The 136,172-nt window shown below is 41.2% G+C and overlaps 1 protein-coding gene across 2 annotated transcripts; it reads left to right on the forward strand.

Moving 5' to 3' along the window:
- Positions 1-23,770: 23,770 nt before the first annotated feature.
- On the forward strand, positions 23,771-98,457 carry LOC126253308 (trimethylguanosine synthase). 2 transcript variants are annotated; one of them, XR_007545939.1, is made up of 10 exons: positions 23,771-24,139; positions 24,218-24,377; positions 44,795-46,008; positions 62,045-62,170; positions 71,258-71,489; positions 73,187-73,643; positions 78,154-78,285; positions 90,307-90,608; positions 93,628-93,690; positions 98,120-98,457. XR_007545939.1 is itself a non-coding variant. In XM_049954539.1 (9 exons), exons 1-9 carry the CDS (start codon positions 24,024-24,026, stop codon positions 98,225-98,227), a joined length of 2,847 nt encoding a protein of 948 aa, XP_049810496.1. In that variant the 5' UTR covers positions 23,772-24,023; the 3' UTR covers positions 98,228-98,457. The 2 variants fall into 2 exon arrangements, 1 of the variants encoding a protein (XP_049810496.1); XM_049954539.1 differs by lacking the exon at positions 93,628-93,690 and having other exon boundaries at positions 23,772-24,139.
- The last annotated feature ends 37,715 nt before the right edge of the window (positions 98,458-136,172 follow it).

A 136,172-nucleotide genomic window follows, 5' to 3' on the forward strand; every position in this document is an offset into this window, starting at 1 on the left:
CATTTATGAAATCAACCTCTAGATTTGTGATCCCTAATGTAAAAATTGTTTCACACCCTACACCAGATTACATATAGTTTAGAAAAGTAAATCAAAGACAACATTAATTAATCTTTGCTCTCAGTAACATACAGTAAATTTATTAAATATTTATTTATATACGTTCAACAAATTTGAATCTGTTACAACACATATGAAGCACATCATACTGGCACCCAAACAAGGGGCCAAATAAAAATAATGTACCTGAAATTAATTTTATGCAGATCAAAATAATTTCTATTATTTTTAATACAATTATATTTCACTTTTTAAAATGTAACTTGATAAAACAAACTGTCAAGTGAAAAGATAAACTATTTATAAACAATGACTCTTCCAGGGAGGATTATCTTAACATGGAAGTTCACCAAGGTGAACAATCACATGTCATTAAAATAATAATCAAGGTGAGGGCAAGTGAGTCTGACTATATGGGCCAGTCACAGTGGCAAGAACTATCACAATTATTAAATAGTTAGTCTGAAGTATTTTTTGGAGAAACATGGTGCAATCCAAGGATATACATACCATATGCAACTGTACATACACCAGACGTATTGTCATGCTGCTTGCAGTGTGCCATGGATGCAGAAGGAGGCTGTAATGAAAGAGATTAGGAAGATGCTGGACTGGGGTATCATTGACCCATCATTCTCGTCATACAATAGTCCATTTTTGGTCATCACCAAAGCCAATAGTAGGATTCGCCGGTCTTTTGATGCCCGTGATATAAATAAAATCGTTATACCAGTGCAGACAAGGCCACGTAATCACGAAGAACAAATACAAAAATTCTATGATACACAGTATTTAATCAGTACTGAACTGTCTTCTTCCTACTGGCAGATAATATTATCAGAGGCTTTAAGGAAGTACACAGCTTCCATATATGAGGGTAGGAATTACCAATTTAGAGTACTACGCTTTGACTTGCGTGTGAGTGTAGGAGTTTTCATTGCTGCACTAGATACTATAGTAGGACTGGAACTACTGGACAGAATGGCGATGTATGTGGACTATTTGTTCATTACCATAGCTAAATAGGAAGAGCACCTGGAAATGGCGGAAGACTATTAAAAAATTGTAGATGCTGGGCTGATGGCCAGTCTCAGAATGTCTGAGGTTGGACATAGGGAGACCAAGTTTTTGAGATATATTTTTCACCCAGTGGAACTGTACCAGACCTAGATAAAATGGACATGATTAAGAACTTTCCATGTCCCCATAAAAAAAGACATTTGAAGGCCTTAATAGGTTAATCTCCTTCTTTGGGCGTTTTGTGCCTGCACAGTTATAAAATAATAACACTTCATTATTTAACACACACTTGTACTGGTCATATGTACACTTGTACTGGTCAGATGCATGTAAAGCGGCACTTAACAAAATTAAACGTTCTTTAGTAAACCCCAAAATATTCCAACATCCTGACATGACAAAAGACTTTTGTCTTGCCATATATGTCTCAGCTTGTGGGCTTGTGGGCTCGTGGACTGTTTGTTGCAGACTGATAATTCTTCTGGTAAAATGGAAATAAAGATAATTGACTTTGGAAGCAGGGTTTTCATGGAGTGTGAGAAAGCATGTTCTGTGGAAGAGTTTGAAGCCCTTACAATAGTATAGGGTTTCAAAAAGTACCATTATTATGTGTATGGTAAGCATATGAAGATTTTTATGAGCATAGTAATTAAGTTTCTTGTTGTTTCGAGTGAATGGTTGAATCATCCCCCTCATATATCTAGAAATGAGTTACCACAAGAATAAAAAGTACAACAACCTCTCCTTGCACTACTGGAACAAGAAAAAATAAATATGAGAGAAAAGCGATTAAAACAAACACATATCAGACTGGAAATCTTGTTCTTCTTAAAGTAGATCGTAAAGTGCCTTTCATAAAACAACAAAATAAAAAGTGGTATTTATTATACTCTAGGCTACATAAAATGCTATGTGTAGCATTTGAAGGATTTTACATCCTGGAACAGAAAGATAAAATTGAAGGGCTGTACCCCACATGGATTTAAAAAGATTTATTTGTAAAGGAAGAATACTAACCTGAAGAATAGAATGCTAATTTCTTATGTAAATATTATAGTTATAAGCAATTTCCTTTCTTTGGTTACCTGGTACTTATTTAATATGTATGATAGTCTTAAGTGTGAAAAATAATGGAACAGATTGTAAATATTTAGTATGAATGTAATTATTGTGATTGATAATATAAACCTGAGAACATCTGGGTGAAAGAAAAATAATTCATTTGAAGGAATACTACTCATCCACTTTGGATGACCATGTATCATGAAGTAGTTAGTGTCATTTCCTGCTTAACAATAAGTTTGTATATATTTTCTTGTAGATTACAAAATTCAATTGTGGACTGTAACATAGTGTATTAGCTCTCAAATGCATACAACTCAATCTCACCCTCCCCCCCCCCCCAGTCACCGATCAATGTCTAACTGTGTCTAGCTTGTGAAATATGGGACATATTGGTCCATTTGCTTTCGTTTGTTTCTGCACTGCATTCTAAATTCGTGGATAACCTTCTTGTTTGCGACATTATTTTTCTAGTCATTAACGAGCACAAGTTCATGGATCCTGTCTCTAAATAGATAAGTGTAGAGAACTTAAAGCAAAGCACAAAGCTGTGACAAATGCTATCATACATGTACAACAGACTGAACTCTATGCAGTTTAGTATGGTCTGTTGATCTAATATTCAGCAAAGGATGCTATTTAATAAGAGAAGTAATTTCTAAAATACATTGACGTATGAACACATCAAAATGATAAAATGTTATGAGATGTATTCACAAATTACTTATGTAAAGATACAAAACTAATTGATTATCAGTACTTGCATGTGAAGAAATAATAAAAAGTACTGGACAAAAGTCATTTACAGAATTTATGCAAACCATGTACTGTGTATAAACAATATGTGTGAGCAGGAACCATGTAAGAGTACATTTAAGACACTCTAAAAGTGTTATCAGTGTAATATATGGATGGATGCTCTCTGAGTGATATGTAACCCTCAATTGAATAGAAGAGCACTCTGTTATTAGTGTCACAATTAAATAATGCAATGGTTGAAAACACACCTGAGATGTGGGGAATGTTAAGATAAATAAGTGATGAGGCAATAGTGTGTGAAAAAACTCTATGCTGTGTCATAGTTGCATGAAAGACTGTATCTGTGCAGTGTTCAGTAATTAAAATTCCAACAATTCCTCAGAGTCAGCGAGCACTGAGGAAACTAATATACCAAAATAAATTTCATTTCATTTCACTTCATTTATTATCATCCTTTTCATCATTTGCATGATATAGGAATTGTCATAATACTGTACAGAATATGCACAGCAGAATATTAGAAATTTCTATGAAACACACAAAATTAACATTATGTTGAAAATTAAAACATTGAATTAAAACACATAAAATTAACATTATATAATATGTTGAAAATTAAAATGTTGAATTAATGTGTTATTCTTTTACCTGCTCCTTTAACATGTGCTGTATGTGATGGCTTTATATATATTTAGTACATTTTGGAAAACACATATTACACTTAATTTTAGAGTTGAAAAGATTATAAATGAGATATAGAACTGACAATGAGAACATGATATTGACAATACAACTATCAGTTAGTGATTTAAGGAATCAAAATATTCCTCTATGCTATAAAAACATTTATTTATCATAAACTTTTTTAACTCTGACTTAAATTTTCCTTCATCTTCTGTTCTCTGATGCGGAGTGGCAGAGCATTATAAATTTTTGATGATCTGTTGGGCCTTTCAGTGTCATTTATATGGATTAGGAATAATAGGGGGCAAAGAACACTACCCTGAGGGACATCTACTGCCACTTTCTTAGCATCAGAACCCCACTTTATTTTTTGCTTATTCTGAGATGAGGTGAGTTTCACAACCTGAGTTCTATCTTGGAGATAGGATTCAAACCATTTCCTCCCAATTCCTCTGATGCGTATTGCTTCCAGTTTGTCAAGGAGAATTTGATGATCTACTGTATTGAAGTCCTTGAAGAGATCTAGGTTTATTCCTACAGAAATTCCTACACATATTTCCATTGGAAGAGGAGACGACTTTGCATGCAAATTGTGTTGCAAATGTGTAATAACCTTAGTCAAGCTACAAAGGAAAAGTAAATCTAAAAAAAAAAACCACAGCATGTACAAAAACAGAAACACCACAAAAATATGTATAAAAGGAATGTGACCGTCAACTAATGACCATTTCTTTACAGCTGTTATCAAAGTTTATTCTATGAAATCTGAAGCCAGTGTTAACATTTTCATGGTCATACGGCGGGGTGAAGTACGTTGGAAGCTTGATGTTTTGACCCAACTGATAGGAGATCGATGCAAGCTCCTACCCCTTCCCTCCACCTCGCAGCTAGTTGACTGACTGAACTTGTGGACAACATGTTCCAGCCAGGAGTATGTCACTGGGTGCTAACCACTGATGAAGATCAAGAATATCAACAATAATGAAATATGGAACCTTGTATACCAAAGAAAACTGTGTAACTTAAAATGTTAAAACCACCCAACAAAATCATGAACGTTTTTTCATTGCATAACAATGATGTTTAATGCGTGCAAAAATTTTTACATATGCATTTAGAGACCATGCACATACACATTCTGAGCACAATACTGAATTATTGAAATTTTCTCTGGTAATGTTTTTGAAGGTAATATCTTTGAAATTGTATGTGACAGTGTCAAAGCATATGTTATCAAACCATCTCAAACCCTAAATGATTGTTATTTACAACATCTTACACAAATCAGATGGTTATAGTCTCAAGACTCCAGAGTAGTTTTTATCTTGGGCTTTTGATGCTTTTTAAACAAATGTGGGAGCAATAATTCTGCTTGCGTCTCAAGAAATCTACATAGTTATTTCAGAACTATATTCATTCCTGAGACACCAACGCAGTAAATTACACCATAGTTTATCACACAACAAAATCATCTCTTCACAGTAACACATACTGTAACCGACATCCCTAACTGAAGTTATTTGTGTATTCATATAAAAGAGTTGTGTATCCTGACAATCTGTAAAATGTAGTTTTTGGAGAAACCTCCAGTCATGTAATATTATGTAACTAAATGTCAGTGATACTGGGTCGTGTTTAACGCAAGAAACCATGTTTATGTGCATTAAACATTCCAGGGGGCATTGTACCATCTCCTGGAATATAATAAATAAAATAGCACCATGAATATATTGAATGTACAGTGCTTTGAGATTAAAGACGTATCAATAAGCAGCAGACAAATAGTGTCTCAGAGATGATAAAGACCTTATCAAAAATAAGTGCTATTGTCTGTTGTTGTGTATGAACATTACCATGATTCTGATCGTTTTTTATTAGACTGAATACACGAAATATCTGATTGCTCTCAACTGCTTCTTAATGTCTGTAACGTACAGCGTCCACTGGAAAAAGTATTGCTTATGTGTTTCTTTTATATTTAACAAATGACCATACATCTTGTACAACCTTCAGTTTAGTACATGGTTACTTTAAATGTTCAAAATGATCACCGTTGTTGGGTATACACATAACAGAACGACGAGCAGTTTCCCCAACTACGTCAGTCAATGTCACAGTGGCGATTGCTGCACATGTTGCTGTATTCTCCAGAAGAAGTTCCTCCAGCGTGCGTGCTTACGTTGATAGACGCTATCTTTCACAGTTCCCTGTAAGTAAATGTCCATAGGTGTTAGATCTGGTGACTGCGGAGGGAACTCAATGGGTCCTCTTTGTCCAATCCAATGCTCCAGAAAATTGTGATCCAGGAAAGCTATTACACGTAGGTGGTAGTGTGGTGAGGTCCCATCCTGTTGGTAGAAGACCTCTTCATCAGCTCCACAAGAGCACGTATACCTGACAAAATTGATGTGTGGAGCATTTCCAGTTACACTTCCCCAGCGACAGTAGCATCAAAGAAAAAGGATCCTACTAAACCCCTAGATGATAGTCCACACCACATATGAACCCCTGGTAGACTGACCGCTTTATCCACATAAGCATGCGGATTTTCCGTTGCCTAGTATACACTGTTGTGCTGATTCACAGTTCCATTGAGTTTAAATTGTGCCCCGTCACTATACACTATCTTTGTCACAAATTGTTCGTCTTCAGCTAATATCTGCTGATACCATTCGCGAAATTACATTTGGCTATCAGGATCATCATAATTAATGGTGTGCAGTAATTGTGGAATGTAAACTTTCAGATTGTTTTGTATGCTTGTACTGCTAAACCCCACTTCACGTGCACATTGCACAGCAGACTTCTGTTTCCAACAGGAGACCTGACGAAGCAGGACTTGTAGCTATAAGCTGTCTTCCTGATCTGTCTTTATGAATATCAAAAATTGTTCCATGCAATTCAAACTTTTCAATTATGCATTTAAGTGTTAGGCAGATTGGCGTTTCTGTTTCAAACTCCCGCCTCCACTGACATTGCAGTTCAAAGGCATTATCAAACTTGAAAAACACTTCACAATACATTTTCGTTGGTCGAATGTCAAGCGTGCTCCATCCATCATGTCTTATCAATACCGAGATGGAAGTTCTAACATCTGTTGAGCCAAAGACCATTTTGCAACACACTCGTAACTCAAATCGAACGATAATATCGATATCTCGATAGAGCCTGACAAAGAGTGTATACATTTTTCTGGAGGACTCTGTGTTATAGTGATAATTGAGTTTCCAAATAAATTAAGTCTTGTTAAGTAGAAAAGACTTTCCCTTATGTAGATATAATACCCTAAACTCATTATCAGGGTAATAAGAGTGTTTAAATTATTTTCATTGTTATCCACCATTATGGCACATAATAAGATTTTTATTAAATGCAGCCAAGGAAGCTGAATTCATCTAAATATTAATAGTGAATTTTCTAAATATGGTAAAACTCTAAATATATATTGCAAAAATTTTAATAATTTTCGCTCAATGTGTCCTTATTGGGGTACGTAAGACGAGTACATTATTACATAGTAACCTGATGACAAATCACTTCTATTTTATTATTTCGGATGTTTCAAGAGTATTAACTGCAATAATGTTCTCTTTTGTGTCTACATTTTTAATGATCTGTGACTAATGCATATGTATGAGATCATACTCTAGATTTATGGCCTTGGATTTTAAAATAGTTTCGTGACCTACATCAGATTAGGTATAATTTAGAAAAGACAGTCAAAAGCAACATTAATTAATCTTTGCTCTGAATAACTTACAGTGAATTGATTAAAGATTTATTTATATGGATTCAACGGGTTTGCACCCACTAGAAACCAATAACAAGAATTAGTTATCATTACTTAAATGCATAAGCATATAAAACTTACTCATGCTGGTGGTATCTCATGCAGGAAAAAGGAAACACAGTGGAGAAATGACAGCACTCAAGCAATCGAACTGTAATAACTAAAATTCCTCAGTGGGTTGGTGGCGCTGAAATGTCGGTGCTCCAAGACCCTGATACAACTTGCTGAGAGTGTAGTGACATCAGTGTACATACACAGCACAACTGGTCACAGACAGAAGGGGAGAGGGAAAGGGGGGACGGAGGTAGCCTTCACAAGGCAGTGACTTGATAATGTCAGTAATGATTATAAAGAATCCGCCTCGATTGCAAACAGAAACCGGATGTTGACCTAGGTTTCGGCGCGGATAACCACGCCTTCTACGGAACACACTAAATCTACAAACTGCCTAAAGAGGCATGGTCCAGCATTAAGGGGCTCCGGAAAGGCTCAAAATCATGAAAAGTTCAATTTTTACTTCTTTGCGTTTTCTGAGTCTGCAGACTATTACCTTTTAATAGATATATAATTTATTCAATTCCGAAGACTACAACTATTTTTTAATTTTTTTTGAAATGTGTTCTACATGGGCGTGACCCACTGTGGCGCTGTTAAACTGCTGTCAAATGGTGTTATTATTAACATCCGTGTTCATCAGGTACATTTTAGTGATGTGAGATAGAGTATGTGTTGTGGCTAACCTGTGATGGTTCAATATATATCGCTGGTGTGATTGTCGATTGTTTCATGTTTATTTACTCTGTCGTTATCTCGAAAATATTCGTAATTAATTCTGTTTCTTGAGTCTCTGTTTTGTTGAAGTATAATAATGAGTAAAAGTAAAGTTATTAGAAATCCTCTGAAGGCTTTTAAGAAAAGGAGAAATGTTGGAAAGCCAAAGGTATGTGTTATTACCGTAAACAATAAAGACGATGAAAATCCCTAACATAGCTTGTGTCCCAAAGAAGAAGACAGTTGGTGTAAATATAACAAAGGATTGCTAACTGGTGAAGTGTACACTCATAAGCATAGTCTGCCTCATGCAGTAATGGAGGTGATAAAACCTATTTTCAGAGACTTAGCAGCACCGGAACTGTTGAAAAAGTGTATTCACGGAAAAACTCAAAACCCCAATGAAAGTGTAAATAGTGTTATATGGTCGAGAATCCCCAAGACTGTATTTGTTGGAATAGAAACACTTCACTTTGGTGTGTATGATGCTGTTGCAACTTTCAATGATGGCAACATTGTAAGGTGCAAGGTATTTAGAAATATGGGAATGAAGATAAGTTCTAACATGGTACGAGCGATGCTTGCTTTAGACAAGGAACGCCTTCGTGCTGCAGACAGGGCTGTAAAGAGTCTAGAAATACAAGCAAGAGTAAACAGGAGGAGGAACAAGAGGAAGCTAGAGGAGGAGTTTGCAGAGGATGAAGATAATCCATCCTATGGACCTGGAATGCACTAAAAAGTTAATCCAATCTTTGTCGCTCGATTCCCAAAACTTTTATTTTCTCATACTAATTACATGTTTTCTAAGGATCTTCCAAAAATATTTGTTTCAAACTTTCAGTAAATGTTACACAGTACCTTCTGCATAATTTAACAGAGCCTTTTTCCAAAAAACTGTATATTTTTGAATATATAAATAAAAAATTGCAAAAAAATGTTGTGAATTTTCATTACAATTGAAAAAAATCATCTTTAATAACTGAACTAAAATTTTGTAAAATCCTGTGTTAAGTTGTAGCCCATATTCCAATAAATAATCTGTAAGAAGTTCAACTTCCTACCTCAAATACTTTGTCAGGAAAGATGTAATTTATAAGCGTTACTTTAACATTGCAAGTATAGGGCGTTCCGGAGCCCCTTAACACAGAATGTCCAAAAGGTCAAAAGACTCGTATAAAATGTAAAATAAATGGTACGTGCGTACCATGTCAATAGCTGTGCTTAGCTCAAACGTCAGAAGCGTGCTTCCTCACCCCAGCCAACATTCAGTGGGCAGCTGGCTCTCAGGTAAACTGAGGTGGCGACAGCAGCTAGGCTGTGAGAATGTTGGGAAGAAATGTGCATGCGCAAATTGAGAAATCGTCTTCTTCCATGTAACTGGCATAAAATATCTTACGAAAGTGATCCGATGACCGGGTCGAAGGGGCAGGAAGTTAATGCGTGTGTATGTATAATGCCCTAGCTCGAGGACGATTTTATAGAACTATAGAACGTGGATAGGCTGAAACGATATATGTGGGATAGCAAATTCCATGGATGGTCAAAACGCATGCTCGCAGGACAGACAAAATATCATCAGCTAGAAGCAGGCTAAAAATATGGGGGATGAATAATCCATTTTTCACTTACTTTGGGTCGGTGATAGTATTTCATGACTTCTCTTGGATAAGTGTGTAAAGTTACAATATTAAATTCTAAGCGCTATTGACCAGAAAAAGGTCAAATTAGTATGACAGGTTTAATGTAATTCCGCGAAATGACGTACAATGCCACCTTCATCACCCTTAATATCAAATGACCAACAAAGGTCATTATGTATAGTGCTATCAGATATGTACCAAAATAGTGTAAAAAGAACCTAAAGCTAAACTAGATTCTTAAAATCAGGTACTTGAGGTACTGAACCATGAAGGTTAATCAAGTGAGGTCTGTGAACTCATATAGCATGGAACAGACAAGTTCCCTTTATGTTCTAGTAGCTGTTGATGTGAAAGGTCAAATAATCTAACAGTGTTAATATACATGTGTGAAAGGACGTACAACATCGCTTTCATCGCCCTTATTATCTGTTGCCCGACAGACGTCAAAGTGAATAGTGCTATCAGCTGTTACCAGAATGGTATGCAAAGCTATGTGTATATGCATGAAGAAACGTACGACGTCACTTTAACGTTTTTTTTTTAATTAAGGATTATTTCCTAATTTTAAGCCACATCTCAGACTTGGAATGACTATGACTAAAAACATCCTTGCATCACCATATTCAACTTGGCTAATTATAACTAAGTGGGAATGGCTATTTGGACCATATCAGTAATATTGGAGCTTGTAAGAAGTGAGAACACTCTGAACATGTACAAGAATCACTCATTACAAGACGTTAAATGAAAGAAAAAAGCATGTGTATTGTATTAGTGTGCCCACGTTTGTAAGGGCAGCTGTAATAACTAAAATTAAGGGAACCTAGAGTGTGACTGAACGAATTGACCATCCGTGGCACCAAGCATGAATGCATCGGCTATCTTCTGTGTCATATGGTGGAATGTGAAGCACTGAGCAAGGGGACAAAAAAACCTGCGAAAAATTTTTTTGTTTTTTAACTGGAGCTGGTCGTTAAGGATGCAGTCCTTGTCATACCATAGATGTTTAAAAATCACCATTTCTTCTAATATGTCTAATTTCATACTCTTAACTTCAGAATGAAGCAACTCTGTACTGGCCAGGGGATTAGGCATGTGAGCCATTTTATGTCAATCACATGGAAGAAGACGATTTCTCAATTTGCACATGCGTGTTCGTTTCCGACATTCTCACAGGCTAGTTGCGGGCGGCACTTCAGTTTATCTGAGAGCCTGCGGCCCGCCGAATGTTGGCTGGGGTGAGGAAGCACGCTTCTGACGTTTTTTACACAACTGGTTTCATGGCTTTCTGAATGTCATGTCATGGTCGCCAGTTGCGCAAATTTTTATATATATTTGAACAAATTCCTTGTATACTATTGGCATATTTGACTTTTTAATTTTTTTTTTGCAGCGAATAAATTGTCTTTTCCTTTAATCCACAAATTTCGTAAATTGTGAACCAGTCATGTTGTGAACTTACTTCTGGTGGCCTTGGTTATATTCATCTTCTTCTGCCATAAGTATTTATCTCTTGACCATGTGTATAACAGTTCTTAATGGGGCTTCTTCTTCTGATGTAGGCCTGACATTGAGATGATGCGCGGAAGAAAAGAAAACTTTCGTGGTTTTGCACAAAAAACGAATTTTAAGATTTCATATTTTCATAGGATTATTATTCAGGCAACACCTTATTACAAGAAAAACGTCTTCTCGCCACGAGAACTAAAGACAGTCTCTCTATAAATTGACAAAAGAATTGAATGTGGTTTCCCTCATTTGTTATTGCCTTCCATCATAGTAAAACATATAAATTTTGCTGGCACATACAGCGGTAGCGCTAATAATTATTATCATTGCTTTTCTTATGTACCAATACAAGATTTACTTGTTTTTCCTCAATTAGTCCTGACTGGTTTCGTTACTATTTTTTCGTTATTTTATGTGGCACTGGTGGCCTGGTCTGGAAACCCAACTGTCAAATCGTCTTCTGATGGCCATATCTTGTCCTTCCTCTAAGGTAAGTGACACACTGTGGTTTGACCATATCTCTCTGGACCGAAGGCAAGTATGGCAATGGTTGTGCACTGTGCATTTACACCTTAGCGGCAAGTATGAGGTGATGTCCAGCATCGATAATACATCTGAACCAGCACATGACACTTCTTTTATTGGGCTAGTGGCCAATTTTCCTACCAAGTCTTGAGCAACACTGTTGCATTTTTCCTACAGGCATGTGCATTTCTCGTTCTTGCTAACATTAAAAGAAAGGACTGTTGTGTCATAAACAGACGTTAAACAAGAACATGTAAAAAATTTTGTAAAGTATTAAAGTGTTAATATTAACCTTATCCTTGAGAGTTCCGCCTTAGAAATGTTGCCTTCCTAGACAGCAAAAAAGGCACTCTCCCAGTTTCCACAACACTAGGCATACATATCTTCATAAACCTCAAATAGCTACTTGTGTAGCAAATCAGTTGCATGACAATATCCCAGCAATAGGAACTTATATATATTATCACATAAAAGGTTTTTGGACACCTACTAGCAGACATTAATATGGTGTTTATGCACCTTTATGACAGCTGAGACTCTGCTGGGGACGCTTCCAATGAGGTGTCTCAACGTCTGTGAAAGAACAGCAGCCCATTTTGCCTCAAGAATCGAAACCATAGAAGGTAGTGGCTTGGGACACGGACTTCTGGAGTGAAGTTAACTTTCTAAGTCATTCCAGTGGTGATCCATAGGGTTCATGTCAACCCTCTGGACAGGCTGGTCCATTTCAGGAATGTTATTCTCCCTAAGAACCATTGCCTCACATATGCAGTTTTATGACAGGGGCATTGTCATGCTGATACAAACAATCACAATCTCAGAACTGTTTCTGTACTGTAAGTAGTACATAATGTTGTAAAATGTTTCTATATAGTTCTGTGTTGAGAGTTTTCTTAAGTGCAAGAATAGGATAACAGTCTAACCATGAAAAAAAACCTCATACTGTATGTAAGACCACCTGTTCTGTACTCCACTGTTGGCATTACACATGATGGCAGGTAAAGTTCCCCAGGCATTCGTCAAACCCAAACCTTTTGGTCAGATTGGCACAGGGTATAGTGCGATTCATCATTTGAAATCACTTGTTTCCAGTCATCCACTGCCCACTGGTGCCTGTCTTTCCCCCAACTCAAGTGTGATTCACATTTATTACAGAAACATATAGCTCATGAAGAGGTAGGTGCCCGATCATTGTACCCCATTTTTTTTAAATCACTACTCATAATCATTGTGTAATAGGATGACTGGAGTGGGTGACGTGATTGGGGTTGTAGGGCGTGGCTGGGTAGAAGAAGGTGGCTGTTTTTAGCAATCTTCCTCTTTATTGTTGGTTCTTCCAATACATTTTCCAGTAGCTCAGCCCCACTGCTCGTGTTGTGGTGGAGATGTACTGATGCGCGCAGCCCGGGGAACGCGACGCCATGCTCGGTCAGCGGCTGCGCAGGCAGTAGGGTGTTAGCAGCACGAGTCCGGGCCTAGCTCGCCTCCTGCAGACGCTGCAGCTCGTGACGATGCCGGGAGTCGCCGGTACAGCAGAGGGCAATGCCCTCCACTGTCTGGTCCTCAGGGACAGCGTCACTGATGACGACGATGTAACAGCGACAGAACGCCCAATCGGTCGAACTCGTGCCAATGCCCACCTCTGATGCCCTTAAATAGTGCAGACCGTTGCTGAGCCGCCAGTTATGTGGCGCCATGTTTATTAGAATGTTCTCGATGAGTTGACTAACGCAGCCGCGCTACACACGGCCCGTGCCTGCGTTATTCTGCTAATGCTGCGTTCTGGCTGTTGATGGCTGCCGCGCACGTACACATATACCGACGCTCGTTGTAAAACTGTCACCTGCATAATGCGCTGGCCAGCCTTTGTCCGCCGTCAGCCGTGAAGCTGGCGCATCGCCCACTGAAACGCACTAAATCACAATTTCGCACCATATTTCCTAAAAATAACCCCTTGTCCTCTACAATTCCTCCCTCGTACGAAACGAATTCGTCCCCGAATTCAACCAAAAAGTCAAAACAATTACAGTTCACTTCACAAACACCACAAAATACGATTGATTCACTATTTACACTGTGTTCATTCACTTCTATCCTCAGTCTAATCTTTGTTCATAAACATTATTCAGTGTTCTGCTGCAGTGCCTCACAACTGTTCAGTGATTTTGTCTGGACCCTTAGGTTAAAGGTTGGAAGCGGCGGGATTGGGCTACCTTCCTCTTGAGCCGATATTACACTAATCCTACGTCAAAGATAAAAATACAGGTGGCAGTGGTTGATGATCCAATAACTAGTAAGCGTTGCTTATGCTCATGATGGTACTCATGCACTCGTTGGAAAAAGATGTTCCATAGTTATACGTCCATCCTGAGCTGCTAGCATCCAGTCCAAAGAGGCGAGCGAATTTGGGTCTAATGTGCTATTCAAAAGAGTGAGATTTTCTTTCATGACGAATTGCACCGGTTGGTCGGGTACATACATCAATGTGCATGTTATGTTCATGATTGTAGCTCCAGTAACCACGGCTGGTAAACGGAAAGTTGGCCCTGAAGTGTCACTCTGTGTGCCGTTAATTAACAGTCCCTGCCTCTGCAATTATATTCTTTGCATACTCCCTTGCTTACCCTGCTCGTAACAAACGCAAATAACGACTGTGTTTTCCATTACTGAAAATATGTGGACCCACTTGCTGATAGAACTGCACCGTGCCTGCTATAATTTCCTTAGGGCACTCCGCGACTGGTTCATGAGAGTGGAATAGAGAATAATAACAAGATGTGGGAACAGTGTGTAACAATTTCGCTGGGCAGATGGTAACTGGACCTGTTCGACAACGCAGCAAGTCTTGAATCGTTGTTATCCAAAAGGTACTTGATTATACCCAAGCCGTGATTGGTTGTGTCAGCTGTAACCTTAATGTGGGACATCAAGGTCGCGGCCAAAGCTCGCAATTGGCGCGTATTATTAACTACATCTTTCTCCAAACTTTCTAATTGGGTTGAGTGAAGATCTAGCATTCCCTGGTTGTTATTCACATTATCCTGTACCTGCCGTAGCGTTTCATCAATATGTTTAATATCCTCCGCGTCAGCAGTCCCAAAAACAGTTTTTAGGATATGGCCACCTGCATTTAGGCATCCTCTTTTCCTACGGACGTGCTGGATTAACCCTGCAGTTTGCCGCAACTGAGCTTGTAAGCGTGCAAAAGCTGATTTTAGGAGCTGATATCCCCCCTGTGTGTCATTAAACCTTCACTGATTAGCCACCATGAAATGAAGTTCATTAAATGTATCCTCTAATTTACAGATTTCGTCTTCAACTGCCCAAATATTACAGTCCACCCTTAAGGTCCATTGATGTCCCGACATAATTACGTCCGCTTATCGCGAGAACAAAATACCACTTGATATAGGACATACCTTCAAGGCTTCAGCTAAGTTGCAACAGCAAAACAGAATAACTATGCTGAGCGATAGTGCACACCTTCCCTCTTCCGTCTTCAGTGCAACCCATGACGCTGGAACTGCTGGTCTTACCAGAACGTCATGCCTCTTGAGAAACAAAAGAAAAACAACTCACATTAGCTCTTCCCTTTTACGCGTGGCCTAAGAGCATAATAGCATGTCTGATCGCTTCCACAATTAACTTGGTTCTCTTGTTTATCTACTCCTTTCTTAGATTCATCTTTCTCTCCACTAGAAGTTACTGCAGACAATGTAGTAAGTTCCTCAAAATTCACCTTGAAAGGCCTAATTTGGCTCACATGCACAATAGTAGGGCGAGTTGGAAGCTGTAATTTTACTTTCACCGGCGATGTCATCTCAATCACCTGGAAAGGACCTTCATAACGGGATACAAACTTTTTCGTTTTGCCTTTTGGCACATACGGATTAGTCATCATCACCCATTGTCTGACATGATATTTGGGTAAAATCGCATTTCCATTGTGTACTTTGTTCTGTCTCTCTAACGCTTTAGTGTTCATTTTTTTCACCTGCCGCCAGATTGTTTTCAATTTTGTGGATAAATCCGTAACAGCCGAAATATAGGTTCCTGGTGGGGTCTTGAGCAATTCAAACTGAGCTAGCATCTTCCGACTGAACAGTACTTCATACGGAGACAATCCTGTACTTTCATGCACTTTTGAGTTATACGCGGCAGTTACAAACGCCAATAGGGTATCCCAATTGTTGTGTTGCGAATTTACATAATAACTTAACATCTTAGGTATTGTACGATGAACTCTCTGGGTACGACCATTAGCCTGCGGGTGTAACGCGCTCGTTCTCATTTTCTTTACATGCAACAACTTGCATAACTGTTTCATCAAATTGGACATAAAGTTTGTCCCTTGATCTGTAATTATAGTTTCAGGTGTTCCGGTAGTCGTTGCAACACAATTTTCTGATGACTCAATTCTGCCTGTCCAGCACACAGAATGCAATTCTTTACATACTGATCGACATCTTGCCTACACGTTGACCATCAATAACTCTGTGCTACCCTCCTTTCCGTTGCTCTTCGACCTGAATGACCAGAAAATATTGAATCATGTGCTTGCCTTAAAATTTCACTAGTTATTCTCCAACAGAAAGAGGTTCCTACTCAGTGGTCTGAAGATGACCACAGTAGTGGTCGAAACCAGTCACCTTGATAAATAAATCGTGATCAAGACTGTTTTTAATAGTAAATAAAATTTCTAGAGACACAAGATAATACAAACTTTTACTAAAATCTGGAAAAGCCAAAACCGGACTAGATGTTAACAAATGTTTTAACTTTTAAAAAGCCTCTTCGCATTCTGCTGACCAGTGAAATTTTGCTCCCTTCTTCAACAACTGCGTGAGGGGCCTTGCAATTTCCGCAAATTTTGGAATATACCTCCTGTAAAAATTGGCGAGACCTAAATAAGACTGCAACTCTTACTTTTGTAGGTGTCGGAAAATTCATTAACGCCTCTACAAGTTTTGGATCCGTGCGGACACCCTCCTGTCCTATAATATGACCTAAATAACAGACTTCTTGCAACAAAAAATGACATTTTTCCATATGAAGAGTTAACCGCGCTGCCATCAGACTATCGAAAACTTCGCGCAAATGGGGCACATGTTCTTGCACGTAATTTGAGAAAACAAATATGTCGTCCAAATATACCATACACTGATTAGGTTTCAGCCCTCGTAACACGCTATCTAGTAAACGTTGGAAGCTTGCCGGAGCATTTTTGAGTCCAAAAGGCATTCGCCGATACTGAAAATGACCTGTAGGTGTTGAAAAAGCTGTCTTCGGTCGGTCTTCTGGGGCGACCTCCAACTGGTGGTACCCGCTTCGAAGATCCAAGGTCGTGAGGTACCGACACTGACCCAAATTATCCAGAGTTTCAGTGATATTAGGCATTGGGTATGCATCCGATACAGTTTTTTGATTCAGGAATCGATCATCACAACAAAACCGATATGCCTTGCCCCATCAGATGATTTTTTACCCACTATTACGACAGGAGCGGACCAAGGACTACTACTGGTTTCTATTATCCCGTCCCTAAGCTGTTGATTAATAAATTCTTCCGTGACAGGCTGTAAACTTCTTTGAACACGATATGGACGTTTATACACCAGTGTTTCATTCCCAGTGGGGATGTAATGCTGAACTAACGGTGTGGCGGGCATTGGACCATGAGAATTAAATAACTCTTTAAATTCCGTCAAAAGGTTCTCCATGACTTCCCTGTCTTGCCCTTCTAAATGTGCTACTTTACCCCTCAGTGCGGACCAGCTGACAGATTCTCCCAGCATAATCTAAAGCGAAATCTTTATCCAGTTCATCTTCCCCTATTATCTCCAGATTCGCTATTACGGTACCTCGTCCTAACTGCACCTCTTCAAGGCCAAAATTATCAATACTGACAGGCACAACCTTTTTTCCTTCTATCTCCCGAATGTAGGACACGCTACGGCGCCTAAAACACTTCATTTTATCCAGTGGCTCATTCGCAGACAAAGGTTCAACGACACACAACGAATTTACCGGCACGCTAGCTCCAACATCTGCCCAGATTATTTTCTCTGTACGCTTCGGTAGAGTATCCAGCGAGTTAACCCTAAGGGACCTTGTACGCAGTTTAGGTGGCCCACGCGACGTCTGGGCGGTTCCTTGCGACAGTAATGGTGTTTCGGCTGCAGAACCTAGGCGAAATTGTATTCCATCCATATCTACTGTACGCCATTCCAGGTTAACTTTTGTGTGATGCGCAACCAGGAAATCCAATCCGAGTATGACACCATAGCTGTTGCTAACAACTGGAAGATCTTCTACCTTCACCTGGAAGTTCTTCATTTCCACTCGGAAGTTTAACACCACTGATCCGAGCGACTTCACCTGTCCCCCACCCACGCCAATTAACACCCAGCGTGGTGGTTTTAATTCTACTTTACCAAGTACATTTCTACTCACCACGGATACCTGAGACCTGGTATCCAATAAAAATTTGCATGGTCTGCCCCTCACCAAGCTGGTCAGAAATAAATCTGCCACTGATTCTGCACTAGCATTAATCTTTACTGGGGGTGTTGCACAGTGGACACACCACCCCCTCCACCATTTAACTGAGGGGGGTGAGGCCCACCTTGCGGTTTCCTATCATGTTCCTGCCAGGACCCTTTGCAATTACGCTCCCAATGACCCCAACGTCTGCATTTCCTGCACTGCACTTATTTGCAATCGCATCTAATGTGTCCCATCTGACCACATCTGGAACATTTTATTTTTGCATTAAACGCTGCGCTGCTTTCCTGTCCCGCATTTTTGTTATTGCTTCAACTTCCTCTAACGCCACAATTGGGGTTGTAGGACGTGGCTGGGTAGAAGAAGGTGGCTGTTTTTAGCAATCTTCCTCTTTATTGTTGGTTCTTCCAATACATTTTCCAGTAGCTCATCCCCACCACTCGTGTTGTGGTGGAGACGTGCTGATGCGCGCAGCCCAGGGAACGCGACGCTGTGCTCAGTCAGTGGCTGTGCAGGCCTGAGCACGAGGCCCGGCCTAGCTCGCCTACTGCAGACGCTGCAGCTTGTGACGACGCCGGGAGTCGCCGGTGCAGCAGCGGGCAACGCCTTCCGCCGGCCGGTCGTCGATGACAGCGTCACTGATGACGACGATGTAACAGCGACCGAACGCCCAGTCGGTTGAACCCATGCCGACGCCCACCTCTGATGCCCTTAAATAGTGCAGACCGTTGCTGAGCCGCCAGTTATGCAGCGCTGTGTTTATTAGAATGTTCTCGATGAGTTGGCTAACGCAATCGTGCCACACGTGGCCCGCGCCTGTATAATTCTGTTAACGCTGCGTTCTGACTGTTGATGTCTGCCGTGCACGTATACACATACCGACGCTCGTTGCAAAACTGTGTCACCTGCATAACGCGCCGGCCAGCCTTCATCCGCCGTCTGCCGTGAGGCTGGCGCATTGTGCACTGAAACACACTAAATCACAATTTTGTACCGTATTTCCTAAAAATAACCCCTTGTCCTCTACACCTGTATTAGCTGATCTGCTGACAGCACTTCGAAACTCATGAGTGATTCTTTACACTGATTTCATGTGAAGTTTTACAGCCATCCTCCGTAATGCTCGACAGCCCATGTCCTTCAGTATGTGAGGTTCATTTGGTCTTGGTCGAGCTGTGGTTGCTCTCCCGCATTTCACATTCACATCACTAATAGTCGACTTGGGCAGCTTTAGAAGGGTTGAAATGCCACTGACAGATTTGTTACTCAGGTGACATCCAATGGCTAGTTCATGTTCATAGTCAGTGAGTTCTCCTTACTATCCATCCTGCTGTTACTGCTTTTCACTGGCCAAACAATACTCCCAGCATCATATCCACACTACATCGTGGCATCCAGATGATTTTGGTCAAATAGTATACCTTGAGAATTCAGATAGTGGCTAATAACTGTCAACTGCTAATATAAAGTATTATACTGTGTTATACCTTAAAATTTGTTGAATCGGCCTTCATTTGTACTGTGTGGCCACATACGACTACTTGTCAGTAGAAGCAGCAAGTTGTCATCATTGGAACTACTGCCAACCTATGCCACCTATGTGTGATGCTCATTGAGTAACTGTTGTACCACAGCCTTCACTTAAGTAACTTCATAATCGCTGCTGAAAATAAGCATCACATTTTAGCATGAACATTTCTATAATGTACTGTCACGAAACTCAGATGATCAGTATGAGGCGAAAGTGTTGTTGACAGTGAATGAAGTGATCTCTCAATTTTTGCATAATCAACTATGAATTGTATGCAAGCAGTGATATGAAATGTTTGTATGGCATTGATGGCTGGGTGAACCTACCTCAGGAAGTTCAGCCACAGATTTTGTGCATTTTCGGATACAAGAGCATAGTGAACAAAGTGAAAAAGTGACCGATATTCGTAAGTTTTTGTACCTCAAAATGGATAAAACAGAAAATAAAAGTGATGGAATATTGCGAGAAAAGGCTGAATCAATCTCAAATACTTGGATTAAAAACTGCAGTAATTGTACTCATGGAGAAAATGTACACCTAACCAGCGTCTCTGCTGGCTTCATGTTCTTTGATGAAAAGGACAATAGTCTCCTGGTCAGCACTTACGATTTATGAAATCACATCGGAAACCAGGAGATTGCCGATTCCCTAAAGTGTAAGATATTATTGAATCCATAGCAACTCTGCATGAAATTATAACTCTGAGATAGATGGCATAAAGAGAACATTTCAGCTGGACTGGCTGTCATTGTATCTATGGTTGATTTATTCTATAGCAGTTACAGGAGCACTTTGTAAGTTGTGTGTTCTCTTTCAGCCATGTATAACACATGGAAGTCATAAATCGTCCATTTACCATCTTCAACAATTTCACAAATCTGCAAAAATGCAAATGTTTTGCAAATAGGAAAAAGATACATTTTAAAAGTCAACTGATTTGGTTAATGTTATTAGAAACGAAACTAAGAGGCTAGAAGAACTCATCAGCGAGAATCTTGCAAAATTAGTACAAAGACATCCCGCTAAGTTGCAATAAATTGACTCTTGCATATTGCTTTATGCAGTTCCTGACTCGCCTTTAAGAGGAGAATCAAATTCAAATGCTATTTTTCATTATTTATTCCAGTTTAGAGTGTAGTCAGATGACGAATTATTGCAGGAACATTTTAAAAATGTCCTCCTCAAAATATCACATATATTTCTCTTATAATACAAAATGGTTAAGATTCTGGAACAAACTGTACAGTTTTATGTTCTGCATTATCCCACAAGTTGTCTGTGAGTGTGAACACAATGTAGCATCACCATAAATCAACATGAAAATTGGTGTTGGATCTTGTGGTAGTGGTTCAAGAGCACAGTGTGGGAAATGTTGTTTATACAAAATTTTTAATGGCTGGAAAACAAACAATTGAAAGAATAAGGCATGCATTGGGACCAATGGAAAATTATGTAACTGGCAAGTAAGTTTAATATCTGAGAACATAAAACCAGGCTTTACTATAATTATACTGTTAAAGCCAGTTAATACTGGCCATCATGTTTCATCACATCCTGTCCCATCAAAAGATTCTGCAATGCATTTATGAAGGTGCCATCCAAGCTCGTCACCCTGTCACCATATGTCATGTCACAGCACCATCAAGGTTTCTCAGGAAGAAAGTTTTGACTGCTGATAGCATCCGACCATTACTGATCATGTGATCCCCAAGCTCGTTTCCTCCTGAAACATGACCATACTAGATCTCCATACTTCATTTAATCTAGGTTTTCGTGGTTGATATTATTTGTTTGTTGGTCGTTAGTTGACATAAACTGTTTTGTTTCATTATTTCCTTAGTTAAAATTTATAATAAATAACGAAAGATGAACTGAAGCAGTGAGGCAGCGGTCTGAATTGTACTTCATGGGCATATTAAATTACTTGCCCTTTAATACATTAATAAAATGGATTTTTATACATTCCAGTACCATAGTTAGTATTTTACGATGAAATGGATTGGAATATGGCAGCAGCTTTTAGTGGAAAAAAGTACTGTGAGCAGAACCAGATTGATTAATAAGTGGAACTTGTTTGTATATTGTCGGGCACTTGTAATACACACATCACCCCAGTTCCCAGAACCCTGAAGATAGACGTTGACTGTGGATACTGTAACACGAGCTGTGTATCTCCTTCCTGGTGCAAAGGGACTGTGTCTGTGTTACAATATCCACAGTCTACATCTATCTTCAGGGTTCTGGGAACTGGGGTGATGCAAAACTTTTTTGATGTGTGTACTTATGAAATACATATTCTTGTTCCTTGAGCTTCTTGTGTGGTGTGTGAAATTCTCCTTTTGTACTGCATAATGACATTTTTCGGACCCACACTCTTTTTGCGTTGTTTTATACTACTGTCTTCTTTCTCTAACACATAGGCTATCTCTGCAAGCTGCAAACGTTTTCAGTGCAATAAATGCCATTTTCGTTCTACTGTTGACTCAGACATCGACTTATATAAGCTACTGCATTGTGTACATGCACTTCATGTGTAAAAATGTTGAAAATCGTTTTGCAAAGATTGCAGTGCCCACAAAGTAAACACTTGAGGACACCCATGCGAGTTGAAATCATGTGACTTGAATTGATGTGACATATCGTGATGTGACATACAGTGTGAATACACGCTGACATGACAGTGCCATGACGTGATAGTGCAGTGATGGCCAGTGTGAATTAACCCTTAGTTTGTCTATATTTATACTATTTACCAGGTACTACTAATGCACTGTAGAAAGTAATAGAAGAAAATTATGTGCACATAAAAATATCCTCGAAATTTTCTAAATAATGTGTATGGAGAAATTGACTGGACATCAGTACCTGTGGACACCCCTCTAGGAGGGCTTCAGTGATCATGAGGTTTTGACAACATCAGTAACTGGAGGTGTTACAAGATATGTTAAGAAAGTTAGGAAAATATTTTGCTCAGGAAGAGTTACAGGATACAGTCTGCAGAGTAACTGAGTATTTCTGATGACAAATATGAGGATCAAGATTGTATAAAGTTCAAAAGCATTGTACAATGTGCCTTACACCAGTATGTTTGATCAAGGTAGTCAGGGTTGGGAAAAAAGTTCCACTATGTTTCAATAGCCATGCCAGAAAGTTGCTATGAACGCAAAGAGAACTTCGACACAGATTGAAGCGATGTTAAACCCTAGTTGACAAACAAACGATGAACAAAGTCAAAATGAATGTAAGAAGAGTATAACTATTCAGTCACCGAGTGACCTTACTGGTATCGAAATAGGAGATGACAGAGAGAAGCCAGAAGTACAGAATTCGATATGTTCCAGGAAGAGTCTGACAACATATATTTGTAGAGACACGTAAACCACCCTACCCCAGCAAGGTCCGAACTTAATATAAAACTTACTAATTTTTGTGATTATTCATACAGGTTGTTGGTTATGCGTCATTTTTATTTTGTTGTGTGTGGAGGTTCATAGATTTACTATTAGTATGTGTTTGGTAAATAGAAAAGAGAAATTGACATAAAATTGATGCCTGTGGAACAGCTTGAAATACATTCTGTCAAGATCTGGTTTTCTTATTTCAGTTTTCCAAGCTCTTTTTAAGACAATTTATCGATGACAGCTTTTATTTGCCCGTACTTCAGCCTATTATCAGTAAAGCGACTACCACTTCATTTTCCATTTTTGACTAGTGAGCTTAAAGTATAAACTTGCTTCTTTGGTTCTTTATATGATATTCTGGAAAAATATCGCTTCCGAGGAAAAAAATAAAATAATCCCTAAAATAAATTTATTGAATGACATTTATGATATCTTTAATAGCCAGTAGTTATAATCTTGGTTAAAATTTGTGGACAATAGGACAATCTCTGATAGAGCCATTGATGTTCTGTATCCACTGTCTGAACTTAAAGATCTGAGAAGCGTGAAGAGAGGTGTGTGTGGGGAGAAGCGTCGTGTGTAAAAGTGTGAATGAAAGTGGTATTCTGTAATAATTGATAATTTCCAACAAGGTTTAGGAATGGCGATGGCCATACAAAGTAAAAACACGATCCATTTGGAATTAAAACTAGCTAGGTGTCGTTTGATTACTACTCTTTTTTTACTATGTGTTTCGTCTGACACTAGTTCATAGTATTTTGTTTATCATGTGTGAACATTTTTGGGAGCCACTAGCGGAGATTCATTTGGCAGTGAGTGAAGCACCAACAAGTGATAGTGACAGTGAGGGTATCTATTGCCTCTGCAGCAGAGTTTTTATACGGTAATGGTTGCACAAAGAAGTGACAATAAAGAGTTGTTTATGGGACATGATACAGTGTGTCGTCTGTTATTGTTACAGTAATGCTGAATTTTTGCAAGGGGGAATGTGCGAGAAAACTGATGGAAGTGAGGACGAAACTCATTATAATTTAGATGGTGAAGATTCCTATACCTTAATCCCGTTAGAAGAAAAAGGGAACACTGAAGTAACAGCACTGAAGTTGGTGGGTAAACCAGAAGTAAGTAAACATACATGTCATATTAAACTTCATGCATTCCAGCATGCAATTAAACATGTGACAGCTGTTTGTAAATAGGTGATTATGTATGTTAAGCTTGGCAGTTTGTTGAACTTTTACGAAAACCGAATTTTAGAAGTGAGACACTTTACGTCAGACGAATATAAACGTGCAGGTGTATGGATGTTTATTTTACGGACGAAACCAATTGTAACATGAAATCGTATTGGGTATTTCTCAAACCGCGGAACTGAAAGTGATCGTAGAGAGAAGGTTTTGTGTTCATACATTGTTGTTTTTCCTGTCTTCATCACATCAAGGTTATTAGGCCTAGTGAATAGATTGGGAATTTCTTTTCCTTTGATCCAGAAAGTGTTTGCATCGAGTTTCCTGTTTCTTAGTGGATACGTCAGGTCACAGGTTATATATTTGAATAAAACTTAAGTGAGAACAAATGTAGTCATTATTTACATATTTTAACACTGGTTTTATCCGTTCTATATTCAATAAATGCCAGAATAGATCATGTGAAATAACATTTGTCGTCACTGTGATTTAACTGTAGATCTGTTGGACATAATTTAATTTCAGCTACCCTCATTTAACCAAATTGTAAAACTTGATTGATCCTTGTCACATGGTTTTTGGATTCACTAAATGCTGTGTAGCACATTTCGACCTATGTGTCGTCCGTATCCTCCCACCCACACCACCACCACCTGCCATCTTTTTAAAGTGATCATTGGAATAGTATGGACTTTGTTTTTGTGCAGTAGTACGCTGTTAGTGTATGTAATGTGACACACACCTTTCGAGTGTTGTTTTACCCTCACATGAGGGTCTTGTAGATACATTGCATTTTGAAGTACAGCTGTACAGTACATTGTGAGATAACATTATTTTACTGTGGAAATTATGATTAACGTCCACAGTTAAAGAATGAAAAGTGCTATTACATTTCATGGAAATACGGAAGCGTCCGATCCCGCCCGTCTGCTTTGACCCATGACGTCACAAATATGGCGGAAACAAAAACACACACACACACACACACACACTTTCCACAAGAAGCCTGATGACACTAACGGGACAAGCGCGGGAAATGGGGTGTTTTGGGTGGGGGGCAAGCTAAATATAAACAAATTTAGACGCCGGAAATACGGAAGCGTCCGATCCCGCCCGTCTGCTTTGACCCATGACGTCACAAATATGGCGGAAACATAAACACACACACACACAATCCACAAGAAGCCTAATGACACTAACGGGACAAGCGCGAGAAATGGGGTGTTTTGGGTGGGGGGGGGGGCAAACTAAATATAAACAAATTTAGACACCTTGCGTAGCTGCAACGTGTAAGTGAAGACAGCCATGCATGAATACCCACCCACCTCCCCAGGGGTCGTAACCCCTGCAACCCATAGAAGATAAAGATGCTTCAGTAGCTGATTAGTGTTTTTTGTCTTTTTTTTAAAAAAAATCTCACGGGATACAACAAACAGATCAGAAAGATAAATATAATAAACTAAAACAAAAATTGGAGGAAACAGATAATTAAAATAAGTAATAAGTGTTTTTAAATTTTAAAAAAAATCTCATGAAATAGAACGAACAGATCAGAAAAGTAAATAAAATAAGATAAAACAGAACTGGAGACAGCCACACTCAAACCAAACTCCCCGCCGTGATGACGTCACACACAACACCCTTACGTCACAGGTCAAAGCCGACGCGTGGGATCGGACGCTTCTGTCGACCCTAGACGCCTTGCGTAGCTACAACGTGTAAGTGAAGACAGCCATGCATGAATACCCACCCACCTCCCCAGGGGTCGTAACCCCTGTGACCCATAGAAGATAAAGATGCTTCAGTGGCTGATTAGTGTTTTTTGTCTTTTTTAAAAAAAAAATCTCACGGGATAGAACGAACTGATCAGAAAGATAAATATAATAAACTAAAACAGAAATTGGAGGAAACAGATAATTAAAATAAGTAATAAGTGTTTTTAAATAAAAAAAATCTCACGAGATAGAACGAACAGACCAGAAAAGTAAATAAAGTAAGATAAAACAGAACTGGAGACAGCCACACTCAAACCAAACTCCGCGCCGTCATGACGTCACACATGACAACACCCTTACGTCACGGGTCAAAGCCGACGCGTGGGATCGGACGCTTCTGTCGACCCCATTTCATTTGTCACTGATGAAATTTGGTAGTCAGACTGTATTTATCTAAGCCAAGAACTGTCAGCCAAGTCACATTACTCACCCACCCTTCTCTCCTCTGCCCCATGTTGATGGTATTTATGGACGACACAAATGTGATAGCCACTGGTCCATTGTTAGAATGCTCCATTTAAGAAGAGGTGTATGGTACTTCCACATTCACTGGGTCAGATGACCTGCCTTTCTGGTGGGCACAGGTTTCCACTATACAGTTGTAAAGGATGGTACTAAACTATTGGTGAAGCTCATCATCATGGTAACGGTACACGTCAATCTCAAATATCTTTCCATGGTGTGTGAGCATTGCAAAGAATTATTGTAGGTGGCTGCATTGATTTCTGTGTCACATCACGATACATATAGTGCACTCACTTGAACACAAGTTTTGAAAAAGAGTGGAACTTGGAATTATATAGGGGCCTACCTCAAATACTGCATGTCGAAGCCTGTGTGTGTGTGTGTGTGTGTGTGTGTGTGTGTGTGTGTGTGACGCCATTGTCATTACTTAGAGTGGTATCAAAAAATCTGTGTAAACTGAATGTCTGTCCACAGACTAAATATTACGTTGTTGCAGTAAGCTCCTCTTTGAAATTGGTTTGCATACCAAGGATGACAAATGTTGGTTTCTGTCCCATGTTCGGAAACATGACACCTAAGGGAAGATTTTAGGTGAAAATGTAAATTTAAATGTAGTTATTTGCTGAAGAATGATAGGTATGTATGTAGTGTCATGAATGAGACACAAATTGTTGGCCTTGACATATAGTTACTGGTATAGTTAGTGGTATAGCAAATTGTGTGATCCATCTGAAAAGAATATTTTGGCTGCTATATGAGTTGTGGCATCTTCCATCACAGCAGCTTAAGGTCAATATGAAAAGTGGTGGGCTGCCATTAGGTTATGTGTACAACTAGTCGATGTGGTCCGACATTATCTTTATGGACATCCTCAAAATACTGGCTTTGATGGAATGGAAGTACAAAGGGGTGTGGGGGGTTGACACGGTGACTTATTTTCTTCTGCTGCCATGTGCTGCTTTGTTGTAAGACCTTTTAACTTGGACTACACAAATGCTTTTTTAACTAGACGTATTATGACTTGAACTCCTGGGTGGGACAGACTACAAAGTGAAGTTGGGACTCAGACATAAAAAGTGAGTGTACATCCGGTATTGACGTTGTAACGCATCCTCCCATTTTTATTTTGTGTGCAGTTGCAGTCCAGATCAAGAAACAAAATGCAACTGTAACTTGTCATTCTTTTCATGTCTGCTAATAAGAGTTTAGAAATATGATAGTTTTGCACTTGTCTCACTGCAGGAGGGGCATCTGCTGGCATGTTCTGCACACCACTGACATACCTGATATGTGCAGTGAATTTGGTGATTCAAGTCTTCGATGTTGTAGCTGGTCTGGCACAAAGAATATGCTAGCAGTTTGTTGCCATGTAAAGAGGGAATGGTCAACCTTTTAGCATGTATCAGAATTTTGTAATGGCAACATAGGCTGCATAAATATCGGTAATATGGCAACAGGTTGGCTTTTGTAGGAGGTAGTTACTGGTTGAAAAATGGAAGAGACTGCAGTTAGCAATTAGAAACTGCTCCTGCTGCAGGGAACAAAGCATTTACAAGTGGATTTTAAAAAGTAAATTACACATTGCTATAGCAGGCCAAGTAACTTTTATTGAATGCTGCACTACACTTCAAAGTGAGGCACATATGACACTATTTTTCAACACAGCATCAAGTCGCTGTAAGCACCAGTCAGAATTTTACACCAATCATTCAGTTTAAGGATGATTGTAATGATCAAGGACCCGCTTGAGAACTGCTTTGTGATCATCCCCATCAGAAAATCTGCAATTGCTGTGAATCAGTTCCCTGATTACATGGGCATTATCATCTTTGGTCGATGTTGATGGCCTTCCTTCCCAGTCATCATCACCCACATCTGTGCAGCCTTGGCCAAATTGTTGGCACCATTCCACTACAGCTTGACACAACATTGCATCTGTTCCACGTGCATAGTACCAGAATGTCATGGTGAATATGTGTGCAGTTCAAGTATTTTGCCCACAAGAATCATGCTTTGGAATACATTTCCATTGTCTAGCCATTTCGCTCCACACTGTGATGCACCTGCTATTCAGACCATAGCAGAATTGTGTGCAGGAAACGCAGAACATGAACCTCTTCCAGTGCGCTCTCTCGTTGTGGAATAGTCTTAGTGTGGGACAATATGTGTAACTTCCTGACTGTAGTCCCCTTGTACTACTACAGCTGGAGGCATGTGTGGCAGTGCATGAAATAAAAGTACTGTATTTGTTACAGTGATCTTGAGATCAGTAAAGACAATGTCTACTGCATTGCAGTGCATCTCGTGGTTTTGAACTTCCTGCAAAATTTGTTGATTGACCTGTGGTAGATGTTGCTAAGCCCAAGAACTGCATTATATTGCAAGGCTTGAGACAAATGACAGTAATGAAAAGTACTGAGGGACTAAGTTAATAATGTGCTAGTAACTACCTGGTAGATTATAACTGTGTGCTGGACAGAGACTCGAACTCTAGACCTTTGCCTTTTGTGGACAAGTCCTGTATCAACTGAACTACCCAAGCATGACTTGTATCCTGTCCTCACAGTTTTACTTCTGCCAGCTCCTCATCTCCTCCCTTTCAAACTAGACAGAAGTACTCCAAAACTGTGCTACCTCAGTTGATAGTGCACTTGCCGACGAAAGGTGAAGGCCGCGAGTTCAAATCTCAGTCCAGTATACAGTTATAATCTGCCAGGAAGTTTCATATCTGTGCCCACCCTGCTGCAGAGTGAAAATTCGTTCTGGAATGTGTAAGCATTTCTCCTGCTCTCAAGTTAATTGATCCATGTATCTACTAACATAAGATAATTGTGCATTAGGTTTTATAGGTTAGTCTATTCAGCACACTGGTCTTAGGATTCATGATAATGTTCTGCATGGCCATCATGGTATACGTTAATTCAGTTTTATTACTAAATCACTTCAATTAATTGCTTTAACAAGGCTACATCCAACCACCTGTACTCTCCTCAGTAAACACATGTATGTGTTATGACATTATAGGCTTTCCCAGTATCATAAGTCTTGAAAGGCTCTTCAGGTTTGCTGCCAGATCATAGAATCAAGGCAATTCAATAGTCTGGTGAACCAACTGTTTGCCACCTTCAGGAGAATGCTGCTGCTGCGTCCCACTGAGAACTGATGCCATGGCTGCAAATCAACATCCTATATAGGACTTCAAAATCCTCTGGAAGAGTCTCCGAGTTTGATTAGTGAAAAACTGGATGAAGAGTTGGTGAAGCTTTGTCATCATGCACCGACATCTATGTATTTTTCATTTAACAGCATCATTTTTTAACAGAATGACGGAGTGGCTATGGGTAGTCCTTTATCACCCACAGTCGCCAGTTTATTTATGGAGGACTTTGAGGATATGGCACAGAGGACTTCGGCTATGCAACCAAAATGCTTCTGGAGGTATTTACAGATGGCCACATGGACATGATGCTGCCAACAGATTTTTGCACCACTTCAACTGTCTTCATCCGAGCATTAAATTTACCAAAGAGGTTAAAAGTGATGGGACATCACAGTTTACAAAAACCAGATGATGCTCTGGGACACATTGTTCACTGAAAGCTGATGCCCACTATTCGGTATCTGCATGCCAAGAGTTGCCATCCACTATACGAATGCAGTGGTGTCCTTAGGACTCTGGTATGCAGAGCATATACCACTGCTGACATGGACAGTTAACCCAAGAACTTGTACATTGGATGGCTATTTTTAAGGAAAACAGATATTCTGGGAAGCAGATTCGTCGGACCATGGAGTTTGGACTACCCCAGGAGGTGTATAAACAGGAGCATAGATTTGTGGTCTTAATTCCTTATGCTGGCAGCATATCGTTTTAAGATTGGAAGAATTTTAAGGAGTTTTAACATTAAGACTGTGTTGTGTCCATCTTCCCAAGATTAGGATATTACATGGTTCTGTGAAGGATGATTTGAGGCATTAGAAGCTTGGAATATATAAAATTCTGTGTCAGTGTGGGAAGACTGACATCGGCTGTTTGATTCACACTCTTCAGTACAGGTGCGTGGAACATCACTGCCATATGAGGCTACAATAGTTGGAAAAATTGGCAGTAGCAGAACATTGCTTAAATGATAGACATCGAATGAAATTTGATAGTTGCCAATACTTCCAGTTTTTGGAACAGTGTTTATAGAGGCAATTGAAATTAGGTTGGCAGATAATTTGATTAATAGAGACAGTGGGTTTCCCCTTAGCAGATGCACAACCCTGTACTATCCTGCATCAAAACTGAACATTCTTCAGTGCGGCCAGTTCGAGTGTTCAAAAATAGTCTGAGTGTGAAATATTGTTGTCGCCAGTGTTCTACCAAGGATGATGCTACCTGCCTAGTCTTGGAGGGCAGCAACCCTGGTGGGTGGCACATGCGCTGTGCGTGGTACGGAGGCATATATGGGACGTTAATTTGCAGCCTTGGCGTCAGTTCTCAGTGGGACTCAGCAGCAGCAGCAGCAGCAGCATTCTCCTGAAGATGGTGAATAGTTGGATCACCAATATATTGGATTGAGTTGATTTTAGGATCCAGCAGCAAACCCGAAGAGACTTTAAAGACATACCTGTATTAATCTGTTTGTATATATGACATGTTTGTCCTGGTATTAAGCTGATAATTTCTATACAATTGCAAAAAAGTTGTTGGACAAATAAATTATTAATGTTAATGCTATGTCTCAGTGTCTCCTGTGGTGGGTAAATTCCTTACTCATTGGTTGAGTAACCCAGAAACTATTCTTCTGCTCTGACTACACATTTGAATGATCAAGCCATGTAAATATCTATTCTGCAGATGCCCCTGGCTGCTAACTGTTTATACGCACAACAAGAAGTGTTCACTATCAGCTGCTTTTTGGGAGGCAGCATACTCCCTAGGCAAGTAGAAGGCAGAATTCTTATCTGGCCACTCCCAACTTTTCAGGTGTCAGTCTGCGTGGTCTTTCGTGAATTTATTGTGACAGTGTGGTGTATACTTAAGTATGTTATAGGATGTATTGTGGGTGATGTGTGGAAACTGTCATAATAGGTTGCTGTATCCCTATTTCTTATAAACGATCAAACGAATACTGTGTCCATGGTGTGATGAAGGTATCCATGACTCATCAGTCAGGTTGTTGAGTGAATGAGACGTGGGTGGTGAGCATCAAGTAGAAGGCTTTAGAAAGATAGAAAATTACTTGAATAAAACATGCTGGTAACAGTGAATCACCGGATGAACCCACACTGAAGACAAAAATGAGCAGTTAGTGTTATGCATCCAATACGGATGGCTGACCCATTTGTAGCATACAAGTGTTAATTATCTTTTGTACGTATCAGAAGACAGGATGCTGGATAAACAGGTAGGATAACACTGTATCTGCCAGGATTGTAATTTTGTCTTCTGTGACAGTCGATGACTGCCTCTTGTCAGGTCAGTTGCCATTGCTACTGCCTTATCTGTTAGTTCCCATATCTTAAGACAGGTGACAAAGGTGGGTTTGTGGATCAAATTTGTGATGTTACCAGCATGTCTCTCTGTGCAGGCAGATGTCTATTTTGGCCTGTGGGCAGCTGCTGTGGGAAAGGGCATGTTGAACACATTAAATGAAGCTCGGCTAGTTGCCTGGTTAGTTCAGAATGTAGTGCCTGCATGGGATCTTCTTCAGAGGAGGTAACAGTGACTTTCATACATCTGTACATCATTAGTATAAGATCAGTTGCCTGTGCCGGAGTTCAAAAATCCCCAGTGCATACTTTCAAAATGTTTTGGATGTTTATAGGTGATAGCCATATATTCAATAGTATGTCATTGCCTACAGCAACATTTTATGATATTGGAGGGTTAGCAGTGGTATGCGGTATGCAAACCTCCAGATGTCAGACACTCAGATTAGTACCAAAAGCATGTATATAGAGTATGAACCAAAACACCGATTTTGTTATGCTGTCTACCGCTGTCAATAAAATGTGCGAAAACAGTAATTAAAAGTATCACTAGAGCTATGGAGCACAGGAAATGTCTATCTGTGAGTGATTGACTTGTAGATCTCGCATGGATGAAGAGGTTGAGTGTTTGGTTGTTGTACTGAAGATCCTGTGTTTATAGCTCAATGAAGAATTTTTTTTAAAACTGTTTACATGTGAAATTGCTATAAGGGGGAACATTTTCTTCACATGTTAAAGGACTTTTTGGGGTTCGTAACACTGTTATTTAGCCAATCTGCTTTCGCATTGTTAGTTGAACCTTATGTACTTATTATTGATCTTATTATTAATTGCTGGCCGCTGTGTCAGAGCGGTTCTAGGGGCTTCTATCCGCTACCGAGCTGCTGCTACGGTCACAGGTTCGAATCCTGCCTGGGGCATGGATGTGTGTGATGTCCTTAAGTTGGTTAGGTTTGAGTAGTTCTAAGTCTAGGGGACTGATGACCTCAGATGTTAAGTCCCATAGTACTTAGAGCCATTATTATTAATTAATTTGTTGTTACTGGGGTTTGAACCCGGAACCTTTGGCACGCCAAACTAATGCTTTACCAGCTTCCCCACAGAAGCTACATATGTTAGCTATTTACATTTATGCCCTTGATATCCTCTGTAGTTCTAGTGTTACTTTTAATTAACATTCATGCTCATTCTGCTGGACAACAGCACATAGTTCACTCTAGATTGGAGTTTTGATACTGTATTGACATACAACATTTGGTATCAGTCTGAGTGTCTGAAATCTGGAGGTTTGATAGGTAAGCTCTTCAGAACATTATTTATTTATTTGTAAGGAGTTTGTTCTCAAATTGGCGGTGGATAATGCATCGCTGTCAGTCATCTGCCAACCATGCATATACGGTTATACAAGTATTAGTACTTGTATTTGAATATTGTTTCATTACATGTTAATGTATAGCAAGACAGCTTTATGGGTATTAAATAGAAAATTGTGCGCTATTTTAATAAACATACTCCAGTCACATTAATGAGACCACTGCATATGTTTGCTGTCATTGTGCAATAACCGCCCACAGACAGCGGGTGACAGTACTTGCAGTGCTCAGTGTATAAAGTGTGATCAGGGATGTGGAAAACAGTGCAGTTATTGTTGTAATGCAGAAATGGAGTGATATATATGGTGCCCAAAGCAGCGTAATTAGTGGCTCTCAGGCCAAGGATGGAAGCATTTCGGAAACAGCTAAGTTTGCAAACTGATTGTGTTGTTGAAGTATACTGCGCATGGCAAAAAGGCGTTATCCATAACTGGCACTGAGGCAACTATGGTTCATCGTGAGCCATAGAAGACGGGGCGAACAACAGCTACGGAGATGAGTATGTGCGAATAGACGTGCAACTGTTGGGCAACTGACGACTAACAACAGTGTCTCTGAATGAATGTTCAGCAAGTGTTGCTTCAGCAGTAGGCACCTGATTCATGTGGGCAAGCTGACTGGTGTTCATTGGTAAGAAAGGCTGGAATTTGCATACCAGTGCCACAACTGAATGTCCACTGAGTGGCAAGTGGCCTTTTCAGATGAATCACATTTTATGCTCCATCGGAAAGATGGCCGGACCCCCTGTGGATCTGGGGGTTAGAATAGGCCCAAGATGTCCCTGCCTGTCGTATGAGGTGACTAAAAGAGTGTCTCACTTTTTGGCCCTAAAGTTCAGGTCGCATTTTATGGTTTGACCTGCCACTTTCCAAATTCTACAAAAGTGCGGGCCATATGGGGAAGGGCGCCTTACATAGTGCACGAGTTATCCATAGTGCCCTTAGATTCGATCTGAACCGCTTGTGAAAGTCTTTGCATCTCCACCTGCAATTCAGCTGTGTGGGCGAGGACACTTTCCAGGGTATGTCATCTTCTTTTGTTGTCTCCTGTCCTCTTTCGCCCCCAAGACAATATTGGATTTCTCTGCATTCAATATCCAGCACAGTAGTCAGTCTGTTGTGGTGGGGCCATCATGTACCCATTTGGTGGTAGCCCCCTGACAACACAGGGATCGCAGTGTTGATGCCAGAGCTGCAAACTCCCCAGATACGCCAAGGAATAGATACCTGTCTTCCTGGGGCATTAGGACTTCCGGCAGCGGCTATCCTGCCAGGTAGCCTTTGCTGTGGCCGCGTGGCGCCTGTGGGGAAAGCTCCCAGATTGGAGTGGGTGGCATCTGGGTGGATGACCTGCAATGAAACAGACTAAGTCGTCTCTTGCTGGTGACCTTATAGCACCAGCAGTCTCCAAGAGGGACAAGATTGAGTACAATGCTGATGGATATGACCCTAAATCTTCTCCCTCCCTCGCTACACCTTTGGAGGAACGTAGGGCCACAGAAAGAAGAGAGCCATATTCACCTCGGTATTTAGTCTACCTACGAAGCCTCTGTTTGTTGTTGAACACCTTGAGGATAAGTTTGGGGAAGTGACAGCACTGTCAAAGATGAGAAGCAGCGCGGTCTTGATTCAGTCAGCATCCCCAGCCCAATCACGGGTGTTACTTGCTTGTGACCGACTGGGTGATATTCCTGTTTCCGTCACTCCCCATAAAAGCCTCAACATGGTCCAGGGGATTATTTTCCATTGCGACCTCCTCTTGCAGTCTGACGACGAGCTCCACGCCAATCTAGATAGATCATTTCATCAGGCACGTTTATTACAGGGGAGCCAAAGACAACAGGGTTGCTACTGGGTGCCTTCATCTTGGCCTTTGATGGTGATTCATTGCCTGATAAGGTCAAGGTGATGGTTTACCGCTGTGATGTCAAACCGTATGTCCCTCCTCCTATGCGGAAATTTGGGCACATGTCTTCCTGCTGCACGTCCAATGTCACATGTGAAGATTGCGGACGTCCACTGCATTCGGATACTCCATGTGCGCCTCCTTCCACTTGTATCAACTGTGGAGAGCAGCACTCTCCCTGCTTGCCAGACTGCACAGTACTCTAAAAGGAGCAGAAAATCATGGAGTACAAGACCCTGGACCAATTGACTTGCACAAGGCTAACTGTAAATTCGAAAGATTACACCCTATTCGGTTGACGTCGACGTATGTTGCAGCTAAATCACCATCACCGTCCCAAGTGCCAGTGTCTCCTCACTCTGTGACACAAACAGGCCACCAGAGTACATCTGCCCCCTTGATGGTAGGGGGAAAATCGTCCGTTGCTCCCAAAGCACCTACTTCAGCAGCAAGCCCCCCCCCCCCTTTTCCAAACGTTGGGGACATCAGTCCCCTCCCCCCTCGCCCCCCCCACCCCCACCCCCAGCCGGAGAAGCAACACCCCCTCTGGCTCCTCTCATACAGAAGGGCCCCCGTGGGACCCTCTCTGCCAAGGTCTCCACTAATGCCACAGTGGACTCTCACCAGTGGCTAAAGGAGCCAAAAGCTGCTGGACAAAGAGCTTCATGGTCTCCAACAAAGAAGTCTGCAAAGAAAAAGGACCCTCTGGTGACCCCAACACCACCACTCCCTACCATTTCTACACCTGAGGATGAGGTGGAGATCTCAGTGTCCCCTGACGACCTGGATCTCACTGATGCCTTACCCACAATAGGAATGGATACAAATACTCAGTCAGTGGCAGGAGATGACCCTGAGGCGTAACCTGCCTCCTTGCATGCTTCATGCCTTCCGAGCCTCAAAAAAGTCATCATCCAGTGGAATTGCAGCGGTTTTTTCCAACGCCTGGCTGAGCTATGGCAACTGTTAAGCTTTACACTTGCTTTCTGCATTGCATCCAGAAAATCTGGTTCCCAGCAGTGCAGACCTCTGTCCTCCATGGCTATAGGGGATATGACAAGAAACATAGCGACTGTAATAGTGTGTCAAATGGAGGATGTGTCTGTCATGAACTCAGTATGCAGTGAACCTGTGCCCCTTCAAACCCCTCTTGAAGCTGTGGCTGTCAGGATAAGGACGGCGCAGGCAATAACGTATATCTTCCTCCAGATGGTGCAGTACCCACAAACACGTTGGCTGCATTGATTCAACAATTCCCTAAACTTTTTCCTACTTTCAGGAGATTTTAACACCCATAACCCCTTGTGGAATGGCACCGTGCTTACTGGCCGAGGTAGAGATGTCACAACTTTCCTGTCTCACCTCGACCTTTGTCTCTTAAATACTGGGGCCCCCACACGTTTACATGTGGCTCATGGCACTAGCTCAGCCATTGATTCATCCCTCTGCAGCCTAGGACTTCTCCCATCTGTCCACCGGAGAGCCCACAATGACCTGTGTGGTAGTGACCACTGTCCCATCATCCTGTCACTCCCCCAGTGCCATTCCCGCAGACGTCTACCAAGATGGGCTTTAAACAAGGCAGACTGGGAAGCTTTCAACTCTGCTGTCACTGTTGAATCTCCCCCACATGGTACTATCAATGTGGTAGTTGAGCGGGTCACTAGAATGGTCATTTCTGCGGCGGAAAACACGATCCCTTGTTCTTTAGGGTGCCTCCGGCGAAAGTCAGTACCTTGGTGGTCGCCAGAAATCACTGAGGCCATTAAAGAGCATCGGTGAGCTCTACAGCGACATAAACGGCACGCTTTCCTGGAACATCTAATAGCTTTTAAACGACTGTGTGCCTGCGTTTGCCAGCTTTAAAAAAGACAGAAACAGGAATGAGAGGTATGTCTCGACCATTGGGTGCCATACATCACCTTCCCAAGTCTGGATGAAGATCAGACACGTTCGTGGGTACCAGATCCTGACAGGTGCCACTGGCATTAACATTAATGGCGTTATCTAATGACGCAAATGCAATTACTGAGCATTTTGCTCGAGCCTCCGAGTCGGAGAATTACCCCCTAGCATTTCGCACCCTCAAACGGCAGATGGAAAGGAAAGTCCTATCGTTCACTGAATGTCACAGTGAACCCTATAATGCTCCATTTACAGACTGGGAGCTCCTCAGCATCCTTGCACAATGCCCCCAACACAGCTGCTGGGCCAGATCAGATCTTCCCTAAATCGTTTCAGGCAAATGCCGGGATGGTTCCTTTGAAAGGGCACGGCCGATTTCCTTCCCCATCCTTCCCTAACCCGAGCTTGCGCTCCGTCTCTCATGACCTCGTTGTCGACGAGACGTTAAACAACACTAACCGAACCTAACCAGATCAGATCCACAGTCAGATGATGAAACATCTCTCGTCCGACTACAAGCAACATCTCCTCGTCATCTTCAACCAGATCTGGTGTGACGGTGTCTTCCCTTCACAGTGGCGAGAGAGCTCCATCATCCCCATGCTCAAACCCGGCAAATATCGGCTTGATGTGGATAGCTACCGGCCCATCAGCCTCACCAACGTTCTTTGTAAGTGGTTAGAATGTATGTTAAGTCGGCAGTTGTATTTGGTGCTGCAGTCACATGGCCTACTGGCTCCATGCCAGGGCAGCTTCTGCCAGGGTCGCTCTACCACTGATGATATAGTTTCCCTCGAGTCTGCCATCCAAACAGCCTTTCCAGATACCAACACCTGGTTGCCGTATTTTTCATTTATGAAAAGCTTACAACACAACCTGGCGACATCATATCCTTGTCACATTATACGAGTGGGGTCTCGGAGGCCCGCTCCTGATTTTTATCCAAAATTTCCTGTCACTCCATACTTTGAGTCCAATTTGGTGCCTCCCATAGTTCCCCCCCATATCCAGGAGAATGGGGTCCCTCAGGGGGCCTCTGTGTTGAGTGTCTCTCTATTTTTAGTGGCCATTAATGGTCTAGTAGCAGCTGTAGGGCTGTCCGTCTCAACCTCTCTGTATGCAGACGGCTTCTGCATTTCATACTGCTCCACCAGTACCGGTGTTGCTGAGCAGCGGCGCCTACAGGGAGCCATCCACAAGGCACAGTCGTGGGCTGTAGCCCACAGTTTCCAGTTTTCGGCTGCAAAGTTGTGTGTTATGTGCTTCTGTCGGCGTCATACCGTTCATCTGGAACCAGAACCTTACCTTACTGACGATCCCCTCACTGTGGTGGAGACTTATTGATTTTTAGGACTGGTTTTCGATAGCCGATTGACTTGGCTTCCTCACGTCAGCTGAAGTGGGAATGCTGGCAGCACCTCCATGTCATCTGCTGCCTGAGCAACACCAACTGGAGTGCAGATCACTCTATGCTGCTGCAGCTCTACAGAGCCCTTGTTCAATCCTGCCTTGACTATTTGAGTCTGTTTTATGGTTTGGCGGTGCCCTCAGCGTTGCATTTACTCGACCCAGTGTACCATTGTGGCATTCAACTAGTGATCTACATCTACATCTACATTTATACTCCGCAAGCCACCCAACGGTGTGTGGCGGAGGGCACTTTACGTGCCACTGTCATTACCTACCTTTCCTGTTCCACTCGCTTATGGTTCGCGGGAAGAACGACTGTCTGAAAGCCTCCGTGCGCGCTCTAATCTCTCTAATTTTACATTCGTGATCTCCTCGGGAGGTATAAGTAGGGGGAAGCAATATATTTGATACCTCATCCAGAAACGCACCCTCTCGAAACCTGGCGAGCAAGCTACACCGCGATGCAGAGCGCCTCTCTTGCAGAGTCTGCCACTTGAGTTTATTAAACATCTCCGTAACGCTATCACGGTTACCAGATAACCCTGTGACGAAACGCGTCGCTCTTCTTTGGATCTTCTCTATCTCCTCCGTCAACCCGATCTGGTACGGATCCCACACTGATGAGCAATACTCAAGTATAGGTCGAACGAGTGTTTTGTAAGCCACCTCCTTTGTTGATGGACTACATTTTCTAAGCACTCTCCCAATGAATCTCAACCTGGTACCCGCCTTACCAACAATTAATTTTATATGATCATTCCACTTCAAATCATTCCGCATGCGTACTCCCAGATATTTTACAGAAGTAACTGCTACCAGTGTTTGCTCCGCTATCATATAATCATAAAATAAAGGATCCTTCTTTCTATGTATTCGCAATACATTACATTTGTCTATGTTAAGGGACAGTTGCCACTCCCTGCACCAAGTGCCTATCCACTGCAGATCCTCCTGCATTTCGCTACAATTTTCTAATGCTGCAACTTCTCTGTATACTACAGCATCATCCGCGAAAAGCCGCATGGAACTTCCGACACTATCTACTAGGTCATTTATATATATTGTGAAAAGCAATGGTCCCATAACACTCCCCTGTGGCACGCCAGAGGTTACTTTAACGTCTGTAGACGTCTCTCCATTGATAACAACATGCTGTGTTCTGTTTGCTAAAAACTCTTCAATCCAGCCACACAGCTGGTCTGATATTCCGTAGGCTCTTACTTTGTTTATCAGGCGACAGTGCGGAACTGTATCGAACGCCTTCCGGAAGCGATGGGAGCTTTTAGGACGAGTCTGGTGACCAGCGTCTTTGCGGAGGATGGAGTCCCTCCACTGCAGGTCAGACGTGCACAACTGCTCACCAGTTACGTTGACACGTTCGTAGTTCTCCTGTGCATCTGAATTACCGTCTCCTTTTCCCACCCACGGCGGTTCTTCTCCCGTTTCGGTGGCCCAGGTCAGGGCTTACAATTGCAGTTTGCATCCGATCCCTTCTATCTGAACTGTAGCCCTTGCCTTTACCACCTGTATTTGAGGTCCAATTGTGTACGCCTCCATGGTGTACACCTAGGCCGCGGCTTCGCCTTGACCTTCCACATGTCCCAAAGGACTCAGTTCACCCTGCGGTTCTCCACTGTCACTTCATCTCGATTCTAGACATGTACCAAGGCCATGAAGTGGTTTACACCGACAGCTCGATGGCTAATGGTCATGTCAGCTTTGCATATGTCCATGGAGGACATTTTAAACAGCACTTCTTGCCCGATGGCTGCAGTGATTTCATTGCAGAGCTGGTGGCTATATCTCTTGGTCTTGAGCACATCCGTTCATGCCCAGAGGAGTCGTTTCTTCTGTGTGCTGACTCCTTGAGCAGCCTACAAGCTATCGACCAGTGCTACCTTCATCATCCTTTGGTAGTGGCCATCCAGGAGTCCATCTATGCCCTGGAATGGTCCGGTCATTCTGTGGTGTTTGTGTGAACCCCAGGACATGTCAAAATCCCATGCAACGAACTTGCTGACAGGCTGGCCAAACAAGCTACATATAAACCGCCTATGGAGATCAGCATTCCAATAACTGACCTGCATTCATTTTTAAGTTGCCAGGTTTTTTGGCTTTGGGAGATGGAATGGCATAGTCTCAGTACACAACAAACTGCATGCCATTAAGGAGACTACGAATGAATGGCAGTCTTCAATGTGGGCCTCTCGCAGGGACTCTGTGGTTCTCTGCCGACTTCGCATTGGCCACGCTTGGGCAATCCATGAGTACCTCCTGCGCCGTGAAGACCTGCCTCAGTGTCAATGCTGTGCCTGGTTGCCAGTGGCCCATATTCTGGTGCACTGCCCAAGTTTGACTGCCCTGCAACAAAATCTTAGGTTACCGGACTCATTGCCGCTAGTTTTATCTGACAACGTCTCGTCGGCCAATTTAGTTTTAAGTTTTATTCATGAGGTTGAGTTTTATCATTTGATCTAAATTTTAGCACATGTCCTTTGTCCCTCTGTGTGTTCCACCGTAGTGCTTTTAAGGTGGAGGTTTTAGTGTGTTGCAGAGTGACTGACTTCTCCTTTTTATTCTTAGGGTCAGCCAGCCATGGTAATCTGTTTTGTCGTTTTAATCTCTCCTTCCTGTTTCTTGCGTTTCTGTGGTTTTCTTCTCCCCTTTTTTCCATTTAAATGTTTGTTGCCCTTTCGTCATTCTTGTGGTTTTTCCTTTCTCTCCATTTTGTGTTGTCAGTCTTGCTTGTTTTATTCTCACCCTTGTGGCATTGTTTTATTGAGAACAAGGAACCGATGACCTAGCAGTTTGGTCCCTCCCCCACCCCCCCCACCCCCCTTTTAAACCAACCACCTAGACCCCCGCTCTCTCCCTATCTCCTCCTTCCTCTCTGTCATTCTTTTCATCCGTCCTCACTGGCCATCTCTACCTCCGCCCCTCTGTGTAGAAACACCGGAGATGTCAGCGTGACGCTATACAGTCCCAGATTTGCAATTGGTGGCCAAAATTGTAACTAATTTTTTTTTTTTTTTTTTTTTTTTTTTTTTTTTTTTTTTTTCTCCAGCATACATTGGTTCCGCATTAATGCATTAGCACATCTACAAAGTTTCACTGCCATATGATAGTTACAGCCCACACTGTACCTCTGTGAGTCTGTGTATTTTAATTACAACCACCTGATAAAGTCAGTCTGCAAGGCAGTATTATAAAGGGAAAAGAAAGTAGATGAGGATAATTTGGGAGATATGAACTGAGAGAATAATTTGAAGAGCGCTGAGAGACCTTAGCCAAGACAAAGCACCTTGAATAGATGAAATTCTTATGGAATTATTGAGATACTTGAGAGAGACAGACATGACAAAACTTTCCCTCATGGTATGCAAGATATATGAAACAAGTGAAATACCCTCAGTTTTCTAGTAGAACGTAATAATTCCAATTTCAAAGGAGGCAGATGTTGACAGGTGTGAATATTACTGAGCTCTCATTTTAGTAAGTCATGATTGTAAAAATATTGACATGAAATATACTGATTGGGAAAAGAAGTCTGAACACCAAGAATGAGTTGTGCAGGATAAATGGAAGTTGGTAGGCACGTTTCTACATTTGAAAGATGACGTCTGATCAAATTTCATGCCAGTCTCAGAATATGCTACTAGAAGTGGCACCGTAAGGATGCAAATCAGATTTGCTTTAAATATGTGCTGCAATGGTCATGAGTGTTACTTACCTCTGAGACTGGACGTAGTGAGTTGATGGTAGTCAAGAATGCCTTAAAACGATGAAGAAGCCGTTAACAACAGCTAACAGAGTTTGAACGAAGTTGTTTGTAATAGGGGTATGAGAAGGTGGATTTTCCTTTTGTGTTGTTGCAGAAAGATTTGGCAGGAATGAAACCACTGTACGTGTTTGCTGGCAAAGGTGGCCATGGGAAGGTACAGTCACAAGACAGAGATGTGGACGGCCGTATGGTATTACCAAGAGGGAAGTCATTTGCGTTCAGCATGTGGCAGTCGGCAGCCTACTGTGTCTGCAGCAGCAATTCAAGCAGCAGTTGGCAAAACAGTGACACAACAAAGCTGTTATGAATAGATTACTTAGAGGACAGCTCCAAACCAAACTCCCTGTAGCGTACTTTCCACCGACCCCAAACCACCACTATTTGCAACTTCAGTGCTGTCAGGCGACAGCTTATTAGAGAATGAAGTGGAGGTCAGCTGTGTTTCTGTGTTTCCTGATGATAGCTGATTCTGCCTCGGTGCCAGTGATGGTTGTATGATGGCTAGGTGGTGACCAGTTGAGGACCTGCAGTGAACATATCTGCAGCCTAGACACAACTGGACCTGCACCTGGAATTATGGTCTGGAGTGTTATCTCATATGACAGCGGAAGCACTCTCACAGCTATCCCATGCACCAGGACTGTAAATTTGTATATCAGTCTGGTGATTCAACCTAATGTGCTGCCATTCATGAATAGCAGTTCAGGGGGTATTCCCTTACAGGGTAATGTTCGCCTGCATACCACTGTTGTAATCCACCATGCTCTACAGAGTGTTGACATGTCGCCTTGGCATGCTCTCGATCACCAGATCTGGCTACAATCGAGCACATATGAGGTATCCATCAGATGACAACTCCAGGGTCATCCACAGCTAGCATTAACTATCCCTCTATTGATCAATGAAGTGGAACAGGCATGGAACTCCATCACCCAAATTGACATCCTGCACCTATACGGCACAATGCATGCGTGTTTGCATTCAACATTCTGACGGTTACGCCAGTTATTAATGTACCAGCATTTTGCATGTACAATGGCCTTTCTCATGCTTACATTAACCTTTGAACTAGCAGTATTAATCATTTAGATATGTTACCTAGGCAAATGTATTCCCAAAATTCCATTACTCTACATTAATTATTTCTTGGTGTTGACATTTTTTTTCTGTCAGTGTGTTTAGAGAAGAATGTAAAAATTGATCAAAGCTAACATTGGAGAAGATGAATGTGGTTTCTGGAGAAGTGTAGAAACCTGTGAGACAATACTGACCCGACAACATGTCTTAGAAGAGAGGCTGAAGAAAGACAAATATTTGTTTGCAGCACTGTAGATTCAGAGAAAGCTTGTGGCAGTATTGACTATAAGACTCTGTTTCAAGTTCTGAATGTAGGAGAGAGAAAATAGAGATAATGAGATAGGTGAAAGGAAAGCACTAGTTCAGGGGGGAGTGTGACAGGATTGTAGCCTCTCCCACATCTTAGTTTATTATTCAGGAAGCAATAAAGGGAACAGAAGAGAAATTTGACAGGGAAGAAGAAGAAAGAGGGAGTGGGAAGGAACGAAAATAAAAAAAATTGCACAAAGGAGTTAGAATAGCAGATGAAAGGAATGGAATAGTGTCCTGAAAAGGGGTCGTAAGATTAACAACAGTGTAAGTAAAACAAGGGTAATGGGATGCAGTAGATTTAAATCAGCTGAAGAAATTAGATTTAAACTTAAAGTAAGTTATGTGACTTTACTCTTTCTGAAGAAGATACCCTTAGTTATACTGAAAACTGATGAAGATTTATAACAAGAAACTATGCAACCAATAGGCTGTATACATCATTTATTGAAATGTTAAGTTGTTTCTGAGTGGGAGAGCACAGTCCCCTTGTGATTCACTGAATAATACATACAGTTAGTCCCGCCTTTCTCCTCTGTAACTTGAGTACTTATTGTCCAATTCTACAGTAATTGCAGACATGACATTTCATTACTAACGTTACTGGGTGTTTACTTTTCAAAATGTAGTCAATGTGCTTTCATGCAATAAATTAGTTGGGCTACATATTGTGTGTGCAGATCATATGTGATATACCAGGGATCATATTACATTTCAGCAACCTGTGCTACAATATTACTTGATTTGGGGACTTCAAGAAGGACTTAGCTATTTACAGTATCTCACCTTTGCATGTAATGTGCATTGTTCTTAATTATTTTGGGTATGATTGGCTTCATTGTTGTGTACATATGAGTGTTCCTTTTTTTTCAGGAGGAAGCTGTGAGCTGTTATTGTAGTGCATCTCACACAGATAATAACTATTCTACTGATGAACATGACAGTATACGTGGTGATGGTGGAGTTGTTGCTAAAGGCGGTTTGCATCTCAGTGATAGTGGGGCAGATCTGTCAGAGTGTGATGCTACAAATCAAACAGAATGGGAAAGATACTGGTCAATTAATGGAGAACGTCTTATCTGGGAAAGCTGGATTTCAAAATATGGGGAATACATAAACCCTGACTACCTGAACCAGGTAGATAAATTTAATATTGAAGAACAACCGGCAGCTTCAGAAGGAAGTGCTAATGCAGCAAGACAGTTAAATCAGCATGTAGAATCGCCAACTGAAAAAGCCCCCACTGATAACAGAAATTTTCCACTTGATGCAAGTTGTGCAAATTTGGTGGATACTGATGCAGTGAATACACCACAGTGTATTGTTGATGATAATGGTAAAAGTGATATAGAGAAAACTGAAGAATGCAACATTTCAGACCAGCTGCAAGTTAAGGATGAAATTGAACAATGGAGCCTTCCTTCACCTCCAACCACAGAAGAAACTTCAAGTGACAGTCTCAGCAGTAGTGAGTACAATCAGAGATTTTCTAATCGCTGTGAGTCTGCAAACAGTGGACTTGCTAACATGACAGGTACCACAGACTCGATGACAAATGTCACACGTATAACAGTTTCTTCCTTGGACTTTAGCTGTGACACTGAAGACTCTGTTCGCAGTGGTTCTCTATTCTCCTCATCAGGTGAAAGTGCCAGTGACGGTCAAGCTCTGACAGAAGCTGATTTGTACTGGCAAGAATTGTGGAAACAACATTTTCAGGAACAGTACGAAAAACATCATCGTGCATTTTTGGAAAAAACATTTGACAGTAATGCTCGTGAAAAATCATTGCAGCCGCAGTGCTCTTATGATCCTTTGGAAGAGCGTGATTCAGAAAATTACTGTAGTTTAAAGCATAGTAATGAAGGCTCTGACAGAGGACTTCATAGAGTGTTGGATGTAGAGGAGATGGAGTCATTAGACATAGAATCTGTAGAGAAATCTGAAGAATGTCAAAATAATGATGAAGTTAGTTCAGTAGGTCATGAGAAATTGTCACAGAATGAAGTTATACCTAACAGTGTTCCCAAAAGCATTCCAGGAAATGAAAATAAAGGCAAAAACAGAAGTGATAAGAAGAAAGAAAGGTAAGCAACTACGAATAGTCAATTATGTTGCTGAAATATAAATTACTTTTGTCCTCCCCCCGCCCCCCTACCACCACCACCACCACCACCACCACCACCACCACCTCAGTATTTGATTATAGAACTTTGATACACTTTCAGGTTTGTATATGACAACATTTTTGGCGTTAAAAATCTACACAAATTCTGCGGGTGCTGGTCATGTAAAGACTAGGTTTCTCCTTTTTTAACTTTTTTTTTTTATCAGTGAGAATAGAATTCTGTAGAGAATGGAGTCCAGTGTAACATCATTTTTGTTTTAATTTCTGACAAGTCTCCAATAGAGTTCTCCATTGCAGCCTAGAAAATGTGTGCTTTAAGAATATAAGGCTAGACATGTGATTAGATCTGAAGACAGCTTAACAAACAAAACTTTGTAAGGAGAAATCGTTGGAACCTAAAGTGACAGGTGTACCTCAAGGAAAAGTGATAAATCCTGTAGTATTCATGGTGTACACAAATTATCTAGTATATAATTCATGGGCAAGACGTTGATTTTGAAAGTGTTGCACCATTGGGAAATTGTTTCCGAGCTCTGGAAGCAGGTGATTATTTGCTGACCCTCTACATTACAAACTATATTTTACAAAAAAGTCAACATTGCATACAACGCCATTGCGGGACAGTCACTAGAATCAGTGTCAACCAGTAACATTATTGATTATCCATCTGGAGTAATTTAAGATGTAATAATCACATTAGTCTAGTTGTGGGGAGAACAGGTGGCAAGCTGAAATTCATTGTAAGAATCTGTTTGTCCACAGAGAAGATTGTTGGCAAAATTTTTGTCCTATTTACTCCTATAGTTTGTTGATTAGCATTGGATCTGTACCAGCTTGGATTAATTGAAAGCAAGAACTCTCAAAGAAAGGCTACGTAACTTGTCAAAGATTTCTGTAGTCATTATAAAGGTATCACAGAAAGAATGCTCTTAAAAATCTGAGAGCAGACACAAGAACAGCCACACGACATAAATACTTCTTCCTATACACACATTGTTTTATTAACATTACCGGAAAATTAGTGGGTAATAGTTAATGGATGCAAGTCCATTTCCTACTGTTTTAAGTAAACCAACAGTGAATAGAAAAAAAAGTGGAAGGAAATAAAACTAGTATGCTACATAAGGCATAGTGGAAAAGTACTTTTCCTGGTTGTGTAAGACTGTGGATCTTAAATAAAATGCACTTTTTTCTTGGTAGTCTCTTTTTATATCAGTCTACTTTACAAAACATTTTTGCAATGAATCATTAGCTCAAAATGTTTTCCAATCACAAATTTAGGTGTAATAGATGGAAGTCAGAAAGAGAAAGAGTAGACAGATATTTCATGAAGTCAAACTTATGAACCTTAAGTTTTTCCATCTTTCTGTGCAGTTCTGTTGCACTGATCAAGTATGATTTTTATTTCTTTTGCAATCCAGGCCACCTGTCACATTTTTTTTTTTTCAGGTAGCCGGTACAGAAGTGTTGCATACAATTGTGTCCAGTTTAATTTTATGCTTTGCATTGTAATTAATGAGAACGATACTAACTTCTCCCTACAAAACATTGGTAACATTGCATCCCCCCCCCCCCACACACACACACACAAAAGGCCCAAACATGCTTGCAGATGAAGCAACAGCTACAATTTTCTGCTTTCATTTATATGGTTTCATCTGTTGATCCAGTTTCGAGATCACCTTCATGCTCAAGAGAAATACGGCCATATTGAATTCACTTCCTATTTCTAAACTATTGAAAGTGAAAAAGCAGACCGCTGTACCAATTTTGGATGAAGCCCTGCTAAGTTAAAACATTCTAAACAAAGAAATTGACATGCATTATCTCAGTTTATTCATTTGAACTAAACATATCCAAGACTATTACTTTAGGAGTATAAGGGATCACACAACGAGAAGCAGAAGTGCTGAGTTGTTGACACACACACACACACACACACACACACACACACACACACACAAAGAAAGAAAACTTGCTGCTTTTGGAGTAACCCTTCCTTCAGCTAGGTCACTCACTAACTCAGTCGCTTTGCTAATACATCTTTTATCCCACTGTGAGACAAGACTGTCAATGCCTTCATGGAAAAAAAGTTTGCAATTGCCTACAGAATCATGATTGTATCCAGGTGTCAATTCTCTGTCTGAAGAACATTGACAGCCACAAATGCCTGCAACAGAATGATGCCGTCAGTTGACCTCCCAAGTCATTTGATCGTGATTGTGCGCTTTAATTTTTGAAAAGTGTGCACATACCGCTGTGCGTTAATTGTGGTGCCGTGTTCCAGTAATTCTATGAGCAGTGAGCCCTTGCAGTCAAAGAAAAAGGTCCTCATGACTTTCCCAGGCTGGCGTGCCTGCTGTTTCGACTATGCTGGAGAAGTTTCGCTGGGAAGCCCTCACGCATCCTGCATAGTGTCCCGATATCTCCCAATGTGATTTCCGTATTGTTTGCAGCCCTGAAGAAAGATATTTGTGGCCATCAATTTGCTTTGGAGGACGAGGGCATGCCTAGCGCAATCAGCATTCTGTAGGCAACTGCAAACAATTATCCATAAAGGCATCGACTATCTTGTTTCACAGTGTTATAAATGTAGTAACAGTTACGGTTATTACTTTTGAAATAATAAGTCGTTTACTTACATTTTTCCCATCTATCTCGTTTTCATTCTCATGCCACTTATATTTAAATTCTATCAGAACTTTCCAACAACTTCAAAAAGCGATATAAACGAGGCAGCTAGAAATAAAGTTTACATTTGACATATGTTTAACATGTACCAAAATAATAAACAAATAATCATTAATATCGACCCATATGTGTGCTAGGCTGCAAAATTTTTCACTTTACCCTCTTCATACAGGCATACTGGCTTCCAAACTACAGATCTATGTAGGAATGACATCTTTGGAAATTGCTTTTATAAGTGAATATTTTGTGTTGTTTACTTTCTTAAAAGAATGTGCTGTTTTAAAATTTTTCCATCATGAACATTCAACAAAGATTTATCTAAAAGTAATTCCTTTTTAGGAAAAAAAATTGATTTTTCACCTCAGACTAAAACTGTAGTTAGAAGCAAAGCACCATTACATATAATGTCCATTTCTGCTTTGAGATTGAAGAACACCTTTTCATCTTCCTACCACTTGTTGGCAAGCTAACAGAGCACTACTGTTGCTGATGAAGTTCACCTATGTCACTTGTATACTTTTTTCAACTAAATGGAAACTGAGGAACTGATCTAGTCTGTGCTGATTCCAATTTTTCATTTCATTATTCATCTCTGTACTCTGTGGTGAGTGCACATGTATATATATGAAATAAAACATTATGAACAGCTTAACCCAAATGATACCAACTGCGTAATCACCACCTATTAAATGCTATGTAGGTTATCTTCTCATCTACCACATGGTATTGATTGAATTTTTGAATATTGTGTAGGAGAAATGTTGGACATAATTTTGTGGGTTGGGTTATCATGCTATTTGAAAAATAACCTTCAGTATGAAAGTATAGTTTGTGTCATACAGGCTGTGCCACTTTATTCAGTCCAGTTGTTGCCAATAGGATTGAGATTGTGATGACAGTGTTTTATGCAGATGATAAATCCGTGGATCAATGATCATCCAATTTAAATCAACTCTCACAGCATTCAACTGCTCTGCTGGTTTAGATCTTTAGTATCATTATTTTTCGGTAAGTCTGAACAATAATCATTCCTTATTCCCATTATATATAAATAGTGGCAGTTACATGGAATTTTAAAATGATTCATTTGATTTTACAAAACTACATTGCCTACACAATTGAAAATAGAGACTGAGTAAATTTGAACTTGTGCATCCAAACTAAAAGTTCACTTGGCACCAGTTGTAATTTGCCATTTCATACAATTGCCGGTGGAGATCCTTCTGATGCAGCTAACTCCCTCACTTCCTCATTCGTTAACTAATGTGTTTAAGTCAGGATCTCGATAACACAGCAACAAAGGACACTTGCATTCTCTGTTCCAACAGCTGCAATTCAGTAACTGTTGTGCTTGCGTGCTGGTATTTTTGTCCAGAGTATAGCTCTGCTGCTTCTCAAAGCCTCCATGATAGGTTGGTCCTAAGGTACATAGTGATCTGACATTGTACTGTTGACCAAAGTCATCTGACCTTGCAATATGTGATCTTTTTATTGGGGGGGAAGGTCCTTTGAGATATTAGTTTCACGTATCTCCACTTCCAACAACTTTGGATGAACTTTGACACCACATAGCGACAACAGAGTTTGACAATTTCCTGGCTGTGTAAAATTGGATGATTCTTTCAAAAACAAAAAGCTTTGTAATTATTCCCAAGTTCCTATTTTCATTAGAGTAGAAGATACATTCTTGTGAAATTTGATGAATATTTTTGAAACACACTGTTTTCATTTGTGTTTACCACTACTAAACAGTCTGACTATAGACACTATCACTAAAGCAACAAAGAACAAAGATAGAATTAGGTAAGGATTCATACTACTTACTTATTCTAGATGGCTGCATGGCAGGCATTTGTTTTAGTTTTATGTGGCTTTTAGTGAGCACAGTAGAAAATAATTTGAGGGCAAGTGAATTGGTGGTTCAATAGTTGTCAGTCTAACATAAAGACAAGCTCATCATTACTCTGAATCCTGGTTATGTAAATTAACCATGCATTGTGTGCTGTCTGAGTAAGTGGTACAGTTATGTGATAGTGAAAGTTCTGTTATTCATTGTTCATGATGTGTCCTATCAATTGTAGGAAAGCACGGGGGACAACCAGCAAGCAGTATGATTTGAATGCAAGGAGTCAGAGACCATGTGTATTATGACCAGTCAATATGTGCGCTATACGAAAGTTACACATTAATGTCTGAGCAGCTTAGACAGTTATTCTGTTTATAAAAATTTGGATTCAAATCTTGTCAATCTGCTACCCTTCAAGCAGCGCTATAGTATTCTCTCGAACCAGTACCGAAGCCTTTATGAGATGCATCTTTGGTTAATTTATTCAGGGATGCTTCATAGGCATACACCATCACAGGGACTAAAAATCACAGCCCCGATTGATTTCTTTCATGTCTGAGCAGAGACAAAAAAAAAAAAAAGAACTAAGAATATTTAGCTAAATCTGTGCAGCAGTGCAGGTATGGAAATTTTGGACTTACGATGAAATGCTTGTATTTTGAAAACTGAAATGCTTATTTTTGGGCTGGCCTTAAATCTGATGGTCTGTCATAGTCAAACAAAGTTCCATGTTGGCCCATCTTTGGGCAATTTTCATTTTCATATTAATGTGTGTGTGTGTGTGTGTGTGTGTGTGTGTGTGTGTGTGTGTGTGTGTGTTGTTTTCATGGAAACTTCACAATATTTCGACAAAGTAGGTGCTTGTCTTCAGGTAAAAGTGTGGGGAGATGTGGTGGGGTGTCAGTTCACATGATAGTTACACCTGAAGGGGACAAGCAGCTGCCTTGTTAAAATATTGTGTATTTCCACGTCAGCATCTGTCATTATTCCTTAGTACCATTCAAGTTATTATTTCATTGGGAAAATCTCAAGCAGCCATTGAAAAATGTTAGGTATATTGAAGTATATGTAGTTGTAGCTTCTCTTGTACAGTTTTCAAGTATGATTGTACCTGTGTGTGACCTGTGCCCTATCTCTGACTTTGTTTGTTAGGCATGCATTATCTTTAGATATGATGATGAATGTTGACTTTTGGTTTGTTTGATTTAAACCCATCAAACAGCAGTTGACGGAACTAAAACAGTTTCAGAGAAAAGGGAAGGAGCCTACGGCAAGTTGAAGGTATAAATCGGTTTATGAGTTGAGCTGAGATAGTGTATTTGTCAGTGTCTACGAAAAGCACAGATCTGTAAAATTAGAAAACTACAAGCATCCATTTTCAGGAGTACGTGGTATGGTATCAATGTACTGTAAATAATTCTCATGTGTAGTCTCCCTTGCAAGATATTAAGAGAATGGTGCCAACAAATAGAGGATACAGGTTGTGCTGATAGGTGCAGTGAGCATCCTTTTCAATTATTCTGTAAAATGAGCATCCTTTTCAATTATTCTGCAAACTCTGTGTGCTTTATTGAATAATGGCTGATACTGGATGTCCAAATTGATTTCACCTTCAAGAGAATTTGTCTCTTCTGAATTTGAGCTAATCAGAGATAATGGCTGTGAAAGAAATTCAGTATGTTTACTGCTCAGTACCACATAATTGTGGAGATAATGGAATATGAACATTGTGATTGTGGGATGAAGTTCCTCATCTCATCTTTCTACCGTGATCATTGAATAGAAGAGACTTTAAAATATTGAGAAATCCATTCCTCACTTATAATGCTGAAAAAACCTGATATCATTCTGTTCTAAAAGATATGATGCAGGAATTTCAAAAAATGAGTAATCTGTTTAGTTAAGGTAATGTGTTACAGCATCATGTCATTTGATGCAGTAAGATTCCCAGTGTTTAGAATTGAGTTGAGACAGGTAGATATTTTAATAACTGAGTGTCTGAAAGTGAAATACGAGGGGTGTTTGAAAAGTCCGTGCAAAGTCGGAGAGATGGCACCACCAGCGCGTATCGAGGTCATTTTTAGTTACCAGCATCTTTGGAAAGAAAGCACACCAAGTTTCAGCCATATTGGTCTAATTCTTTGTGTTTGGTATTCGTGTGAATCAAGGAAGTCGAGTGGTGATTAAACATTACTTTATGAAAGGCAAAACACCTCAGGAGACTAAAGAGAAGCTTGATAAACATTACAGTGACTCTGCACCTTCGATTATAACAGTTTGAGTAGTTTCAAAATTTTTGGAGTGGCCATTTGGGCACAAGTGATGCTGAATGTTCAGGACGGCCTGTGGAGGTTACGAATCCATAAATCATTGTTAAAATCTATGATATGGTGATGGATGACAGAAGACGTAAGGTGCGTGAGATTGCTAGTGCTGTGGGCATCTTGAATGAACGGGTACATAATATTTTGCACACTCATTTGGACATGAGAAAGCTACCCGCAAGATAGGTTCCACGATTGACCAAAACCGAATCGTGTGAAGTGTTGCAAGCATGGTTTGCAACTGTTCAGGAAGAATCCGCAGGACTTCAAGCGTTGTTTTGTCACTGTGGATGAAACATGGATACATTACTATACTCCTGAGACCAAAAAACAATCTAAACAATGGGTTACCAAGGGAGAATCTGCACCAAAAAAGACGAAGACCAGTCCTTCGGCCGCAAGGGATGATCCTCATCAACTATCTGGAAAAGGGTAAAACTATTACAGGTGCTTATTATTCATCGTTATTGGACCGTTTGAAAAACTGAGCTGCAAGAAAAACGCTGGCAATTGGACTGCAAAAAAGTCCTTTTCCATCATAACAATGCACCAGCACACACCTCAGCGGTTGTGGTCGCAAAATTAATGGAAATAGGATTCCAACTGGTTTCACATCCCCCCTGTTCCCCAGACTTGGCTCCCTCGGACTACTATTTGTTCCCCAATTTGAAGAAAGATTTTATTCAAACAATGAGGTGATTGCATCAACTAATAGCTATTTTGCAGACTTGGACAATTCCTATTATTCGGAAGGGATCAACAAATTAGAACAGTGTTGGATGAAGTGTATAATTCTAAAAGGAGACTGTGTAGAAAAATAAAACACGTTTACCCCAAATACGTAAGTAGTTACTATTTTTGCACGGACTTTTCAAACGCCCCTTGTATGTACTGTTAAACCAAACATGACCACTGCCTAACACAAGATCGAATCTTGCCTGATAGTGTTGTGAGCATGTGGCATGGCAAGGAAAATATAGCAGTGGAACAGAGATGAACAGGCAACCATTCTAGCAACAACATGGGCCCCAAACAGGTATATTGTCTGATGTAGGCTACTTCAACAAAATCTGTTTGTTATGGCACGCGCCTGGAAACTGATTTTTTGGAAATTGTGACGCTGGTTGAGTGTTCACATCTTCCAGTCATGAGCGTCTGTGAAAACTGGTTTTTAGATGGTGAAACCATGACAACAAGGTGTTGGAGATCCATGCCTCATCACAGAGTATGAGGATCAGAGGCAGATCTGACAACAGCACACTGCTGGTGCTGATACACGTGCAAGTATTTTGAAACACACCATTCAGCGCACACTGTTGAATGTGGGGCTCCATAGCAGATGACTTCTGTGTATTTCCTTGTTGACCTAATGACATTGTCAGTTATAATTGCAGTAGACACTGAATCATGGAGATTTGAAAGTGGTTTTAAAGTGGATCAATGGAAATATGTTGCATGATGAGATGAGTACATGCAGCAGCAACTCGCTTCTTGTATCTGGTTACACTGTCATCCAGGCGAACGGCTGCTCAATGTGTACGCCACACCGTAGAAACAGGACAGTGTGTGCAGTATTATGCTATATGGGAAATTCTCCTGGGCTTCCACGAGACCTATGGTGATAATCAAAGGCATCATAACAGTTTTGCACTGTGTGAACATTATTTTGGATCACCTGCATTTCTTATTGTTCGCTGTTTTCCCTTATGATGATGGCACGTCACAAGACCAGAATCGTGTACATTGATTTGAGGAACCTGATAATTAACTTGTGTGTGTGTTTGTATTAGCACAAACTGCTGAATGGTGAGACAGTTTTTGCAGAACCTTTATTTAGACTGCTTCCCTGTTGTACTGTACTGTGATATTTTGGGACTAAACAAATTAATAAAAGTTTTTCCTTTCTCTTGAAAGAAACGTGTTTCGAGAACATGATCTCATGTTCATAGGATATTCCACACACAATAGCTGAACTTCATGCATCCAAGATTCTTTAACCTTTAAATGTCACTTTTGAGACAGTCATCAAGCTGACTTGATATCTCTGGACACGTGTTTCCTACAATTTCCTCTCAACAAAAATGTGATCTTTCACAAGAGGGAAATACTAAAATGCCTTCTAAATAGTTTGATCATTTTAAAAGATGGAAACAGAAAATATTTCTTGTTTAAGTGATCTGTGTGTAGGGTCTGAATGCATTCATGATTTTACACAGAAGTTGTTAGAAAGACTGCAACTTCCATAAGAGATCGTTTTCAGAACGCTTATCTAAGATAGCTCAGGTAGGCATCCTCTTAAGAGATACTTGTGCAAATTACCAGATATTTACTCTGTTTACAAAAACATTATGGCCAGATTAATGCGGAAGTCATCGAAACATGTTCATCAGCTTTACATTCAAAAGAAAATACTGTTTCTTACACATATTGAACTTTTTTGTGGCTTTGTTTTGCTTTGCATAAGTATCAGGCTTCTTCCTCCATCCCAAAAAACACACACACACACACACACACACACACACACACACCATTAAGCAGGAACCTACTGCACTTCACTTTAAAGCTGGTTGGTTTGAAGATATATTTTTGAAATTTATATACCATGCGACTGAAATGTGTTGTCATCTATTTAGAACTCTTAAGTTTTCAGTTGACATTAAATTTTGTATGAATATTCTTTTTATTATTTATGTCCAGCACAGGTATTTTTATCTCTTTTGTGCGTGGGGTATTTTTATCTCTTTTGTGCGTGGTGGATGTAACTTTTACTGTGGATCAGTATTATGAACATGGGTAGCAGCTTGCAAATATTTAAGCTGGTGGAATTGATACCTGCAGTATGTTGGTGTGAAGTTGGGTACTGTGTTTTTATAGGAAATGTGCTTTCATAAAACTTCAAATGTGATATTTCCTATTTACTATGAATGTATTGGAGATGGTAAATATTGAAAAAGATTTAGCACCATCACAGTGTGTGTGGCTTATGTGACCCTCTATTCTTGCAGTAGTACTACCAGAAAATAAATAGAACCTTTTCGTCCTTTTCTGTACATAAACTGGTAGTGAAGACTTGTAGATAGTCTTTGTAGGGGGGTTTCCTTTCTCATTTTGATGTAATATGGGCAGTAAACAAGGGCAGAGTGTACACTAATAGCAGAATTTTTTTCATTGTAAAGTTGTGAGAGTTTATTCAGAGTTTCCAGAGCAAAAAATTAAGAGTACCAAAGAGTTGTAGCACAGACAGATCTTTTATCTTGTTGTAAATTGCCACTGTACTATCTTCCCCCCCCCCCTCCCCCCCAGGCGGCATGCTACTCTTTGGCTGGTTTGTGCTTGGCTGCCATGGGACCACAGCCTTTGCATCATCTTTTCTTTTCCGTGCTGCATGTCTATCCTCTTGCTGTTCTTTTTCCCCTCCCTTGGGGAACATGTCTGGGGTGTCATTGGGAATGCTCTTCATTGTCTGTCACTGACATAAGAATAGTCTCATCACTGTTTTTTTTACCCATCTCCTCTCATTCCTCCACTTTGGCATTTGAGGTTCCTCTTTTTCATCTTCCTTCCTGTGCGCTCCTGAAGGCCGGCCCACGTGTCTGACACATAACAGGTGACTGGGTAACATGTAATTCCAAGCCTCGGGTCGACAGGTGGGGTTTGCACGTAGCCCCTGGTACAGACCAGGCCCAAAGAGGGGTGATTGCCTGAGCTGCAACCTTCCCAAATTGCCAATTGGTGCCTCTGTCAGGTGTTTGCGAAGTGTGAACAATCACCCAAGGTAGATGCGCCCCTTGTGAAGGGGGCCCCCAATTGGAAGGAGCACGCCATCGGAGATGCTGGCAATCATGCTGGATTTTCTTGCAATGAGCCAATCATCTTCACAATCAACGTCTATGAAACATAAACGTAATGAGGCTAACGATTCAAAGACCCTTCCCGTTGCACCACGGTTCCTTGTGCTCCCACATACTGAAGACTGTCAGTCCTTCGGCACAGTAAATCCGTTTATTATTCAGAAAGATGTTGATGCAGTTTCCGGCCCTATGAAATCCTGCTCTTGTTTACGGAATGGCACTTTGCTTTTGGAGGCTACTTCCGATTTTCAGGCAAAACAACTGCTTGCCGCCTCGCTTCTCCACGGCTACTCTGTTCTTTTCGAGCCTCATAGAACTTTAAATTCTTCCCGTTGTGTTATTTACACTAGGCTGCTCGACGGTCTAACTGAGGCCAAAATCAAATCTTACCTCTCTGGTTAGGGTATCATTGTCATCCATCGGGGGATTAAAAAGGCAGATTCCTCCTTAGTCCCCACTCACCCTCTCTCTCACCTTTGATAGAGTGGTGCTTCCGTCCAAGATGAAAGCAGGCTATGAAATTATCACAATCCGGCTGTACATCCCAAACCCAATGCGCTGCTACCAGTGTCATAATTTCAACCACACTCGAATCTGTTGTTGACACCCAGTCAAATGTGTAACCTGAAGTAGAAATGTGCACAAGGGCGATTGTCCGCTTCCTTCTCTCCGCTGTATCAGCTGCAATGGTGGTCATGTCGCCTCCTCTAGGGATTGTCCCATTTATCTTGATGAGCGGGCTGTCCAGGAGATCGGGTAAAAAAAAAAAAGTGCCTTACCCAGTCACTTGTAAGTTATTGGCTAGTCGCAAACCCTGTGTTCTTCCATCTCGCACTTATAGTTCTGATCTTGTTACCCCTTGCTCAATGAAGAATATGGCCATGCAGACATGCAACCTCAAATTCAGCTCTGAGATTGTCAAATTGCCCAGTGTCAAGGTAGCATCGCCATCCTCCCATCCAGCTGTACAACAAGCCATCAAACTCTCGCCTCAAGGGGCAAAGCCACCAGCTACACCACTGATAGGCGTGCTGGAAAGGACAGGAGGAGTACTCCTGCGAAGACTTCCTACGGCCCTCCAGCCAAACAACACGTGAGTCTTCCTTTAACCGGAAAGGCATGAAGAAGTCCACCAAAGGCAAATGGCCGGCCACCCGAGTCTTCCTCTAACCGGAAAGGCTTGAAGAAGTCCACCAAAGGCAAATGGCTGGCGTCTGTGTCACCGGTACGCACCACCAACCATTTTTTCGGGATTCGACTCCACAGACAGGGAGCATAAGCAAGCCGATGCTTCTATGGACCCCACGGAGCAGGATCCTCCTGCTTCTGTGCCCTGTAGCAGCAACTCTTCACAGGCTGTTAATCAGTAGCTGCCGAGCTGACACCCCTGCATCTCTTCCTCATCATGACTCTCCTCCAAAGGAACATTCGAGGCCTTTGGTCCCACAAAGAGGATTTACAGTTGCTTTTAGCATCTCAGCCTCCCCTTATACTCTGCTTTCAGAAAATGAAATTTCGCCCTCACGACCGCTTTGAGCTTTCACATTTCTTCCCGATTCGTTTTGACCTTCCCCCTGAGGTTGGCATTCCATCTCATGGGGGCGTCATGCTGCTCATACGGGATGACATTATAGTCAAGCCGTCTCCCTGACTACCCATTTTCAAGCTGTTGCAGTTTGCCTTTTCCTTCCCCACCTGACTTTTTCCCCCTGTACCATTTATGTCCCTCTGTCATTCGGTGTCACCAGGGCAGACTTCCCTCAGCTTACTGGGCAGCTACCTCCCCCATTTCTGCTACTCAGTGACTTTAATGCCCATCATTTCCTTTGGGATTCTCCCAGAACCTGTCAGAGATGTGCCCTCTTGGCTGATCGTCTTAATTGACACAACCTCTTCTGCCTTAACACTGGAGCACCCACTTTCCTTCCCAATCCTCGCACACCTATTCACATTTGGACCTAACTCTGCACTGCCTAGCTCGCCCATCGTCTTGAGTGGTCTGTTCTTTCTGATGCCTACTCGAGCGACCAGTTCCCATATGCTATCTGTTTCCTGACTCCTACCCAACCTGTGTGCACACCCAAATGGCAGCTTGCTAAGGATGACTGGCGGCTTTACTCCTCCCAGGCGACCTTCGAAGTAAAACATTTCCCCAGTTGTGATGGCCAGGTGGAATATCGCACAAACGTTATCCTTACTGCTGCAGATCCTGCGATGGCAAACTGCATTCATCATAAACAGATGCATGCAAAATGTCGTGTCCTTCGGGATAGCAAAAGGGCTAACTGGACTTTATTCACTAGTTCTTTTAACAATTCCACACCTTCCTCTGTCATCTGGGCCAACTTCTGACGGCTCTCTGGGACCAAGATCCATTCGGCCGGTTTCCAGCCTGACTGTAGCAGATGATGTTATCGTGGATCCTATTTCTATCTCTAACACCTTGGGCCACCATTTTGCGGAAGTGTCGAGCTCTTCCCACTATCACCCTGCCTCCCTCGATCGGAAAAGAGCAGAATCGTGAGTGCTACAATGCTGCCTTTAGTATGAGGGAGCTAGATTGTGCTCTCATTTCATCCATATCCTCCGCCCAAGGGCCAGACACTGTCCACATTCAAGCGTTGTAGCGCCTTTCTCTAGCGGGCAAGCACTTTCTGCTTAACACGTACATCCGCACCTGGGCAGAGGACACATTTCCCGAACTTTGGCGTGAAACCACTGTCATATCCATACCTAAGCCTGGTAAGGACAAAAACCTTCCTTCTAGATGCCGCCCCATCTCTCTTACCAGCTGTGTTTGCGGAACATATGACTCGTGTCCGGCTGGTATGGTAGTTTGAGTCTCGCAATTTACTAACGAATGCACAATGTGGATTTCAAGTGCGGCGTTCTGCAGTTGACCATCTCATTACTTTGTCCATTCATATGATGAATGGTTTTCTGCTGAAATCACAGACTGTGGCCGTGTTTTCAGATTTGGAGAAGGCCTGCGACACCTGCTGGAGAACTGGTATCCTCCTTTCTCTTTACGTGTGGGGCTTCCATGGCCACCTGCCTTGTTTCCTTTGGGAATTTTTAAAACACCGAGTTTTCAACTTGTGTGTGGGTTCTGCGTTGTCGGACACCTCTATCCAGGAAAATGGTGTGCCTCAGGGTTCCACCCTGAGCGTTGTCCTCTTTGCTGTTTCCATTAATCCTATAATGGTCTGTCTCCCACTGGGCATCTCTGGTCCCTTTTTATTGGCGATTTTGCCATATATTGCAGTTCTCCACGGACCTGTCTCACTGAGCGACGTCTTCAGCGATGTCTTGATTGTCTTTACTCCTGGAGCATCGACGGGGGCATTCGTTTTTCCATTGACAAAACCGTCTGTGTGAATTTCTGGCGGCACAAATGGTTTCTCCCACCATCTTTACAGCTTGGGCCTGTTGCTCTTCCATTCGTTGAAACTACGAAATTCCTGGGGCTAATGTTTGATAGAAACACTCTTGGTCCTCCTATGTGTCTTACCTGACAGCCTACTGTTCACAGTCTCTCAATGTCCTGCGTGTCCTCAATGGTACTTCATGTGGTCCAGATCGATCCACCCTCCTCCGTTTGTACCAGTCCTTTGTCCTTTCGAAACTCGACTATGGGTGCTTCGTTTACGTGTCTGCACATCCATCCCTCTTACGCCGTCTCAACACTATCCACCATCATGGCATCTGTTTGGCCACTGTCGCCTTTTACACTAGCCCGGTTGAGAGTCTGCTTGCTGAAGATGCAGAACTACCACTGTCCTACCGCAGTGACTTTCTCCTCAGCAGGTATGCATGCCATTTGTCTGCCATGCATGGTCACCCATCCTATGCCTCCTCCTTCCGCCAGTATGGGGCGTGTCCCTCTTCTCTGTTACCTCCTGGATTCTGCTTTCGGCACTTGCTACAGCGGCTTAACTTCACATTATCTACAACTTTCCTGGTGGTTGTTAATCCTTCACCTTGGTACCGAGAAGTGGCCCATGTTAACCTTGGCCTTCATTGACTTCCTAAGGACACTACTCCAGCCTTTCTCTATTGCCTGTAGTTTCACAACCCTTGAAAGGAACTTCACAATAGTACTTTTGTGGACACTGATGGCTCTCGGAACTGAGCTCTTTGCGTTGTATCAGGCCATGGAGTACATCTGGTGACACTAGACTTTGCAATTGTGTCCTCTGCTCAGACTCACTCGGCACCCTTCAAAGTGTATGTGTGCTGTATACCACCCATCCCATAGAGCAAAGGGTCCAGGAAAACTGTCACTTGCACCCTTGGTGGTGCCACTGTGGTGTTTATGTGGGTTCCTGGTCGTGTCGGTCTGCCAGGAAATGATGCTGCTGCCAAGGCTGCAGTCCTCGTACCTCGGCCTGCTAGTTCCTATATTCCCTCCGATGATCTCTGTGTTGCCGTCTGTCAGGAGGTTGTGTCCCTTTGGCATCACAAATGGTCGTCCCATCACCGTAATAAGCTCAGGCTTATTAAGCCTGTCCCAGCGCTTGGACGATCTCCTCTCGGCCCTCCCGTTGAGGTCATTTTCACTAGGCTGCATATTAGGCAGTGCCTTTCTAGCCATCGTCATTTGAGAAGTGGCGCTACCCCACCACTTTGTACACATTGTGCCCAAGTTTTAACTGTCTGCAATTTCCTGACGGAATGCCCATTTTTTAACTGTTTATGTTCCCGCTTGGGTTTTTCGTCTGATTTATTGGCCATTTTAGCAAATGACGCGCAGGCTGTTGACCATGTTTTACTTTTTATACACCAAAGTAATATGGTGAAGGCCGTTTAATTTTTAGTTTTGGACCTCCGTTTCTGTATGGTGTCTTTTTTAGCACTTTTTCCATGTCCCTGTTTTTAACTGTCTTATGTCAATTGGGACTGACGTATAGTCGTTTTTTAACTCCTCTGTCTTTGTGTTCTATAATTTGATTTGGGCGCATATGACCACAGTAGGTTTTGCGCGCTAAAGCGAAACAGAAGAAAAATTGAACCGAATATGCCCTATTTTCTCTTCAGCTATAGGACCTGGTAGAAGTTAAAGGCTGTAGTAAAACTTTAGGACTGAGTTTTTTCTTTTAAAAATTAAGATTCAAATCTTGGTAGTTTGTGGACAGGTTTTATACCAAAGTTGTTTATTCATTTCTTTCCTTTCATTCCTTTCCTTTCCTTTCTTAATATTACTAATGCTAAGACTTCATTGTGCTTATCTTTATGTAAGATATACATAGATATTTCTTTTATATTTTACCTTCGTTTCTTCAGGAAACTGATGGATTCTGTAGGACACTTGCTAAAAAATTTGAGTGTGTCACAAGCAAATTCACAACCAGATGCTCCAGATTGTGACGATATACCTGATGAAGTAAAAACTGTTACTCGGAAGAGGAGGTATGGTGCACTACAGTTGATCTGTTTCTTATGTGATGTTGAATTTGATACAACAGTTAAATGTTAATGAAAATTTTGTATGAAAAGAAGTAAAATGCTAATGTTTTGCTCATTTGTGCTAGCATTAATGTCAAAGAACATTTTGTTTTGTCCCAGAGCATGTTTATGGTATTGATGGTTGATATTTCAAAAAAATATTGCCATTAAAACCCTGCATCTGTCATATTATCACTACTGCACTACTGAACAGCTTCTTAAGTGACTCAGACTGAAAAAAAAAAACCTTTTTGTTGTAAACTATATTGCAGTATTCCTTTCCAGAAGTAGGATTGTGATGATTCTTAATTGTCTGTGATTATATTAACAGACAGGTGCTGCAATTACAAGAATAGTATTTTTTACTTGTGGCACATGCTGTGTAGATTACCACTGAAAGTGTTAATCAGTATGTGAAAAATAAAATATTGATAAGATATACCACAAAACAAGTGATACAACCCGAAATGGAAAAGTGTTGTGGATAGATAGAAGAAGTCAGTCATCCTCCGAACCTTGTAATTCTTTTTTTTTCCACTGTTATGTCATCATTATGACATTGCACATATTTGTATGTGTTCTCTGGCTTTAGCAAACTTGTGCTACTCTGAATAAGCTTTATACCAATTTAATTCCCACTATTCTGTACTTGAGGTATCTGTAAAATTGTTTGACAATAGGACCATGTTTAATTTTATGAGTTGAGATCATCATTTGATTCACTTCACAGTGTTTTATTTGAAGTTATTGTACTGAATAGATTGAAATTACATTCATCGCTTGCCCTTGCATTGAGATATGTCCACAAAATATATACAACATTTCATCATAGTTAGAGCCACCTGCCAAATGTGCGTGCCCTACGTCATCATCATTACTCTGTCCACTCTTTGTAATTAATTTCTTGAGACAATGCCATAGCTTTTGACCCTAAATGCAAAACTCTTCAACTGTTCCTTTGATTGTGAGGGTAAAGGAACTAATAACCACATTTTTGAGGCTTTAGAAAAATCATCATAATGATCATTTAAATTGGCATAATAAAAATCTGATAGGGTTTTAAAGATAAATGCACCATATATTAGTGCTGCAATAAGTCTTCTATGCAGTATCATTTCAGAAGATTAAAATATTATTATTAAACATTTTTTACTGTAAAATGGAGAAACGGAGGAGACAATTTACAGGCCAGTTTTCTTACTAGCAGCATTTCTGAAGGCTTTTACAAAGGCTATGTATAAAAACAGTAGCAACACATCTTGTCACTAACAATATTCTGTCAGAGTCACATTTTGGCTCCAGCGTCAACAGAAAATGCCTGTTATTTTTGTGTCTGAGGCAAAACAGAACTATAAAAGAAGTTGGCAACAGTAAGTATCTACAGTAAGTATCTTTTTTGATATATATAAACTGTGGACTGACTATACTTTTGCAAAAATTGGTGCAGTGTGGAACTGAAGGAAAAGACCCTTCTGTGTCTTGGAAATGTAAAGCATATATTGAAGAGGCATAGAAGCAGTGTCAACAAAAAGAGAATAAATATGACTCTAATAGAGATGCTATACACGGTAAGGATTGGGAGCATAAGTACAAGATTCTACTCTATGTTCAGTGAAACATTAGCTTGCCGCTTATAGTAAACATTTTTTCATACCTTCTCCAAATCACTGTTAACACAGAAGTATTGAAATTTTGTCATCAGAGGATGTTCAAATAATAAAAACAGAATGAGATTAGGAAAAGCAAATGTTGCCATGACAATATCACAGTAATAACAGAACAAGTGAGAAAGAAATAAACAATATCTAGAGACTCGTAGGGCATTTGTAATTATAAAATGTAACACAAAATGTTAATTTTCTGCCATATTTGTTAGTGTTCGAACTAGTTTTTTTCCCTTACAAAGCCATAGTCATACAATAACAGATTATCATAGTTAAATGTGTGAGCATAGTGTAACAAGTTTCGGATAGATATTGCACAAGAGTGTGGCTAAGCCATGCCTCTGCAATATCCTTTCTTCCGGGAATGCTAGTTCTTCAAGGTTTGCAGAAGAACTTCTGTGAAGTTTGGAAGGTAGGAGACGAGGTACTGGCAGAATTGAAGCTGTGAGGGCGGGTCGTGAGTCGCGCTTGGGTAACTCAGATGGTACAGCATTTGCTCGCGAAATGCAAAGGTCCCGAGTTGAGTCTCTGTCTGGTACACAGTTTTAATCTGCCAGGAAGCTTCACGAATCTATGAGTATTCAAAGATAAATTCAATTGGTTTTATGCGCAGATTTGTTACTCTGGATGAGACATGAGTCCACATTTTTATGACAGGAACAATATTACCAAACGACTGGAATTCGATGGCCCAGCATCAGTAAAGACGTTGTCGGTTTTGTCTGCCATAAAGGTAGAATTTTTATTTTCTAGGAATCAGAAGGGATTATTTTTACCTATTGCCAGAACAACCTAAAAATCTCCTAGAAAATTTTGCACTTATTCTCTGAGCCAATGAGAGTTTGAAGTACGAATGGCTTAAACAAACAACTTATTCACTAAATTTCCCATCCTTAGACTTCCACCTATTCTCACAGGATTTTTAAAGGTAAAACTAGAGACCATTGTAGTCTAGTATGGGTATCCTCGATACCTTTTAAAGTTACATTTCAGAGACGATATCTACTTATTGGGAAAACGTTGAATGAATTTCGTTGTTATTAATGGTGGCTACATCGGAAAATAAAAGAATTTTGGACATCATGAATTTAGTGTTTCCGAACTAGCTCATTAAATTTTCTCTTGGCCATAAGATGTTAAGTATCTGATGGGATCCTAATTTTAATATCACAACTTTCAAGTGTTAAATAGCAAACCAATATCATTAGGAATTTTTGTATGTTCATATTTGGTATTATAAACATGACAGGATTATAGAAAACATTAAAACTAATTTTACTCTGTATAATTCTTCTAAGTCCAAAAGCTAATACAGTCGTAAGTAACTTAATTGTGCCTTGGTTAAGTGCCAGACTACAAATCCAAGGTCACAGTTTCAATCCCCAGTCAATCTTAGGATTTCTGTCACTTATTTCTTTCACCTCTGACAATGTTTATTGATCTGAGAAATGCTGAGTTGCACCGTGGTTTGGAATTCAGCCTATACTGTAGGTCCCAGTATAGCTGGCTGGGCAATCAGTCCAGAGGTCAGGGGAAGGTAACAGCATGCTACCTCCAACAGAACCAGGCTGATTAAGCACTGTAGTGTTCAGAACAATCTTCAGATTGTTGGCTGCTTTGCTTTATTTCCACCCACCATTAATGTGTACACAAGGTTAAGTGTCCTTATCTTTTTATATCGTTTCTGTGATGGGATATTCATCAAAGTATTGTTGTGGTATTTGGTATTTCCCATTATTTCTGAGTTACATCAGTATATTTTTCCTTGGTTTTACTTCCATTCAACTTCATTGATTTCCAAAAGAGAATTGACAGTGGAATACATTGTATATGCTTAAATTCATGTTGGTGCCTTAAGCTATTGTCTTATAGGCAGTGTCAGTTCTTATTTGCAAAAATAACTAATTACATATGTGCATATCTGTGAGGTATGGCTATAAATTTCATGCTTCTGAGTGTAATTTTGCTGTTGAATACTTTGCATGGGCATTAGTCTTAATTTTTTTCTTTTTCTCCCTTCCTTCCTTCCTTCCTTTCTTTCTTTCTTTTTCTTCTTTTTCTTTTTTTAATCTATATTGTGTGTCTTTTTAGAGAATGTTTTCTCATAGTGTTTCCATTTTCATATAGTTGCCCACATGTAACTTAAATGTTTTCTATAAACACAATCACCCCCCAGGGGACTTGCCTCTCTTTGGCGGGTTTGTGCTTGGCTGCTATGGGGCCCCAGCCTTAGCACCATTTTTTCCCTTCCGTGCTGCATGTCTGTCCTCTTCCTATTCTTTTTCCCCTCCCCTGGGGTGTTTTTCAGAATGTGTTCCACATTTTCAGTGGCAGACAGAGCAGTCTCGCCACTGGTTTTCGTTCGTTTTTTCTTTCACCTTCTCCTATCCATCCTCCGCTTCGGTGTTTGAAGCTCCTCTTTATCATCTTCCACCCTATGCACTCCTGAAGGCCGGTCCACATGTCTTGATGCATAACAAGTGGGTGGGTAACACAAAATTCCTAAGCCCTGGGTTGACAGGTAGGATTCACACGTACCCCCTGGTACAGGCCAGGCCCAGGAAGGAGTGATTGCCTGGGCTGCTACCTTATCAAATTGCCAATTGGTCCCTCTGACAAATGTTGGGGAGGTATGACCTGAGATGTGAACAATCACGTAAGGCAGGTGAGCACCCCTTGCAGTCAATGTCTACTGAACGTAAATGGACTGAAGCTCCCAATTCACACCCTCCCAGTTGCACTATGGTGCCTAATTGTTTCATGTACTGCAGAAGGTCAGTCCTACGCAGCGGTAAATGCATTTCTAATTCAGAAAGGTATTGATGCAATTGCTGGCCCTGTTAAATTCTGTTCTCATTTATTCAGTGGCACTTTGCTTTTGGAGACTACTTCTGTTTCTCAAGCAAAACTACTGCTTGCTGCTTCACTTCTCTACAGTTATCCTGTTTGTTTTGAGGCTCATAGAATTCTGAATTCTTCCCCAAGGTGTTATTTACACTAGGATGCTCAATGGTCTGACCAAGGCAGAAATCAAAACGTACCTCTCTGATGAGGGTGTCACTGCCATCCATTGGGTGATAAAAAAGATAGAGGCACCCTTAATGCCCACATGCACCCTGTTCTCACCTTTGGTAGAGTGGTGCTTCCATCTAAGATCAAAGCAGGCTATGAAGTTATTACAGTCCGACCCTATATTCTGAACCCAATGCGCTTCTACCAATGTCGGTCACTCACAAGTTACTGGCTAGTTGCAAACCCTGTGTTCTACCATCTGACACTTTAAGTACTGTTCTTGTATATCTTGCTCCATGAAAGACATGGCCAAGCAGACATGCGACCTCAAATTCAGCATTGCGGTTGTGAAATCGCCCATTGTCATGGTAGCATCGCCATCTCCTAGTCTAGCTGTGCAGCAAGCCACCAAACATTCTCCTCCTGGGGTGAAATCACCTGCTACACAACCACCACTCCAGAAAGAACAGAAGGAATTCTTCCACAAAGACTTCCTGCGTCCCTCCAGCCAACAAACATCTGAGTCTTTCTCTGCCAACTGGAAAGGCTCCAAGAAGTGGAACAAAGGGAAACGGTCTTCTCTTTCGCCGACTCATAGACCCTCTTTGATGGTGTTGCCATGTGATACCTTAGCCCAGCCGACCTCTGTGTTACCGGTGCGCCCAGCCAATCGTTTTTCTGCCCTGGACTCTGCAGATTGACAGAAGGAGAATGCCGATGATACTGCAGATCTGATGGAGCAGGATCCTCCAGCCTCTGCACTTTTAGCAGTGAGTCTTTTGAAGGCTGGCACTTGGTCAGGGTGACATCCTTTCATTTTTTCCCTCCTCCCCTTTCCTTGTTATGACTGTCCAGTGGGATGTTCACGGCCTTAGATCAAACAAAGAGGATTTACGGGTGCCCTTAGAATCACAGTGTATGCTAATTATCTGCCTCCAGGAAACAAAATTGCTTACAACTGCTTTGAGCTCTTGCATTTCTTCCCAGTCCATTTTTGACTTTCCCCCTGATGATGGCATTCTATCTCATGGGGGAGTTGTTTGCTGTCTCCTACCCCACCTATGTGCACACCCAAATGGCGGCTTACTAAGGCTGACTGGAGGCTTTACTCCTCCCTGGCAACTTTCGATGAACATCATTTTCCCCAGTTGTGACGACCAGGTAGAATAGCGTAGAAACATTATCCTTACTGCCACAGAATGTTCCATTCCTCGCATTTCCTCTTTACAAAGCCGTCTCATGATCCCTTGATGAATTGAGGTGTGTCACTGTGCAATTTGCGCGCAGAGATGTGCTCTCTGCATTTTTAATCATCATCCTACAATGGCAAACTACAATCTTTATAAACAGTTGCATGCACAGTGTTGTTGTGTTCTGTGGGATAGCAAGAAAGGTAGCTGGATTTCATTTACTAGTTCTTTTAACATTCTGCTTCCTCTTCTGTCATGTGGGCCAATATCTGGTGGGTCTCGGGAACCAAGATCCATTCCCCAAATTCCGGCCTGCCAGTAGCACATTGGATCCTATTACTATCTCCAACACCTTTGGACACCATTTTGTGGAGGTTTCGAGCTCCTCCCAGTATTGCCCTGCCTTCCTCCATCAGAAACAAGTGGAGGAGTCTCAGGTGACACCCCTCTCTTCTCAGAATCATGAGTGCTACAATACCGCCTTCACTGTGAGGGAGCTATATCATGCTCTCACTTCATGCCAATCCACAGCCCGAGGGCCAGACAGTGTTAACATTCAGATGTTGCAGCACCTTTCTCTTGCAGGCAAGCACTTTCTCCTTCGTATATACAACCGCATCTGACCAGAGGACACATTTCCCAGACTTTGGCATGAAACCACTGTCATACCCATATCTAAGACCAGTAAGGACAAATACCTTCCTTCTAGGTACTGCCCCATTCTCTCACCAGCTGTGTTTGCAAGGTGATGGAACGTATAATTCACACCTGGCTTGTATGGCGGCTCAAGTCACGCAATTTACTAACCACTGCATAGTGTGGATTTCGAGCTAATTGTTTTGCAGTTGACCATCTCGTCACTTTGTCCACCCGTGTCGTGAATGGTCTTCTGTAGAAATTCCATACTCTGGCCATGTTTTTCAATTTGGAGAAAGCCTACGACATCTGCGAGAGGACTGGTATCCTCCATAGTCGCTACAAGTGGGTCTTCCGTGGCCGCATGCTCCATTTCGTTCAGGTATTTTTAAAACACCGAGTTGTCAAGGTACATGTGGGTTTTGCGTCGTCAGACACCTTTATCCAGGAAAACATTGTCCAGAACATCGTCCTCTTGTCTACTGTGATTAACCCTATAATGGCATGTCTTCTGCTGGTCACCTCCAGCTCCCTTTTCATTGACAATTTTGCCATCTATTGCAGTTCTCCACAGACTTGTCTCACTGAGTGGCATCTTCAGTGATGTCGTGATCATTTTTAATCATGGAGCTTTGCCAGTGGCTTTTGTTTTTTCACTGACAAAACTGTTGGTATGACTTTCTGGTGTGCAATAGGTTGCTTCCACCGTCTTTACGTCTTGAGCATGTTGCTCTTCTGTTCCAAGAAAGCTACAAAATTCTTGGGACTCGTATGCTCAGCAGGAAACTTTGGTCCTCCCACAAGTCTTTCCTGGCAGCCCACTATATGCAGTCCCTCAGTATCCTACGTGTCCTCGGTGGTACTTCCTGGGGAAGAGATCAAACCACCCACGTCCGTGTATACCAGTCCCGTGTCTGTTCAAAAACAGACAATGGGTGTTTCGTTTATGTACCTCCATGTCTGTCCATCTCAATACTACCCACCAGTGTGGCATCTGTTTGGCCACTGTTGCCTTTTACACTAGCCTGGTAGTGAGTCTTTATGCAGGAGCTGGCAAACTACCACTGTCCTACCACCATGACTTTCTCCTCAGAAGGTATGCCTGCTGTTTGTCTGCCATGCTTGGCCACCCATCCTATGCCTACTCCTTCGATGGCTCCATCACCAGTATAGAGCATGTACCGCTTCTTTGTTACGTCCTGGAGTTCGCTTTCGGCTCTTGCCCCAGCAGCTTAACTTCGCGCTACCTGAAAGTTTCCCAGTGAGTGTAAACCCTTCATAATCTTGGCTTTGTGTGGCGGCCCATGTGCGCCTTGGCCTTCATTCACTTCCTAAGGACACGACTCCAACCTCACTCTATGGCCTTCAGTTTCATAATCTCCATACATATCTTCGCAGTAGTACTTTTGTGTACACTGATGCCTCTCGGACTGACTGAGGTGTTGGCTGTGCCTTCATCATTGGCACCAACAATTTTCAGTATTGGCTTCCGGAACACTGCTCAGTGTTTAGAGTAGAGCTCTTTGCCCTGTATCAGACCATGCATTAAAACCAGCGACACAGGTTTTTCAATTGCGTCATCTGCTCCGTTTCTCTGTGCCTTTCAAAGCCTCTGTTTGCTGTACTCCATCCATCTCTTAGTGCAACATGTCCAGGAAAGCTGTCACTTGCTCACTCTTGATGGAGCCATTGTGATGTTTGTGGGTTCCTGGGTCACTTCGATCTGACAGGAAACAAGGCCACTGATGTTGCTGCAGTCCTTGTACCTGAGCGCACTAGTTTTTGCATTCCCTCAGATTATATCTGTGTTGCCGTCTGTCAGCAGGTGGTGTCACTTTGGCATCACACCTGGTCCATCCTTGATGGGAACAAACTTCGGGTTATTAAGCCTCTCCCAGCAACTTGGACCTCCTCTCGGCCCTCTCACCGTGAGATCATTTTAGCTAGGTTGTGTATCGGGCACTATCTTGTAGCCCTCGTCCTTTGTTAAATGGTGCTTATCCAGTACTTTCTACTCATTGCACTCAACCTTCGACAGTCCGCCGTGTCCTGACAGAATACTCCTTTTTTTTTTTAAACCACTTACATTCTTATTTGTTTTTCCTGTCTGAATGATCAGCCATTTTAGTAAATGACGCTCTTGAGAATATGATGAAGGCCATTTAATTTTTAGTTCAGAGCCTCCGTTTCTCTATGACGTACTTTATAGACCTTTCTCCACTTTCCTGTTTTTAGCTGTCTTCTCTTCCATCGTTTCGGATTAAAGTGTAGTCATTTTTAACTCTTCTCTTTGTCTTTGTGTTCTACAGTTCTGATGTAGGTACATATGACCCTCGTTGTTTTTGCGCCTGAAAATAAAAACGAAAGAAAACAAAACAATATAAACGCAAATAATGCACTCATATTTTATGATTGTCATCTCCTCCCCTCCCCTCCACTCCGCTCCGCTCCACTCCCCTCTGCTCCACTCCCCTCCCATGCTAATGATGTTTGATACCATACAACTTTGACCGAAGATACCTTTTCAACAATTTCTCTTCATTTTTCAGTCATGAGAGTGATTCAGATGAAGCAAGCTTGCAGAGAGTTAAAGCTGCATTTTCCTTAATGGGCTACGCATTTCAGCCTCACCGACACATTCCGAAGAGTTCTGTGCTGTACCGAAAGCGTAATATAAGAGTACAGAATAGGCAGTTGAAAATGAACTTGAATCGTTCCATGGCATCACGACACATCTATTATGACGACGATGGCAATGAATGTGAATCTGCTCTATCGAGGGTATGTTGTTTTGCTTTTCTTTTTATATGAGTGTATCAGACAAAAAATCATTGCTAGCATTGGGAGGATTTATTTATTGTTTGTGGTATTTTGTGCACACATTAACATGTTACGAACTATGTCTGTGTGTTATTAGAGAATTCAGTTGAGAAAATGTAAAAATACTAGGAGACAGCATAGGTGGTCTGTTTTTATCCCCCAGAAAATAAAATTTCAGTTCTACTGATTGGAATACTGAAAAGTAAAGAAAACAGAAGCTTACATTTTGTAACTGTTTTCTTTCTGAGTGATTACTCTTGTCAAGTCTAACTCACTGAAGTTCATTAAATGCTGCTAAGATTATTAAACTGCAGTTCATTAAAGTCTGTTGTATAGATCTGTTAAGTTGCTGTAGTGAATTGAAGAAAAAAAAAAGTAAGTAAAGAAATACATCATCTTTGATAACAATTTGTGTTTATTGGACAGGCTTCTCATTGTCTTGTAGAAGTGAAATTATCAACAAGACAGTTGTCATAGAATTCTGTTTGTTCCACACTGCTGCAGCCACTATTTCTTTCGGTGCTGGAACTTGGAAAAGGATTGAGCAGAGCACTTTAGACAGATTGTAAACAACCATGCAATGTAGCGCTCTACGTGGTGTAATAATCACTGGTCTGCATAAGGAGAGAATTTGTGTTTGATGTAACAACTTTAATCAAATGATTCTTCCGTATGTAAAGCCGGACCGAAAGCAGGCTTGAACCCACGATCATTCCTCTCAGATTCTAGCTGTCTGAATGTTATCCATCTGTAGCGGCTGCAGCAATTATTATCTCAGTAGGTTTTATCGAAGAAAAGTATTTTACCATGTTAAATAGGATTTATGCAGAGAAAACCATTTGCTAGCTAACAGAACACTTTTACACCAATATAATGCCGTAGCCCCATCCAGAACTAAAGTAAAATCTAAATCCTCTTGTTACATACCATGAATCAGAGATAACCTATCATTCCCGAGTAAGTTTGCACTTGTAAGAGTTTATATATAGTTATCACTGCTCGCAACTAACTCATATTTGCGAAAAAATTCTCATTTACTATTGTTGCATGAAAGATGCCCTAAATTACACTTAAATAAATAGTCTCAGATCTGTGACCTGTATTAATACTATTTCATGTCACTGTGTTTTAACTTGTGACAAATTAATACTCACACATCGTCTCGTGTCGCATTTGATCCATTATAAGCGAAAGGTTTAGGAAGGAGAAGCAGGTAGGTCAGACCCTCAACCTGAGGTTGAAGTGAAATTCACATTTGCATGTTATGACATTTGTCCCATATATTACAAAGGGGTGATGCTGAATTTTGATCAGTGTCCCCTGTTGGTTTGGAAACTTTATCACAGGCACAACCTTGCAGCCATACTATCCAGTTGCATGCATGGACATTGTATGTAGCCTCCCCTCTTTCAGTGTTTCACAACAGTTGCGGGTAAGATAGGAGATGGGTAAATCCAAGGGGATTAACTATAAAATAGAACTGAAGTAGACATATAGTGAACAGGAGTGGTGAACAGTTACTGCCATAATCAGGTAAGAAAGGACCCTTTCCTCTCTCAAGAACATTCATACTTACCCTCTGTAAACTACATGGAATTGTTACTTACTTTAAGGCCTGTGCAGTACTTAAAACTTATTCAGTGTTTCTTGTTTTCTAGACAAAACAGTTTTTGAACAGTATTACAACCTCCAGTGCACAACCTTATGGAACCACAGCAGCTATTATTACTGATACGCACTCAAGCTCAGATGAAGATATTTCACCCGCCCAACGACAACAACAGAAAAGTGTTGTGAGGAAAGAAAGGAAGCGACTTTCACTTTGTGGCTGTGACACAGATCCAGCAAGCACTGTAGAACTGGCAGAAAGTTTACCTGATGCTGAAAAGTCTTCAGTGCTTGAGGTTGCAAACAGTGGTGATGGAGAGTTCGTTGCTCTTGCAGATGACCAGGAAATAGTCAAGAAACCACAGCAGAAAAAGAAACGAAAGAAAGGAAAAAGGCTGAGTTCTAAAATCCCAGAAGAAATTATATCCAATCCCAAGCTTATGAAGTACTGGGTTCGACGATATCAACTTTTCTCGAAGTTTGATGAAGGAATTAGAATGGATAATGGTAAATTATTATTAGTTCAGGTTTTCATTATATTACAGGTGTTTTATTATAAATTTGTTTCTGTATTATGACCTTTTGTTGTGACTGATTGCTTGGTGTAAAAACTACATTGAGTGAAAATGTAATGCAACTGCAGCAATGTAAAGCAGACAGCACTGTAAAAAATTTTGTGCATAATTTTTGTGAATAGCTCTTAATATGGACAAACGTTTCATCTTAAATTGTTCGTAGTTTTGAGTTTAAATAGGTGTAAGGAAGGCATTAATAGAGCAAGTAGTGAGACAGGTTGCAGCCCATATTTCACGTTTAATATGTAAATTGAGCAAGCAGTAAGAGAAACTGCGGTAACATTTGGGAATGAATCTTCAGAGAGAAGAAAAAAATATTTAAGATTATCAATTATTCTGTCACATTTGCAATAGCAGTTGAACAGTGTCGATAGTGTCATGAGAAGAAGTTATAAGATGAACATCAAAAAATTTAAAGTAAATTTGATGGAATTACATCAGTTTAAATCAGTTGCTGCTGAGGAAATTGGATTATGAAGCGGGACACTGAAAGCAGTTAACAAGTTTTAGTGTAAAATTAAGGTGATAGCTGAAGTAAATAGGATATAAAATGCAAACTGGTGACAGTGAGAAACAATTTCTTAAAATAAAGAAATTTAATGGTATGGTTTTGGGTGTTCAGTCAAATTGTAGATTCCATTTTTTTGCACAATATTTTGACAGCCAATAGTTATTTTCTTCACCTACTCTCAGCTGTATTATTATGTGCACTTGTTTCTTTGACTCTCGGAGACCATGAAGGATTGTTAGTGTTGCACAGCTATTTATAGCTGACTTTGACTCGTGGAGGCCACCATGTCTTTGCTGCTGCTTTGTTTCTTGGAATCAACATTACTACTCTGTGAAGTGCAAATTCTTTCAGCATTTACTACCTCTCGTGAATGATGTGGCCAGTGGGATCTTGATAACCTGAGTGCCAGATCACAAGCCTTGCTTAAAGCGAAATCTTCATTCCAGTTCATAAGGTTTTCTGACATCATTGCTTTACTATGCTGTTCCAGAAACTTCGTGTTTGCACCATGATACTGATCTTGTCAGCTTTAATTTCATTATTATACTTGAGACTGAGCTTAGTGACAGAAGATATGCTTGGTTTTTATACGGGTGTGCTGCTAATGTTCCTTGCACCTCTCTTCAACTGTTCTCATAATCTGCTCCCACATAAATACATATCACTCTGGCATGAAATGCACTGTGTACCCAACTTTGAGACCTAGATCACCCTTAACATCGCAAAGAAGACTTTTTATCTTCATTTATGGAAGAAGAATACATTGGATGCCATGTTTTCATAAGATTCTACCAATTGTTCTGGAGACTGGACCAGCACACTGCAGATGAGCAACTATAGGATTTTTATTTTCTTTCTCAGTCTTGACCTCCTTCGGCACTGATTTTGCTCCAATTCCCACTCAGTTTGGTGAACTGGGTACACGTTTCCTGAACCATCTTGATGCTCCCTTCTACCACCAGCTTTTCTGATCTGTGCAGATGGGAGTTAGTCTTACAACACATTTTCTGCTCTTGTTATCATCGTGGCCTTAATCTATGGTAACATACTGTCCTCACACCGTCTGTCCAACAGTATCCTTCCCGTCTTTCATATCTCCTCTCAAGTGTCGTCTCCTACCCTCTTTGTTTGCTGCCATCTGCCAATGCAGCCACCCATCTTTCCCCGCTCCTCTTCTTTTTCAATCCTTTTTTCCCCACCATCCTGCCCCACAACCTGATGCTGTGCCTGTTGGCATTCTAGTCCCAGCACAGTCCATCAGACAGCTTTCCTCCCCCCCCCCCCCCCCCCCCTCAGTACTCTACTTACCCTTCCCCTTCCCTGTCCCTCCAGATTGCTGCTTCCATTCCAGGTGATAGTTCCTTTGTGGCCCGAGCTGCCAGAGCTTGTAGTCAGTACACTTGAGGTATTCTCGCTTGTGTGCATGAATGGTGTGTGTTCCTCTTTTGCCAATGAAGGCTGTGGCCAAAAGCTTGACTAGTGGATAGGTTGATAGGACACAACTTAAGACATCATGGATAGTTAATTTGGTGATGGGTGGAATTGTTGTGGATAAAAACTATTATGAGAGACAAAGGCTTGACTCCAGTAAGCAGTTAAAGTTGATGTTGGGTGCAGTGGTTGTGCCAAGGAAAAAACTCACAAAGGACAGCCTAGTGTGGAGAGTTGCATCAAACCAGTGCTCAGACTGAAGGGACTGCAGGAGCAGTAACAGTAGCATATATTAATTTTGAATTGTTTGGTATCAGATATTACATTTGATTTATTTTGTGGATGATTATCAGTTTTTTAATAGCATCACTACGTTCAAAATTGTAAAATCGTCATACCTTGAAAAACCACTTTTTCTGCATTTCTGAAGAACCACTTAGTTTTTAGAGACATCAAAATTCTAGCTATCTTCCCAAATGAATAAATCGTATCATGCATATTTGTATCACTCATAGCAGTTGCATAAGTTAAGTTACAAAACAAAAGTAAATCGATTAGAACATTATTTTAATCAAAATAATCAGAGTTTGAAGGAAGAACAGCTAAAGTAGTTATATGCTATGAAATACAGTTCAAATTCTCTATAATATATTTATTCATGTAATATGGAATCAAGTTTTCTATAAAGATCAGCAGTAATAAATGTGTGTGACATTCAGAGAATCAAAAATTTCTGCTACATTGCTAACGCTATCCATGCCTTTCCCATACTTACATGTTTCTGTTTTCTTGCATCTCTTCTGCTAACCTTATTTCTATAATTTCTGACGTTTCCTTGAACCAGTGAATTTCTCCACATTTTATTCATTCTGTACTGTTTCCATTCATTTCTGTTAAATGCCAGGATTCACATCAAACAGGCATGCTATGAGGAAACTGCTTAACATTTTGTTGGAAAACACTGACATTTCCTAAAGATCATATGTTAATTTCTATATATATTGTTGTTAACATCACCATCATCTTGCAAGGTGAAATAAATGAATAAAAGTCTTCATATAACTGGAAGACCTTGATATAATTATTAAAAAAACTAGTGGAAAATAATTTTTCGTGTAAAAGAATTCTCAAAAACTGAACATATCATCTAAAGCAGTGCCTTATAATGAAGAAACAAAACAAATACAAATGGTGTTAACTTTCCTGACAGTAGCTATAAGACAAATAGATAGAATTGGCTCTCAAGCTGAAGGAATATTCCCAGTTAGCGACACATAATTCAGGGACATAAAAAAAAAAAAAAAAAAAAAAAAAAAAAAAAATCAAATAGAAGTCCATTAGATTTACATGGTGGACATGTTATGTGCAACTAATTGAACCATTGCTTGCAAACTGCAGGTGATAGTTATGTGCAAATTCTGTCAGTGATAACTGTAGGGTGAGCAGGGCCAGTTTAAGAGTGCCGACACTTGGGGCTCCAAGCTGAGTGGGGTGCCTCTAGTGTGTGTAAGGATGTGTCACTGTTGGTAGTGGACACCTGAGACGCCAAGCTGAGAGGAGCGTCAGGGATGCACAAGTGCAACATTTGTGCTTGGCACAAATAGTGGCGAAAACTGACAAAAGTTAATATGTGTGAGGGAGGAGGGGCAAACTATAAGCTGATTGTGTGAAAAATGAGGCTCGGACTTGCCCTGATTGTGAGGCTGTCATCAATATTCTCAGTTGACTGCAAGATGTAGACCCTATGTGTAATTCTAATTACTTTCTTTTGTGAAGTAAATACATTTTGCCCAAATGAAAAGCTACCTCATTGAAAATTGCAATTATATTTATTTACTGATTTCTGTGCTGCCCAGAGTTAATAGTTATTCTTATAGCAAAAGTAATTGAATCTAAATGTTTAGCTGATCTATGACTAGATTTATCTGGTTTCAGCTTTCATCGGTATGTATACCAGAAAAATTTTAACTTTCCAACTTGTTCATTACTTTTTCTTGATTCACTACATTAATAGGTGTGAGGTATTACTGACAGTGCAAAAATAGTTGTTCTTTTCAAATTTTAAGACTAGTCCATTTGTGCAAAACATGTTAATAACTTTACCAATACTAAAAAGAAAAATGCTTTGAACTTCCCTTTAGTGAACACGAGGCACATAAAGGAGTGACATTCACTCCTATAGAAATCTTTGACAAACATCCAATGAAAATAAAATGTCTGAAAGACAGCAGATGTGTCTTCAAGTGTAGGTTAAAGTCATTTCTCTGTAACAACTTCTTCTGTACAGTAGAGGAATCCTTGAATAGTAATTAGTAGGCAATTACAAACTGGTAAATGAATTGCATGTAGCCATAAAAATACTTTCTTCAATTGTCATTGTAATCTCTCTTTTTGTCATTGCAGTCTTTCATTCAATTGATCTGTCTCACACCATAATGTTTGCCATGAATATGGGGTATGAAACCTGCAACTAAATAATAAATATTTTTATTACTTTTAGACAGTTGGTTCTCAGTGACACCAGAAAGAGTAGCAGAACATATTGCTGAGAGATGTCAGTGTGACCTGATTGTAGATGCTTTTTGTGGCTGTGGTGGAAATGCTATACAATTTGCATTCTTCTGTGAGAGAGGTAGGTTCATTGCACAATTAAGTATTTCTGTATTCTCCTGGAGTTGTGATCACTGTCCATATATATTTTTTGTTGTGATTTTTTGTTTAATATTGAAAAATACAATATTTTTTTGGTGGTAATAGAGAATAATAATACATGAATAAATAAGGCTTTATCGGATAGTTTCTCTTTGCCTAACAACAACCATGTTTGAGATTTTTCTCTTCCTTGCATCTAGAGATATATTGCAGTATTTAAGCTATGATATTTTTTGTGTCAAATATTAATTCTAGATGTAATAATTTCGTTTAATTTATTTGTAAATATGCAGAAGTAATAACATTCCTACTTTGTTTGAAAGCAACAGCTACATATTGCAAGCTGACTGCTATCTGAATACACAATATTCATACAATCCATGGTAGATACTGTACTGGTAGATACATCATGATCATGGTAGTAACTTCTAGGGTAGTAATGAGCACAATCCATCATTCATTAATGTTCAAAGGGACACAAAAACTTGTAACGTTTCTAATCAATTACTTTGTATCTTCTTCTGCTCCAAATATTTCATGGTATGGCTGTTTAACAATTTATGAAAAGTAGTTCAACAACAGGCACTACTGAAACAAATTTATATCTTTGTACTTTTTGTGAAGACACAAATGACATTCCAGTGCTGTCAGACATACAGCCACAGTCTTTACACAAAAGATATTTTTGTACTGCCGCCTCATGGGACAGGTGTCGTTCTTTACCCAGGAACCACTGTAATAGTTCATGCTGCACTGTTCAGTGCTGACTCGACACAAAAAAAAAGTTTGAGCACTGAAAGCAAGCTGTAATTTCTTTCTGTCATTGGTTGCCAGAAACTATATTCACATTGGTTACCTGTGCTGCAGGGTTACCAATTGATTAGCAGTCCTGGTTGGCATTTGGTAGCAGATTATAGGCAACACTGGAAGATTCCAATCAAAGTGATAGGAAGAAAAATAAGAGAAAATGTTAATGTAATTAAGGAAAAGATGCAGAAAAGTATTAGAAATAAAAAAAAATTACATTTAAACCAGTTAATTGAGTAAATATAGTAATCAGTCTTCATTAGATTTATAAATAAAAAAAACATTGCATTTGACAGGATTTGAACCTAAGACATTTTAATGTGCAAGAATGTTATACTTGTAACCCTGGTGGCGAGGTTGTAACAATGAATTGAAGCCTTAAAAAATTTGGAAAATTTGGTTTTGTGCAATGTACGAAGCTTATCTCCTATAACCTGATCTTTGTGATAATAACTGCATATGCGGTGCTCAATCATATTTATGAGGAAGGATCCAGTAGTGTTTGGTTAGTGCTGTGTAGGAAATGTGTCTATTTCATTAGCTGTGAAAAGTGTATTTCATTAGCATTGTTTTGTCTGTGTGTGTGTTTGTGTGTGTGTGTGTGTGTGTGTGTGTGTGTTGCTTATCATGTGTGATGAAATACAAAATGGACCAGACCCAGTGCCGTGGCTGCCCACTTCAGACATTATAGCACCTACGGTATCGGCATCATACTTCTCGTCCAACCAACATGGGATGCTTGCATCACGGGACGTATAATCACCAGGAAAACCTATGTCGTCTGTGTTGCCAACACAAATATTTACCAACAGCCACAACACAACAGAACACCAGTCTCCGCCAATGGCCTCAAGGGCTGCTACGTGTTTGCGGAGCCTGCAGAACAGCTTTGTCAGAGGTCGCAGCTAGACCAGGAACTACTTTGATATGCCAGGCACATGATCACAAATAGTTCCGGCAGATACATGCACCAAACGGTCTTTATAAGGCAGCGCACTGCCGGCAAAAGGCAGTTCGATACACCAACTTGAAAAGTCTACAGAGCTGCAGCCACAGCCAGACACCTCTTGTAGCTGGCCGATCTCTTGCAGATGGGCTTGGTATAATCAATGAACATCTCGACATTGTGCAATTGTTTGTGATCTCTCCCTGTGAAGTCGTGTCTTTTCTATTGTTATTTGTTATTGTATATTGGTGACAATCCGCAGTTGGGATCGCGTCTGTTGTTGTTTTTGAGATTGTATTTTTATTTCATTTTGGTGAGTCCAATAAATTGTTTTCGGACTTGTGTTTCCTGCATATCTATTCTGCTAGTCCAGATACTTCAGTGGTGACGAGTTGGTTTAAGTTTCCATTTGCTCAGTTGTTCACCGCTATGACAGACAATTTCCAGGTCTGGATGAACCTACAGTGCGAGTCATAGCGCTGTTAGAATGTAAGCAACAAACGAACAAGCTCATTATTCAGGGGTTACAGGCGATGTCTACCCCTCCTGTTGAGGTGTCTACGCAGGGGTCCCACCCAACATGCCTGCTTTTGGGGCTTCGGACTGTTTCCCCTGCGTTTCCTAAGTTTGACAAATCTGTTGCGCCTTGGGGCAACTACGTGGCTTGTCTGGAACAACACTTAATTGTTCATGATGTCACTGGTGACATTCAGCGTCACGCGTTTTTCCTCGCCTATGTGAGCCCGGATGTTTATCACCTTCTGCAACAGTTTCATCCTGATACAGAACCTCATGCTCTCTCGTACGAGGCGTTGCTAGCCTATACAATTATTTTGACTCTCAGGGCCACTTGGCGGCGGCATGTCACAAGTTCTTCTGTTGTCAGAAGCTTCCCTCGTAGTCATACAGGGAATGTGTTGCTATGCTGCAAGATCTCTCCTGTGACTTAGTTTTTTCTTTGGCAACTCCCATTGCAAGCAGTCTTATGCATCGGCTCTCATTCATGATGCGATTCTTGTCCACGCCCCGCATGATACCATATGGACTGATCTTCTGAAGCTGAAAGATCTCTCTTTAGACGCCTGTTTATCAATTAACCACACTTATGAGCAGTCCTTTTGCTCTGCTTCCACACTGCAGTCCCCAGTACAGGTCTTTGCTGCCCGCATTCCCGCGATGCTGGTTCGCATCACCGCAGCTGCCGCAGCAGCACCGGGGCCCCTTCCTGAGGCCGCGCCCGCCCTCCAGGACCTGGGCGCTGGTCCCACCTGCGCCAAAGGCGGCCGCAGTGGTAGCAGCAGCGAAAATGGTTGCCCTCCTGTAGTCAATGCTTTGACACACATCATAGGCAAGATTGCCTCTTCCAGAGGATGACCTGTTGCACCTGTGGAAAGCAGGGTTACAAAGCCGAGGTCTGTTGGTCGTTATCGTTGATGCCTGTAGACTGCCCTGCTTTGGACGCCTCTGACTCCGTGGTGGATGAGATGGACTCGCTGCCACCAATTTCCTTCATGCAGTCTGTTTTTCTGCACATGACGCCAGCGATCACTCTGACTGTGCAGGTGGATGTCACTCCTGTCCCTTTTCAAGTGGTTATGGGGTCCTCCGCCAACAAGATCGATGGGGATTCCCACCGGCAGTTTCACTGCTACTTAGTCAGTTCCATACTTCCCTGAAGGGGTACAGCAATGACATCATCCGACTACAGGGGTGGTTCTTGGCTGGGTCCAGTACCTCACTCACAATGTCACAGCCTGGGTTTTGGTCCTCGCTGCCCCCAAGGCCACCAACTTATTGGGGATGGATCTTTCCCCTTACTGGGCCTCGAGATACATGACTCGGACCTGGACGTCCAGTCATTGTCGGCAGACAATCACTTGCAGCAGCTTCCAAGATGTGTTCTCTGCCACATCTCCAGGGGTCTCCAGGTTCAAAGCACATATTGAACTCCTCCCATCAGCAGTCCTGAAGTTCCACAAGCCTCGTTTAGTATCTCGTTCGCCCTCTGTGACGAACTACAGCAGGAGCTTCATCGTCTAGAGGCTGAGGGCATCCAGACCCCAGTCCCCCATAGTCGTTGGGCTACATCCATCATAGTCCTTGAGAAGTTGAATGGATCTCTTCGCATTTGTGGGGATTTTAAGGCCACTGTCAGTGTTCAGTCTGTTATTGACTCCTGTCTCATACCCAAGGTTGGTGACATACTGCCCAGGTTGGCTGGTGCCAAGGTGTTTGCCAAAATTGACCTGTGGGACACCTACCTCCAGTTGCCTTTGGACAAATCATCAAAAATGATCTTGGTTATCAATACCGCTTTTGGTCTGTTCTGTTACGACAGCCTCCTGTTTGGGGTTGCTAGTGCTATTTGGAAACATTGACAAGAGACATTCCGGGGATGTCTAACTACCTTGATGACATCCTAGTCGCTGGCATCTCCACCCCAGACTTGGCCCGGAACCTCTGGCACCTCTTCCATGTTCTTCAGGATGCCGGCTTGCATTGCAATAAGGAGAAATGTCTTTTCTTTTCTTTTTTTCTTCCCCCCCCCCCCCCCCCCCCCCCGCCCCCTCAGGTGACCTCCTTCAGCAATGTTTTGGTTTTGAGCACTAATGGCATTCGACCGGCACCCCAGTATGTTGAGGCTATTCAGTGGCTGCTGTCCCCGATGGATGTCTCCCAGCTCAAGTCAGTAATAAGTCACCTCAATTACCACTGTCATTTTATGCCACATGCCGCAGCTCTGGTGGAACCCCTTCACTGCCTCCTCTGTAAGAATGTTAACTGGGACTGGTCACTGGCTTGTAATAGGGCGTTCTGCCATCTGAAGTCTTTTCTCCTGATGCCGGCTTGCCTCGTCCCTTATAACCTCATCAAGCCTCTCACCCTGGCTGCCGATGTGTCAGACTACAATGTGGGGGCCGTCTTGTCTCTCATCATCGACGGAGTCAAGCCCCTGGTAGCCTTCGTCTCCAAAACGCTATCTCTGGCTCAGCGTAACTACAGCCAAATTGAGGAGGAGGCCTTGGCCATCTTTGGGTTTAAAAAATTCGACGATATCATCTATGACTTCTGCCTCATGTTATACACCGACCACAAGCCTCTGGTCTCGTTGTTCAGCACTATGTCTGCCATCCCCATGAGGACAGTTTGCCGCCTCCAGCACTGGGCCTTGTTCCTCACGGAATATTTGTACGACATCCATTTCTCGTCTCCCACTGGGTGATGACCTTGAGTCCAATGCTGACCCGGTTGCCTGTTTCCAACTGGAAGACATCCCTGCCAAGGCAGTGGCTGATTTGCCACTGGATGCCAAACTAGTCGCATGGCAGAAGACCCGACCCTCCAGGCACTAATGCACCATGTTCAGCACGGGTTGCCATCAGACATTCATCTACTGCCGCAAAGGAGGTCCAGGCCTACTGGCATTGCTGCCAGGACCTGTCTGTCAGAGATGGGGTCCTCATCGTCTTGGGTGATAATGATCGTTGGCGGGTTGTGCTGTTGCCCTCCCCCCACCAGTGGGCCTTGGAGTTCCTGAACATTGGTCATTGGGAGATTGTCCTGACGAAATGGACTGCCTGCCAGCACGTCTGCTGGAGGGGGATGGACACTACCATCACCTGAATGGTGGCCTCGTGTCCAACGGCATCAGAAGGCGCCCCTCTGATACCTGTTACCGTGGCCTCCTCCTCCTCCTCCTCCGTTATGTTTGCACTTGGATTTCGTGGGCCCATTCCTCCTCGGCTCCTCCTGGCATATTCTTGTGGATGCAGGCAGTGGGTTTTCTTACTTCTCCTGCATGTCCTCCACGACTCCCCCCCCCCCCCCCCCCCCATATCATCCAAGCTCTTTCCCACATCTTTGCCATTGAGGGCCTTCCAGAGACATTGGTGACTGACAACAGCCCTGAATTTACGTCTGCTGAATTTACCTCCTCCTGCACCATGCTGGGCATCCAGTTGATTTATACCACTTTCTTTCATCCTGCATCTAATGGATTAGTCAAATGGTTTGTCCGTTCATTCAAATCCCAGATGTCAAAATTGTGTTCCCAACACTCCCTGGACGAGGCCCTTACCATCTTTCTTTCCTTCTACTGGTCCACTTTCCAGGATGGGTCATCCACAGCTAAAAAACTTCACAGCCACTCTTATCGGTCCCCCTTGTCTCTCCTGTCTCCGTCTTCTCGTTGTCCAGCTCCTCCACTTTCGGCAGGCGCCGTTTTTCTCTGCAGGATCTGGTCTGGGCTATGGTGTTCACCCGGAACCGTCCTCGATGGGTCCCCGCCAGGGTCTTGTTGCTCATCAGCCACAGTATGGTGGCTGTCACCCATGTCGACGGCATGGTGTGCTGGAGGCACATCAACCAGCTTCGCCCTCAGTGTGGTCAACAGCCAGCTCTTCTGCCATTTCCAGGGTCATCGGCCCTTGGGGATGACGGTGCTTCTCTCCCCGCCCAACCACTACCTCAGACAGCTCTGCCGGTCACACCCCAGGCAGACCCTCCAGCAGCAGTCCCTACGCCCATGCAGGTGGATCCTGCACCTGTGGCCATCCCCCCAGTATCCTGTTGACGATGACCCCAGGGCCCGACATCGAGATAAACCTTCTAATTACCCGGTGGGGGGGGGGGGGGTAGGTCTGCTGAGGCTGCCCACTTCTGACATTGTAGCGCCTACGGCATTGGCATTCCACTTCACGTCCAATCAACACAGGATGCCTTCATGACAGGGCATATATTCACCAGGAAAACCTACATCATCTGTGTTGCCAACACAAATATTTACCAGCGGCCACAACACAACAGGACACCAGGTCTCCATTAACAGCCGCCAGGGACCGCTACCCGTTCGCGGAGCCTACAGATCAGCTTCACCAGAGGTTGCATCTAGCCCAGAAACTATTTTGATACGCCAGGCACGTGATCGCAAATAGTTCCGGTGGATACATCCGTCAAATGGGCTTTGTGAGAAGGCACATTGACGGCAAAGGACAGTTCAATGCACCGCTTGGAAGTCTAGAGAGCTACACCAAGGCCAGGCACCTCTTCTAGCTGGCCGATCTCTTGCAGATGGACTTGGTATAATCAGCGAACATCTCAACATTGTAGAATTGTTTGATTGTGATCTCTCCCCATGAAGAGTCGGGTCTTTTCTATTATTATTTGTTATTGTACACTCCTGGAAATGGAAAAAAGAACACATTGACACCGGTGTGTCAGAACCACCATACTTACTCCGGACACTGCGAGAGGGCTGTACAAGCAATGATCACACGCACGGCACAGCGGACACACCAGGAACCGCGGTGTTGGCCGTCGAATGGCGCTAGCTGCGCAGAATTTGTGCACCGCCGCCGTCAGTGTCAGCCAGTTTGCCGTGGCATACGGAGCTTCATCGCAGTCTTTAACACTGGTAGCATGGCGCGACAGCGTGGACGTGAACCGTATGTGCAGTTGACGGACTTTGAGCGAGGGCTTATAGTGGGCATGCGGGAGGCCGGGTGGACGTACCGCCGAATTGCTCAACACGTGGGGCGTGAGGTCTCCACAGTACATCGATGTTGTCGCCAGTGGTCGGCGGAAGGTGCACGTGCCCGTCGACCTGGGACCGGACCGCAGCGACGCACGGATGCACGCCAAGACCGTAGGATCCTACGCAGTGCCGTAGGGGACCGCACCGCCACTTCCCAGCAAATTAGGGACACTGTTGCTCCTGGGGTATCGGCGAGGACCATTCGCAACCGTCTCCATGAAGCTGGGCTACGGTCCCGCACACCGTTAGGCCGTCTTCCGCTCACGCCCCAACATCGTGCAGCCCGCCTCCAGTGGTGTCGCGACAGGCGTGAAGGGAGGGACGAATGGAGACATGTCGTCTTCAGCGATGAGAGTCGCTTCTGCCTTGGTGCCAATGATGGTCGTATGCGTGTTTGGCGCCGTGCAGGTGAGCGCCACAGTCAGGACTGCATACGACCGAGGCACACAGGGCCAACACCCGGCATCATGGTGTGGGGAGCGATCTCCTACACTGGCCGTACACCACTGGTGATCGTCGAGGGGACACTGAATAGTGCACGGTACATCCAAACCGTCATCTAACCCATCGTTCTACCATTCCTAGACCGGCAAGGGAACTTGCTGTTCCAACAGGACAATGCACGTCCGCATGTATCCCGTGCCACCCAACGTGCTCTAGAAGGTGTAAGTCAACTACCCTGGCCAGCAAGATCTCCGGATCTGTCCCCCATTGAGCATGTTTGGGACTGGATGAAGCGTCGTCTCACGCGGTCTGCACGTCCAGCACGAACGCTGGTCCAACTGAGGCGCCAGGTGGAAATGGCATGGCAAGCCGTTCCACAGGACTACATCCAGCATCTCTACGATCGTCTCCATGGGAGAATAGCAGCCTGCATTGCTGCGAAAGGTGGATATACACTGTACTAGTGCCGACATTGTGCATGCTCTGTTGCCTGTGTCTATGTGCCTGTGGTTCCGTCAGTGTGATCATGTGATGTATCTGACCCCAGGAATGTGTCAATAAAGTTTCCCCTTCCTGGGACAATGAATTCACGGTGTTCTTATTTCAATTTCCAGGAGTGTATATCGGTGATGATCCACAGTTGAGATTGTATGTTTATTTCGTTTTGGTGAGACCAGTAAATGGTTTTCGGACTTGTGTTTTCCACATTTCTGTTCTGCTAGCATGGATACTTCACCCAGGATTTGAGATCCAAGCACATCAAGAAAGAAAGCAAGATAAGAAATTGGAAGTGAAGTGACCAATTGTTGTGGGAGTTTGGCAGTGGCAAATGGTTCAAGTGTGATGTTGAGCGCTCTGATTGGAGGAAATCAGCTCCAGTGTGGAAAGTGTCAGCCATCAAGTAATGTTATTCAGGCTATAATCTTCCTTCCTTTTTTTCTTTGTGGAAATGCTCTGCAAAACTAAGAAATGGTTCTCTCACAGTCCTTTGTTAGGTGAATATCAGTTGGGTCACATAATGATCTCTCACACGAATAAAACTGAAGCTACAAAACTCGAAATCCTCAGATGTCTAGACATACATTTGATCATTACAGCATAATTCTTCATAGATGTGATTCATACGAAGGAAAAAGAAAAAAGAAACAGAAAATTGAAAATGAAAGCTCCAGAACACGCAGATTATGTAAAAGACTTCAAAGGAAAGAAAATTTCACAGAGGAAACAGAATAACCAGACACACAAAATTCAGAAAGTGAATACGAAAAATACAAGCAATAGAAATATTCAAGAAATTAGTAGAGAACCTTAAAAATAAATCCGCCAAATATGCCCGATTGTCATTTCAGTTCAGAAACAAACATGGCGAAATTGCACATACTGAGAGTAATACTTGTAACATCCATGCTGAAAACTTTCTAAATTACTTAACTATGAAAAATATCACAAAAAGTGTTTTATTTATACACAGTGAAATAGAGATTCAGAACCACCAAGTATGAAGAAATTAAAGGACATAATTATATCTCTGGACGAAATAAAGTTTGAGAGTGGACAAAAACACGAAATAATTATGGAAAAATGCAGGAGGGGGAAAAAATCAGACATTTTTGATGAAATGACAATTTGAAAAAATTCCTAAGTATTTGAAGATGTTAATAGTACATCCACTATCCAAAAATGAAGATAGCCCTAAACAATAATTGTGGAAAGTCAATACTTTCAGGTACCTGCAAAGTTTTGTCCAAAGCTCCTCGACTAAGCGGACCTGCAGCTAGATCCTCAACTTTTTAAATAATGTGATGTATTTAGAAAAGGGCGATCATATTTGAAACAAACTGGGAATCTTAGGATTCGAGTAAATAATTTCTAATGCACAACAAGCAAAAAAGTCATAAAGTTTGTCAGTTTCAAGCATTTTTAGTAACAGCATAGTCCAAGAACCTCTGTTTGGAATACTTGCTGAATTTGGATTAGATCAAAAGACAACAAACATCATAAACATTCAGAGGCTGTTCAAAAATGAAATTTAATAGAGAATTGAGCAACAAAGATAATATTTATAGATTCATAAATTTTCATACTTAATTTATTTTCAAAAAAAAGAAAAAAATTAGTGAATCGAGGCCTTGGAAGATTTATACTTTCCCAATAATGAGTCACAACTTATTTTATGAAGGACTCCTTTGTGTAATGGCAGAAATGAAATTTCTTGGTATACCCTTCTGTAACACTACAGCATCGTGTCAATTCCTATGGTTACTGCCAGGATGCTATTTTTCTGTGATTTTAATATTTTTCTTTTAAATGTTAATAAGGCTTGACTTATCATTCATGAATGTGCTACTAGTATGACAGAGAATGATAGCCTTCAATCTTGCACACACTATTTTGTACAGTTAGTCCTCATTCTCTTTCATTTTATAACACCTTACAAAATTTTTACCAGACTGTTGTATTACACTGCATAATGCAAGCATGCAGCTGCATGATGCATTAATCTTAATAAACAATTTTTTTAATACTGAGCAATGTGGAACAATGAGAAGACACTGGATTCTCATCTGGATCGGGGTTCAAATCACCATCCAGATTAAAATTTTCTGTGGTTACCCTTAATAACTTAAGGCAAATACCAGGATGATTACTTAACTTCCTTCAATCAAAAGTTCTGCTCCATCTCCATTAAGTTAGTCATCAAAATGACAATAAGATTCCTTCCTTCATAGTATGTAGACTAAAATTGGTGCATAAAGCCGCACAGGTTAGCAGCGCTGTCTGAAGTGCCTTGTCACGGTCCATGCGGCTCAGAGGTTCAAGTCCTCCCTCGGGCATGGGTGTGCGTGTTGTCCACAGCGTAAGTTAGTTTAAGTTAGATTAAGTAGTGTGTAGGCTTAGGGACCAATGACCTCAGCAGTTTGGTCCTATAAGACCTTACCAGAAATTTCCAATTTGGTGCATAATGCATTGCTCATAATGTTAAAATGGATGTAATACATTGAATCAAATGTTGTGTTGAGTCTTTCTTACCAGTTATTATTAATTAAAACAATTTACTTTGCTGTGGACACTTTCCTGTTTAGGTATTGTTTGTACATTTGGAGTACTGTTATGGGTTTGATGCAACTCTCCATACTAGTCTTACCTGTGCAAGCCTCTTCATCTCTGCATAACTGCTGCAACTTGAACTAAGTTGCTGTAGTCCAGCTTGGGTCTCCTCCTACAGATTTTTGCCCCTCCCTCTTTCCCTGTCTTTGACTCCCTCTCCCTCTCCCTCCCTCCCTCTCTCCTTATACTGTGCTCCATTTCTCACAAATAGATTCAGTACCTCTTCATTCATTATTCAATCTATCCAACTAGTCCTCAGCATTCTTTTGTATCACCACTATTTAGAAGCTTTTATTATCCTCTCGTATGTGCTGTTTGTCACCCCACACTTCCATATAATGCTACATTCCAGACATATACTTAAATGTCAACAAGTTAACTTTTTCAGATTTTTTTTTAGTTAATTCCTGCGTCTGCCATTATCACCTGATACTTTGTGTCTAATTTCATAATCTAATTCCATAATCATTGTCTTGATTTTAGTTGAATACACTCCATTATTGCTTCTGTTGACATTCATCTTATATCATCTTTTTAAGACACTATCCATTTCTTTTCAGCTGATCTTCCAAGCCCATTGCCGTCTCTGACAGACTTAAAATGTCTTTGATACAGCTCAAAGCTTTTATTTCTTCTACCTGAAGATTAATTCCCAAATTTCACAATCATTTTCTTTACTGACTGCTCAATGTTTCACTACCTTCTCACTGACTCTGTCCCGTTCATGTCCTTAGACACTTATACTTGCTGTCTGGTTTTTGTACAAGTAGTAGATAGTCTTTTGCTCCCTGTTTTCTGTTTCTGATCACACCAGAGTTTCAAAGAATGTATTCTAGGCAATGTTGTTTAAACTTTTCCTATACCTACAAATGCTGCAAATAAGTGTTTGTCTCCTAAGATAAGTGAAAGGATGCATCTCTCTTTGCATGTTCCTTCATTTCTTGGGAAACCCATCTGGTTATCCACTAAGTCAGCTTCTACTAATCATTCCATTCATCTGTAAATAATTAATGTTAGTGTTTTTCAGTGCTGACTTACTAAATTAAATTTCAATTGACACAATTTGTAAGACCATGTTAATGTCTGCTAATATATCACACCCAAGTGGTGTTAATAATCATTGTTGTAATGTTACTAAAGCATAAACTTGTTTTCTTTGGCAGTGATTGCAATTGACATTGATCCAGAGAAAGTGGCTATAGCAAAGCACAATGCTGGAATTTATGGTGTGGCAGATCGCATAGAGTTCTTAGTTGGTGACTACCTCAATTTAGCTCCATCTCTGAGAGATATTGATGTGGTGTTCCTTAGTCCACCATGGGGTGGTCCTAAATATCTTGACGTTGATGTTTTTGATATTGACCACATCATGCCTCCAGTTGGTGGTAGTCATTTGTTTGAAATTTCAAAGGCTATAACTGAAAACATTGCTTATTATGTCCCACGGAATGTAAACACAGACCAGGTAACTACTTTTTTGTCTCCTGCTTATAATTAATGTGAACGTCAAATGAGTCTTGAATGAATTATGATATAGTCATAGATTAAGCATACCATAGAAATTGTTTAGCCGTATCGTGCAGACTGACAGACATGCACATTAAGCTTGCTGCATAGTTTAAAACGCACATCCCCTGAACCAGTTTCCGGAAGGTATAATTTTGATAGTACTGGTATTACATACAGAAAATAAGATACAGAAATGGGCAATATTCAAAACCTTGCACGAATGTTATCTGCTATACTAGAGACTTGACTGTTTTTGGCAAAAAAAGTATTTTTTTTCATAAATAGTTGATTACAAATTTAAAAATTTCCCAAGCTATGTGCCTGAGGACAAAATTCATTGAAAAAGAAACAAAAATAAAAGGAAAGGGAAATAAAAACAGTCATTGGAGACAAAATTATGATAAAAGAGAATAAATAGTTTTTATCCTCTGAGAGCTTTTTGAGTGGAATATTTGCTACTGCAAGAACTTAGTTTTTTTCCAAAATGATCTTTGCTTGTTAACTTCTATTGGCTATATGTAAGCTTTCAGCAAGTGATTGTTTCTGTTGAGAAGCAGCAGCATTTTCTCACTTTTGAAGGGGTTACGTCCTTTATTTAAGATATTTCCCAACATTCTTTGTTTTCCATCCAGTTCAATAACTACAGAATCAGCAGAACACCAATTTCAAATCTGTCGCCCTGATTTTCTTATTGCAGAGTCCTTTGAAGGGCTGTGTGACCCGCACTTGACAATGCTGCAGATAGAACTAACAAGCTATTTACAGTGGAAGTAGAACCCAAAGTAACTCTACTTCCACATTATAGGGAGACTTGGGGTGGGTGCAATAAGAGGGTGGTTTGATAAGTCTAATAAATCTACAGAAAGAATTGAAAATTTTTGGTGTGTGTTCATAGTTGGCAAGTTTGATTATTCAAGTATTACATAGAGAATTTCAGCAATGTACAGCATATAGTTCATTGTTGACAGCTGTCTGAATTGGTCAGTGTGCCAACTGCAGTTGAAAATAGAGAAAACAGAGGTTTGTGCTGTTGTTAAATATTTTAATTTGAAGGGTTGGACTGCTGCACAAATTAAAACAGAAGTGGGTGACATTCACATGGACTCTGGGCCATAATTGAATACAATTTACTTTTGAATTAATGAATGTAAATATGGTCAGGCAAGCACCAAAAATGAAATACGCTCCAGCCGTCCAGTTGAGTTCGTCACAAAGGAAACCATTGACAAAATCCATGATACAGTAATGCAAGACTGCTGAATAAAAATTCATGGAATTTCTGAGACTAGGCATCTCAACTAAGTGGGTGCATAATATCCGGCATGGAGAATTGTCTCTGAAGAAGCTGTGTGCAAGATGGACACTGCAATTGCTCACAGTCGACCAAAAGTGTGCCCGACACAACACCTCAGCACAACTTTTGGCGATGATTAATCACAGTCCACAAGATTATTATTTTCCGCCTTGGGTCCATCATTACACACCAGAGTTGAAACAGCAGTCAAAACAATGGACAGTGGCTGGTAAAAGTGCACCGAAGAAGACAAAGAGTATTCTGTAAGCTGGCAAGGTGACTTCTTCTTCTTCTCCCTTACTCCCCTTTTTGTTTGGGGGGGGGGGGGTGTCCCAAGGAATAATATTCATAGATTACTTGGAAAATGGTAGAACCATCACCAGATCCTATTACACCTCACTGTTGATAATCTAAACCTTGCATTGGCTAAAAAAAAGTCCAAGGTTGGCACACAAAGTGCTCTTTCACGGTGATGATGCACCGTCCCATACATCAGTGATAACAATGGTGAAAGTACATAAACTGGTCTCTCATCCACCCTGTTCACCAGAGTTAGCCCCAAGCGACTTCTTCCTGTTCCCTAGCTTGAAACTTTTTGCTTTCTGGAAAGAAATTTTCATCGAATGGGGAAGTGACAATTACAGTCAGTAAGTATTTTGCTGAGTTTGACAGAACCGATTTTCCTGATGGGATGAAAAAGCTGGAAGATCTCTGAACCAAGTGTGTATCCCTCACAGGATACTATGTTGAGAAGTAAAATGAGTTGTTTAAGACATTTTTTTTTTTTACAAGACTTATCAAACCCCCCACTGTATGGGCTGTACAATGCAGTGGGCAACCACAAACATAAACAAACAAACAAACAAGCACCTTGAGTGTCTGGTAGTTTTGAAGCAGCACAGGTGGAAAATGCCCCAACTCCCTTGTGCAGGTCAGCCAGTCTTTACTCATGTTCTTAGTTTTTGCAAAAGCACAGTTGACACATGAATTGTCTATCCCTTTTGATGTCGTGAGAGCTGTACTCGAACTTTGTTATGAACAGGCTTACCTCTTCGCTCGTTTCAAAATACAAAAATAGCAAGCTACACAAAGAAAAGCAGAGTGCGCAACATATTTGGTAATGGGTAATGTGCAATTGCCAGCAGAGGTTGGCAACAGTGTAAATCATGTAGTTAGTTCAGACCCAACCTCTACCACTATATTACACAACCATAATTCAGAACACCCCACACCCAAAACTGTGTTGTAGTCCACAGTTTCAAAGAATGCTAACTTTAACTAGCAGACAAATGTTTCTTTGTTTTAAGATGTCATGTCCCACATTGCCATAACCAGTATATGGTGCATTAATTTTGGAGAGCATTCCGCCTTCTACTGTTTGACTTGAGAATAACTTAGGACTGCTCTGATACATTGTTTCATTAATGCATGGGTGCGCTCTTATTTTGCAAATTTGTTCTTATACACATTCTCTTTCTAAATTGGGCTTTGTTGGATGTGCAATACCATTAACTGAAAATTAGTTACTATTTCAATGCTTATAAGCAGAAAATGAAGGTATTTCAAACTGTCAGAGATAAAATAGTTCAGTATTTTGAATACAATTGATATGGAATGGCATCTATTACACCGATTTGCATTTTGAGACAATCTACATTTATTGCATTTGCAAATGTTCCAGGTCCTTTAGTACAAGCCAGACAAATTGTACCACACTGCTGCAAGTGAGCTAAAGATATCGCAGGTCAGGTGTTTCATTGTACAGGTTTATATGGTATCATTTTGTAAATAGTGACTGAGTAATTCAGTAGAACTGAAAAGGTGGGTGTTCATTATTTTTCTTTTTGCATCACAAGTCACTCAGATTCTGTGATGGGATTTATTGTGCATAATGTCATCTGTGAGGAGGTACCTAACACACTAAATGAAACATTTAATGTGCATCCACTCATTGGAATGAATAGCAGCAGTTGGTGAAATTGATAAGATTAAGCAAAAAGATGCACAGTCTTTTTATGCACGTAGCATCGTTGTCCCTTACAAATTATTTTTACTTCATTAGTGGGGTGCGTGCAAGCTAACCAGCGTCGGTACATTCAGAATGTTGTTAGAGCCATTCTTTTGCTGTTCTTACAATAGGAAGTGGTGGATTGTCCCAACAGGATAATGCTCACCCACGCAGTGCCTGTGAAACTCGGTGTGCCATGCAAGATGTGCAGCAACTTCTCTGGCCGGCATGGTATATGGACATGTCTCCAGTTGGGCAAGTGTTGGATAAGACGGGACAATAAATGACCCTCCAACCAACAATCCTTTCAGAGCTATGTGACCGTGCCGAGCAGGTGTGGCATAATGTGTTGCAGGACACTATTCGCTATCTTTACAACTGACTGGATGCCAGAGTCAGTGCCTGCATTGCTGCTCATGGAGGCTACACTAATATGAGTGTTTCAGCATGGGTTGATGCCTGGTAGCTCAGAACTGCTTCTGTTATTGATCTGTAAATGTAATAAAGTCATTTCATGTATTCCATATGCACTGTTGCAACAATAAATCTTGAGTGAATTGGAAATTCTAATAGGGCGTACATTTTTTTTTTTTCTCCAATGTAATTGAGAAACAGTAAGGAAAAATGTAACATCGAATAATAAGTATCTAAATGTAGTATAAAAGTAATAATGACAATGAAAGAAGGGTGCAGCCATCAGTGTAAGGTGAGATCCATTAGTTCATATGGTGAAGTACGTATCTATGAAGTTGAAAGTGGTGATCTCAGGAGGCAAATTAAAATTCTGTGTGCAGTGAAGCAGCCACCAAAGTTGTGGTTAATATATTGCAGAGTACTTACTACTGCAGGATATTGTACGTTACCTAGATAGTCCATTTTATTGCTTGGGACAAATAAGCGGTCCGCCTTCTGCAGATTCAGAACCCTCGTTCATTTCTTTGTGAACAGATTTTACCTTGTAGAGAAAAAAAAAAAAAAAAAAAAGCCTTCGGGCTCTCAGACTACTGCTTCTAATTTAATAGCAAGTTTTCCATTTCTTTCTGTGTCCAGTGCTGGCTGCTATTGAGCAGGATGAACCATGAAGCCAGCCAGGTCCGTGGTGGCCATATTGCAGAGGCAGGAGTGGGTATGCTGGCAAATAGTGCCACGGTCAGCTGTGTCAGTAAATGTAGAAGTGGAATGGAATTACCCTCCTGCAGTGGCAGTGAGACGAGTGGGATTCTTGTAGGTGGCTCCGATGAAACATTCTTCAGTGGCAGAAATTCAGAAGGGGATGTAGTGCATCCTACATACAAGTTACCATATTCCAATTGTAGTGCCTCTTCCACTGTCATATTATAGTATGCTATTTTATATTGAGTATACTTCTGCTTGCAGGATTCACTGCAATTCTTATCTGGGTATCCAGCAGTAGATACTGAATAACCCACTCAAAATTGCATTCAGGTACGTTGTGTAGCGTGGCACGTTTTGCACATTGTACACCACTGTGTTACTATTTTTGGGTGCGGCCATATAACAATGCAAATGTGTCAAATTACCTTGTGCAAAAGGTTCCTCAGACATTTATAACATTGCTCGAAATTGTCAACATAAGGTTCTGCAGCGCACCTCATATTCATAATGTAGACTGCTGTCAGAAGTATGTGACCAGCAAAAGCAGTTTAACTGATCGAGATGGAGCGTATTTAATTTCCCGATGACTCAAATCTTTCTTTTAGGCTACCGTGAGCATGAAGAATTTTCACTTCTGAAGCCAGTTCTCGGCAAGTTCATTGTTAACAATGTTAATATCTACATCTTGTATCAAGCCCTACTTGACAACGAAGAAACCAGGCACCAGGTGTGTAAAATTTCATTAACTTGGGGTAGGCGTAGCAAGAACACTGTTTGCCCACTGTGGCAATTTGAACTCAATCTGCACATGGTTTCTACCTTTCTTTTTGAACATCAGACTCCATTAATACTACCAAATATAAATTCAAGCCCAGAACGAACTTCTTCTAAAAACATCTTAACTTTCACCTTCATATAACAATGCAAATGTGTCAAATTACCTTGCGCAAAAGGTTCCTCAGACACACAATACTCCAAAATAGACCAAACAGAAAGAATAGTGTCAACAAAGTGTTGTTTGCCACCAACAGAAGAAGCATCGACTGTGATAAGAAAGGAATCGCTACTCTTTTTATACTCACGGCGGCGCGAAGCAGTTGAGTCACCATCTGGAACATGTCCAAGCCGGTCAGGCATGTCCTGGCCTGCAGGCGGCCTTGAAGGAGTTGCGCAAGACCTAAATCACGCCACTAGTATTACTAGGTGGCGGCGATTGACTTTCTTCGCCGGAAGCACAGGACAAGTGAAGACTCTTCACAATCTCAATTTGACAACGGATGGGAAGTGCCGCTGTCGCGAATGCCCGCGTACCTATTTGGAGCTGCAGGGGCATCCTCTGCGAGTGAAAACCCTGTGGGAGCCTCATTAGAAAGTCAATCGCCGCCAGCTAGTATTACTAGTGGCGCGATTCCGCGATTTAGGTCTTGCGCAACTCCTTCAAGGCCGCCTGCAGGCCGGGACGTGCCTAACCGGCTTGGACATGTACCAGACTCTGTGCACCACCTCACAGATTAGTATGCTTACTGACGTGGTTAACAAATGTTACACTTGGAATTGCTGAGAGGTAGAGAAATACATTCAGCATATATAAGAAATGAGTTTGACAATTCCCACCAATATAGATTGGATGGTTCTGTCTCGTCTCATTTCTTTTGTAGTATGTTGCTTCTCCATCTCTCGAGAATTTCCATCTCTTCTTTATTCCTGAAATTGTCTCAGTTCTCTCAATCGGTGCAGTTGACAGTTGTTTTTAAACTAACTGAATTGCTGTGTTCGTCTTCACATGGTACAGCAGATTTTATACTATCTATTTTGTGTACATTAAGCTTGGGTCTACTGTTGCCCACAACACGATTCCATTTCTTGACAGTTTTCAATGCTTTTTGTACCACAGTAAGTGTACCCACTTTCTTCGGGTCCAATGTTGGGTCACTCATTTCTTCGATATTGCACTTAAATTTTTGCCGTAAGTTCACTACCTTTGTCTGCACTTGCATCTTCCAATCCTGTATTGTCCAGGTTGACATAATTTGCGCGCGCACCCCTCCCTCAGTAGGGTGGGAAATTTTGTTTTGTACCAGACTACTCAGGTAATAGCAAATAGTGAAGTCATTGATGAGAATTTCCGCATATTCCTATAGGAAATTATCATTTAAACAGATAGGTGTCCTGCAAATGTCACAGCTACGTGGAAGATAGTGTTTGAAATGGAAAGTACAGCTGTTTGCTCGTGGATTTGACATACATTGAATGTCAAACGCACTTCACCTTTATTAAGACAGCGTTCTACATCAACTACAATGGAGGAATATTTTCTAATTTGAAACTTCCCATAATTTTAAATGGTAAAAATAGTGTGTTTAGGTGACCCAAAAGAGTAAGATACAGCCTCATTCCTGTGGTCTCTCTGTTTGAGAGTGAACCTCTTAGAAGAAAAATAATTACCATGCCTGTGAAATGATTGTTCGAGTGAAGGATGTTATATATTTGGCTTTAGACAAATACTCATTGGAGGGAAAAATAAAATTTGCTTGTGTTAATCAGCTAAAGCTGACCTACTTTAATTATTGGTGCTTTTAATTGATCAGTGATGATATAGTCAAGTTTGTGCATCTTTCAAAGGAAACTGGAAAGCTTGCTGCCCAAACTGTGAGGGTAGTTTGTGCTTTCAATCTTCAACTTTCAAGGATCTATTTTATATTTGAAATCTGAGGAAGTGTATCAACTGTGATAAATACTGCTGGTGTGTAGAAAAAGATCATGCATAACAGTGTACTGTTGGTGCACCTGTTTGAAAAAGAGCTTAATGACCCTTCTGTTTCACAAACTCATTGGTTGTAACTCCAGTGTAAGCGATTTCTGGAGTTGTATTATTGTTTTAAATCAGGTAAGAGTTTGGTCTCTTACATAACAAAAACCTTGGTACATATTTTAAAAAATTGTCTGGTAATTGATGTAATTGTTTCATAATTGTGGCATATCACTATGATGCTCACTTAACCTTTGCAACTTGTTCAACACACAATGATATGGTTATTTTATATTTCAGCTGGTGATGCTTGCAGGTCCAGGTGGTCAAGTAGAAATAGAACAAAATTTTCTCGACAAGAAACTTGTGGCAGTCACAGCATATTATGGAGAACTTATACATGAGTAACAGTTAGGCAATTAATGTACCAATAAACATTTTTTTAATATCATTTGATGACTCAGTGTTATTTATGAAAATGTAGCTCAGTGCATTGTGAAGGAACTGATAAAGAAAGGCGACTCCTAAGTATTGATCTATGTTTGTATTACCCAAAACATATGTCTGTTTTAAAAGTTTTATGCATGATCTCTGAATATATTGACAAAATTTATAATAAATGCAGATTGTACTTCAAAGTATTGAGTGTAGTGTCAGCCTGCTAATCCTAAGTGACTTAACAGATATTTGGTTGCAGACCTCTGTTACAGTTGTCAGTGATTAATAGAGCCATAAACATGTATATAATTAAAATATAGTGTGGAATAGAAGGAAGTGCTTACACCAGTGTTGAAGATCAAATGGGAAGTATCATATAGTCAAGCAGTCAAATCTCAATATTTAAGGAACCCTTTACTATTATTGGGGAAACAAATACGTAGTAAAATTATTTTACCACTGAAGATCACATAAATAAAACATTACATCCAACAGATTCAGATTACACTCTGCACTCTTATATTAGGCTTACATTTCTTTATGCATGACATGGGTGGTGCTAAAGTGTTACATATGTCAATTTTTTGCTGTTCATCCTATTACATGTGTCGCACACAAATTCTGGAATGGTAACAAACGAACTGAATCTGCCTGAAACTACAGTTGTCTATACCATCCTTTTTGTTTCAAATCCAATGCAACATTTACTAATTAGCAGATTCATTATAAAATGATGCATGGAAGGGCATGGACAACCACTGGCTATAGAATGAAATGATGATGATGATGATAATGATAATGATAATATGCCAGACTGCAACTCGAACCCAAATTTCCTGCTTTTCGTGAGTGGTCGCTTTACCATTTGGCTATCCGTGCACGACTCATGGCCAGACACGAACTTCCTTGTCAGCCATGTGTCTACAAACTGTTCTCAGATGTCCATCATGTATATTTCCGTTACATGTGAGAATTTTACTTGAAAATCGCTTACCCGTTTGTCGGTGGATAAATACAATATTGCAGTGCCTATGTTATTCTGAATTAAGATGAAATGTACCTTTGGACGTGCACGCATTGCCAAAGGAACAGGCACTATGGCGAAGCATGGAAAACAAAGATTCAAAAGTGCTCAGAAAAATGCAGAATTACAACTTCTGTGTGTGTGTGTGTGTGTCAAAATAATTTGATAAGTCATTACACAACAGTTTCAGGGTGAAGGTTAAAAGAATTAATTTGAGAGCCACAAGTAGTCTTCTCACTCACAGCATGTGTACAAATTGAAAACCTTGTAATTTCTAAAAATAACATTAGTGAAGCAGAAAGTAATACATATGTGGAGTAAAGGAAGCATAACAACAAACCTATATTGGAGACACACCAAAGGTCCAGCAAAGAACAATGGATAACATTTATTTTTGGAGTGCAGTATCCATTGGTAATCAAAGGTTAATTTATTTCAAGCAGAACTTGGAAAAACAGTTTAAAGAGAAGATGGAGAGGGGAGCAATGATAAATTGGAAAAGGATAACTGTGTCAGTAGAGAGAGGATGTAAAATCTGTTTATTTTAAGAAAATAGAGAAACTCAGCAAGATGTTGACTGGAATATAGGATACACATACACCATCAATCCAAAAAGTTCTGAGACTGCTTATATTCCCTGCATAAAGCAACATCAGTGCAGTAACTACAGTGGCAGCTTGAACTAATAACTAAGGTCTTGATTTGTGTCACACTGGAACAATGAACTAAACATATCTAAATCAAGTGTTCAACACTTTTTTCAGATTGTGTTGAAGAAAAAAGTCTGTGCAACAGTCATTGTCCCACAGACATTGATCATCGATTCAAGAACAAAAACGGTGGCGAGTACACACTGCCATCACTTGATTAAAATGTCAAACGCAGACAATTCTTTTCTAGAAAATCAAATCACAGGTGATGAGAGTTGGTGTTATCAATACAGACCTATGACAGAATGCAATATGGGTTCCTGATGGTTCATTAAGACCAAAGGAGATGGGAATGTGACTTGTGAGCCGAACTGCATCCAAACTACTTTTCTGAATGTTTCACATAATGGTACAAGCATTCTGTGTTAACTGCAGCTTGGGGAGACAATACGGAGCTAAAAAACTAAGAAAAAACCAGTCTTGAAACTTAAGTGGCAGATTATGTTAGAGAGATGGTTCTTATCATTGGATAAACTCACTATATCAGAAAACATCTCTCTTGCACCTATAAATTCTTTTTATACCACCATTGCCACTATGATGACTACTGTTATCACAATTAGTGGCAGCAGCTGCAGCAGTAAAACTACTGCCAGTATTAACTTTATTCATTCATTGTCAGTATTATATACTCCCATTGCCAGTTAGGCACTAAAATCATTTTATTATTATTTGTAATATTAAAATAATTATTTCTTAGGAAAAATCAAACACTGGAAAATCCAGGATGGAATTAACAATATTATGAAAAGGATAGTTACCATTCACCACATAGTGGAGGTTCTGAATCACAGATAGGCATTACAAAAAGATTGTTGGAAAGTTAGCTTCCAACCATCAAGGCCTTCACCGGGCATGCGCGCGGCAGCCAAGTACTGTTGTCTTGGGCGAGTGAGTTGCGTTTGCCATCGAGAGAGGGGTGTGTATTTCAGACGAAGCCTTGTTGGCCAAAAACTCACTTTGACAGTCTTTATGTTGTGCTTATCTGTGACTCAGCATCTCCAGTATATGGTGAGTAGCAACTATTTCATAGGAAGCTATGATGTAAAAAAGGTCCTAAGTGTGAAACCTTAGACCAATGTAAGAGAATCAGGTTAAATAAATGAATAAAATAGTGCACAGTTAACTCTGGAGGTGGTCTTTATTTAGAAAGGATGACTGATGAGAGTGCAAATCAACACCTAGATATTTTGGCACAGTAGTTGGCTCCTTTTGAAGTGATATTCAGATTAAACCCTGAGAACAGGTAATCTTTTGCTCTTACAGAACTGAAACTAAAGCTAAAGACTTCAAACAGTTAAGGACTGAGCAAATTGAGAATTTTCATTCGGTTAGTGTATTCTTCGGATTCCTGTAATCATATCCATTCAGAAAACAATGGTTGTGATGACCTTAACAGCTACAGGCCAAACTCCTTGTTGTGACATCTTATGAAGTTCTGGAGACATTGTGCACAAGATGAACAGTTCCACAGCAGTCTTTGTTTAAAATAGGTACTGAAACTCAGAATAGATCACTAGTTTAATTTTAAGGTTAGTTTTCAGTTTACTTGATCCAAGTTGTTCTTGCATTAACGGCATCTGCGTGCGGTTCTGCTGTGGCCTGCATCAGACTATTGTACAGCCGGCAGTGGCCTTGTAACAGACAGTGTGTTAATCTGCAAAATATTGTTCGTCAAGCATCTTAACAGTTTTGCTGACCTCTTATCAGCTTTTCACTAGTCTTTCTTTGCTTCAGAAGTCAAGATCAATGTTCTGCACTAGGGGGTGGGAAATAACAGTGAATGTCTCAAGAACATCTCTATTTCTCATAAGGCCAACTCATGAGAATGTAAGCAAGCTTCTGCCACACTCTGGGTCGAAGGACGATAACAGGCTTGGACTTCTTGCAGAGTGGGGCCAATAGGCAGTCATAAGAGGCATGGCTCATTCACAGTGAAAGCATACACGTGGTTTTAAAGCCTTCAACACAGACCGCCCTATTAAGAAATTAGATCATTTCGTCTAAAGGCCCGTCCACACGCAACGATATGTCTGCGCAGACAGATTGTTGCATGTGGACAGAAGATTTGCATCAACCTGAGGTGCGTGCAAACATGGAAGTTGGAGGTTTGAGGTTTGAGCGAAACCTCTCAAATCTGTGGGTTCAAACCACATCTGCGCAGACAAGTTGGAGCGTGTGGACAGGAGATCGCCACAAATCTGGCGTGAAACAGCTGTTTGCTCAGTCTAGTGTTTGTATTTGTGCACACAGGGCATTAAAATGGCTGATACTCGTCAGTGTTCTCGAGAGTTTGTGAGTGAATTCATTGAAATATATAGAAACCACCCTCGTTTGTGGAAGATTAAAAGTAAAGAATATAGTGACCGAGACAAAAAGACAGCAGCATACAATGCTCTAATTGAAAAATTGCGGGCAGTTGACGCCTCGGAAAACAGAGAAACAGTAATAAAAAAAAATTCGTTGCGAACTGTTTACCGAAAAGAGTTATTCAAAGTTCAGAAATCTAGATGATCTGGTGTAGGAATAGATCAAGTATACCAGCCAACTTTATGGTATTTTTATCTGCTTGGCTTTCTTAGTGATCAAGAAACGCCAAGACCAAGCAGGAGTATTATCTGTGACTTGACAGGCTTAATTTACTTGACTTGCCTTCATGAACTCATCCTTCAGGACAGCGTAAATAGCTTCACATGTGTTGGGTATTATTTCACTCAACGCTTGTTTCGATATTGCAGTTGAAAATTCCAAATCCTTGTAGCTCCTTCCAGTTGCTAGGAATCTTAATGTTACCGCCAGCCGTTCATGAGGAGAAATTACCCTTCTCATACAAATATTTTTTCTCATAATATGAGGGGTTACAAGCTTTAAGAGATAATTATAAGTTTCGACATCCATCCGCAAATAATTTCGCCAGTCGTTAGGTTCGCTCTGCAACCCTCGCAGTAAATTTACGTGAGAAAACTGCTTTCGCCTTAGCAGCCACTGTCTACACCATTTTGACTGCTTTCTCTGTTTCCTGCAGTTGGTCTGAATGTTTTTTGCAACACAAGTTGCAAACACAGACCACAACAGAACTTCCTCCATTTCCATATTTCAAAATAACAATCAAATTTTTCACGTTGACAGGTAGCGTAGTCGCTTGCCACAATGAAAGCACATGTATTCACCCCCAGCAAAAAAATCCGTGGCCTTGCACACCAACTCCAGACAAGTCATTATGACTTTTTTCGTATTTCCTGCTGCTACTGACTTTCTGGAACACAGTGCCATAATTTTCTACACCGACAGATGGCAAGCGAGTAGTAGATTGGGGTTTGTGTCGTGTGAACACACCACATTTGCAGCGATCTTTTGCATATACATATGTCTACACAGACAGATCGTTGCATGTGGACCAGGCTTAACATATTTATTTCGTATAAGTAGGAAAGAGCTTTACTAAACAATACTTGAACTGCATATTGATGACAAGAAAGAGGAAACCATGAGACTGAGAACATTCCACATCACATGCATGTGTTTTTGTGTGATAAATGATTCACAAAAGTCGAGTGTCATTGAAAGACAGCAAGCATTTGGCTAGGACAGGCTGCTCCTCTCATTACCCCTTCTGTCACTGCTGCAGTGGATGCTGCCGTCACAAGTGACTGACAGCAGAGTACATTCGGCTCACACTGAGCATCAAAGTACCGTGCACACCATCATGCCAGAGCATCTGACGTTCCTGAATATTTGTGTGGAATGGGTTCCCCCACAGCCTGACGGAGGAGCAGAAGTTGAACAGAATTTCGACATCACTGGAATAGTACCATGAAGACGAGAATAATATTCTGCTCTACTGTCATGGAAGATGAAATATGGTGTCATATTTTGAACCAGAGAGCAAGCATAAGAGCTAACAATGAAAGCACATGTATTCACCCCCAGCAAAAAAATCCGTGGCCTTGCACACCAACTCCAGACAAGTCATTATGACTTTTTTCGTATTTCCTGCTGCTACTGACTTTCTGGAACACAGTGCCATAATTTGTACACAACTGTATGTTGACACTGCAAAAAATGAAGCATGCCATAAAGTCCAAAGCCCAAGAATGTTGAATGGCATTCTGTTGCAGGATAACACCCACCCAGCAGAAGTTTCAATGGGAAGCCTTGCACATTTGATAACAGTGCCAATCTCTTCCCGTGCAGTTTCCCTTTTTTTTTTTTTTTTTTTTTGGCTCAGGGGAATAAGATTTGTGGCTGTCAGTTTGCTTCAGGCAATGAGGTAACCCCTTGGTACACTTATGATTCCATAGGCAACCACAACTTTTTCCATGAAGACATCAGCAGTCTTGTTTCACAGTGCAACAAATGTATTAACAGTTGCCGCAACTACTTTTTGAATACTAAACAGTTTACTTACTATTTTCATTTGACTGCCACCTTCTAAATTTTCCTCAGTATGTTAGTTCTCAAACAGTAAATACAATGAACACAGCTCATTTGAATAACAATGAAATATTTGAAGCCAAGCACCAACTAGTAGCTCTAGTATGTAACTCTCTTGAGGATTAATGTTTTTTTGTATTTTTATTAAGGATAAAACATTTCGATTTTGTCACCATATATATGACATGAAGTAGACCAATTTAATAAAATTGCTTACTTACCAACCTCTGATCTCTCTACAGACTTATAGATATTTTGATTTTGGAATTTGTGTAGGTGACAAGTTAACAAGAACATGTGCTGCAATTATAAATTTATTTTACATATAAAGTTGTATAATTAGAAATTAAGTAGCAGCAAATAAAATAAAACTAAGCAGTATTTCATTCCATGTGTACACACAGTATTTGAGTACTTAAAAGAAAAAAGCTGACTGTACTGCTTAAGTGCTATTGTGAGCTGGCCTTGATTCTTCTGCAGAACTACTATTTGAAAGCATTTATCAATTGCACATCAGTTTCAGTGGTGCCACTGCCCATATTTCGCCTCATGCATTTCAAAGTGGCTTCATCAGATTTCATTTAGTGCAGGATTTACCATTTTCCACAATTTCTATGTATATAAATCAAGAGAATGGCATGTGATCAGCTGTGTTGTACAGGAACCATTAAGAGTGCAGCACTCTGTATGTACCACTGTTTACAATCATCAGTATTTGCTCATGTTCGACTTCAGTAAATCAATATTTCATCTTACCCCTTCTTCACTCAATGATACGCAGATTGCCGATTCCAGGCCAATTCATTACACAGCCCAAACAAGCACCAACTTGCCTCTACATCTTATGCAAATATACAGGGTGCTGGACATTTCCTATTACAGGTTCTAGGTCTAGAAAGGTCTTCGTACATAAACTTTTGATAAGGCACCCACATTCAGAAATGTGCAATATGTTTCAAGATCAGATCCCATTAAAATCTCCAGCTTCACAGTATGCATACAAAATCATCATGCCTGTAGTAATTATAAAAACACATACCATTTGTCAGACTACAATGATTGCAAGAAACTAGTATGTATGTAAATTGAAACTTTATCTTCTAAGTTCCCTCTACAACCCCTGGAAGCCTGTAATAGGAATTGTGAAGCAGCTTCCACAGCAAAATCTGTATCTGCATGTTTTTTATTTACTAAAAATTTATCATTTTATTTTAATTTGTGTTGAAAGGTTTTAAAAAGAGTCATAGGCAAATTCAATGTTTGAGCAAGTACAGCTTCACTCCATAAAATGCAATAAAACACTTCTTTCTAAATACCCTCTAAACAGGATTTAATTTTGTCATTTATTTTTATAAATAAATTGTCTCCAAATTAAGAGCAGGTGATCTGGGATATCAACATAAAATGCAGCATTTAAAGCCATCTTTAAGTATGATAAATTGTTGCTAATGAATTCATTTTATGTGCATTGGGCTTGGAGTTGGTTCCTATGCTAACAATAGGGTGACCTGCATACCATATTAAAGAGATGACCAGGCAGTTGAACACATCTTAAGATGCTTTAAGAGGCTCTCAAGAATACGTCTATTTTTCCTGGAGGGGCTAGAGCAGCAGTCCTCTAACTTCGGCCCAACGGACACATGCAGCTTGAATTAAGTAGTCTTGCTGCCTGCGTTTCTCATGTGTTATAAATCTAGCGAATAACAGCTGAATCCTAAAACATCAACTAACGTTAAAAGCTTCTTCAGAATGTAGTTTTCCTTCTCAGTAATGAACAAAAATAAATTAGGAGATAGTATTACTATTTTACTTCTAAAAATCGAACTGTCAAAACTGCATGTGCCAACACACTACTACTGTCACTACATCCCTCAAGAGCCAATTGTTAACCAGCACAAGGCAATTTAAAGTAATTAGTCCCCATATTGAAGGATTTTAATATCATAAGCAAGGCTGATCACTGTCAGCTGCACAATAATTTTATTCAATGAAGGAATCCGGTACAGGCAACAGCTGGAAATGGTTAAGTATTTATCCTTATTTAAAAAAATAAACACTATTTACAACTGTTGGTTGTACCTGACTTCCTCACTGAATCAAAAATATACTGGAGGGGAGACAAGTGTGCAATATATTGGCTGGTCATCTCATCTCAGAGGCAAAGCTGGGTACAAGAGCAGACTGCTTTGTCACTGCAGGGTGAGAGGATGTGATAGGGGGAATGCTTTCTTGTTTGTCTTCAAGTGTCAACAACTCATGGACTTGCGAGTGGTCATACCAAGCAGCTGCTATGTTATGAATTTCAAACTGGAGGTAACGTGGATTCATGAGTGCAAATGATAGAGACAGTCATTTTCGAACTCTCTACATATTTGTAAGAAGGAATATAAAATTTAAATTTATGCTGGTGTAAGACAACGCAATGAGTAGCAGAAATGTAACATTCAAAATGCAGTAAAATTTGTGATCGTGTCTCATATTGAAAGTAAGGTCTAGTAATCAATCACCTACTGACACAGACTACTTAACATTTCATTAAGGCAGTTATAGTGTCACAACAATGGAGTTACTGATGGTGGCAGCTACCTGAAACAGAACAGTATACACCAAGTGTTCCGAATGGTACAGACATAACGATATCGAGCCATGCGAACAACTTATCACAACTTAATATTTCTGGTCTATGGGGGGGGCTCTTAACATACTAATTTACGTAGGTTCATAATAATATTGGTACATAAGTGGCCAGAGGTGCCATCCCACAGTATCAATATTGGCTCTTGAACAAAAAAGTTTGAAGATTGGTGTTTTAGAACAAGGTAAATATCCACCCCTACCATGTGCACTGCCTGAAGAAATTCAGAGCATTGTTACACAATACTATTATTAAAACATGCAATCTATATCTGACAACAACAAAATAGTGAGGCAGGAGCTCACTCAATATATGGGACATGTGATGCATTTTAAATGGTCTGGAGATATCCTCTTTTGCTCTCTCTCTCTCTCTCTCTCAAAATATCCTAGGACTATGGGTGTTAAGTTATAAGTTACTTTTGCCTTTCATTTTCACCAATATAATTGGGAGGGTAAATAAAAGTAAATTTAATTAGATATTAAGTGCTTTAAATATCAAGACAGCAAATTCTTAGACTTCAGTTCCATTACACAAGCAAATTAAACTGCAAGCAACAGTGGCAAGACAGCCAATTGTACCAACACAGCAACTGAGTTTTAGTTCAGATTATACAAGGTGGTAAGGAAACCTCAATACACCTAAAGTGATTCCCTTTGCACCAGATTGGCTCATAGCAGATTATAACTGTATTGGACTGGGACTTGAACCCGCAATTTGGCCTTTCACAGACAATTCTCTTGGAAAATTAACTGTCTTGTCCCTGGATACCTCAGTTGGTAAGCTTATTACCTGAGATGGTTCAGGTTACAATCACAGACCAGCACAGTTTTAATCTGCCAGGAAGTTATGACAAAGCACATTTCATTGCAGAATGAACATTCTGAAACAGTATCTTAATGATTATGCTGTCTAATTCAGTAAATGTGAAAAACAACTTTACCACCACCAGCTCTTTTTAAGGGCAAATGGTGACCGAGTGGCCTGAGTACAGTAAGTGTTTAGTGCTGAACCTGTTGGCTGTTGCTGCTGACCATTTATCACTATGAAGGCAGTGGTCTAAATCAGGTCAAACCTGAAGAGAATATAAAAATCAGATGAAACCTACTTCTCCCAAACCTTTTGCTTTTTCAGTTTTACACTGTAAAGGTTGCATGAGATTCCTTCATGCATGAAGATGGCACTGGCCAAGAGTTGAGAAGTTATACAGCCTATTAGAATGACGCAACACATGTAGTCACAAAAATTGTATGTCAACAGGTTATCTCAGTCGAGTGTTTTAAACACAAATGGTGTTATTGTGATATGTCAACTGTCACAGACACCATGTTTGTTATGAATTTGTAGTAAAATGTATACATATTCTTATAAAATCGTCTTTATTATTATGGTACATCATTCTACATATGTGGTATATGTTTCAAGGAGGCTATCCAAGCACCATTACTTGCCTCATCTGATTTTTCAATATTTTTATGTAAGGGACAAACCAGCAACTCCAGAATGTGACAACTGTTAAACACATCGTACTTCAACTTAATTTGCAAGATAGAATCATTTTTCAATTTTTTTCTTCCAATCTACCTCAATAAACTTCACTCATATTGAGCACTAACCAACTACATTACAGCCTTTCTGTTTTAGAGTGCAGTAGACTTTCAATGACTTAGAATTATCGCAAATGTATACATTGGTAGACAGCATAATGAGTGTTACAGCTTTGTATAGTGCAGTTTAAAACCAATAAGTGAACACTTTGCATTTGCAGTAGAGTGCTCATTTCGAAGTAATGATTACACTGAGATACAGTACGTAACAATAAAAAATGATTAAGGTGCCAATACACACAACCATTTTGTCATAAATAAGTCAGTTCAGATCAACTGTTTCAGCCCTGTCAAAGAATCCAGGCCTTCCATGATCAGTTCAAACACTTGAAAATGTCTTGCAGACAACAATCTGTTGTTCTACAACTTCTGGAAAAATCAGAATAATTAAGACTTAAGTTAAGAGAGCCGCATATAATACTGTAAAGCCCTTGATGGAATACAAACATACTACACCGCTGGCATTGCAGCCCAACTAGGATGACAGGTTATGTTGGGTGAGAGGAATAAGATGAAGGGAGGGGTGAAGGAAAGGGAGGACAATATCTAGAGCAGTCATTCCAGTCATCCCTCTTCCTCTTTTCTGTGCTGCTCTTCCCCACCCCATACATTTTTCGTTTTATACCACTGGTATGAGCAGTCTAATGCTACATTCCTATCCCCTGCACTGTCACTGTATCTTACTCTGTCCCCTAGCCTTCACTGTTGCTGTCACCCACCCTCCTGTTTTCCTCTCATCTTTATGAACTACCGCAACAGTTCACATTAGAAAAACGACTAAATATGAACTAACACTTACTGATACAAACTTGTAAACAATTTAGTTAAGAAGCAGTGACTTGTGCGGAAATACGGAAGCGTCCGATCCCGCCCGTCTGCTTTGACCCATGACGTCACAAATATGGCGGAAACAAAAACAAACACACACACACACACACACACACACTTTCCACAAGAAGCCTAATGACACTAACGGGACAAGCGCGGGAAATGGGGTGTTTTGGGTGGGGGGCAAACTAAATATAAACAAATTTAGATGCCTTGCGTAGCTACAACGTGTAAGTGAAGACAGCCATGCATGAATACCCACCCACCTCCCCAGGGGTCGTAACCCCTGCAACCCATAGAAGATAAAGATGCTTCAGTAGCTGATTAGTGTTTTTTGTCTTTAAAAAAAAAAAAAAAATCTCACGGGATAGAACAAACAGATCAGAAAGATAAATATAATAAACTAAAACAGAAATTGGATGAAACAGATAATTAAAATAAGTAATAAGTGTTTTTAAATTAAAAAAGAAATCTCACGAGATAGAATGAACAGATCAGAAAAGTAAATAAAATAAGATAAAACAGAACTGGAGACAGCCACACTCAAACCAAACTCCGCTCCGTCATGACGTCACACACGACAACACCCCTACGTCACGGGTCAAAGCCGACGCGTGGGATCGGACGCTTCTGTCGACCCACTTGTGCTCATTATGGAAAATAAAGTTATCAGATGAAGCTCAATTTCAGCTACAAAATGTCAACAAACATTTGACAGGCTGCTTTAAATAGAGGAAAGAAAGATTATTGTATGCTGTGCACTTAATTCATTTCACATTTCGAAAAAAAAAAAAACACGCTATACAACATCTTTCATACAGAACCCTGTGTCAACGGAAAGTGTGTTTCCCATCGTAAACAAAATGATTTTTAAATCTGAATTTTCTGTGCTCATTCCATAGTGCAGTTCCAAGTTAGTCAAGTGTGTTATTCATTTTATCAATAATACATTAAAACCACTATTACACGCAGAAACCATCGAATAAGCTCTGCCACGCCCTGTATAAATTAAACTGCATTCCCATCAGGAAAGCCCATATAACAATGCTTTGTAAAGAAAATGTAGGAGAACAGACATTCTTTTCATCTGGAAGACCTCAGGAGAAAAAAAAAAAAAAAAAAAAAAAAAAAAAAAAACACACACTATATCTATATCTGCAGATTGGTAAACTTACTTGTTACAAATGTGCGTGTTTCGATTTGGACTTACTGCAGGTAAAGCAATTTTTTTAGTGCCTCCAAACATCTCATTCCGTAACTGCAGTTAGAGAGATGGTCACATCCATCCTCATTCAGTTAATACTTGTTCACTTTTCCCCTGCCTAATGTGTGTAGAACGGAGGGAATACATCTCCGAAGCATGGATGCATTTCAAATGACTGTACAAATGACACGTATTACTCTAAACATAACAGTTTCTTTACCCATCCAGCATGACACACATAAGTAACAACACTGCTTAATAAGCTGCATTGTACTACTTGTCACTCTATATAAGAAAAGTGTATTACCTTATTAGTCACAGAATACATCCAAAAGTACAGTTCAGTACCACCAAGCCAATGATACAAAATTTAAACAATTAACCTACATAATAAAATCGACAGTAATGTTTGGCTTCTTTTTTTAATAAGAATTTCTAGACAAACACATACTATATAAAAGTAAAGTCTTAAATTAAAGCACTATGTCAATGCACACAAACACAATCAAGTTTTTCATTCAGTCTTTCATTTCACCTTCTTCATCCTCCTCTTCCACTCCACGAATGTACAACACATTGTTGCACCTGATAAGCACTTCGCCCAAATTGCCTGTAGGAGAGCCATCTATATGTTCCTCAGTATTTGCTAGCTGCATGTTCATGTAACCGTCCACAGAAACCAAATATCCTTTGTATTCGTGGCCCCATTTCAGTTTTACCATAACTGGTTTTCCCGTCAAGCTATTAAGGAAGGGTTTGGGGTTAATTGGCATAGCAGCAGACATTTTGAGAGCTGGAAACAGAAAATACACGTTATAATTTATTGTAAAACCAACTTTCAGGCTCTTGCTTTAAGTAGGATGTCTTTCCTATCTATGATGATAAAATGCTTCTCTTCTTCGGAAACTTAAGCCTATAATTGTACTATTAAAGTCTAAAAAGAATTATTTTGTTTGATAATATCTTAATCTATATGCAATATAAAACGTCGAACGAATGTTGGAATTTTCACTTTTAGTTTATTAGTTCGTCCAAACCAAACAAAACTCGCCCAAAATCTAAAATATAAAATGAAATCATCAACTGAATTGAGGCTTTGAATAAAGATTACGTGAGAAGAAACAGTAAACTTAACGGAATACTTCAAGGATAATAACACACTTACATTAAATTCGACAAGCTCAAACGAACAACACAATATCACACTGCTTAACCTCAAAGGCTCAAACCAAAAACGTCGTAACCGCCGCTCTTCACCAAATCTTCTGCTTACGGCTCAAAGATAATATAACAACTCCGACAATGATCAAAACCATCCAAAATCGGATCTCCAGAGTCATAAATTACTTGCGCTACACCCACCCCCGATAATACACTTACATGCTAGCTGGCGTTTTATCAAACCGAAGTTAAGCCGCCGGCACACGGGGCGAGGCAGCTAACGTTGATGTACATGCAGAAGGTATACACAAACCCACGAGCCTACGTTAGCTCTACGGTATTTGAAAGCATATTTCCCCTCTTGTCCATATGCTAGTCATGTTGTTCTGCCTGGGTACAAACAAATAAACATATAAGTACCCGTAAATGTGTAATTAGACAAAAATTAAAGACACATGTCCACTCAGTTCACCAAATCGAACAAACTCAGAGCTCAGTAGTGTGTTTACATTTTGCGACTTGCAGTTGCAGCTGTAGCGGTTATAAAGCTAAGTACTGACCAACTTATTTGTGCTCTGTTATAAAGTTATTAAATTTAACAGATTTCAGCGGTGTTTCGTGTTGTTTGTGGCGAAATAATGGTTTAATAAACTTTTGGAAACGTTCGCTCGCTGTGTTTTTTAGTGTTTTCTGTGTGTTGAAGTCGTTTAGTAAATTTCGTGCTTTAGTTTTCAGCTCACGTTTCTTATGGTCTCCAGTGAAATATTTCACTAAAATTTTCATTCAGTGTTTTAACTTCGTTGAGTGTTCCAGTGGCCGCTTCAATTTTCGGTTTTAGCTAATAATTTTGTGAAGTTTTATTGGTATTGGTATTAGTTATGGTTTAGTAGTATTAATACGAGTAGTTGCTTTCTTAGTGGACAGAGAGTTTCGAGGCCGCTATTGTTAGTTCTATAAATAGTTCTGCTGGTGTAACTGAACTTAAGTAACGCAGATGTATAGTTTTTCTCAGTAACTGTAAAATTTTAGCAGGAGTGAGAAGTGCGGGCTCTGTCGTAGGTTTGTGAGTAGTGGGTTATGGTATGGGATCTGTTCGAAGTATTTTCACTGGGACGAAATCAGTGGGGAAGAAAGAGGGCATTCTAGCAAAATCCTCTCCTGGGAACGCAGTATCCGTAGTAGAAATAAGTTGATAGAGGAGCAGGAGCGTAAGCTCTGTGACCTTAAGGTGCAGTTACAATACGCAAAGGAAGAACTAGATAGGTTGAGGAGGGTGAAGGGTGCTGAGGAATGGGAACTGACAGTTGGCAAGAAGGCATCTAGGAGGAGGAGGTATTCAGACAGTTATACTTTGCACATATGCAAGAGATTTCACCAAGTGTTAGAGCTGACTGGAGAGGAGCCCCTCATAGGTGTAGGTGTAAGGAACATGCAGCAATCCTCAGCAGTTAGGACGCCTAGGTCAGTTGCAAAGTTTTACAGAAAGAAGATGGATCAGCTGTTAGGTAGTGCGTATGGTAGAGGTGTGGGCCAGCAGTTGCAGGAAGTGTTGGACGGTGAGTACCAGGTCACCAGCATTGTGGAGCCTAGCGCAGGGTTGGCTCAGGTGACTAACAGCATGGGGGAGTTACGTAGGAAATTCATAAAGGAAGATCAGGTAGTGATAGTGGGTGGAGCAGGGAAAAGGGAATATGATGGAAGTGGTGACCTGCTAAAGATAGCTACTCAAACCGGTGGCACTAATGTGCATTTCATGCGACTGTTTCAGCGTCATGATTGGTCTCATCTTAATGTGTCTGTTAGGCGCGTTAATGTGGGGCTGCAGAAGACACTGATGGCAGAGGGCGTGGGTCACATTTCAGTGGTGCCAGTTGAGTGTATAAGTAGATCGTGTTTCAGTAGGCATGGCCTGCACCTCAATAGGTATGGGAAGGGGAGGTGGCAAAGCTTACTGGTGACAGTGTAGTGGGTGGTGGCGGGATCACTCATGGAAAAATTCCTGTTGTAGTTGGTGTTAGAGCTACACCTTTTTTAGATTGAAGTCAGCTGATAGGGATACCTGCTTAAAGGAAGTCCCTCTAACTAAGGGCTCACCTTCAGAGGACTTCATGTTTCTAAATAGAGAAGGAATTAGCCTATTTCATCAAAATATAAGAGGTATTAGAGATAATGTTAGTGAACTGATTATAGATGTTGACTCTGAAATTATTGGTATATCAGAGCACCAATTAATTAATTTGACAATTCTGAGGCTTCCTTTACCAGGATACAGATTAGCTGGCTGTATTTCAAGGGAAGTCCTTGAGGGGTTAGGGGAGTGGCCATGTGCATAAAAAACAGTATTCCATTTGAGTCCATAGACGTCTCACGGCACTGCACTGAACAGATATTTGAATGTTGTGATGGAGCAGTTGAATTTAGTGAAAATAAATTTCTAATTGTCGTTTTTATAGGTCCCCTAAATCTGACTTCAGAGCAGTTTTGCTCAAGATACAGAGGGTTCTCGATTCACTTTATAAGAAGTATCAGAAATTCATATGATCTGATGTAGACTGTGTTTGTTTCAACTTGGGTGCAGGGGAACAATAGCACAGCCATTGACAATATTTATGCTCATTCTTCATTACTAGATGGGCATTCTGTTAGTATAAGGGTGAATAGCCTTTCAGACCATGATGCACGAATTTTAACACTAAAAGGCTTTTGTACTCAAACAAATGTTACATATACGAGGGCAGTTCAATAAGTAATGCAACACATTTTTTTCTGAAACAGGGGTTGTTTGATTCAGCATTGAAATACACCAGGTTATTCCCCAATCTTTTAGCTACACAACACTATTTTTCAACGTAATCTTCATTCAATGCTATGGCCTTACGCCACCTTGAAATGAGGGCCTGTATGCCTGCACGGTACCATTCCACTGGTCGATGTCGGAGCCAACGTCGTACTGCATCAATAACTTCTTCATCATCCGCGTAGTGCGTCCCACGGATTGCATCCTTCATTGGGCCAAACATATGGAAATCCGACGGTGCGAGATCGGGGCTGTAGGGTGCATGAGGAAGAACAGTCCACTGAAGTTTTGTGAGCTCCTCTCGGGTGCGAAGACTTGTGTGAGGTGTTGCGTTGTCATGAAGAAGGAGAAGTTCGTTCTGATTTTTGTGCCTACGAACACGCTGAAGTCGTTTCTTCAATTTCTGAAGAGTAGCACAATACACTTCAGAGTTGATCGTTTGACCATGCGGAAGGACATCGAACAGAATAACCCCTTCAGCGTCCCAGAAGACTGTAACCATGACTTTACCGGCTGAGGGTATGGCTTTAAAATTTTTCTTGGTAGGGGAGTGGGTGTGGCGCCACTCCATTGATTGCCGTTTTGTTTCAGGTTCGAAGTGATGAACCCATGTTTCATCGCCTGTAACAATCTTTGACAAGAAATTGTCACCCTCAGCCACATGACGAGCAAGCAGTTCCGCACAGATGGTTCTCCTTTGCTCTTTATGGTGTTCGGTTAGACAACGAGGGACCCAGCGGGAACAAACCTTTCAATATCCCAACTGGTGAACAATTGTGACAGCACTACCAACAGAGATGTCAAGTTGAGCACTGAGTTGTTTGATGGTGATCCATCGATCATCTCGAACGAGTGTGTTCGCACGCTCCGCCATTGCTGGAGTCACAGCTGTGCGCGGCCGGCCCGCACGCGGGAGATCAGACAGTCTTGCTTGACCTTGCGGCGATGATGACACACGCTTTGCCCAACGACTCACCGTGCTTTTGTCCACTGCCAGATCACCGTAGACATTCTGCAAGCGCCTATGAATATCTGAGATGCCCTGGTTTTCCGCCAAAAGAAACTCGATCACTGCCCGTTGTTTGCAACGCACATCCGTTACAGACGCCATTTTAACAGCTCCGTACAGCGCTGCCACCTGTCGGAAGTCAATGAAACTATACGAGACGAAGCGGGAACGTTTGAAAATATTCCACAAGAAATTTCCGGTTTTTTCAACCAAAATTGGCCGAGAAAAAAATGTGTTGCATTACTTATTGAACTGCCCTCGTAATTACAAACTCAGTAGGAAAGTTAATCCAACAGTTTTCTAAACCTCATCACGGAACAAGAGTGGCAGGATTTTTATAGTGCTGATAACATAGATGACAAATATGATGCTTTTCTTAACACATTTCTCATGCTGTTTGGGAGTTGCTTCCCATTAGAACGTTCTATACTGGGTACTAACCGTAAAAGACAGGCTGGGTGGCTGCCTGGTGGGATAAGAATATCATGTAGAACAAAGTGGGAATGATATCAAAATGTTAGATGTAGTCATAATAAAGCTACGGTAGCCCATTACAAACAGTGCTGTAAGGTGCTTAAAAATGTTATAAGTAAGGCAAAGCGTATGCAAATAGAATAGATAATTCACAGGATAAAATTAAAACCATATGGTCAGTTGTGAAGGAAGCATCTGGTCAGCAGCTTAAGTTTGATGGTATAAAGTCAGTTTGTAGTAAAAATATTTATGTTACTCTTAAATCATATATATGTCATGTATTTAAAGATCATTTTCTGAGCATTGCTGGTGAATTAAATAAAAATTTAGTTTCTACAGGTAATCATATAACTCTCTTGGCAAATGTCTTTCAGAGATTGATGTCTGAAATACTCCTCTGTGATACAGACAAGGGGAGGTTGAGTCGACAATTAAATCACTGAAGACTAAGACCTCATGGATATGGTGGAGTGCCTAGAAGGATATTAAAGTACTGTTCTGCATATGTTAGTCCTGTATTTAGCCATATTTGTAATTTTTCCTTCAGGATTGGTCAGTTTCCTGGACGATTAAAGTACTCACTTGTAAAGCTGCTTTATAAAAAGGGAGAAAGGGATAATGTAGACAATTTTAGTCCTATTTCTATGCCATCAGTGTTTGCTAAAGTTATTGAAAGGGGTGTGTATGTAAGGATAATTGGTCATTTTATATAACATAATTTGGTATCAAATGTACAGTTCAGTTTAGAAGTCGTTTAACAACTGAAAATGCTATATTCTTTTTCTCTGTGAGGTACTGGATGGGTTAAACGAAAGATTTCGAATGCTAGGCATACTTTTTGATTTACCTAAGTTCCTTATTTATATAAATGATATACCCTCTAGTATTATGGGTAACTCTAAAATATTTCTATTTGCTGGTGACACTAGCTAGGTAGTAAAGGATGTTGCTGCAACATTGGCTCAGTTCCAAATAATGCAGTTCATGACATAAATTCTTGGCTTGTAGAAAATAAATTAATCCTAAATCACAGTAAGACTCAGTTTCTACAGATTGAAACATGACGTTTTAATTTCATAGATTAGGCATATGATTAGTGAAACTGAACAGTTCAAATTTCTAGGTGTTCAGATAGATAGCAAACTGTCATGGAAAGCCCACATTCATGATCTTGTTCAAAGACTTATTGCTGCCATTTTTACTATTCGAATGATATCTTCAAGTGAGTGATCATTCTACACGAAAATTAATCTACTTTGGCTATTTTCATTTGTTTGTGTGTTATGGTATTATATTTTTGGATAACTCTTCCCATTCTAAAAGGATATTTTTGGCTCAGAAACGGGTGGTTCGAGCCATAAGTGATGTAACTTCACAAACCTCTTATCGACCCCTGTTCATGAGTCTGGGTATTTTGACACTGGCTTCTCATTATATATATTCCTTACTGTCACTTCCTGTTAACAATATTAGCTTATTCCCAAGAATAAGCAGCTTTCACTCAGTTAATTCTCGGCAGAAATCAAACCTGCATTTTGATCGAACTTCCTTAACCCTTGTGCAGAAAGGTGTGCAGTATACTGCTGCATCCATTTTCAATAAGCTACCACCAGAATTCAAAAATCTTTGCAGCAATCCATGCGCTTTCAAATCGAAACTAAAGAGTTTCGTCATGGGTCACCCCTTCTATACTGACGAGGAGTTCCTTGAAAAATTAAGCTGATTCTTGTTATATTGTTGACTCATTTACTTAAACTTATTGCTTGACTATTTTCGGCTTCATAAACATTATATTTTATCTGTTACTACTTTTATGTTGTAATTTCATGTACTGACACTTTCATGACCTTGGAGATTTGCTCCTCAATTTGGTCCTATGGTACCTGATGTGTAAATAAAATTTAAAAAAACTGACACGCAGTTATACCCACCTAACGTGAAATATTACAGAAATTGTTTCTGATATGGCCAGTTCACACCGACCATCACATCACGTCACATTCTGTCAAAACTTCCACAGTGCATTTGAAATGGCAGCATCCAATTTAGCCATCACACCACATCACGTCTGGTCACGGCACTATCATGGTTTCCTGGGAAGAAAGTTTTGATGGCTTACGTCTTTGTTCATTGTTGACCACGTGACCCCAAGGTCGTTTCCTCCTGATATACAGCTGAGCGCTCAACTTCCATTCTTGGTTTCATCATGCTTTATGTGGTTGATATCAGTTGTTACCCTTTGTTATTTGTTGTTTCTGTTATATATGTTCCTTCTTCCACTGGGCGTTTACGAAACACTACACTCATTCGATGTTAGCAGTATTGCCTGGAATTGCAAATTAATATTCTGCCAATTTCAATAATTCTGAATAAAATTCTTTGCAATGCACTTGCTCTGCGTCTAGGGTGGTTGTGAGACTGTATGTTAGGACAGTTCAGCCTTTGAAGAAGAACATAGGATGTGAACATAAGAATACCATTGTTTGATATATATACCCTTATATTCTTATAGTATATCTCCCTATTCTTCCTCATGCTTATTACTCATGCTTACATCATCTGCCCAGAACAGGCTTTAGTTGAGCTTTCTCTACTTCATTGCTACAAAACCTAACAAAAGCTGTCTATCTGGCTGGACACGGTCCTAAAAAGTGAGGCATGTCCGGCTAAAGCCAGAGATGGTCGAGTGTCAGTGCAGTGTGCTAACGTGCCCCCACATGGTCTGTATGGTAGTTTTTGACTGTGGTGCTCGGACATCAGTTTTATTTCAGTATGGTACCACCCCTAGTTCGTGAAAGTATTTTACAAAGTGCGGTAGAAAAATATACAATGCTCCATTTGCTTTAAAAGTATTAAAATGGGAGGAGGCACAACAAACCTGCGAATTCATTTAAGGAGAGAACATACACTATGTCCTTTGGAAGAGAAGCTAAATTTGATTGATACACTTTTAAACTTATTGGCATGCTATAAACTTGGGATAATAACTGAAGCTTTAAGTCTGTGTGTGTTTTGGGGTGAAAAATTCATACTCTTCAAAAGTGATGATGCAGGGAGGTCGTCAACTTGTGACGTTTCACTCTCGCTGTTGTCGCATCAATCTCTTTCACCTTCGCAATCTCTGCTACAGACAATGGGAACGATTCCTGCCACAGGCTCAACCTCTACTCCTTCATTGTCATTAGAATTTCCATTTTTTTCGAGTCTACGTTTGTTACTGGAAGTAATAGCAAAAAAAGCGAAAATCACTTATTTCAGAAACTGGTTATTATGAATAGTTTTAACAGGCACGTTAAACTGGAAACGAAAGAAAAATGTGTAAGCGAAAACCAGTCGTTTTAGCGATAATCGCTATCACTAATGGATGATGGCTCCATAATGGCTTGGGCTGTGTTTACACGAAACAGAATGGGTCCTCTGGTCAAAATGTACCGATCATTGACTGGAAATGGTTATGTTCAGCTACTTAGAGACAACTTGTAATCATCTGTGGACTTCATGTTCCGAATAACAACGGAATTTTTTTTGGATCACAATGGACCATGCCACTAGGCCAAAATTGTTCGAGGTTGGTTTCAAGAACAGTTTGGATATTTCGAGCGAATGATTTGGTCACATAGATCGCCTGACATGAATCCCATCGAACATTTACGTGACATAATCGAGAGGTCAGTTCATGCACAAGATCCTGCACTGGCAACGCTTTCGTAAGATTATGGAAGGCTGTGAAGCTGCATTGCTCAGTATTTCTACAAGGGACTTCCAGCGACTTGTTGAGTCCATGCCTCGTTGAGCTGCAGCACTTCGCCGGGCAACGGAGGTCCGACACGATATTAGGAGTTATCGCATGACTTTTGTCACCTCAATGTAACGTCAAACTGGGCAACTCTTGCAGAAGAGTGTTTGGTAAGGAAAGTGTCCGTGCTGAAACTAGAAATAACAGTACATGGGGTTCCCAGTTTTCTTCTGTGAACAAATTAAAGCCAGTGAGCACCTGTTTCAGGAACCTAGAAAATACCAATAATAAATGAAGCAAACCAAATAGACCGTATACTGATATTGAAGAGGTGTGGATCTGATGTGGAAATGTGTTCACTTCCGGAGGAACTAATTGCAATCCTGACCGTTATCTAGTAGGAGCCAAAATGAGTCAGAAATTCTCAGTGGCTGCCAACAAAGAAAATAAAAAAGAATAAACTGTCAGGATAAAGAAATGGAACATAGAACAGCTGAAAGATAGGTCAACTGCTCAAAAGTAACAGAACAGATCGAGACAGGACTTACAGACGAAAGATGGTGAAGTCCTTATGGGCAAAGAATGGAACCCTATTAAAAATGTCATTCTGACATGTTGTAGAGATACGTGGGGAAACAACGAGACTTAGAAATGAAGGCTGGTATAATAATGAATATAAACAGGCAGTAGAGCAGAGAAAGGAAGCGAGATTGCAGTGCTTATTGTAAAATACAAAATCAAATCAGGCTTTATATAATGAAAAGAGAATAGAGGCAGTAATGTTATGTAGGAGAAAAAAAGGGAAGTCATAAGGAGAAAGAAGAGGAGATGGAACAGTGCTATCAAAGGAAGTTTTTTAAGAAAGTTAAAGAAGGAACTCTATAATATAGGCCGAAAATAACAAAGAGGGAAATTTTCTGACAGATCCAAAGATGTTTTGGGTAGATGTAGAGAATACTGCATGGGAATTCTGGAGCCCAGTCGTATCAGGAGTGAGAGCAGCCACTCTACCTTTCTGCAGATCCAGGAAGTGCACTGGAATACTATAGAACTGTTAAAAATGAGGGAACTGGTTTCCACAAACGAATCCACAAACTTATCAAGTTGATACTATATGATGAAAAAATCCTAGAAGAGTGAGCCTTTGGGGTACTCCAACCAATCCCCAAGAAATACCGAGGAATTATTCTGCTAAACGTTACCTATAAGACTCTTTCTAGGATTATCTACAGCATGCTATTTGCAAATGCAAACGAGATTCTAGGAAAATATCAATGTGGATTTGCAACTGCTTGTGGTAAAATAAATATGCTAGTATAAACGGGTTGTCGTCCATAGTACAGTATCATTGAGCAAACACTCTTATTGAATCCAGAAGTACTGGAAACATATTTTGAGTGACCTGTCACCTAGCTTAAACTACTAAATAAAATTGCTCTCATAATAAAGTTCTCATGTCAAAAGAATTACTTGGATAAAGAGTTCTGTGTTACAGTTTCGTCACCTATCCTTTAACATGCCAACATTTTAGACGAAAGATACTTTAGTTTTTTCTTAATCGCTACATCTGAGTGTCTTAAAGAATTAAAGCTTCTTATTTTATTCCTTAATCCATATAGTCAAATTACAGATTATTATTGTATTGCTTATGCTCAATCTTACTGTGTACTGATTAAGTTACATACTTAACACTACAGTGTTTGCATTTACATTATCTTACACCTGTAATTTACATAATTACATAATCCGCTAATATGTTTAATACTCCAGGTGGAGCAGTGTCTAGCAATATAGTGCACTCAACTTCTATAACCTGTAAGTAGGAATATAGCTCATTCATTTTTTACTATTCAAAACTTTCTTCTGGCAGGTCTTGCCAATTAAGATTGAACTCATAACTAATAGTTGCAGTAAAAATTAACATTAATTCAGTGAGGATAAACTATTTTTTTTACTTGTGAAAGTATTTCTTTAGATTATGATCGCCATACAGTTTAACATATTTCGTTTGCCATACCTGATTTACGACCTCTGCCCTCTTGTCATTCAAACAGATGGCAAATTAGTTTTTGTTTTGTGTGTGTGTGTGGGATGGGGGACTTCCATATGATACTGGTACCTTTTACAAACACCATGTTTACTTACAAATACATGAAAATAGTTTAACAAAAAATCTCTCAGTTCTGTTTGTTGCAGTGTATCATTAGTGATGGATTCAGCAATGTAGCCTTTCACTGAACTTTCTATACCTTCAAGTAGACCAGAGTGTGAATGTGTGTTTTTGTCCTAAGTAATTTTACTCCCAACATGCTGCAAGTTGCTTTTTAGCAAACCTACTACGATTTCCTGGGTATAGATTTTCAAGGTACATTTCCCCTGGACCAGTCTTGTGCAAGAAATATATGTCCAAAATGCATTTGACTATGCATCTATTCATGATTAGGAACAGGTATTTTACTACTCAATTTCCTAATTTCACACCCACTTGCATCTGCATATTGACATTTTGTGACTTTACACCAATAGCCCCAGTAATCGTACAGTTTTTTACTGAACAGGTTGGTGCTTTAGTAATCTCATGTGCTTTATTAACCCTAGGATGCATATACAGGGCGTCTGAGGCCCTTGTATGTCTTCATTTTTAAAAAAATTCTGTAATTTTTTGTTTGATTTCAAACTGCTTTCCAGTACTCTTTCACTAACACTGTGACATTCCTCTTATCAAGTCTGAAAGAGATACCTTTTTAAGTTTTTTGTATAATTCAATATGTTTACCCATACACTGTGAGTGCATAAGCAGGGCTTCAGAAGCCCTCACACATTTATAAATGTTCTTTAGCCTATATTGTCTTCAACATTTGGTTGGGAGCAGTTATTAAGTCAACTGTAGTGGTATTTCCAGCAACAGGAGTGTTAACAGCAGCAGTAGCTGTAGTAGTAATAGTATAACTAAAAAATTATAATACTACTTTCACATATTGGCGATGTCGGTGTATTATTGATGTTTTTGCTATCAAATGTTTTATTATTGCATAGTATTGTTATCCTTTGCTGCTCTTGTCAGCCTCATTGTTACTGTAGTTTGTTTGTTGCTGCAAGGCCCATATTGTTACGAGTATGACTCGTTTAGTGCTGCACAAGCTGCTGTTCGAGAGACACGCCTTTTGCTATGGTTTCGACACGCAAAGCAAGAGAGTCAGTACGTGCAAATGCAGCTAATTTTGAAAGTGTTGTGGCTCAGTGGTTTGAAGAAGATGATTCTTGCGAGGAAGGAAATATTTTCGAAGATGCAAGTAGTGAAGAATCAGCCAATGAACCTGCAGATGTGAATATTGAGGCAGATGACAGTCCTTCCGATAATATTACTTCATCAGAGTCTGAAAATGAAGAACCACGACAAAAAGGTATAGAAGACCACACATACATTAGTCGGAATGGAACGCTTTGGAAATTAGATCCTCCTGCAACTTTTCTTACGCCTGTCCATAATAACGTAAAGAAGGCAGCTCGTGCAGCCCGTGGTTTGAAAACCTGTAAAACTAAGGATGCCTGGGACTATTTCATCTCCAAGAAAATATTAGAGGAAATCATAAACTGCACAAATATTGAAGGCAGAAGAGTGGCTGCTTTACGTGGTAAAACGTGGAAAAACGTTTCGCTTGCTGAAATGGAGGTTTTCTTGGTCTTTTACTGCTTTCTGGTGTTGAGAAGAGTTGGGATGTCCCTATTAGGGAATTATTCTTGGATGAAAAGGCAAATCCTACATATAAGGCGACCATGTCAGTAAATAGATTCGAGGATATAAGGAGAATAATTAGATTTGATGACAGGCGTACCCGTGAAGCTCAGTCTGCAGATGACAAAAACTGCAGCTGTTCGCTATGTATGGGAACTATTTCTTGACAAATGTAGAAATAGAATGATTCCCAATGATTCGCTCACAGTTGACGAACAGCTAGTTCCATTCCTTGAAAGATGCAGCTTCACCCAGTATATGCCCTCTTAACCAGCCAAGTATGGCATAAAAATATTTTGCTTATGTAATGCTACATCCGAATATGCTTTAGACGGAATTGTTTATATGGGAAGGAAGCCCCATGAACCTATTCAGAAAAATCTTGGATTGAATGTGGTGAAAGATCTTGCTAAAAGCATTGAACTTTTATCAAAAAATATTACTGTTGACAACTTCTTTACTAGTGTGCAGCTGGCAGAAGAGATGCTTCAGAAGCAAATTACAGTGGTGGGAACAATCAAACAAAATAAACCAGAAATTCCTAATGAGATGAAACCATCTGCCTCAAGAGTGATTCATTCCTCTTTGTTTGCATTTAGAGGTGACATTACAATGGTGAGTTATGTTCCCAAAAAGAAAAAGTCTGTAGTTCTCATCAGCACACTGCATCATGACAGAAACATTGATGAAACTCATGCAAAAAAGAAACCAGATATGATAAAGTTCTATAATTCTACGAACGGTGGAGTAGATCAAATGGACCAGAAAAATCGTTATTACACTTGCAAGAGACAAACAAGAAGATGGCCATTTGCATTATGGATGAATATGATGGACGTCGCAGCAATGAACAGTGAAATTTTATTTTCCGCCCAACATCTGACATACTATAGTGGAAGAAGTGATAAAAGGCGTTTGTTCTTAAGAGATTTAGCAGAGGAAATGGTAAGACCACTAATGGAACTTCGTATTCAGATCCCTAATTTTCCAAAGAAAATCGTTGATGCCATGCAAAGATGTGGTGTTCAAAAAGATGTCATACTGCCAAACCAACTACCTGTTTCAGGAAAAAGCTGCAATTATTGTCCATATAATAAACACAGGAAAAGTGCTATGACATGCATTAAGTGTAAAACCAATATTTGTAAGGAACATAGTGGCGTTCTATGTGCTTCTTGTTTGTCACATGTTGAAAACTGAGAAAAATGCAATTTTATGTGAGCAGTGAATAATAACTTTTTGTCAAAATATTGCCTATATACATAATATTTTGAATAATGAGTATGTTTTAATTGAAGAAATTGGTTGTAATAAATGTTATAAAATGTAAACTGCAACTTATAAGTGAATTAATAAAATCATTTGTATATGTTGTATGTAAATGAGTGTAACTAATAAAAATTCGCTCTTAGAGATTTTTAAAAATTAATAAAATGCTAGTCAGGCCCAGCAGATCCTGTTACTGTATCTTAGGAATCTTTCAATATGACAATAAATTTGACAGAAATAAATTTAACTCCAAAGAATGATTATACGAAAAGAAAAACATTTTAAATTAGGGCAGGGCCTTGGAGGCCCTACATATGCATTCATGTGTATTTTCGGCACCATGCATCCTAGGGTTAAATAGATTAGACGATAAAACACTCACCACACCACCTGTGTCTAACATGATTGTAGTCGTTATTCCACCCACTAATGCAGGGATTGTGGCCTGTACAATGTACGACAGTTGAAATGTTCTATGATTAATTCTTCTCAGATGTCCACGTCATCATTATAACATAAATAGTTTAGTTTGTGGTATTGGTTGCCAACACTCTAAACCCCAGCTAACATTTGAGGGCTTAATGCGGGAGGAATTAAATTGTCGATCTCTTATTATTAAGTCACAGCTCCCCCAGCACCTTAATAATTATCAGAGTCGCGTGTCTCGTCCTACAATCACCTTCAATCGTGCGCATTTGGATCAGGACATCTTGCTTGTTGAAATTATTTTGGTTCTTGTTATTGTTATTGTTTATAGGTGGTTGGTTTCGGTCTCCCACACGAGGATTCCATCGATTATCAATGTAACATACATTATTGTTAGGCTAAGAGCGATTACCATTGCCACTAAATCCGAGATGATACCGGTTCTCATTTTGTTTTCTCTTATGCAAATTGTGTGGGCTGCAATCAGACTGTTGCACATGAATGAAGGTGGCAGATGTAACTGTACGATGTAACCTACTCGATGTTCTACTGTTACACCATGACTGTATCACGGTGCGTGTGGCAGAGGAGACCGCTCCGTGCGGGTATTGTCATTGATGCACAGTTTAGCACCGTCTTGTATGAGGTACAACGAGTTGAATATGGATTTAAACTGTTCTAGATCGTCCTCAGGCACATGAACCAATGTATCTCTGAGGTCAAGTAAAAATTTTGCCATTGAACCCCTTAACATACAATACTGGCCATTAAAATTGCTACACCAAGAAGAAATGCAGATGATAAACGGGTATTCATTGAACAAATTGTTGTGAACTGACAAGACAGCCAGTCCACAGTGACGGGTAACCGAAAGGCACACGCTTAAACTCACGCAGGCTAGAGAGGTCTGAAACAGGATACGTAATGAATGCTATAAAGAAAAGTACGTAACTTCTGGAATACTTAACTTTAATCCATCCTTGTTGTACATCGCTCTTGACAATACAAGTGAGACTCTGTAGATACATGCTAATTGCGCCTTGCTAGGTCGTAGCCATGGACTTAGCTGAAGGCTATTCTAACTATCTGCTCTGCAAATGAGCGAGGCTTCGACAGTGTGCATCGCTAGCTACGTCGTCCGTACAACTGGGGCGAGTGCTAGTCCATCTCTCGAGACCTGCCGTGTGGTGGCGCTCGGTCTGCGATCACTGACAGTGGTGACACGCGGGTCCGACATGTACTAATGGACCGCGGCCGATTTAAAGCTACCACCTAGCAAGTGTGGTGTCTGGCGGTGACACCACATTCCTCCCCCGCAAATCGGCGGACGGTCGTGTTATAAGGCTTCCGCCCACCGTGGGGAGGACCCCATGTTGACGTATGCGACAAGGTGGGGAGCCTAACAACAGGCGAGGCTGTGCCACCCGCACCCTGCCATTCGGTCCGAGGGGAGCTAGGAAACGCCAGAAAACCTAGTCCAGGATGCACGTCAACATGCAGTGTATGCGCCCGTAGAGATACAGGAGGGGCCGAAGGGTCGACCTCCATCGAGTCGGAGCGCCCGACTGGCGAAGACGACAGATGGTCCGGAGTGGGCAAGAGTTCCATGCCGGAGGACAGCTGGTCACGGGAAGCGATCGGCGGCGCCTGACCCAGGGAGGCGCATGGCGGCTGCAGCGACGCGTCCACTGTGGGCGGCGCCGGCGGGAGAACAGGCGGCGGCGGCGGCGGCGCGTCGCCATGGGGCAAAAGGGAAGGCAGCGTCGGTAACACCTGGGGATGAGGCGAGCCAGTAGATGGGTCCCCAGGGTGCTGACCGGACGGCACCGTCGCTGAAAGCAGACGGGGAGCGGCAGAACCCGAGCGACGACAGAGGCGCAGCTGATTGAGATGCCGACGCACCTCACCAGAGGCCCCCAAAACCAAATACATAGCGCGGCCGAGGCAGCGAAGAATGCGCCCCGCGAGCCAACGCTGTGAACCGCGATAGTTGCGATAATAGACAACGTCGCCTGGAGCAAAAGCAGGTGTCTGCCGCTGCACTGGAACCTGATGCGGCGGATGCAGCAAAGACATCAAGGTTCGATGAGGATGACCGTGCAACAACTCAGCCGGCGAGCGACCATCTCGGGGCTGAGAGCGATACGAAGACAAAAAAAGCAACAACGCGTCCTCCCGAGAATGCGACTCTTGCAACTTCAACATCTGTGACTTGAAAGTCCGGACCAATCGTTCAGCGGCACCGTTTGACTGAGGCGAAAACGGCGCGGATGTCAGATGTTGAATACCATTGGCCTTGCAGAATGACTGAAATTCTGCGGACATAAATTGTGGGCCATTGTCGGAAACAATAGTCTGTGGAAGACCTTCAATGCAAAAGGTAGCGGATAACGCTTGGATGATGGCAGATGACGTCGTGGAAGACATCCGGACAACAAAAGGAAAATTACTGAAAGAATCGACCACAACCAACCATCGAGCATTCCAGAATGGACCAGCAAAATCGATGTGCAAGTGTTGCCAAGGGGAAATGGCTTTCGGCCATGCAAAGAATTTCCGCGGCGGTGCGGATTGTTGTTCGGCACACGCCATGCAAGAAGAGCACATATTCGTAATCGCAGCATCGATTCCGAACCAAGTACAGTGCTGACGAGCAAGTTGTTTTGTGCGCACTATACCCCAATGTCCTTGGTGAAGAAGCCGTAAGACAGAGGACTGTAACGAACGTGGGACCACGACTCTGGACTGATCATTATCAGAACGCAACAACAAAACACCACGTCGTACAAAAAACCCCTCCTTGTGAGCAAAAAATCGGCGAACCAACGGATCCTCGATCCGTGACTTTGACAAGGGCCATTGCGTAGCAACAAAACGCAAAACGGTAGCAAGGACAGGGTCAGCAGCTGTGGCTGTAGCTACACGACGAAAATCAATCGGAAACGATTCGACCACGTTATCGGTTTCCGCATCAATGAACATGCAAGCAAGTTCGGAAGAATCGAATGCTTTATCCCCAGCAACAGGCAAACGGGACAACGCATCAGCGTTTCCGTGCTTAGCAGTGGACCGATACAAGATATCGTAGCGGTACTGCGAGAGGAAAATAGACCAGCGAATGAATTTCTGCGCTGTACGCGGAGGTACAGGCTTGTGCGGATGAAAAAGCGAAGTCAAAAGTTTGTGGTCCGTGATGATGGTAAAGTGACGACCATACAAGAAATCATGGAACTTAGTAACACCGAATACGAGAGCCAAAGCTTCTTTCTCTATCTGTGAATAATTTCTTTGCGCAGATGAGAGCAATTTTGACGCAAAGGCAATAGGGCGATCATGCGATCCATCTTTGTGCGCAAGCACAGCACCTATCCCGAAATCCGATGCATCAACCATCAACAACAGGGGTTTCTGGGGATCGAATGGCGTAAGGCAAGTATTAGAAAGCAACGCCGATTTCAACTGACAAAAGGCGCGTTCGCATTCCGTCGTCCAGACGAACGGAACACCTTTACGGCGTAAGCAATGAAGCGGAGCTGAAATGGAAAAAGCATGCAGGAGAAAGTTATGATAATAGTTAATTTTTCCCAACACACTCTGTAGCTGCTTCAAATTCTGCGGCGAAGGCAAGTCTTGTATGGCACGGAGATGCTCTGGACTGGGATGTATGCCTTGGGCATTGATTACATGTCCCAGATATGGTAAGTCACGAGCAAAAAACACACATTTGTCCTTCCGCAAGCGAAGACCATTTTGTCGCAAAACCTGAAACAATGTTCGGAGATTTGCTAAATGATCGTCTGCTGTCTTTCCGGAGATCACAATATCGTCCAGATAGTTCGCCACAGTAGGGACCGACGCACAAACAGTTTGTAAATATTGCTGAAACAATGCAGGGGCGGATGCACACCCGAATGGCAGTCTTTTGAATCGGTACAAACCAAGATGCGTGTTAACCACCAAAACGCGCTGGGATTCTGCGTCCACTGGTATTTGCAAGTACGCATCTGCTAGGTCCAACTTAGAAAAATATTTACCCGGGCACAGTTCGTCAAAAAGATCTTCCGGGCGGGGTAAAGGAAAAGTTGCAATCACTAGTTGTGGATTCACTGTTGCCTTGAAGTCCACACAAAGTCTCAGTTTTCCGGAAGGTTTTGGCAAAATTACTAATGGTGAGGCCCAGAGAGAAGCCTGCACACGTTCAATTACACCTTGTGATTCTAAATCGTGTAATGTTCTTGCGACCTCATCACGCAATGCGTGGGGAACATTGCGCGCTCTGAAAAACTTCGGTTGCGCGTTTACTTTCAGTTCCAAATGTGCTTCATAGTTCTTAGCGCAACCAAGGCCCGGTGTAAAAATGTCTGCAAATTCGTCACATAGACGAGAAACACTGGCGGAAGGCACAGTCTCGTTCACTGATAGGACCTGATTGACTATCGACAAGTTAAACAACTGAAATAAATCCAAACCAAACAAGTTCACAGCAGAAGAAGAACGAAGAACGTAAAATGACACAAGTTTTGTTTGTCCCTTGTATGTTGCAAGAAGAGTGCACTGTCCTAACACAGGGATCTGCTGTCCTGAATAACTATGTAACTTAACAGTTGCGGCACGCAACGGAGGTTGGCCCATTTGTTTGTACGTGTCGTGATTGATCAATGAAACTGCAGCTCCAGTATCGAGCTGGAATGGTATCACTTTGCCTTCAAAGTCCAAGTCTACAAAAAGTTTATTGTCCTGCTGACGACAAGAGCGACTTTCTCGTGCAATTGGAACTGATACTGGTACAGAAGCACTTGCGACCGGACGAGATTTCCGTCGACGTCGACGCACACTTTTTGTGGGACGAACACAGTCACTGGTAGAGAAAGTGGCACTGGACGGAATGGAATTAACTACATGAATGTCCATGGGCGAAGGTTCACGAGCCTGATCATTCTTGGTTCGATTCCGGCATGAAGCAAAGGGCCTGGAATGGTTGTGATTGTCTGATCTGAGCTTTTTCTGGCAAACACTTTGAACATGTCCTTTCTTATTACAGTAAAAGCAAATAGCTTGGTGTGACGGGCAACTGTCACACGAATGTCTAGTTGCACACCGCGGGCATGATTTCACTGCATTTGCATGCTTACGCGGCACACCTGGTGGAGAGCGCGGCGGCAGCTGCGCGGACGGGCGCGAGGGCTGTTTATCGTTCCGTGCAGCGTGCCCGGCGGGCCGGTTAACGTGACACACGGCTGGCGAATGTTCAAATGATTCCTGAGCAAAGTCAAGTGTGTCTTGTCAATCCAATATGTCTAGCACTTGTTGAAGGGAGGGATTGACCAGTTTCAAAATTTGCTCCCGTATATGAACATCAGAAACGTTTTGTGCAATTGCATCATGTACCTTAGTATCTGAATAAGGGAGCCCACATTCACCCTCAAAAGCACAATCCCTTGTAAGACCTTGCAATGTTGCAACCCACTCCCTATGAGTCTGACCGGCCGTACGTTTTGTACGAAAGAACGTATACCTTTTTGCAACTACATTGACTGTTTCTTTGAAATAGGCATCTAAGGCCGACAAAATTTATTCGTAGGACAGAGTTGCTACGTCGCGTCGGGGAAACAATTTCACTATCACATGGTACGTCTGCACCCCTACACACGACAATAAGTGAGCCTGCCGCTCATTACCTTGAATTCCGTAGGCGGCGAGATGAAATCCAAATTGGCGTGACCACTCCGTCCAGGTTTCCATAGCCGGGTCAAATGGCCGGAACGGGGGTGCAACAGCATGTTGTGGCTGCGTAGCAGTGAAGCGGCGGCTGCCACATCGTTTTGCATTGCACGTTGACCCTGAACGAGCTGTCCAAGGGCATCCAATAACGCCTGCGTCTGCTGATTCTGCAAGCGATAAAATTCGGACAGTACCTCTGGAGATTGTGGCGAAGCCATGACACAAATAAATTAGAGCAATACGAACGCGAAATCCTCTTTTAAGCCTCGTCGCCAAAAATGTTGTGAACTGACAAGACAGCCAGTCCACAGTGATGGGTAACCGAAAGGCACGCGCTTAAACTCACGCAGGCTAGAGAGGTCTGAAACAGGATACGTAACGAATGCTATAAAGAAAAGTACGTAGCTTCTGGAATACTTAACTTTAATCCATCCTTGTTGTACATCGCTCTTGACAATACAAGTGAGACTCTGTAGATACACGGTAATTGCGCCTTGCTAGGTCGTAGCCATGGACTTAGCTGAAGGCTATTCTAACTATCTGCTCTGCAAATGAGCGAGGCTTCGACAGTGTGCATCGCTAGCTACGTCGTCCGTACAACTGGGGCGAGTGCTAGTCCGTCTCTCGAGACCTGCCGTGTGGTGGCGCTCGGTCTGCGATCACTGACAGTGGCGACATGCGGGTCCGACATGTACTAATGGACCGCGGCCGATTTAAAGCTACCACCTAGCAAGTGTGGTGTCTGGCGGTGACACCACACAAATATATTACATTTTCACGCAAATTTGGGTGCATAGATCCTGAGAAATCATTACCCAGAATAATCACCCCTGGGCGTAATAACGGCCTTGATACGCCTGGGCATTGAGTCAAACAGAGCTTGGATGGTGTGTACAAGTACAGCTGCCCGTGCAGCTTCAACACGATACCACAGTTCATGAAGAGTAGTGACTGGCGTATTGTGAGGAGCCAGTTGCTCACCCACCATTGGCCAGACGTTTTCAATTGGTGAGAGATCTGGAGAATGTGCTGGCCAGGGCAGCAGTCGAACATTTTCTGTATCCAGAAAGGCCCGTACAGGACCTGCAACCTGCTGAAATGTAGGGTTTTGCAGGGATCGAATAAAGGGTAGAGCCACGGGTCGTAACACATCTGAAATGTAAAGTCCACTGTTCAAAGTGCCGTCAATGCGAACAAGAGGTGACCGAGACGTGTAGCCAATGGCACCCCATACCATCACGCCGGGTGATACGCCAGTATGGTGATGACGAATACACGCTTCCAATCTGCGCGACGTCTCCAAACACGGATGCGACCATCATGATGCTGTAAACAGAACCTGGATTCAACCGAAAAAATTACGTTTTGCCATTCGTCCATCCAGGTTCGTCGTTGAGTACACCATCGCAGGCGCTCCTGTCTATGATGCAGCGTCAAGGGTAACTGCAGCCATGATCTCCGAGCTGATAGTCCATGCTGCTGCAACGTCGTCGAACTGTTCGTGCAGATGGTTGTTGTCTTGGAAACGTTCCCATCTGTTGACTCAGGGATCGAGACGTGGCTGCACGATCCGTTACAGCCATGCGGATAAGATACCTGTCATCTCGACTGCTAGTGCTACGAGGCCGTTGGGATCCAGCACGGCACTCCTATTACCCTCCTGAACCCACCGATTCCATATTCTGCTAACAGTCATTGGATCTCGACCAACGCGAGCAGCGATGTCGCGACACGATAAACCGCAATCGCTATAGGCTACAATCCGACCTTTATCAAAGTCGGAAACGTGATGGTACGCATTTCTCCTCCTTACACGAGGCATCACAACAACTTTTCACTAGGCAACGCCGGTCAGCTACTTTTTGTGTATGAGAAATCGGTTGGAAACTTTCCTCATGTCAGCACGTTGTAGGTGTCGCCACCGGCACCAACCTTGTGTGAATGCTCTGAAAAGCTAATCATTTGCATATCACAGCATCTTCCTCCTGTCAGTTAAATTTCGCGTCTGTAGCACGTCATCTTCGTGGTGTAGCAATTTTAATGGCCAGTAGTGTAAAATCCCGAGTTATCTCGTTTTTGTTATTTTGACAGAAACTTAAAATCACAAGACTAATCGGGAAACTTAAGAACAGACCTTTGAAAAAAGGAACTCCGGAGATATGGCTTAGCCGCAGCTTGGGGGATGTTTCCAAATTGAAATTTTCTCTCTGCAGCGGAGCGTGCGCTGATATGAAACTTCCTGGCAGATTAAAAACTGTATGCTGGCCTGAGACTCGAACTTGCATTTCGCGGGCAAGTGTTCTACCGACTGATCTACCCAGTCATGACTCGCAATCCGTCCTCATGGCTTTACTTCCGCCAGTATCTTATCTCTTGCCTTCCATGTTTCCATAATATCCTTTCTTCCGGGAGTGCTAGTTTTGCACGGTTCGCAGGAGAGCTTCTGTGAAGTTTGGAAGGTAGGAGACGAGGTACTGGCGGAATTAAAGTTGTGAGGACGGGTCGTGAGTCGTGCTTCGGTAGCTCAGATGGCAGAGCACTTCCCCGCGGTAGGCAAAGGCCCCGAGTTCGAGTCTCGGTCCGGCACACAGTTTTAATCTGCCACACTCCGCTGCAGAGCGAAAATTTCATTCTACATTATAGAGGTTCGACTTTTCTGAAATGTGCAAATCTGCATGTAATTTCACATGGTTGGCACCAAAATCGACACATCACCAAACTGATCTCTTTCCTACTTCAATTACACTGAAAACTATAAATATTGTTATTATTAGTGACAAGTGGTAACAACTATGCTCTTAAAGTGAAGTGTAGAGAAAGGTACAGATTTCAGTTATTATTATTCGGCTCTGTGCTAGTACAAGGGTTCTTACATGTTAAACTACTTTGAGTAAGAAAACTAACCAAGAAGAAGTGATGACAAGAGATAGATGGCAAATCATGCATCAAATATTTACAAAAGAATGCCTTATTTCTCATCAGCGATTTCTGTACAAGTATATGACAATATCTATGTTTGACATTGAGGTAATTACTTACAGATGCTACCTTAAATCCACTGAAGGTATATTGGAGAGTAAGGTTACTGTTTCAAAATTTCTGCTTTGTTTTTATCTTTAGGGTTATTCAGAATTCTGGTAGGTCACAGGTTCTGTAAAGATTACGTTTCCTTACCGAATACAGTACTTAATTTTATAACCAAACTTTGTACTATTGTGTAAAACAGTTATAAAGGCCAGTCCACACTGGTGCTCAAATCAATTCCTGTCAAAGCATTCTACAGTGCATTTAAAATGGTAGCATTCACACAGCTACATGTACATGGATACTCTGTAAGCCACCATACGATGCGTGGCAGAGAATATCCTGTACCACTACTAGTCATTTCCTTTCTTGTTCCACTTGCAAATACAAAAAAAAACAACATGTCTGAACAGGCCTTGAAGGTCCAAGGTACTGACAGTGGGGCATGCAGTTAGCATATCACTCTCCCGGCCATTGTCAGATTTCGTGACTGTTGCCACAACTTCTCAGTCAAGTAGATCCTCAGCTGGCCTCACTAGTGCTCCACTCGCAAATAGAGCGAGGGAAAAACGACTATCTATATGCCTCTGTATGAGCTGTAATTTCTCTGAGCTTATCTTAGTGGTTCTTACGCTCAATGTATGTTGATGGCAGTAGAATCGTTGGGCAGCCAGCTTCAGATGCCTTTTTTCTGAATTTTCTCCATAGTTTTTCTCGGAAAGAACGTCGCCTTCCTTCCAGATATTCCCATTTGAGTTCTAGCAGCGCACATCTGAATTCCTTCGATGTCTACCTTCAAACTGACCTGGTATGGATCCCAAACACTAGAGCAGTACTGAAGAATAGGTCGCACCAGCCTTCTATATGCTGTCTCCTTTACAGGTGGCTCTTTCCTACAAATCTCACAATAAATCGAAGTAGACCATTCGCCTTCTCTACCACGGTTCTCACATGTTCGTTCCATTTCACATCACTTTAGAACGTTACACACAGATATTAAAACAACTTGACTGTGTAAAGCAGGACACTAGTAATTCTGTAACCGAACATTCAGATTTGTTCTTCATACTCATCCACATTAAGTTACATTTTTCCACATTTAGAGCTATCTGCCATTCACCACACCAGCTGGAAATTTTGTCTAAGTCGACTTGTAGATTCCTACAGTCACTCAACTTCGACACCCTACTGTGCACCACAGTATTATCAGCAAAAAATGGCAGATTGCTGTCCACCAAATCATTTATGTCTCTAGGCAACAACAGCGGTCTATCACATTGCCCTGGCGCGCTTCTGACGATACCCTTGTCTCTGATCAGCATACAACATCGAGAACAACATACTTGGTCCTATTACTTAAGAAGTCTTCTAGCCACTTACATTCGGTGAACTTATTTCATATGCTCGGACGTTCGTTAACAGCCTGAAGTGGGGCACTACCTCAAATGCTTTCCGGAAATCTAGAAATATGGGACTGCTTGTTGCCCTTCATCCATACTTCGCAATATACACTCCTGGAAATTGAAATAAGAACACCGTGAATTCATTGTCCCAGGAAGGGGAAACTTTATTGACACATTCCTGGGGTCAGATACATCACATGATCACACTGACAGAACCACAGGCACATAGACACAGGCAACAGAGCATGCACAATGTCGGCACTAGTACAGTGTATATCCACCTTTCGCAGCAATGCAGGCTGCTATTCTCCCATGGAGACGATCGTAGAGATGCTGGATGTAGTCCTGTGGAACGGCTTGCCATGCCATTTCCACCTGGCGCCTCAGTTGGACCAGCGTTCGTGCTGGACGTGCAGACCGCGTGAGACGACGCTTCATCCAGTCCCAAACATGCTCAATGGGGGACAGATCCGGAGATCTTGCTGGCCAGGGTAGTTGACTTGCACCTTCTAGAGCACGTTGGGTGGCACGGGATACATGCGGACGTGCATTGTCCTGTTGGAACAGCAAGTTCCCTTGCCGGTCTAGGAATGGTAGAACGATGGGTTCGATGACGGTTTGGATGTACCGTGCACTATTCAGTGTCCCCTCGACGATCACCAGTGGTGTACGGCCAGTGTAGGAGATCGCTCCCCACACCATGATGCCGGGTGTTGG

This window comes from Schistocerca nitens, chromosome 4, assembly GCF_023898315.1.
Source record: "Schistocerca nitens isolate TAMUIC-IGC-003100 chromosome 4, iqSchNite1.1, whole genome shotgun sequence".
NCBI lineage: Eukaryota > Metazoa > Arthropoda > Insecta > Orthoptera > Acrididae > Schistocerca > Schistocerca nitens.

What these genes read in the sequence shown, in the direction of transcription:
- LOC126253308 (XM_049954539.1), top strand. Translation starts at nt 24,024, where the DNA reads ATGTGTGAACATTTTTGGGAGCCACTAGCGGAGATTCATTTGGCAGTG. An exon ending in AGTGATAAGAAGAAAGAAAG is followed by an intron (nt 46,009 to 62,044) that starts GTAAGCAACTAC and finishes TCGTTTCTTCAG; the next exon opens with GAAACTGATGGATTCTGTAG. An exon ending in GGAATGTAAACACAGACCAG is followed by an intron (nt 90,609 to 98,119) that starts GTAACTACTTTT and finishes TTTATATTTCAG; the next exon opens with CTGGTGATGCTTGCAGGTCC.